Genomic DNA, 130,393 nt, shown 5'->3' on the forward strand with positions numbered 1-130,393 from the left:
GAGGTTGTAAGCACATATTACAGCGCCCGATGATACGTCTGAATGGGTATTGTGCAGACGCGGACACTGCGTACCTTACCATTAGAAAATACATGGAAGGCCAGAACTACTTATCAATGTCATCTTCTACCTGCCTTAAAATAACTCCTAGATGTTTGCAGAGAGTCATAGGTGACGTCGGGGAATATTTCGGGTCATTACCAGACTGGTATTTCAAGTTGTTACACTGGATCTTGTTTTTGGAAAACAATTCCTCCTGTGTTACATTTCCAGTCCTCGTAGCACAGATCAGGTTTTTGAAGCGAAGGTATTTCAATCTCTTCATTAAAATTCTTTGTTAGATATAATTAAGTCCAGCCTTTCTGGAAGTGTCAGACATTAGGTCTACAATTAGTTTTCTAATCCAATTAAGAAAACTGACTAATAGAAACGGTGTCAAAAATTACATTATCTAGAACATTCTTTAAAATAAAAAAGAAAACAAATGTTTAGGCACACAATGGCTGTGACATTGCAATAACCAGTCAGTGTGTGATATCTACAGGTCTCTCTCCCAGTCCTCCCCTTCACATGCACACTCAGTTCTGATGAGTGTGCATGCCTTCTCTGTGGAGACAGAAGAGAAGCTTCCCTCCAGGGACAGCGGAAGGATCGATGATCACCAAATATCCCTAAGGTTAAATGTTTGGGTCACAGTGGAATCAGGAATGGTGCAAATATGGATGATAAAATGCAGCTTCCTTTAGGCTGCCGTCACACTAGCAGTATTTGGTCAGTATTTTACATCAGTATTTGTAAGCCAAAACCAGGAGTGGAACAATTAGAAGAAAAGTATAATGCAAACATATGCACCACTTCTGCATTTATCACCCACTCACCAAATACTGCTAGTGTGACGGCAGCCTTATTCCAGTGTTACCATATGGCAGGATAGTACATCTGTCCAACGTAATCTACATTCAATACGATTACTACTTTATGTGGTTTTTCATTCACAATCTAGTTACCATGAATTAGGCTTAGGGTACTGTCACACATTGAAATTTCGATCGCTACGACGGCACGATTCGTGACGTCGCAGCGTCGTACTATTATCGCTCCAGCGTCGTAGACTGCTGTCACACGTTGCAATCACGGCGCTGGAGCGATGCCGAAGTCCCCGGGTAACCAGGGTAAACATCGGGTTGCTAAGCGCAGGGCCGCGCTTAGTAACCCGATGTTTACCCTGGTTACCAGCGTAAACGTAAAAAAAACAAACAGTACATACTTACATGCCGGTGTCTGTCCCTCGGCGCTGTGCTTCTCTGCACTGTGTAAGCACAGCGGCCGGAAAGCACAGCGGTGACGTCACCGCTGTGCTCGCTTTCTGGCTCTGGTGCTTACACAGTGCAGAGAAGCTTTCGCCGAGGGACAGACACCGGCATGTGAGTATGTACTGTTTGTTTTTTTTACGTTTACGCTGGTAACCACAGTAAACATCGGGTTACTAAGCGCGGCCCTGCGCTTAGTTACCCGATGTTTACCCTGGTTACCAGCGAACACATCGCTAGATCGCTGTCACACACAACGATCCAGCGATGTCAGCGGGTGATCAAGCGACGAAAGAAAGTTCCAAACGATCTGCTACGACGTACGATTCTCAGCAGGGTCCCTGATCGCTGCTGCGTGTCAGACACAGCGATATCGTAACGATATCGCTAGAACGTCACGAATCGTACCGTCGTAGCGATCGAAATTTCAATGTGTGACAGTACCCTTAGGCTGCGTGTCCACGATCAGGATGGCCGGCAGAATCGCCGGAACGGCGAAGCCGCTCGGCGCTAAGCCCCGCCCCCTTTCTGGGACGCGATGATGCCGGATGTGTACAGTACACATCCGGGATCATCGCACCCCTCGCCATAGGGTACTGTGATATTACCTGCGGCGACGCAGCGTCGCCGCAGGTAGCACGGACATGCTGCGATCTGAAAAGACGCGCAGCATGTCCGCAGTCGCAGGCCCGCCGCGTGCGGGTTTCCACGCATAGTGGACACGGGATTTCAAAAAATCCCCTCCACTATGCTGGAACATCTGGACGCTGCGTGTTTGACGCTGCAGCGTCAAACACGCAGCGTTTACTTACCGTGGACACTCACCCTTATGCCAATGCACGTATGTTACACTCATCCATCCCTTGGGCATTTAAATACTGGATGGAGTTTTAAATGTATTTAATAAATGAAGTTTTTATTTCCTACAGGAGCTCCTTTCAATGGACATTCATCTCACAGATCAAATGTCCGCCTGGGGGAAAAATAAAATAAAATAAAAATCCTATCCCATACAGATCAACCCTACAACATCCAGTTTTTACTGATACATTGCAATTCTTTAACATCGAAAATGTCTTTGTAAATATTATTCACTGGCACCTGTTTTTATATATTCGTAAACAAATGACAATATGGATGAAAAAAAAAAATCCAATTTAATTTGTGTGAACTTAGCTTGAGGGTATGTGCACACGTAGGTAGGATGTCTGCAGATTTTTCCGCACCTGTTTTTGTAAATCCGCACTGCGGATTACCTGCGGAATTACTGCGATTTTTTTTGTGGATTTCACATGCGGTTTTACACCTGGAAAAAACACACCCAACCAATATATGGAAAGCCAGAGAAAACTCCCTGACGAAGGATAAGGGTATGTGCACACGTTGCGGATTCTGCTGCGGATTTTTCCGCAGCGATTTGGAAAATCCGCAGTGCAAAACCACTGCGGTTTTCACTGCGGATTCCACTGCGGTTTTACAACTGCAGTTTCCCATTGGTGCAGGTGTAAAACCGCTGTGGAATCCGCACAAAGAATTGACATGCTGCGGAAAATAATCCGCTGCGTTTCCGCGCGGATTTTTCCGCAGCATGTGCACAGCGGGTTTTTTTCCCATAGGTTTACATGGTACTGTAAACTTTGGGAAAACATACCCTTAAGATCCGAAATGCGCATCGGGGTGCGCTATTACGGGACGTAGCTGACCCAGAAAGGTAGTTTGTGTGTATCCCTCTACTTTTTTGCACATAGCACTTTTTTTGTGTGGATCGTGTATATATGTATATATATATATATATATATATATATATATATATATATATATTTTTTTTTTTTGCTGTCATTGTACACCATTTGCAGCTTGCACTATAGCACTGCTTTTTTATCCATTTTTTGTGGATCCGTGGTGTATCTGTATACACCTGATCTATAGTAGTTCAACTTACTTTATTGTGTTCTTATTTTTTGCACTTTTTTTTTTTCCACACACAACTATCACTATTGGGAAGCACTGCTCCCTTATATAAAAACTGGGTCATTCACTGCTATTAAATTATTGAATGATTATAGATATTAATTTTTAGTCCTGTTGTGCGCACACGTTTTGTTTTTATATGGCCAATTATATGTAATAAAGGCATTTTTATATCTACTTTCTGTTTGGTGTTTTTCTCTGGCTTTCCATATATGGGTTGGGTGTGTTTTTTCCTTGTATAAGTGGTCTTGTACCCCTTTCACAGATCACCAATCACCACAATGTGATATATAATATCGTTTCTTGCATTAATTTTATTGAGAAATAATTGGGGATTTTTTGGTCTGTCTGTGTTTCTAACGGTTTTACACCTGCAGATTCCTATTATGGCGCAGGTGTAAACCGCTGCGGAATCCGCACAAAGAATTGACATGCTGCGGAATAACCAACGCTACGTTTCCACACTTTTTTTCCGCAGCATGTGCACTGCGGATTTTGTTTTCCATAGGTTTACATGGTACTGTAAACTCAGGGAAAACCGCTGCGAATCCGCAGCGTCAAAACCGCTGCGGATCCACAACGTGTGCACATAGCCTTATTAGTACAAAGGGTGGACGTGACAGAGTAAATGGGTTGTGCCAAGATCAAGTTATCCCTTGTCAATAAGAGGAGTTACGTTTTTCTGAGGCCCCCAAACAATTCCGAGAACAAGGCTCCGAGCCCCATCCAAGTAGAGCAGTGTTGAGCATGTTCACCATTGCTCCAAGAATTGCTTTCTAGAAAAAGTATAGCAAATGGCGTGGAGGTGCACAAGTTGGTTCACCACTCCATTCAGATGATGCCATGGTTCTCAATTGTTGGGGTCAGAAAGCGATCAATAAGTTATCCTCTATCCTATTAAAAAATACTTTCAATAGGATATTGACACAGTAAATTCCTTACCTGCATGCTTTTTGGAGTGTGCTAGTAAACCCACACAAACTCCTTGCAGATGTTGTCCTTGGTGGGATTTGAACCCAGGACCTCAGTGATGCAATGCAGCATACTTCGGACAACTTTAAACTGATTGTACCAACAGAAAAACTTCATCTGACCACGGCTGTGGCAGACAGCTAAACAGATGTAGCTGGCTGGTTTTCCTTGCAGTGGCTGCTCTGGTAGAATATGGGCATCCATTTAGCAAGTCTCCACTTTGGCTCACAAGAGGGGTCTGGACACTAGACATCCCCCATTAGGTTCATTGTTGGAATAAAGATACAGTGGACAACCCCTTTAACTTCATTGCACTTTACATCTCCATTTTGTGAGATTTGGCCACTTGTCCCCCCCCCCCCCCCCATCTCATTAACAAAATAAAAAAGCTGAGTAAATTAGAAACTGACAAATGTGTAAAATTCATTTTTTATTTTGTATTATTAGTTAGACTGCTGTAAAAAAACAAAAAAACAGGACAGTCTAACAATATATATGTCATATGGAATAAATTAAAATATCTACATGCCGTTTAACAAAATGCTACATACATGTACAAAAATAACATTTTTTCTGTGCGTTTTAGATTTTTACATTTTTTTATGTACATTTTTATTTTTTTTATTTACATGTTTCTGTACATTTGTTTTTTGCACAATAGATTTTAACATACAGCACCATTCACATTTGGACCTTCACACACCTACATGACCATACATGTAGAGATTGAACGTGTATTCACTATTCACATTTTTAATCAGATATACAGAACACAAGTATTACTTTAACTTTTTTCTTTTGAACCAAATAGAAACAGTTGTTAAAAATAATAATACTCCCGACAAGAGGCACCTGTTAGTTTGGCAACGAGACAGCGAATCATCATCACTGGGCAATTCTAGTTATTAACAATATTAAAGTCTTTGTTTACTGTTGTATTTTATGCAACAAAAATAAAAAGAGCATTTCCAGGTTTTGAATAATTTTGCTTTGATAAGATTCTTTAACATTGCAAAACAGAGGGCTTTGTCAAACTAAACTTATGTTTCACGTGTAAAGTGTCATGAAATAAAAGGCGCTATAATAATAAATAATGTGTAAGATTTAACTAGCACTACATTCACAAGGAAAGGCATACAACTAGATGATTAAATGAAGCTTTAAAATGAGTATCCATCCCAGGTTGGAGGAAGCCCCCAACTGGTGATCGGTACTCTAAGGGTATGTGTCTTTTTCAGGTTAAAACAAGTCTGGAGGAAATAATAATTAAAAAAAATACTTCAGACTAAAAGATGTCATGTGCACATACCGCTAAGTGCCAAAGGCAAGATGCTACAGACATGAAAGTGCTTATAAAATTGTAGCATTTATTAGCAAGAGCTAGCCGTTAACAGTTGCTTTCGGAGGGCATTACACGGGGGCCACTTAGCTGCTGTCTCCTTGATACAGGGAAAAATAAATAAACTCTCCATTTTAACAAATATTGAAATGCTTTAGTTTTCAGCCATTACTCATCTTGGCCCAAGCTTTGCAAGCTACAATCTGTTGCCCGGTATCTTACAACGTTCATGGCCCACGATGGCCAGGTGTGCAATATGTCCGAGCATGTGCCATAGGGTTCTCTGCGGATGAACTTGCCCTGCATTTTCTTAGTAACGATTCCAGTCAAGTCTCTGGGAATTGTGATAAAATCGCTTACCAACTTGTGAGTAGTAAAGAAAACCAACATTAGAGTGCCTTTAACAATAGCGACCAAGTATAAAGTGTAATAGAGTAAGTGTAGCCAACTGATCTGTGGAATGTAGCAGTACAAAGAACGGCCGGAGCGTGTTAATAAGGAGGAGAATTAAACACATTGCAACCACTGGAGTAATAACTAAGCGGGAGGAGGAGAAGGGCAAACTGTTCTGGTTCAGGCCTCGAAATGGAAAAGGATTCAAGAAGAAAAAACAGAGAAGAGTGAACATGGGAGCATTGGGGGGGGGGGGGGAAACAAACCGCTATAACTAAAATACAACTAAGATTTTGTTGGCATTCTAAAATATTAATAATCATGTGTAAGCAAATAAACACTAATCTCAGGTTTCATCCACATCATACTGCAGCACAATGACATTACATGCATATAAAACGGTCCTTTGCTACAAAGGGTAGAGGTGACGACTACGGCATTTCAGCTTTGGCTTGTAATCGTCAAAAAAGAAAGACACCTCAAGGTCACTTGGAGGAGAGGTGCTCAGACTGTCTTCCCCGCTGCTCATATCTTCACACGAATCCTCACTGAAAAAAGGGCAGAAAAGAATTATTATTTTCCAAGTCCCCCACCCCCCCTTTATTTATAGACACGGTTCAGCACTCCCCCACAATATCTCAAGTTAGATAACAGATGGCTGAGAATGAAAGGCTTCTTCAAACCCTTCCGTCTGACCGCATGAGCAGACTATGCCGATCTGGCCTTTTGGCACTTTATGAGGAAGGATGGTCACAAAGTATGGCTCCAGAACATAAGTTTCTTACAGATACTAAAGTGTGTTTTCTGCAGATCTTCTCAGAGGTTCACACGTCAGATACAATACAAGCCAGTGTTCTGTAAGGGTTTAGAACTTCGCTTCCTCTAGTTAAGATTTCTAGGCTATCCCCCCCCCCCCCAGATAGGACCCCCCAACAATTGCATCACTTTCTTGTGATGACATGAAAGCTCATGACCACAGTACTTTTGAAGATGCAGTTGAACTGCTTAGTATTCCCCCCTAAGGTTTCTATAGGAAGCATGACAAAAACAGTTGCGTTTTTTAAATGGGATCTGTCACCAAGTTTTCGCTATGTAAACTGAAAGCTGCATGATGTAGGGGCAGAGACAGATTCCAGTAATGTGTCACTTACTGAGCTGCTTGGTGTAGTTTTGATAAAAATCCTTGTTTCAACTGATGATCTAGCAGTTCTCTGAATGATGTGCCCTGTATAACCCCACCCACAGCACTGACAGTATTTTGCCTATGTATAGTGTGCATTCAATTAGTTGTGGGGGAGGGGTTTTATAAAAGGTCATGAATATTGATGGACTACATGGCAGCAGGTTTATTAGTCCTCTAGTGACAGGTTTATCACCAGGATATCACTTGAGGACAGCAGATAAACCGTGACTAATCATCAAAACTACAGCAAGCAGCCCATGGTCGGACATTGGTTTAGACCATTCTCATCATCTATGTCTCAGTTCTAACAGTTACATCTGTGTATTTAATGAGAAATAGCAGCCATTACAGCTACTATAGGGAGTGGCCATCTACCCATCTTGGCTCCTTCAAAGCCAGACCTGCCAGGCTACAACTGCCCTGATACCTTACAGATCAGCAGTTTAAGCTGGTAGGAAGAAGTAGATGCCACGTCGATGGCAGCCATTTCCAGTTTAGGCATACTTCTCTACATTAAGGTATTTTGGAGTAACCTGAATATTTGCCAGCCCATACCTCTCGCTCTCATTCATGTAGTCATACTCGGGGATAGTTGGCAGCTCCGGAACACTGTAGTAACTATTGTGCAGGTTCTGTGCGGTGCGTCTTGAGACAATCCAAACTAGCTTCTTGTGGTCAGGTTTGCAGCATTCTGGAGAAGAATAATCTGCTAGACATTTCGATACCAGCTCCCGCCAGTAAAGCATTTCTTTGTCATTAACCTAGGAGGAAAAAGGTTTTTTTTTTTTTTATTAGATTGTTAAAATTGTGCTCACACAAGTTGTAAGAGAGAAAGTTTGAGTGGAACTAACTTTGTACATACACTGTATTATGCCCTAGAAAAGACGTGCCCCATAATCTGCACCCCTCTGCCCTATTCCTGTATGAAACGGAATCTGTGACCAGGTTTTGCCATTCAAGGTAAGAGCAGCATGACGTAGGGGCAGAGACCCGATTCCAGTGCAGTGTCACGTACTGTAGATTTTAGAAAAGCAGCAGGAGATTATCACCTGAGGACTAGTAAACTTCCTGCCATATTGTCCTCCATATTCATGAGCTCTGTATAAACCCATCACTGTTGGGCAGTTATAGTTGTACACTGCGCATACGCAGAAAGCTGACAGCCATGTGGTGGGGTTATACAGAGCCCAGCATTAAAGGGACTCTGCCAGCTCAAATTGGCGGGATATTAAAATGATTTACCGGTCAGATGGGCGGCGTATCCTCTTTATTTCTTCACCCCGTCCGTCCCTGTTTTCCGCATTATTTTCGGGAATCAGAGTATGCGTGCGCCATGAAGTCTTCGGTGGCGCACGCGCAGTATGCTTTGCCCTACTGCGGGCAAAGCCAAAAAGCATTACTGTGCATGCGCCCGCGCACTATGTCCCGGAACACAGCAAAATACTTCCGGGATATGCGCGGGCGCATTAATGCTTTTCGGCTTTGCCCGCAGTAGGGCAAAGCATACTGCGCGTGCGCCACCGAAGACTGCATGGCGCACGCATACTCTTATTCCCGAAAATAATGCCTAAAACAGGGACAGACGGGGTGAAGAAATAAAGAGGATACGCCGCTTATCTGACCGGTAAGAAATCATTTTAATATCCCGCCAATTTGAGCTGACAGAGTCCCTTTAAATAACTGCTAGATCTGCAGCAGAAAACAGGGATTTTATCAAAATTACAGCAAGCAGCCCAGTAAGTGATACCCTGATTCCAGTGATGTATCTTCCCTTAAATCATGCTGCTCTCAGAAGATGGGTAGCAAAAACCTAGTGACAGAATCCCTGCAAGCAGAGCATGGCAATATATGACCACCCAATAATTTCTGAACAATGTTCCATAAGAAAGCACCTTCTTAACCATAACTAGGTTTTAATTGTGACTGGAGCAACTTTATAACTACATGTAATCCATCACTGGATACCAGAGATCACTGACACAACATCCATTTAATTACCTTTGAATGTTTTTGTACACGTAGCGCTATCTCAAATAGTTCGAGAGACTTCAATGTTTCCACTTCGAGTGTAAGAAGGCACAGGGCTAACACTGAGGGCTGGAGAAGGAAAGAGAAAAGCAGGAACGTAAGTCTTGGAAATCTAGGGAATAAAAAAAAAAAAAAAAAAAAAACCACAGACAACACACCACAATACTCACTTTTGCTTTGGAAAAAATGAGCCGGCAGTTACAAGCTTTCAGCTGTGCTTCCAGTTTCTCAAGGCTCAATACTTCTTTCCTGCAGAGCAGAAACCCCCATTATATGAAAAGCCTAATTCATGGAAACTAGAGCTAAATATTCAATTACATCTGTAAATGGAGGAAGACTTCTCCGAAATATTTACTTTCTCCTTGTGATCGGCATTACATTATGGTGATAGTCTTGTAGCAGGTAACAAATAAGATGGCGACTGTAGTACAGTAATAAACAGATCAGTGCCCTCAGGTAATCTATGAATACGAGGGAGAAGCACAAGTACTCTTTAAGGTTTGAAGCCCCTACTTGCCCGGTCATAAAATTGGTAAGTTATAGACATTCACTAGTATCAGTGGGGGGGGGGGGGGTTGGGTGACCGCATCACTGACAATTAAAAAAAAAAAAAAAAGTTAAGTATGCTCGTGCAGGGACTGCAGCCTCTTAGATGTCTACAGCTGCTTTACACTTCCATTGCAGGGGTATTTCCATTTTATTGCACCGCAGTTATAAGTACAAATACGAACTCAATTGGCCGGGGTGCAGAGTCAACCCAACGGGCTATACTAGGGATAGGCCGTCTATTCACAGGGGCTGGGAAACCCTCCAGACAAGCCTGTGCTCACAGATGGACCAAGATGATGACGACAATGTAGGGATAAGCACTGCAATAAATGGGATTTGCTTAAAATTTACACGGCACACTCACCTCTCAGAGGAATGGCAGAGAACGATTGTGTGATATAAGTGCAAGAAGGTTAAGGCAGTGGTTGCTTTGAATTCAAAGTGCAATTTTTCTGAAATGATCTTCTCCATACGTTTAATGTCGGACACAGTGCATTTACATTGGCTGATGCGGATCACATCATGGACGGACGGGATGTTGCAGTCTTGTTCCACAACTCGTGCTGCCAACTGGAAGCAGCAAACACCAATACAAGACAGGTGCTTGGGCTTCACCTTATCACAAATACAGAAAACAAAAAGCCATTATGTAATCTCCTGGAGGTGAAGAGCATACCATATCCGAGAAGTGAGAAAGCTTCTTCCAATCTACTCTCCCTTTACCTTCATAATGGCCAAAAATCGATCACAGATGTTCACAGCCAAGACAAAGGTCTCCATGCTCAAGCCAAAAAAGTTTGTAAGACTCCATAAATCTTCGACTTTTGCATTTCTGGATTTTGGACAGATTGTATTGTCGTTCTGAAAAATACACAGAATTTTATGTCAGAGATGGTAGATACTTATTAGGGGAAATCTATACACACATAGGTCCTGCGAGTAGCATCACAGTGACCATAGTGTTATTGTTTGGAATGACAGGAGATGCCTTTAATAAAAGTTATATACATACACACATATATCTCACTTCTCTTGCAATGGGATTTCAGATGAAGGCTGGGAGACAGATGTGGACACTTACTAAAGCATCAGGTGATCTATGATCTGCTGAAATTACATCCAGATTTAGAATAGATCACTTCTACAGTGATCAGAAGTGCCATAGAAAAGCATCATCTTCGCTTATGACCAATACAGTATACTTCCTTTAATCCGACCCCAATAGACTGAATCATCAGATATTCTGTACAGTCAGATAACAAATCTCACTGGTACAACGTTCAGAAGGGAAAACCCAACATGTGGCAGTGAAGCAGTGGTGGGTTACTGTGTATATGCAGTTTGTGATACTAACAAGCAGACCCTCCCCTCCTCCGCTCACCTCTGCGGTGGACTCTAGCAGGATCAAGCCCTTCTCCCTGGGCTGGTACTTGGTTTCTTGCTCCAGATGGACATTGAGCTGCTTCAGGAGCTTGAAGGCCTCGTTGCTGATGTTATCCATGGCTGCCAAATCCTTCATCTTGGATCTAAGGTAGCAAAAACCCCAAATAAACAACTCTGAGGCTTCAGCCTAGCGATCAGCTGCTGGGGGCGGGGCCCAGGCGGCAGAGGGGGCGGGGCCAGCTACAGATCACTTGTCACGTCCACACAACGCAGGACATAATACAGATCTTATCGGGTGGATTCCTTCTGTGTGTCTGGAGATCGAGCCTTGTGAAGCCAGTCAGCCCGAATGTCACCTTCAGAGAGTGCACACATCCCCCCCCCATCCACAGAGCCATTGTACACATCCCCCCATCCACAGAGCCATTGCACACATCCCCCCATCCACAGAGCCATTGCACACATCCCCTTCCCATATACAGGCATGCCAGTACACACCATTACTGTAGGAGCTCTCCATAGAGCCACATTGTGACCAGCTCGCCATGCACATAGGGGACACAGGCCCCCGCCCTGCAGCCATCAGCCCCCTCCACACAGGACGGGCCAGGGTGGGCGCTCACCTGCACAGCTGTCATACACGGAGCCGGGCTTCCTGTCACCTCACAGTGGGGACATGGTCATCCTGTCCGGAGCAGTCAGCAGCCCCCGCGTCCACACTCCGCTGCCATGATACCTGCGGGACCAGTGACGGACTCCAGTCTCCTCCGGGCTCTAGCTCGTCTCTCTCTGCCTTGTTATTGTTTCTGGTCCTTCAACGCCCTGGAGCCTCAGACGTCACTGGGCGGAGGAATTTCCTACAAAACCGTACACAAAGAACACGGCCTGATAGTAAAATAGTCCCTATCAGCTCTAGGGGGGGGGTTATGTCCTCTCTGGTGTTAGTTCATTATAATGGTCACCACTGTGAGTAGAACATGAAGAAGAATAGATTGCAGAACAAAAGGCGCGGGGCTGAACGATATAAAAAGAGTAAGTAGCTCGGCGGAGGTATACACGAAACAGTCCTTTACGTCAGTGGCTTTTAAATCCCTGCCTACCGCCTCCCTGTCATTAGCAGTTTGAAAAGACCGCCCGAATGGTCCAGAGATGTGATTGGATAAAAGAAATATGTCGCGCCTGATTGGTTAGTGGGTTATGAAACGAGACAATTGATTGGCTGCGACGATTGTGGTTTTCAATCATGTTCTTGTTGCTGGACAGATTTGAGCAGAAAGGTTAGGACGGAGTGAGTCCTTCGCTGAGAATTTGTGGACATGCGCAGTAACACTGCAGTCGGTTTGTCACCTCTGCACCTTGGCACCTATGTTTACAACCGCGATTGATACCATGACAACTCTTTTGTGCCCTGGCGTGCAGCAAGAGAATACTGGCAATGGTTTCACTTATTTTTACTGAGATTTTTCTCCTGTTAAAAAATGCATGGGGTGATCTGTATTGCATTCATGAACAGGGGAGCAAAAAAAGAAAAATAAGAATAGAAAAACACCACACAAATCATACTATACATTAACTCTGGGACTTTGCTTACTTTTCCCTATAAGGCTAAAACCTGTATTGTGGAACAACACATAATGGCAATGAAAAATATATTATTTGCAGCTTCAGTTATTTATGTATACCCCTCCTCACATGTAAAGCTCCATGGAATAAATGGCACTATAATAATATAATGATAATAATTTACTGCTCTTGATATAGAATAAAGGGGGTTAATATAGAAACGCTCGGCATTTCACGACATTAGGCTCTTAATCATAGCCTGAGGGCTCGAAACGCGTAGGCCGCTTGTATGTTAGCCCTCCCCCCTTTTTTCTACACATTTGTTCCTCATGGTTTCTGCACCGCGCCCAGCCAGATAGCCTAATTATATGGATCTAAGCTGATGTCACTTTTGTTTTTGTTCATGTGATTGTTGCTAACTACCTGCCTGTTTTGCCCAGAGCCAATCTCTACCAGCTGAGCGCGGTCATGGACCGCTCCTGCCAGCGACTCTGCTGCTTCCGATGACCTCACCTCTATAACAGCAGCTTCTTCATTTAGCTCTGCTCTGTTGACAGGGTGTCTCTGCCGATGTCATGCTGACTGACAGTCTGCTACCCTCTGCCTAACTTCGAGGAGCCGGCTGGTAATCAGCATGGCGCTCACAGTGACACCCCGTTGACAGAGCAGCCCGGAAGATGAAAAGCTGTTCTGCTGACTGCAGGGAGCCAGCTGTCAATCAGCATGGAGTCTGCAGTGACGCCCCGTTGACAGAGCAGTCCCGAAGAAGAGCTGCTCTGCTGACATAAGATCAAATGAAGCAGGAGAATCGTCAACAGGAGTGGTCCGTGATGGCTCTAAGACGGCAGAAGTAGTTAAAGGCTCAGGACGGGCCGTGAATGGAAATATAATAATATATATAATTGCCTCAGTTGTAAACCTCTTAACTCATATAAAACTAAAATTACTGACGTTTTCTGGTCATTGTATATACCGTAGTCGCCATACCTTAGATATTATAAATTGAACCAACTACCTCAGAAAAGAAAATGAAAAAAGAAAAGTATTTTTCCTGTTTCTGCCCATTTCTTACTACAAATGACCCACATAATAAAACGATATCTAATTCAATGAACATACTGTATATTGCAAAGTCCCACAGTACTGTGGATAAGTTTTAGGCAGGTGTGGAAAAAATGCTTCAAGGTAAGGATGCTTTCAAATATATGCTTTCAATTAACAAAATGCAAAGTGAATGAACAAAGGAGAAATCGCAATCAAACCAATATTTGGTGTGACAGCACTTTTCCTTCAAAACAGCATCAATTCTTCTACACCTGCATAAAGTTAAGGTTTATGTGAGATAATACTGTAGGTACAATCTCCAGTATTCTTTATATGTCTGCCCTGTGGGCTAGGGAGGCAAGACGGACTAGGAAGGCAAGACGTAAGTCTTTTCTTACAAAGAAAAATATTGAAGCCTCTACCAAGTCTGCCAAAAGCATGTGGGAAAACGGGTTATGGTCTGCTGAGACCAAGGGTCAGCTTGTCCATAATTCCGAATGTTATGCTTGGTGTAAAGCCAACACTACACATCACCAAATGAACCTGTTAAATATACACCTTATAGCATGGGGACCCATGTTGCCTGACTAGGTCGTATACCCTTCCATACTTATGTTAATTTAGACTGATCTCCTACCTTTATTTGTGGTTGCTGCTATTGACACTATACTGGAGGTGCCAGCCTTATTCACTTAAATATACATGTAATACATCTTGAAGTAAACTTTTATGCTTATGTTAATTTAGATTGACTTTCTATTTCCACCTGTGTCTGCTACAATTAATACTATATTGAGGCGTTTGCCCTGTCAATTTGAATATGTGTGCAATATTACTTGTGGCAGACTTTAAGGCCGGTTTCACACATCAGTGGCTCCGGTACGTGTGGTGACAGTTTTCTCACGTACCGGAGACACTGACTCACGTAGACACATTAAAATCAATGTGTCTCTGCACATGTCAGCGTGTTTTCACGGACCGTGTGTCCGTTTGAAAAACACAGAGACATGTCAGTGTTCGTGGGAGCGCACGGATCCCACGGACCCATTAAAGTCAATGGGTCCTTGTAAAACACGTACCGCACGCGGATGCTGTCCGTGTGCCGTCCGAGTGCCGTGCAGGAGACAGCGCTACAGTAAGCGCTGTCCCCTGCTTTGGGTGCTGAAGCCGCCATTCATCCCTTCTCTCCAGCAGCGTTCGCTGGAGAGAAGGAATGAAAAATCATTGTTTTTTTAATTTTTTTGTGGTTAAAATCAAGTTCCCGGCAACCTCCCCCCTCCCACCCCCTGTGCGCCCGCCCGCTGGAAATAAAATACTCACCCAGCTCCCTCGATGCTTCCTCTCAGCGCCGCAGCTTGTCCTGTATGAGCGGTCACGTGGTGCCGCTCATTACAGTGATGCATATGCGGCTCCACCTCCCATAGGGAGGTCCGTGTGGTACTCAAATCGGCACACGGGCGGCATGCGGCTGCCGCACGTGTGCCACACTGATGTGCCACGTGAGCACACGGATAACTCCGGTACCGATTTTTCCGGTACCGGAATTATCTGGACGTGTGAGACTGGCCTAAATAAGCACTGGCACTTTATTTTATTTTATTAATGGAATCAGCTTGACCACATTTAATTGCATTTTTTATATATAATAGATAGTTACCCATATGCATTACAAAAATCACATATAGCTTTGTTCTTTGATAGTCTGTAGTATCCCTTTGGGAACATGTTTATAGGAGGGTTGTAGGCTGAGATAGGCCACCTTGAACAAAGGGACCTATATATTTCCATGTGATTGAGGTGCTATGTATATTTATATGAGCCCTAAGTTTATATGTGGTGTTTAGCTACATGGATGGTAATTTAGGGAGATATTGTCATGATATATAAGGGTGTACTACCCAGTTGGGCGGTTGTATCGTGCACTAGTATCTTCATTTTTTTAATATGTTTTGTACTTTTTTACTAAATTGTTGTTAATAAAGTGACTGAAAATTTTATTATTGGTATATGCGTCTTTTTTTTCTGTTTGGATTCTGTTAAATATACATATTCAATGTGGATTTATTTATTCAGGATTTCTTACCAGATGTGATACTCCAAAGAAAATGTCATACTTATAAAAATGTGGTGGTTTATAGGATGTCCTCAAAAAGAATTGCTGCAGCAAAATACAGAAGATGTGAAGCGGTTACAAATAAATAGTTCATTCATGCATTAGATTAGTTGATGTTTGTTCTCATCATTTCCTGGAGCCTGAATGGGAGTTTGCTTCTGTCCTTGTCAATGTAACGGCCCAAGATGTTGCAGGAATAGAAGCATACAGTATGTCAGGCCTTTATCCATGAGCGTGAATGTCCAAACTCCAGAACCAACAGGAGAACATGTCAGCCTCTGTTTGTGTAGGCCCCAATATGCTGCAGTGACAGGAGCACATGTCAGCTCCTGGACGAAGAACCCAAAATTCTGGAGGGACAGGAGGACATGTCAGCTCCTCAACTAGGCACTGTGAGTGGAGAAATGAGTCACCCCCATTTGTGTGTCACATGGTGTGTGTGTATATATATATATATATATATATATATACTAGCTATTGAACCCGTTCTACACCCGGGTGGCGAGCATTTATATTGGTGTATGGTCTCCATCCTGGTATGTGCTGCTCCCATCTAGCTCTCCCATCCTGTCATTTGCTGCTCCCATCCTGCATCCCCATCCTGTCATGTGCTGCTCCATCCTGCGCCCCCATCCTGTCATGTGCTGCTCCATCCTGCATCCCCATCCTGTCATGTGCTCCCATCCTGCGTCCCCATCCTGTCATGTGCTCCCATCCTGCGCCCCCATCCTGTCATATGCTGCTCCATCCTACACCCCCATCCTGTCATGTGTGTGCCCCCATTCTGTCATGTGCTGCTCCCATCCTGTCATGTGCTGCTCCCATCCTGTGCCCCATCCTGTCATGTGCTCCCGTCCTGCACCCGCATTCTGTCATGTGCTGCTCCCATCATGCGCAATCATTCCGTCATGTGCTGCTTCCATCCTGCGCCCCATTCTGTCATGTGCTGCTCCCATCCTGTGCCCCCATTCTGTCATGTGCTGCTCCCATCCAACGCCCCCATTCTGTCATGTGCTGCTCCCATTCTGTGCCCCCATCCTGTTGTAATGTGCTGCACCCATTCTGCCTGTTCCTGTTTCCATTCTGCCATATGTTGCTCCCATCTTTCTCTCTCCGGCTCTACTGCCCGAGTGCGGCTGTGCTCTGAGTGCGGGCGGGCGGCTGTGCTCTGAGTGCGGGCGGGCGGCTTTGCTCTGAGTGCGGGCGGGCGGCTGTGCTCTGAGTGCGGGCAGGCGGCTGTGCTCTGAGTGCGGGCGGCTGTGCTCTGAGAGCGGGCGGGCGGCTGTGCTCTGAGTGCGGGCGGGCGGCTGTGCTGAGAGCGGGCGGGCGGTTGTGCTTTGAGTGCGGGCGGGCGGCTGTGCTCTGAGTGCGGGCGGGCGGCTGTGCTCTGAGTGCGGGCGGGCGGCTGTGCTCTGAGTGCGGGCGGGCGGCTGTGCTCTGAGTGCGGGCGGGCGGCTGTGCTCTGAGTGCGGGCGGGCGGCTGTGCTCTGAGTGCGGGCGGGCGGCTGTGCTCTGAGAGCGGGCGGGCGGCTGTGCTCTGAGTTGCTGAGTGCCGGGGGGCCTGAGCAGGCGGGGACACCGGCGCGCTGTGGGGGTCAGGTGCCGGAGTCGCCGCTGGCTCAGGCCCCCGGCACTTGCTATATTCACCTGTCCCCCGTTCCACCGATGCGCCTTCCGGGTCCTCTGGCTGTGACTGTTCAGTCAGAGGGTGGCGCGCATTAAGCGCGTCATCGCGCCTTCTGAACTGAACGTCGCAGGCAGAGGATGTGGAGGACAGCAGCGTGCAGCGATGGAACGGGACAGGTAAATATAGCATACTCACCCTCGTCCCTGCTTCTCCGTTGGAGATCGCGGTGTGCGTTCAGTGCTTACGCATACCGCAATCTCCTGGGAGCGTCACTCTGTGGGGTCCAGACTGCGCCGGCGCTGGCGCTTGCGCAGTCTATAAAGGCTTCGGACAGAGTGACGCTCCCAGCGTTATATTATAGAAACACAGTACAGACCAAAAGTTTGGACACAGCTCATTTAAAGATTTTTCTGTATTTTCATGACTACGAAAATTATACATTCACACTGAAGGCATCAAAGCTATGAATTAACACATGTGGAATTATATACTGAAACAAAGGGTGAAACAACTGAAATTATGTCTTATATTCTTGGTTCTTCAATGTAGCAACCTTTTGCTTTGATGACTGCTTTGCACACTCTTGGCATTCTCTTGATGAGCTTCAAGAGGTAGTCCCCGGGAATGGTTTTCACTTTACAGGTGTGCCCTGTCAGGTTTAATAAGTGGGATTTCTTGCCTTATAAATGGGATTGGGACCATCAGTTGTGTTGTGCAAAAGTCTGGTGGATACACAGCTGATAGTCCTACTGAATAGACTGTTACAATTTGTATTATGGCAAGAAAAAAGCAGCTAAGTAAAGAAAAACGAGTGGCCATCATTACTTTAAGAAATGAAGGTCAGTCAGTCTAAAAAATTGGGAAAACTTTGAAAGTGTCCTCAAGTGCAGTGGCAAAAACCATCAAGCGCTACAAAGAAACTGGCTCACATGAGGACAACCCCAGGAAAGGAAGACCAAGAGTCACCTCTGCTTCTGAGGATAAGTTTATCCGAGTCACCAGCCTCAGAAATAGCAGATTAACAGCAGCTCAGATTAGAGACCAGGTCAATGCCACACAGAGTTCTAGCAGCAGACACATCTCTACAACAACTGTTAAGAGACTTTGTGCAGCAGGCCTTCATGGTAATATAGCTGCTAGGAAACCACTAAGGACAGGCAACAAGCAGAAGAGACTTGTTTGGGCTAAAGAACACAAGGAATGGACATTAGACCAGTGGAAATCTGTGCTTTGGTCTGATGAGTCCAAATTTGAGATCTTTGGTTCCAACCACCGTGTCTTTGTGCGACACAGAAAAGGTGAACGGATGGACTCTACATGCCTAGTTCCCACCGTGAAGCATGGAAGAGGTGAGATGGTGTGGGGGTGCTTTGCTGGTGACCCTGTTGGGGATTTATTCAAAATTTGAGGCATTCTGAACCACCATGGCTACCACAGCATCTTGCAGTGGCATGCTATTCCATCTGGTTTGCGTTTAGTTGGACCATCATTTATTTTTCAACAGGACAATGACCCCAAGCACACCTCCAGGCTGTGTAAGGGCTATTTGACCAAGAAGGAGAGTGATGGGGTGCTACGCCAGATGACCTGGCCTCCACAGTCACCAGACCTGAACCCAATCGAGATGGTTTGGGGTGAGCTGGACCACAAAGTGAAGGCAAAAGGGCCAACAAGTGCTAAGCATTTCTGTGAACTCCTTCAAGATTGTTGGAAGACCATTCCCGGTGACTACCTCTTGAAGCTCATCAAGAGAATGCCAAGAGTGTGCAAAGCAGTTATCAAAGCAAAAGGTGGCTACTTTGAAGAACCTAGAATATAAGACATAATTTCAGTTGTTTCACACTTTTTTGTTAAGTATATAATTCCACATGTGTTAATTCATAGTTTTGATGGATTCAGTGTGAATGTACAATTTTCATAGTCATGAAAATACAGAAAAATCTTTAAATGAGAAGGTGTGTCCAAACTTTTGGTCTCTACTGTATACCATCTTGGACATGGTTATACCGTTTTGAAAGCCCCACCTATTGGACATTTTTTTTTTTTCATATTTTTTGTCGTGTGTATTTTAAAGATGTTTAATAAAAACCTGTGTTTTTTATCCTAAGGTTCGCTTCCTTTGACTACTTAATCAGTAAGTCCATCTGTGTCATATGCACAATAGTTGTAAGTCAAATTTATGCATGAGATAGCCAAGATGATTTGTCTATAAAATGATAGTAGTGTCATGTTCGAAGCAGTAGTGGATGGTGAGATATGGAGCCTGAAAGTCAAAAGTTCAAAACATTGTTAAACTATAACATTGCTATATATATTTTTTATTATTACTCTTACCCATCCTGGTGCAATTTGTTGCAGAAAAAACCTAGACAATCCATGTAAATAGCAATTTGTTTCAGGAAATACCTATAGTGGGTACGGAAAGCATTGAGACCCCTTTAAACTTTTCACTCTTTGTTTCATTGCAGCCATATGGTAAATTCAAAAAAGTTCTTTTCTCATTAATGTACACTCTGCACCCCATCTTGACTAAAAAAAACCCAGAAATGTGTAATTTTTGCAAATGTATTAAAAAAGAAAAACTGAAATATTACATGGTCATAAGTATTCAGACCCTTTGCTCAGTATTGAGTAGAAGCACCCTTTTGAGCTAATACAGTCACGAGTCTTCATGGGAATGATGCAACAAGTTTTTCACATCTGGATTTGGGGATCCTCTGCCATTCTTCCTTGCAGATCCTCTCCAGTTCCGTCAGGTTGGATCGTGAACGTTGGTGGACAACCATTTTCAGGTCTCTCCAGAGATGCTCAATTGGGTTTAGGTCAAGGCTCTGGCTGGGCCAGTCAAGAGTGTGTGTGCTTAGTATCATTGTCTTGTTAGAAGGTGAACCTTCGGCCAAGTCTGAGGTCCAGAGCACTCTGGAAGAGGTTTTCATCAAGGATATCTCTGTACTTGGCTGCATTCATGTTTCCTTCAATGACAACCAGTCGTCCTGTCCTTGCAGCTGAAAAACACCCCCATAGCATGATGCTGCCACCACGTTTCACTGTTGGGATTGTATTGGGCAGGTGATGAGCAATGCCTGGTTTTCTCCACACACACCGCTTAGAATTATCACCAAAAATGTCTATCTTCGTCTCAACAGACCAGAGATTCTTATTTCTCATAGTCTGGGAGTCATTCATGTGTTTTTTTAGCAAACTCTATGCAGGCTTTCATATGTCTTGCACTGAGGAAAGGCTTCTATAGGGCTACTCTGCCATAAAAGCCCGACTGGTGGAGGGCTGCAGTGATGGTTAACTTTGTGGACCTTTCTCCCATCTCCCTACTGCATCTCTGGAGCTCAGTCACAGTGATCTTTGGGTTCATCTTTACCTCTCCCACCAAGGCTCTTCTCCCACGATTGCTCAGTTTGCCTAGACAGCCAGGTCTAGGAAGACTTCTGGTGGTCCCAAACTTCTTGCATTTAAACATTATGGCGGCCACTGCGCTCTTAGGAACCTTGAGCACTGCAGAAATTCTGTTGTTACCTTGGCCAGATCTGTGCCTTGCCACAATTCTGTCTCTGAGCTCCTTGGCCAGTTCCTTTGACCTCAGGATTCTCATTTGGTCTGAGATGCGCTGTGAGCTGTGAGGTCTTTTATAAACAGGTGTGTGCCTTTCCAAATCAAGTCCTATCAGTCTAATTAAACATCTGGGCTCCAATGAAGGAGTAGAACCGTCTCAAGGAGGATCACAAGGAAATGGACAACATGTGACTTAAATATGAGTTTCTGAGCAAGGGGTCTGAATACCTTTGACCATGTGATATTTCAGTTTTTCTTTTTTAAAACATTTGCAAGAATTACATTTCTGTTTTTTTTTCAGTCAAGATGGGGTGCAGAGTGTACATTAATGAGAAAAAAAATTAACTTTTTTGAATTTACCAAATGGCTGCAATGAAACAAAGAGTTAAAAATTTAAAGGGGTCTGAATACTTTCTGCACCCACTGTATTTTATTCGAAATAACAATCATTATGACGCTGTTTTAGGGTGTTCCTATGTAAATCTTCCTGCATATGAATGAATAAATTAACATGAACAATTCCATGGGTCTGGTTCCCTCAACTATCAGCTTCATATCTTCATGATAATATTAGTTTGGGTGATAAGAGCTGGCATTGAGCCTGTTGTAATAAAGATGCAAAATGAATGGAGATGAAGTCCATTTTCCTACATTCAAAACAGGGTCCTACGTTTTCGTAATTCCACTGGATAGGGATTTGTTTGAAATTTTGGGAATAACTCTTCAAAGGGATTAGCTAGGCAAAATAAAACTTTACCCAAAGGGCTAGATATGTAATAAATTAACAAACTTCATCACACTGACTTACCAGCTCCATGGACCGTTCAGGTGACTATCAGCAGTACGTCACTGGATATTTTATGATGATGCACTACTGACGCAACAGCTGTCCACCACCTGGTGGAACAGTGATATCACTGCTTCCTGTCTCTGCTCAGGCCACTGAGCGGCCTACATTGAATCCAGGAGGGTGCCTGTAAAGTAGTATGACTTAGTTTATTATTTTTTTAGACATCCAGTCAGATGAAATTTCATTTCACCTGGACAACCCCTTTACACTCATGTATGACTGGCCTCTAATGAAGAACGTAATAGCAACTGTATTTCCAGTAGATAAATAATCAAGATTCTATATAACATCAGATATAGTATAATACGTAGTATACCGAAATCCTGTTGCTAAAAGAAAGAAAAGTGGCAGACCACTTGGAACTTTGTATAATAACCAAAATGCCTTCACCTGGACACTCAAGGTTTAGCAAATATATAAGAAGCCACAATAGCCAAGATTTAGGAATGATAAAAAAATCAGCCTTTATTGTATTTATATGGCAATAACGGCACAACAGTGCACGTACTTGGGAATTTATAAATTAAAATACATGAGGAATAGACAGGATAAGATACAATATAATAAAAATACAATAAACAATCCCATGATCCTATAAAAAACTCATAGTGGTGTGCATTTCATGGAAATTCATATGTGTGTAAATGAGATAAATAGTGAGGTAAGGGTGGGTATAAGAGGTGCAAAAATCAAATCCAAAAAATAATCTTAAAGTGCCTGTGCTATAAATATGAATTGCTCAAAGTAATGCCAAGAAATGTGCCAAAATATATAAACAAAGAAGAATCACGCCATATATAGACGTGTCCTCACGTGTAACTCAAAATTGCATATGCACACCAATGTTAGAGAGGGATTCAGGGATAGATAATATATATGCCTGCCAGTCCTGCGTACCCAAGTACAGAGCACCCCGACGCGCGTTTCAGAGATTCCTTCGTCAGGGGGTGTCACCCTGACAACCTGATTTTCTATCATTCCTAAATCTTGGCTATTGTGGCTTCTTATATATTTGCTAAACATTGAGTGTCCAGGTGACGGCTTTTTGGTTATTATACTGGCCTCTAATGAGTGGATGGATCCCACTTGATTTACTTTGAGTTTCTCAGCATAAACATCTGTGCAGTTGCACTAAGGCTACTTTCACACTAGCGTTGGTATGGGGCCGTCGCCATGCGTCGGCCCGACGTACCGATGCACGTTGTGAAATAAAATGCACAACGGGGGCAGTGGATGCAGTTTTTCAACGCATCCGCTGCCCCATTGTAATGTCCGGGGAGGAGGAGGCGGAGTTTTGGCCGCGCACAAAAGTTACATGGAACTTTTTTGTGCCGATGGTCCGCCAAAACACGACGCATCCGTCGCACGACGGATGCGACGTGTCGCCATACTTCGCAATGCGTCGCTAATGCAAGTCTATGGAGAAAAACGCATCCTGCGGGCAACTTTGCAGGATGCGTTTTTTCTCCAAAACGACGCATTGCGACGTACGTCACACGACGCTAGTGTGAAAGTAGCCTTATACAGAGGAAAACACATTCTAACCTTTTTTAAACTCAAAGTAGGACAGTTTTACATAGTTTCCTACTTGGCTATAAACATGTTAATCATTAACTCAAATGTTTCTACTGATGTAATGATTATCAGTCTGTTGCATGACTTGAAAAAAGCTGATAGGTAGGGATGGATGTACTGTATAAACATGCTGTGCTTCTGAACAACAAGGAAAAAAATGTTAGAATTACTCCCCATGTTGTTTAATGCAGTCCAAAAATCAATTTAAATCTAGCACCAGGTTATAGAAGAAAATCCAAATTCTCTATGTAAGTTCCAGTAAAAATACAGTAAAGATATGTAAATTTTGATGCATTTCGAGTCAATTCCATTTTTAATTATAGATGCTTAAAGGGAGTATCTGGTACTTTATAAAAAAACAAAAAAGTACTGAAGCACTAGCAGACAGGTAATTGCAGCTTACCTGTCTGTATTGTACGGCGTTGTTCTTACCCAGTACACAGTGGTCACACACCGCTCCTGAAGGAGATTCATTCAGCTGCCCCTGCAAACGCAACGTGGTGGGACTTCCGGCATCTTTCTGACTGACAGCCGGCTTCCCCAGTTAGGTAGCGGGGATCCGGCTGTCTACCAGAATGACTGTGGAAGTTTTGCACGGTTGACAGAGTGGAGAAGAAGCCTCCGCTCTGTAGACGTGACGTCAGCAGAGGCTTCTGCATCCCAGGCAGGAGCGATCTGTGGTCGCCCTGTGCCTGGGAAGAACAGCTCCGTGCACAACAGGCAGGTAAGTTGCAATTATCACCTTTTAGTGCATAGGTACATTTTTTGTTTTTTGTAAAGTCCCAGATACCCAGTTTAAGAATTTATATACCTTTACTATATTTTTAATAGAACTTAAGACATTTTATTTTTTCTTTATAAAAAGGTGATGGATTTAAATCGATTATTTGGACTTCATTAACCCCTTTAACCCCAAGTGTGGTTTGCATGTTAATGACAAGGCCAATTTTTACAATTCTGACCACTGTCACTTTATGAGGTTATAACTCTGGAAAGCTTCAACGAATCCCGGTGATTCTGACACTGTTTTCTCGTGACATATTGTATTTCATGATAGCGGTAACATTTATTTGATACGACTTGCATTTATTTGTGAAAAAAAAGAAAATTTGTCGAAAATTTTGAAAATTTCGCAGTTTTCCAACTTTGAATTTTCATGCCCTTAAATCACAGAGATATATCACACAAAATGCTTAATAAGCTATATCTGTGACTGCAATACACTCCAGCGGGTTTAATACTCTTCTATGCGCATCCTGGGAGATACATAGCTGCCCTCGAATATAATACCTATCACTGCCTCACAAATGGCCTCAGTGTAATAGACAACACAAGAAGAGAATCTGTGTTGCAAAGTCTTTCTTTTGTTCTACTATCCTCACTTGTAATCCTTTAAATGCATAAACAGCCATACTATTATTGTGGCTTAGGTACATTACTATGCATGCATCATTATTAAATTTATTCTCCTATCTATGTGCCCATACTGCCAGTTTATCTTAATCAATCGGTAATAAGAAAGGGTTATTTACAGTTAGAGCAGTCAGAATGTGGAATACCCTCCCACAAGAGGTAGTAATGGCAGACTCTATAACAGCTTTTAAAAAAGGGCTGGATGATTTCATCTATACACATTGTGGGTTATAGTTAAATTAGTGAAAAAATGCACAACTGGTGGAGAAAGGTTGAACTTGGTGGACCTAGGTCTTTTTCAACCTATGTAACTATGTAATATTTGAGACAAGTAAAGTTATTACATTTCCTGCAAACCCCTGTGTCATCATCGAAAATTGACATTTAACTTCTTATTCCATCCACAAGGCAATTCAAGGGGTTAACTGGGCATCTAATATTGATGAACATCAATATCACATTTGTGGGGGTCTGACTCCTCCACCGATCAGCTGTTATTAGCTACAGCAGTGGCAGGTATTGCTGAGAAATACACATCAGTGTCTATTGACTTGATTATTACTATTACTACTCTTACTATTACTTTTTGAGACTAAGACATGACACATAGACACAACAGTCCAATTTAGCCTTATGCCGTGCGCTCCTGTGTCCTCTATGAGAAAGTCGATGCCAGATGCTAGTGGTGGCTTATCTCAGGGACCACAAAAGGATCTGAAGTCTATAATCATGTAACGGACTGGGTGGTGGAACCACTGTGCCATGATGCAAGGCTCTCAACAAACAGGCTCTCCATGCATGTGTCGTGACTGTCACACAGCCGCGACACATGCAGCTGCGGAGCCAAACAGCTGATGAGCCAGAGCGATCCAGAAGCTGGGTTCCCTTTGCAGCTTATTCGGTAAGTGCTATAGCTTGCCGAATAAGCCCTGACCTAATCAAATTCGGTCATCTCTAGTTGTGACCCCCTGGTCAACTGGCCTTGTACCTCAATGGACTCATCTTCCTAAGGGTATGTGCACACGTTGCAGATTTCTTGCAGAAAATTCCTGAAGAAAACCGGAAATTTTCTGCAAGAAATCCGCATTTTTTTTTTGCGTTTTTTTTCCGTTTTTTTCGCGTTTTTTTAGCATTCTGCAAGCGTAATTAGCTTGCAGAATGCTAAAGTTTTCCAAGCGATCTGTAGCATCGCTTGGAAAACTGACTGACAGGTTGGTCACACTTGTCAAACATAGCGTTTGACAAGTGTGACCAACTTTTTACTATAGATGCAGCTTATGCAGCATCTATAGTAAAAGATAGAATGTTTAAAAATAATAAAAAAAATAAAAAAAATGCTTATACTCACCCAGACATCTCCTCAGCGGCCGTCCGGCTCCTCTTCTAGCTGGTCTGTGCGCACAGGACCTCCCATGACGTCACGGTCACGTGAGCGGTCACATGACCGCTCACGACCAATCACAGGACAGTGACGTCATTCGGCGAGGTCCTTCAGCGCACACCAGCTACAGGAACCGAACGGCAGCGTGCGAGGAGGCGGGAATACATCGAGGGTGAGTATAGGACTGTTTATTATTTTATTTCTTATTTTTTGACCACTTATATGGTGCCCAGTGCGTGGAGGAGAGTCTCCTCTCCTCCACCCTGGGTACCAACCACATATAATCTGCTTACTTCCCGCATGGTGTGCACAGCCCCGTGCGGGAAGTAAGCAGATCAATGGACCCCTAGGTGTGCGGAATCCCTGCAATTCCGCATTTTTAATGAACATGTTGCTTTTTTTTCCGCTATGCGATTTTTTCGCGGAAAAAATCGCAACATTTGCACAAAAAATGCGGAATACCCTGTAAATAATAGGAGGCTTATGTAAGCGTTTTTTTTCGCGTTTTTATCACGTTTTTATAGCGAAAAAACGCGAAAAAAACGCTAACAATCCTGAACGTGTGCACATGGCCTAAGCTTGTCGTTACCTTTTCTCTTTGTATGTCACAGATGGGGTAGTCAGCCCTGGAAGATGAAGCCAGGTTGTGACCCTGTGGTCAACTGGCCTTGTACCTCAATGGACTGTCATCTTCCTAAGCTTGTTGTCACCTCTTCTCTGTGTGCGTGCAATAGGTGGGGTGGTTGGCCCTGGAAGCTCTGAAGTAACAGCTGCTCTTATCCCGGATGAATCAGCGGAAGGGTGAGACTCTATAATGTGCACCATATTGTGGTATTTTGCTGGGACGGTTCTACGTGTTACCTGTCTGTTTTGTGGTTCAATAAAGTATTGTCACACTGTTTTACCCTCACCCTGTGTTGTCTGAGTAGTGTTGCGCCCACATTAAAAGGAGAGTGGGCGTTCGGTGGGACGATCCCTGGTCCATGTGGTTTCGGCTAGGAAACCGTGGCACCAGTCGATCCCCCGTGTTTCCACAAGTACTATGCAAACGTTTTTGGCAAGTGTGTTAAAACTGTTAAGAATGCTTTTAAAAAATAGAAGTGTTAATAATTTTTTTTTTTTTATCAATTAATGAAATGCAAAGTGAATGAACACAAGAGGAATCTAGATGAAATCAATATTTGGTGTGACTGCCCTTTGCCTTAATAACAGGATCAGTTCTTCTAGATACACTTGTACACAATCTTTGAAGGAACTCGGCAGGGAGGTTGATCCATAAATCTTGGAGAACTAATCACAAATCTGTGTATGCAGGCTTATGTAATTCCTTCTTTCCTTTCATGTTTATCAGACAGATTTGATGTTGAGATGAGGCTTTTTGAGGCCATATAATCATTTCCAGGACTCTTTGCTCTTCTTTATGCTGAAGATAACAGTCATTAAAACTAACCCAGACAGTCTGCCTCTGGTAAGGGGCCTGCCCAGAGATAAACAGGGCCACAAGTATATGTGGTGTGTTCACAATGTTGCATCACATTGAAAATGGGTCAGTACAGAGCTATAGACTCGAGTACTTCCCAAACAAGTTACTGCACATCCTTAGTATTGATAGACAGGTATGAACCTTTCCATCTACCTAAACTTTAAGGCCTCATTCACACATTTTTCTGTTTCACGTACTTGTTCCATCCATGATTTTCACGTATATAACATGCACCCATTATTGTCTATGGGGCTGTTCATATGTCCATGTTTTTTGTGGACGCTGTATGTGCAAAATTCACGGTGACTTGTCTGTTTTTACTAGCATCATGGATTAAAAGTATCAATACAAGTCTATGGGTCTATGACAAAGATAGACATCACATGGATGCCATCTGTTTGCAATCCATGTATTGTCCATGATTAACATTGCAATGGATAGCTTTATAATTTATTTATTTTTTTCATTCATGAAAATCATTAATGAAACACTGATAGTTAAAACTCACACACGGACCAAACACTGATGAGGCTTGGATCCTAAACACTGATGACACAATCATAGCACTCGGACCAATGTTATTCAATGAGTCAGGGTTTATGACAGATTTTTTTAACTGACAGAATCTGTCTGTGAAAAAAAATCACAGCATGCTGTAATTTCACTTCAAGCCTATGGGTGCGTGGAAAACATCGGACTGCACTCAGACGACACCCAAGTGCAGTCTGATTTCTGCGGACTCACACACTGGAGAAGATGGAGAAATTTTGTTCTCCATCTTCACCTCACAGTGTGCTACGATTCCCTCATCTGAGAGAATCATCTCACACAATGATGACAGTCAGATCAAATTCTGATCAGAGTCTCATCAGAGTGTCATTAGCATAATAGAACCAATTCTATCGGACGAAAGAATCTACGTTCATGTGACCCTGGCCGTAGAGACATTTCCAATAATGAACTTGGCTGCAGTCAAGTCAAGGTATTAGTTTTCTTTAGATGTCATCAGAAGAAAACACAATGTCATGACTCAACTGTCAGGTGACCCGGGACCAGGGGATCCTTCCCTGTCCCCAACACTGGAGGGTATCCTAGCTAGCCTTATTCCCCGGGATACTTCTGAAGGTGAAGATGCCGGGCCTCCAACCTTGCCTTATCTACTGAATCAGCCCTCCGTCTGTTCTCTTCCTGTACCCAGGGAAGAGGGGAGCTACCATGCACCGCAGTACACCAACCTGACAAACAAGGCAACATGAATGTGGGTAACTGAAAATACCAGGCATACAAATATTCACTCACATATAACAGAGGAATGCACCAGGGAGTAGAGGACAAGGAAAAAACAAAGTAAGAGGAGGGAAGGGAATTATCACACTTACAAACCCACCTAACAGTCACAGATAACTCCTCCAAACTCCTTCTCATATAATCACCAAAACACCTCTCCTCGAAGCCATGCAGCATAAGCTAGCTCTGACAATGTGTTTCAATCAATCCATACCTAGATTATAAAGGGGATAGGAGTGGCTAAGTGAGCTCAGCTGACAGCTCAAACTCCTACAGCTCCCAACATGGCCGAGTAAACCCTGTTCTGCCAAAAGAAATTAACACCATTTAAAAAGTAGGTGAAGTGCTTCTTTTCATTTCAGGAGTAGGAGTAATCAGACGCTACAGTCTCTTGGCTCCTCTGTGTTGCGGTAACCCCGTGACAGTACCCCCCTTCTATGAGGGACCTCCGGAACCTCAGTGTCATGATCCGTTCCAGGGTTTAATCCTGTCTGCCCTTTTTCTAGATGGATCATGTCAAGGGTTAACTTTGCTCTGCCTCATTCTGGGTTCAGGTTTGCTATTTAGCTCCCATGCATTCTGCTGGCGGTGTCAGCTATAGTTCTGCCGTCGGCATGTGAACCTGACTCTGGAAGCTCTTGGTTTGTCTTGCTGTGATCCCTGACTTGCCCTATGTCTGTTGTCTCCCTCTGTCTGCCCTTTTCCCAGCGTTTCTCTGTGTTTCAGTTTTGATTCTCTGGTTTCTGACTTGGCTTGTATTCGTGCTCTCTTCTGCCTTCTGACTTTGTCTTATCCACTTCTGACCGTTGCTGAACCTCCTGGCTTGTTTATGACCACATGTATTGCTGATCCCTTTAGTACTTCTGCCTATTGTTGTTTTTTTGACACGGCTTGTTTGACCACTCTCTCGCCACTTGGTGGCACCTATGCTGCTGCTCTGTGGTGCTTCTCTGTGTAGGCAGTCTCACTTCCCTCTCAAACTCCCTCTGGTGGAGGTTACGTTATACTGCACTGCAGCAGCATGACATTCAGGACCTGGTTTATTGGGGTGTGCACTGTGAAAAGACCGGATCAGTCTGGCCGCATGAACTTCAGATGCTGGTACCCACATCCTCTCCTCAAGACCGTATTCCCTCCAATGTGCCAGATACTGAAGCAACCGATGAACTAAATGAGAATCCCTGATTTTCGAAATCTGAAATTCGAAGTTTCCATCGACAATGGCAGTAGATGGTGGTAGTGGTGATGATACCAAAGATGTAACGTATTTTTGAGGAGAGATTGATGATATACATTATGGATCCTAAAAGTAGGTGGCAAAGCAAGGCGAAAGCTACGGGATTGACGATGGCTACGATCATCGATAAGGACCAATAAACCTGAGACCCAGTTTCCAAGATGGAACCTTCAACTTAATGTTCCTAGAGGACAACCACACCAAGTCACCAACACACAGGTCCGGACCCACCAAACGTCATTGATCAGCCACACTCTTATATTTGGACCTCATATTCCTCAAATTATTAGTAACCCCTTGCCATACGGACGTAATAGATGATGAAAAACCGTCCTCTTCAGGCAATTTAGAAGAATGATTCTTATTAAATGAGGATGAAATCCATACGCTCTGAAAAACGGGGACTTACCAGTAGACTCATGACAATGATTATTTACTGCGAATTTGGCTAACGTTAAGTAGGTAACCCAATCCTCCTGATCCTCAGACACAAAACACCTAAGATGAGTCTCCAGATTCTGGTTAACCTGTTCAGTCTGCCCATTAGACTGCGGGTGAAATGCAGTAGAAAATGACAGATGGATACCCAGATGGGTGCAAAATGCACTCCAAAACATGGGAACAAACTATACCCCCTGGGAATCCACCCCAGCAAGCCGGGTACCCAAACAGTGTCCTTGACAATACTCACTCCACTTTACCACTTCCTGAGACTGCCAATCTACCACAGGATTGTGCAGAGCGAGTCAAGGAAGTCCAAGAACCACAGGTGATGGAAGACCTTCTAGCACATAACAGTCTATTATTTCAGAGTGGATGGTCCCTACCTGAAGATGTAAACCTCGGACGACTTGAGTAACATACCACTGTCTCAAAGGGTGCAATCGATGGAGATTATGGGTATGGGTCTGGACAGAGTATGTGGATTGAGGCCTCAGACCTGGATGAACATAGCATCGATCAAGTTAAACTCCGCCCCACTATCCAGAAATGCAGGCACATCTACCTTAACTTCACCCAGGTGTATTTCAGCTGGCAGAAAAAAATGTGTCCTACCCACGGAGGTGATGAGTAGGGAGAAAAAATCCTCAGCTGTCTGAACCCACACGTTGCTCCTCTGTACTCGTGGAAAAAGGACGTAACCTAAAGTACAGTTTACAGGCCTCTCTGAAAACAACAAACTTGTCACGCCCCTCAGAGAACCTGACAGGCAAAGCGATATTGGGCTCCACTACGGTTTACCTGGGAGATTTGATTCCTACATCAGATGTATTAGGGTGCTGCAAAACAACCATGTGTAGATCTACCACCTCCAGATTGAGCTCCTGTAGTTGCCCTGTCAGAGCAGTAATAGGATCCATAATGGTTAAAAACAATGGTCAGAGCTATGTCACGACCGTAATGTTTACGGTCAGAGCTAATGGCACGACTCAACCCAGGACCCAGGACCAGGGGTTCCTTACTTGTCCCTAACACTAGGGGGCGCCCTAGCTCGCCCTATTCCCCAGGATACTTCTGAAGGTGAAGTATCTCCTGAATCAGCCCTCCGTCTGTTCTCTTCCCCCACCCAGGGAAGAGGGGAGTTGCCGTGCACCGCAGTACACCAACCCGACAAACAAGGCAACACCAACAAGGGTAACTAAAAATACCAGGCATACAAATTTTCACTCACATGTAACAGAGGAATGCACTGGGGATTGGAGGACAAGGAAAAAACAAAGTAAGAGGAGGGAAGGGAATTATCACGCTTAGGCTACTTTCACACATCAGGTTTTTTTGTTTCAGGCACAATCCGGCAAGTTTTGAAAAAAACGGATCAGTTTTTTTTTTACGCCGGATCCTTTTTTTCTCATAGAGTTGTATTAGCGCTGGATTGCGCCGTTTTTTCCGGATCCGTCCAAATACTCGTTTCTGGCAGATGGGGAAAACGTCCAGAGGAACTTTTTTTTGTCTGACGGAAAAAACGCACAGTGACGTAAAAACATATGAAACGGACATGTGAAATGAAGAATCCGGCTTCCGGATCCGGTTTTCCAAGCATTTTCCATTGAAATCATGCACATTTTCCATTCTGGTCTCTCTCTCATCCCCGGGTTAAAAACCCAAAACCGGATCCAGCAGAAAAACGGATCCGGCGCATCAGTTTTTCACTATTTGCGACGGATCCGTTTCTTTAAAAATTTAACGCATTCTGCCTGAAACCAAAAAACTGATGTGTGAAAGTAGCTTTACATACCCATGCAGCAGTCACAGATAACTCCTTCAAATTCCTTCCCATATAACCACAAAACACCTCTCCTCCAAGCCATGCAGCATAAGCTTGCGCTGACAATGTGTTTCAATCAGGACCTAGATTATAAAGGGGATAGGAGCGGCTAACCAAGCTCAGCTGAGAGCTCAGACTCCCAGAGCTCCCAACATGGCCGATTAAACCCTGTTCTGCCAAAAGAAATGAACACCATTTAAGGCCGGTCTCACACGTCCAGATAATTCCGGTACCGGAGAAAATCGGTACCGGAGTTATCCATGTCCGTGTGTCCGTGAGCTCACGTAGGCCATCCGTGTGGCACACGTGCGGCAGCCATGTGCCGCCTGGGTACCACACGGACCGTGCAGGAGAGACAGCGCTAAAGTTTAGCGCTGTCCCCTGCATCGTGCTGAAGCCGCGATTCATATCTTCTGTGCAGCAGCGTTTGCTGTAGAGAAGATATGAATAATCCATTTCTTTAGTGGTATTTCGTGTTTAAAATAAAGCTCCATGTCCCCACCCCCTGTGCGCCCCCCCGCTGTTCTGAAAATACCCGCCTCCCTCGCAGTGTCCTGTCCTGGCCACAGCTTCTCCTGTATGCGGTCACGTGGGGCCGCTCATTTACAGTAATGAATATGCGGCTCCACCCCTATGGGAGGTGGAGCCGCATATTCATGACTGTAATCGGCGGCCCCACGTGACCGCATACAGTAGAAGGTGCGGCCAGGACAGGAAGCAGCGACAGCCAACGAGGGAGCCGGGTGAGTATTTTCAGAACAGCGGGGGGGCGCACAGGGGGTGGGGACATGGAGTTTTATTTTAAACACGAAATACCACTAAAAAAATGGATTATTCATATCTTCTTTACAGCAAACGCTGCTGCACAGAAGATATGAATTGCGGCTTCAGCACCATGTGGGGGGGACAGCGCTTACTGGAGCGCTGTCTCCTGCACGGCACACGGAGAACGTCCGTGTGCGGTACGTGTTTTACACGGAACCATTGACTTTAATGGGTCCGTGTAATACGTGCGCTCCCACGAACACTGACATGTCTCCGTGTTTGGCACACGGAGACACGGTCCGCAAAAAATCAATGACATCTGCACAGATGCATTGATTTTAATGTGTCTACGTGTGTCAGTGGCTCCGGTACGTGAGGAAACTGTCACCTCACGTACCGGAGCCACTGACGTGTGAAACCGGCCTAAAAAGAAGGTGAAGTGCTGCTTCTTTTCAGCTCAGGAGTAGGAGAAATCGGATGCTGTGGTCTTCTGGCTCTTCTCTGTTGCGGTAACTCCGTGATACACAAGCACTGATTACACAAAACCTGGAACTTTAGGGAAGCTGATTTCAACAAAGGGAGGAGTTTAATCGAGTAGACCAGAACCATGTCATAGTAACTGGGAATACCGAACATAAATGGGGCATGTTTAAGGAAATAGTACTAAAATCCAGTTGAAAACTTATAGCCTCTGGTGATAAAATGTCAAAGAATAAAAAGAAATTATGGATAAATAAGACAGTACAAAGTTTAATAAGACAAAAACAAAGGGCATTCAAAATCCCGAAGGCCGAGAATACAGAAATAGCATTTCAGGAGTATAAAGATCTAAATAACAAGTGTAAAAAAAGAAATGAAACTAGTAAAGTTATCTACAGACAAATCGCCAGTGACATTAAAATAAATCATTAAAAATGTTATAAATACAATTGTGCGAAAAGTGTATGCCCACATCCTGATTTCCTATTCTTTTGAATGCTTATCACACTTACATGTTTAAGATCACAAAACAAATTTAAATACTATACAAAGATAACACAAGTAAACATAAAATGCAGTTTTTAACCCCTTGAGGGTATGTGCACACGTCAGGATTTCTTGCAAAAATTTTCCTGACAAAAACCGGACATTTCTGCCATGAAACCGCATGCGTCCTTTTTGCGTTTTTTCATGCGTTTTTGACTCGTTTTTGATGCGTTTTTTTCCAAATGCATAGAATTGCGGGAAAAACGCGGAAAATCTGCAAAATTAATGAACATGCTGCTTTTTTTTACCGCGATGCGTTTTTTTTCGCGGGAAAAAAACGCACCATGTGCACAAAACATGCAGAATGCATTCTAAATGATAGGATGCATAATGTATGCGTTTTTAATTAGTTTTTATAGCGTTTTTATCTCGAAAAAACGCGAAAAAAACGTGAAAAAACCTGAACGTGTGCACATACCCTTAATCCCGAAGGTGGTTTGCACGTTAATGACCAGGCCAATTTTTACAATTCTCACAACTGTCACTTTATGAGGTAATAACTCTAGAATGCTTCAACTGATCCCAGTGATTCGGAGACAGTTTTTTTTGTGACATATTGTACTTCATGATAGTGGGAAAATTTCTTCAGTATGATGTGTTTATTTGTGAAAAAAACAAAAATTTGGCAAAAATTTAGCAATTTTCAAATTTTGAGTTTTCATGCTTTTAAATCACAAAATAGTTAATAAAAACATTCCCCACGTCTCCTTTACATCAGCACAATGTTTGAATCAATTTTTTTTCTTAGGAAGTTATAAGGGTTAAACGTTTACCAGTGTTTTTTCATTTTTCAAACAAATTTACAAAACCATTTTTTAGGGACCACATCACATTTGAAGTCACTTTGAAGGGTCTATATAACAGAATATACCCAAAAGTGACACCATTCTAAAAACTGCACCCCTCAAGGTACTCAAAACCACATTCAATAAGTTTATTAACCCTTCAGGTGCTTCACAGGAATTTTTGTAATATGGAGAAAAAAATTCACAGAAAATTTATTTCAGATCCAGATTTTTTTTAATTTGACAAGGGTAATAGGAAAAAATGGACACCAAAATTTGTTGTATAATTTCTCCTGAGCATGCCGATACCCCATATGAGGGAGAAAACCACTGTTTGGGTGCATGGCAGAGCTCGGAAGGGAAGGAGCGCCATTTAACTATTCGAATGCAAATTTGCAGGAACAATTGGCGAACACCATGCCTCGTTTGGAGAGCCTCTGATGTGCCTAAACAGTGAAAATTTCCAACAAGTGACACCATTTTGGAAACTAGACCCCTCAGGGAACTTATCTAGATGTGTGGTGAGCACCTTGAACCCTCAGGTGCTTCAGAGAAGTTTATAACGTTGAGCAGTGAAAATAAAAAAAAATATCACATTTTCCCCACAAACGTTTTTAGCCCCAAATGTTGCATTTTCATAAGGGTAACAGGAGAAATTGCACCATACAATTTGTTGTGCAATTTCTCCTGTGTACGCTGATACCCCATTGTGCCTAAACAGTGGAAACCTTTCACAAGTGAGCCCCATTTTGGAAACTAGACCCCTCAAGGAATCTAGTTAGATGTGTGGTGAGCACTTTGAACCCTCAGGTGCTTCACAGAAGTTTATAACGTTGAGCTGTGAAGTGAAAATAATAAAATCACATTTTCCCTACAAAAATGTTATTTTAGCCCCAAATATTGCATTTTCATAAGGGTAATAGGAGAAATTGCACCATACAATTTATAGTGCAATTTCTCCCGAGTATGCCGATACCTCATATGGGGAAGAAAACTACTGTTTGGGCGCATGGCAGGGCTCGGAAGGAAGGAGCGTCATTTGACTTTTTGAATGTAAATTTTCCTGGAATCATTGGGCCTAAGGAGTGGAAACCCACCACAAGTGACCCCATTTTGGAAACTAGACCTCTCAAGGAATGTAGTTAGATGTGCGGTGAGCACATTGAACCCCCAGGTGCTTCACAGAAGTTTATAACATTGAGCTGTGAAAATAAAAAAGTCACTGTCACGGGGTTAGTGCGATAGTGTGGAGCTAGAAGACCACAGCATCTGATTTCTCCTATTCCAGCGCTAAGAGGAAACACTTCTCCTTCATTTTAATGGGTGTTTATTCCTTCTGGGAGAACAGGGGTTAATGGGCCATGTTGGAAATCTCTGTGCTCGCAGCTGAGCTCAATTAGCCACTCCTTTCCCCTTCTTAATCTGGGCTCTGACACAAATCCTTGTCAAAGCTAGCCTTTGTTGCATGACTTAAGGAGGAAGAGGTGTTTATTTGAGAAGGAGTGTTGGAGAAAGTTATCTCTGACTGTTGCTTGGTTTGTAAGTGTGGTAATTCCCTATCCTTCTCTATTTTGGTTTATTCCCCTACCTTTACTCCCTGGTGCATATATGTGAGGGAATATTTTGTATGCCTGGAGTTTTCTGTTAACCCTTGTTTGTGTTGCCTTGTTTGTCGGGTTGGTGTACTACGGTGCACACTAGCCCCCCTCTTCCCTGGGTGGAAGAAGAGAACAGACGGAGGGCTAGCTTAGGAGATAAGGCAAGGGTGGAAGCCCCAGCATCTTCATCTACAGAAGTATCCCAGAGAGTAGGGCAAGCTAGGGCACCCCCTAGTATTAGGGACAAGGAAAGAGGCCCTGTTCCCGTGTCACCAGACAACTGTGTTGTGACAATCATATTTTCCCTACACAAATTTTGCCTTTTCATAAGGGTAACAGAGAAATTGCACCATTCAATTTGTTGGGCAATTTTTCCTGAGTACGCTGATACCCAATATGAGGGGGGAAACTACTTTTGAGACAAAGTGCAAAACTCAGAAGGTTCCATATTGGTGTTCAGATTTTTCTAGAATGGTTTGAGGGTGCCATGCCACATTGGCAGAGCACCTAAGGTGCCAGAACAACAGAAACCCCTATATGTGAACTCATTTTACAAATTACACTCCCCAATGAATTCATGTAGCGGTGTGATAATATTGACACGACATGTGCCTCACAGAATTTTATACCATTGAGAGGTGAAGAAAGAATAAATTACATTTTTACCACTAAAATGTTGTTTTAGCCTCAAGTTTTAAATTTTTCTATGCACTACCATATTTTTCGGACTATAAGACGCACCAGACCATAAGATGTACCCCAAATTTTCAGAAGGAAAATAGGGAAAAAAATGTGTGAAATGGGGGTCCATCTTACAGTCCGAATTTATCTTACCGAGGAGGGGTTTCGGCACAGATGGAGGAGTGGTCACAGGGGTTGTTTGGTGGTCCAGGCTGTTGTGGTAGCCTTTGAGAAATCCCATCCCAGGCTGGTGTGGTGGTGCTGCTCTGTGGTGTGGCGGGGCTCCGCCGGCATTTTGCAAGGGTGCTCTGTGGGGCGGCGGTGCTCTGTGGGGCTGGGACTATGATTTTTTGTAGGATGATCACTTGTATAGCATGAGGATGCAGCAGCATCCCCATACTATGCAAACTGTCAGCTCTGCACGGACAAAGTTGCTGATCACGCACTGCGCATGATCAAGCAACTTTTATATCTTTGGTGATCTGGATGTTGTCATGACGACCTCTGGTCACCATGGCAACGATTGGGACCCCGTGGCACGCCCAGGGGGTCTCCGATCCAAGGGCAGATGGGCTGTCATTCCTCTGCCGGCTCCCGGAACGCTGCAATCGCGTTCGATTGCAGCATTTAGGCAGTTAGTGCCGGGTGTCAGCTGTCATAGCCTGTGTGTGCGCATGATCGCCATGACATAATAATCTGTACCCTGTCAATAAGGCCCAGGGCGCAGGGACGGATTATTACGTCACATGTCAGAAATGGGTTAAATGAAGATCTTTATTATTAAGAAAAAAATAAATTTAAACCTACAGGGCCCTGTGTGAAAAAGTGATTGCTTCCTAAACTTATCAACTGGTTGGGTCACCCTTAGCAGCAACAACTGCAATCAAGCGTTTCGCGATAACTGGCAATGAGTCTTTTACAACGCTCTGGAGGAATTTTGGCCCACTCATCTTTGCAGAACTCTTCAGCTTGAGGAACAGATTGGCTGGACATTCTCCTTCAGGATTTTTTGGTAGACAGCTGAATTCATGGTTCCACTTACAAAAGCAAGTCTTCCAAATCATGAAACAGCAAAGCAGCCCTAGACCATCACACTACCACCACCATATTTTACTGTTGGCATGATGTTCCTTTTCTGAAATGCTGGGTTACTCCTACGCCAGATGTAATGGGACTTACACCTTCCAAAAAATTAAACTTTTGTCTCGTCAGTCCACAGAGTATTCTCCCAAAAGTCTTGGGGATCAAGATGTTTTCTGGCAAAACTGAAACGAGCTTTATGTTTTTATTACTCAGTGGTGTTTTTCGTCTTGGAACTCTGCCATGCAGGCCATTTTTGTCCAGTCTCTTTCTTATGGTGGAGATATGAACACTGACCTTAACTGATGCAAGAGAGGCCTGCAGTTCTTTGGATGTTGTTGTGGGGTCTTTTGTGACCTTTGGATGAGTTGTTGCTGCGCTCTTGGGGTAATTTTGGTCGGCCGGCCACTCCTAGGAAGGTTCACCACTATTCCATGTCGTCGCCATTTGTGGATAATGGCTTTCTCTATGTTTTGTTGCAGTCCCAAAGCTTTAGAAATAGTTTTATAACCTGTTCCAGACTGATAGATCAATTACTTTATTTCTCATTTGATCCAAAATTTCTTTGGATCGCGGCATGATGGAACTTTTGATTTCTTGAGAACAGATGTGGCATTAATCAGGCCTGGGTGTGGCTAGGGAATTTGAACTCAGCTTCCCAAAGATGTGATAAACCACAGTTAATTTATGTTTTAAGAGGAAGGCAATCACTTTTCACACAGGATCTGTAGGTTTGGATTTCTTTTTCCATAATAAAGACCTTCATTGAAAAACTGTGTTTTGTGTTTACTTGTGCTATCTTTGTCTAATATTTGAATTTGTTTGTTGATTTGGAATATTTAAGTGTGATAAACATGCAAAAGAATAGGAAATCAGGAAGGAGGCAAAGACTTTTTCACACAACTGTACATCAATACTAAAAAGGAAAAAAAAAGAAGATGTTGGCCTCATAATAGATGATAAGATAATTATAAAGGACAAAGAAAAGGCTGGGATATTAAACAGGCACTTTTCATCCACCTTCACAATGACCTGTTTGTTCCAGTGATCCTTCATCAAGGCAAAAATCAAAGTTCACGATCTGACATAACTAGTTTAACACAAAAAGAAGTGCGCCTGCATCTGAGCAAATAAATATTGACAAATTCCCAGACCCACATGGCATTCATCCATAGATACTGAAGGACCTGAACTCCGTAATTGACAGACCGCTGTATCCCACATTCTTGGACTCTCTTGTAACATGGGTGGTGCAACAGGATTGAAGGATGGCTGTTGTGGTACCGATATTTAAGAAAGGTAAGAAGGTAGATCCAGATAACTACCTTAGGGCTCATACTCACATGCGAGAAACTCGGATGAGTCTCGCACGTCAATACCCGGCACTGCACCAGGCACTCAGGAGCGGAGCGTGCGACTGCATGTATTGCTACACGGCCGCACGCTCCGATCTGAGTGCCGGGTGCAGTGTTTGGTATTGACGTGCGAGACTCATCTGAGTTTCTTTCATGTGAGAATGAGCCCTAAGTCTGTCATTAGTAGTGTGCAAAGTTTTTGAGGGCATCATAAGAGATGACCTGCAGAGATATATTGCAGAGGATAGTATAATAAATGACAAACAGCACGGATTCATGAAAGATAGGTCGTGTCTAACCAACATGTTGGTTTTCTATGAAGAAGTAAGTGCAAATCTGGATGTTGGTAATGCGGCTGATGTGATTTATCTGGACTTTGCAAAGGCATTTGATACTGTACCACCTAACAGCTTCATACTAAAGCCACAGAAGCAAGGACTAGGGGAAACAATACGCAGATGGATAAAGAACTGGCTAAATGACAGGCAACAAAGAGTCGTCATAAATGGTACGTTCTTTACATAGGATACAGTCAGCAGTGGGGTACCGCAGGGATCTGTGCTAGGACCGATTCTTTTTAACCTCTTTATTAATTACCTAGTGGATGGATTGAGAATAAAGAGTCAGTCTTTGGTGATGACACCAAACTATGTAGGATACTAAAATCTGACCTTGACATTACAATATTGCAAAACAATCTGGAGATGTCTGAATGGGCAAACACTTGGGAAAAGAGGTTTAATGTCGATAAATGTAGAGTAATGCACCTAACTAAGACGGAGTAGTCCTATAGCTGCATATACATTAAATGGGAGTATACTCGGGACTACAAAACAGGATAAGAAGCTTGGTTACAAGTAAGCTGAGCAGCAGTACTTAATGTCAAAAAGAGAGATAAAATACCGCGATCCCAACGTATTGTTACCCCTTTATAAATTACTGGTGAGGCCAAATCTAGAATATGGAATCCAGCTTTGGAATCCACAGTTTAAAAAGAATATTCAGACATTAGGGTCAGTTCAAAGGCGGCAACTAGATTATTACAAGGGATGGAAGGCCTCTCATGATGAGAGGTTGGAAAAGTTGGGCTTGTTTAGCTTAGAAAAAAGACGCCTCAGGGGGATCTCATTTACATGTCTAAATATATGTGTGGTCATTACAAAGGGCTTGAACTTGACTTATTCCCGATCCAAAGACCATACTAAGGACCAGGGGGCATTCAATACGGGTGGAAGAAAGGCAGTTCCAGCAGCTAAATAGGAAAGAGTTCTTTACAGTTAGAGCAGTCAGACTGTGGAATGCCCTACCACAAGATGTAGTAATGGTAGACTCTATAAAAGCTTTTAAAAAAGGGCTGGATGACTTCCAACGATACACATAACAATGTGGATTAATTGGTGGAGAAAGGTTGAACTTGATGGACCTAGGTCTTTTTTCAACCTACCGTATATATTCGAGTATCAGCCGAGTTTTTCAGCACATTTTTTTATACTGAAAAAGCCCTCCTTGGCTTATACTCGAGTGAGGGCCTCACAAGACAGAGAGGGAGCGGAAGCGGCGGAGCAGCAGGTCACAGGAGGCAGGAGCCGGCTGCTGCGGCTAAAGCCTGTGGCCTCTGCTAAAGAGAAATGAATAGTCACTGCGCTCACAGTGAGTATTAATTTCTCTTTAATAGTGGGCACAATAGTTGCAGCCGCCGGATTCCTGCAGCTGCCAGGCGATTAGGTGTGCCCGCTATTTAAAGGGAAGGTGCCGCATTTTATTTTTTGTATTAAAAATTATTGTTTATATAAACAATTATTTTTAATACAAATTTACCTTTTTAACTTTAAGATTTTTTTATTATTAATTTTTTTTTCAGCCACTGGGCGCCGCCATTTTGCTCTGCAGGAGTCTAAGTGTAGCTGCACGACACTTACACTCTGCAAATACGGCAGCCCTGGACATAGACACCTGCGGTCGGTATCCGACCCTATACTTTGCATTGAGCTGCTCCCTGCTGTGATCTAGCCACACCCCTTAAGCGTCCACATCACAGCAGAGGCAGGAGATCGGTGCCATCTTTCTGGAGCTCACAGTGCATCTGTGAGCTCCAGTTTCCCAGTATAATCGCAGGAGCCCTGCGGTTATAGGAGGAGGAGGTGAAGACAAAGGACGGGAGGGAGAAACTAAGGACTCAGCTGCGGAGCAGTGAAGTATCAGTGGGGGAGGGGGAGAGGCAATCTAATCCTATCCTTTGTGATGCTGACTCTGAGCAGTGTATCTCCTCCCATGTGTGTTGCTGTGCTGACTGTATCTAATCCTCCTCTGTGTGATACTGTCTGCTGAGCCATGCATCTAATCCTATCCTGTATGATACTGACAGAGCTGTGTATCTAATCCTCTCCTGTGTGATACTGTCTGCTGAGCCATGCATCTAATCCTATCCTGTGTGATACTGACTGAGCTGTGTATCTAATCCCACCCTGTGTGATACTGTGCTGAGATGTGTATCTAATCCTGTCCTGTGTGATACTGTCTGCTGAGCCATGTATCTAGTCCTACCCTGTGTGATACTGTGCTGAGACGTGTATCTAATTCTACCCTGTGTGATACTGTGCTGAGAAGTGTATCTAATCCTCTCCTGTGTGATGCTGTCTGCTGAGCCATGCATCTAATCCTCTCCTGTGTGATGCTGTCTGCTGAGCCATGTATCTAATCCTGTCCTGTGTGATACCGACTGAGCCGTGTATCTAATCCTCTCATGTGTGATACTGTCTGCTGAGCCATGTATCTAATCCTCTCCTGTGTGATGCTGTCTGCTGAGCCATTATCTAATCCTGTCATGTGTGATACTGACTGAGCCGTGCATCTAAGCCTCTCCTGTGTGATGTGTGGTGATACTGTCTGCTGAGCCATGTATCTAATCCTCTCCTGTGTGATGCTGTCTGCTGAGCCATTATCTAATCCTGTCATGTGTGATACTGACTGAGCCGTGCATCTAATCCTCTCCTGTGTGATACTGTGCTAAGACGTGTATCTAATCCTACCCTGTGTGATACTGTGCTGAGACGTGTATCTAATCCTCTCCTGTGTGATGCTGTCTGCTGAGCCATGTATCTAATCCTCTCCTGTGATGCTGTCTGCTGAGCCATGTATTTAATCCTCTCCTGTGTGATACTGTGCTGAGCCGTGTATCTAATCCTCTCCTGTGTGATGCTGTCTGCTGAGCCATGTGTCTAATCCTCTCCTTTGTGATACTGACTGCTGAGCCGTGTATCTAATCCTATCCTTTATGATACTGACTGAGCTGTGTATCTAATCCTCTCCTATGCACTCCTCTCCCCCCTGTTATGTGTGATCTATATGGCGGTATTATGTGTGATCTATATGGCGGTATTATGTGTGATCTATATGGCGATATTATGTGAGATCTATATGTCGGTATTATGTGAGAACACTATGGCTTAGTTATTTGCGATCTATATGATGGTATTATATGAGAACTATAGGACAGTATTATGTGTGATCTATATGGCGGTATTATGTGAGAACACTATGGCAGTATTATCTTCAGAAAGGGGACCAAATCTAGGGTGGTTCTGGCTGAGCACCTGCACACGGGTCTGGGGTAATAGAGGGGGCAGCATGACCTCCAGTTAGGTGCAGTCAGGGGAAGGCTGGTGAGGCACCTGAAGAGAGGCGTTTCATTTTTATCGTTAGTATATGGCTACATTTCCCCCCAGCCTCACCCTGACTGCGCCTGCCGCCTCGCTTTCACACATCGCCAGGACAGGATCTGAGGAGGGGAATGAGGTCTTAGGCCATGTGCACACGTAGGTTCGGGTCCCTGCGGGTTCTCCCGCAGCGGATTTGATAAATCTGCAGGGCAAAACCGCTGCGGTTATCCCTGCAGATTTATCACGTTTTGTCTTGCGGTTTCCGCTGCGGGTTAACGCCTATACTATTGATGCTGCATATGCAGCAATATGCAGCATCAATAGTAATGTTAAAAATAATAAAAAATGGTTATACTCACCCTCTGACGTCGCGATCTCCTCGGCGCTGCACGCGGGGGTCCGGTTCCAAAGATGCTGTGCGAGAAGGACCTTCGTGACGTCACGGTCATGTGACCACGGCGTCATCACGGTCATGTGACCGCGACGTCATCTCAGGCCCTGCTCGCACAGCAACTGAGACCGGACGGCCGCGTGCAGCGCTGAGAGGTGAGTATAGCATTATTTTTTATTTTTATTCTTTTTTTTTACCACAAATATGGTTCCCAGGGCCTGGAGGAGAGTCTCCTCTCCTCTACCCCGGGTACCATCTGCACATTATCCGCTTACTTCCCGCATCGTGGGCACAGCCCCATGCGGGAAGTAAGCGGATCAATGCATTCCTATGTGTGCAGAATCGCTGCGATTCTGCACAAAGAAGTGACATGCTGCGGGTTGTAAACCGCTGCGTTTCTGTGCGGTTTTTCCCGCAGCATGTGCACAGCGGTTTGCGGTTTCCATTGGGTTTACATGTAAATGGAAACGCAATGGAAACTGCAGCGGACCCGCAGCTACAGAAACGCTGCGGATCCGCGGTAAAACCCGCAAAGTGTGAACATGGCCTTAGCATGCAATGTCTGGATCAGAACAGGCCATCAATCCACAGAAATGTTTCCTGGATTTCTGTGGAGCAGACAAGCAGACGGTCCATCCATGTGTATAAAAGACAGCGCTCTATGTAAATCCCTGGCTGCTCAGCGCACAAAACATGGTGCCCCCCATAGACCAGCACACTGCTCTTCTGAAATACTCTGTGTTGATGTCACCCTGCTCCCAACACCATATATCTCCCAGAATCCTTGCTGCCTGCCATCCTCTGTGACTGTCTACTTGTCAGTATAACTTTGCAGTCACTAACAAAATGGCTTCTCACTGTGTTCCTAAATCTCATCCGCTCTTATACCTTAGCAAACACCCAGAAGGGGAGGAGAGGAGACATCACACACGTCAGCAGACTCCGCCAATAATTACTGCAGTGCAGTAATGTGAGCTAGTTGTACACTAGGTTTTTGTCAAATTTCATTAGCTGCTCCCCTTAGTGTTTAAAAGTGGAAATGCCAAACCTTTTAAAATTATTTTTCATATTTTACTAAATTATAAACAAATGATAATATTTTTTAAGAAAATTTAAACATTAATTCTTTACATTTTTTTCAATCGCTGGAAATTTTTTTTTTTTTTTATGGCACCTTCCCGTTAAGAGAATGAAAATTCACTGCCCTCCACACCTATGGGCGTGGAGAACAGTGAATATTCATTCCTTTTAATAGCGGGCACATGTGATAGCCCGGCAGCTGCAGAAAGGCAGCAGTTGAGCTAACTATGCTGCTATTAAAGAGAAATGAATATTCACTGCCCTCCGCACCCATAATAGTCCCGGCATGGAGAGCAGTGAGTATTCCAGCATCTGTCCTCTGCTTCTAAGCAGTTACGTCATCTGCTGCTTACAAGCATAAATCAGCTGCTGGCATCTGAACAAGACGCTACAAGGGTGCGCATGGAAGGTAAGTAAGATTTTTTTTTAATGTTTTTGTGATGGGTGCCATGCATACCACTATAGGGATGAGGGGGCATGTATACAAGAATGAGGATGAGGAGACCATGTATACCAGGATGGTGATGAGGGGGCCCAGCATACAAGGATGGGGATGAGGAGGCCATGCATACCAGGTTGAGGAGACCATGCATACCAGGATAGGGATGAGGGGGTCCTGCATACAAGGATGGGGATCAGGAGGCCATGCACACTAGGATGGGGATGAGGAGACCATGCATACCAGGATGGGGATGAGGAGACCATGCATACCAGGATGGGGATGAGGGGCCATGCATACCAGGCTTATACTCGAGTCAATAAGTTTTCCCAGTTTTGTGGTAAAATTAGGTGCCTCAGCTTATATTCGGGTATTTAACTAAGTAACAAATGATGTTTTTACAGAATATACTGTATAGAAATTTTATGTCAGCCCATCACCAGGGCCGACTCCAGGTTTTCGTGGGCCTTGGGTGAAAGAGTCTCAGTGTGCCCCTTTAACACATACCACGATTCATGATGCACAGGAACGGCAGAGAAATATAGGTATAGTACAATGCCAAAGACTTCACTTCTTACATTACATGAGTGATATCTGTGAGTGATATCTATAAATTCTACAATAGCTCAGAAGCCAGACATTATAGTCCTCCATACGGTATTATGGGCACCACATAGTGCTCCATACAGAACAATGAGCCCCATATAATGGGCTCCATATGATGCTCCATATATAATCGGCCCCACATGATGCTCCATAATAGGTCGCATATAATGCTCCATATATAATGAGTCCCATATGATGCTCCATATGGAATGGGCTCCATATATGATGCTCCAGTGTAAGATGGGCTACATATAATGCTCCATATATCATGGACACTATATACCGGTACATTTCATAAAATTAGAATATCATCAAAAAGTTAGTTTATTTCAGTTCTTCAATACAAAAAGTGAAACTCCTATATTATATAGAGTCATTACACACAGAGTGATCTATTTCAAGTGTTTATTTCTTCTAATGTTGATGATTATGGCTTACAGCCAATAAAAACCCAAAAGTCATTATCTCAGTAAATTACAATACTTTATAACACCAGTTTGGAAAAATGATTTTAACATCCGAAATGTTGGCCTAAGGAAATGTATGTTCAGTAAATGCACCCAATACTTGGTCGGGGCTCCTTTTGCATCAAATACTGCATCAATGCGGCGTGGCATGGAGGCGATCATGTTGCTTTGATAGAAGCCTTCAGCTCATCTGCATTGTTGGGTCTGGTGTCTCTCATCTTCCTCTTGACAATACCCCATAGATTCTCTATGGGGTTAAGGTCAGACAAGTTTGCTGGCCAATCAAGCACAGTGATAATCTTGTTTTTAATGGGAACCTGTCACCCCCAAAATCAATGGTGAGGTAAGCTCACCGTCATCAGGGGCTTATCTATAGCATTCTGTAATGCTGTAGATAAGCCCCCGATGTTACCTGAAAGAGGAGAAAAAGACGTTAGATTATACTCACCCAGGGGCGGTCCCGCTGCGGTCCGGGTCCGATGGGTGTCTCAGGTCCGGTCCGGAGCCTCCCATCTTCATTCCATGACGTCCTCTTCTGGTCTTCACGCCGCGGCTCCGGTGCAGGCGTACTTTGTCTGCCCTGTTGAGACCTGTCCCGGCGCCTGCGCACTGCAGTACTTTGCTCTGCCCTCAACAGGGCAGACAAAGTACGCCTGCGCTGCAGCCGCAGCGTGAAGACCAGAAGAGGACGTCATGGAATGAAGATAAGTGGCGCCGGACCGGACCTGAGACACCCATCAGACCCGGACCGCAGCGGGATCGCCCCTAACCTCTTTTTCTCCTCTTTTAGGTAACATCGGGGGCTTATCTACAGCATTCCAGAATGCTGTAGATAAGCCCTGATGACGGTAAGCTTACCTCACCATCGATTTTGGGGGTGACAGGTTCCCTTTAAACCAGGTATTGGTACTTTTGGCAGTACTGCTGGAGAATTAAATTTCCAACTCTAAAAAGCTTGTCAGTAGAGGGAAGCATAAATTGCTCTAAAATTTCCTGGTAGTCGGCTGCACTGACTTTGGTCTTGACAAAACACAGTGGACCTACACCAGCAGATGACATGGTTCCCCAAACCCTCACTGATTGTGGAAACTTCACACTAGACCTCAAGCAGCTTGGATTGTCTGTCTCTCACTCTTCCTCCAGACTCTGGGACCTTGATTTCCAAGGTCTAGTGTGAAGTTTCCGCAATCAATGATGGTTTGGGGAGTCATGTCATCTGCTTGTGTAGGTCCACTGTGTTTTATCAAGACCAAAGTCAGCGCAGCCGTCTACCTGGAAATTTTAGAGCACTTCATGCTTCCCTCTGCCAACAAACTTTTTGGAGATGGAAATTTAATTCTCCAGCAGGACTTGGCACCTGTCCACACTGCCAAAAGTACCAATGCCTGGTTTAAAAACAACAGTATCACTGTGCTTGATTGGCCAGCAAACTCGCCTGACCTTAACCCCATAGAGAATCTCTGGGGTATTGTCAAGAGAAAGCTGAGAGACACCAGACCCAACAATGCAGATGAGCTGTAGGCTGCTATCAAAGCAACATGAGCTTCCATAACACCTCAGCAGTACCACAGGCTGATCGCCTCCATGCCACGCCGCATTGATGCAGTAATTGATGCAAAAGGAGCCCCGACCAAGTATTGAGTGCATTTACTGAACATACATTTCAGTAGGCCAACATTTTGGATGTTAAAATAATTTTTTCAAGCTGATTTACTGAGATAATGACTTTTGGGTTTTCATTGGCTGTAAGCCATAATCATCAACTTTAACAGAAATAAACACTTGAAATACATCTCTCTCTTTGTAATGATTCTATCTATGAGTTTCACTTTTTGTATTGAAGAACTGAAATAAATTAACTTTTTGATGATATTCTAATTTTGTGAGATGCACCTGTATGATGTTTCAGTATATGATGGGCCCCACATGATGCTCCTCATATAATGGGCACCAGATATGATGCTCCAGTATATGATGGGCCCCACATGATGCTCCATAAATAATGGGCCCCATATGATGCTCCATATATAATGGGCCCCATATGATGCTCCATATATAATGGGTCCCATATAACGCTCCATATATAATGGGCCCCATATGATGCTCCATATATAATGGGCCCCATATATGATGCTTCAGTGTATGATGGGCCCCATAAAATGCTCCATATATAATGCTCCAGTATATGATGGGCCCCATATAATGTTCCATATATAATGGTCCCCATATATTGCTCCAAACATAAAAAAATAAATACTCATCTCTCCTCGCTGGCTGCTGCTCTGCTCTGGACTCCTCAGCATCGGCGTCTTCAGGCTCTCTGTATTGTGACTGTTCAGGCAGAGGGCGCACACTAGTCACGTCATAGTGCCCTCTGATCTAAAACATGTCAGGAGACGCGGAAGTCGCCGCAGCGGAGGAGCAGGGAGAGGTAAGTATCACAAGTACAGGGGCCATGAGCAAGCGGGCGTGGGCCCACTCGAGGGCACTGGCATAGGCACCGGGCCCCCATAGCACGCTGGTGTTCCCGATGGTGAGTGGGCCACCTGCCGGGCCACCTGCCTGCTCAGGGCCCCAGCATTTGCTGATGCCGGCCCTGCTCATCACCAAAGCTTCTCATCACAAATTCATATTAGGCTGTTTGTTTTTACTTAATTTTATTTGGACTAATGATTTGCATAAAAAAACAATAATGTGTGCTACTCTGGTTTGTTTTGTGGACCGAATTAATCCATTCAATTTAATTGGTCAATGGAAAGACAGTGCATGGGTAAAAATCAAATTTTATTTTTGCTGTTAGAAAATTGAATGAGACCTGGATTATAAAAACAGATACATGCAAAGCAAACAAATGGAAAACTGACCGTCACACGGATGAAAACTGACATGGATGTGTGAATAATGCTGACTGCAGGAAAGTGGAGGGAAACCTGAATGCTTCAGCTGCTGTTTCACCATGTATTGTAATCGCTGGTCCTTAAGCTCAGAGTATGGGAAGTCTCAAGTGACATGATTTTCAGAGTAACATTCCACACAGCTAAAATGGCAGGATATATGATCCCACTACTAAGATACGCCTAATTCCATGTTTTGAAAGCCTGGGATACGCTGAATGCCATCTGCATTTTACAGAGATATGCAGTGTTTACATGCTAGAAGTTCAGGTTTGCCAAGCATCCAGAAATTCTTGGTCATTAAAAATCAGACACCTTTTTTTCTTGTCCAGAAAAAAAATGATTTTTTTTCAAGCTACAGAAACTTGCATAAATTATTATATCAGTAGTTATCGTCATTTTATAGCTTGCAGTACAGCTAAAGTCTTCATGTCAGAATTATGGGCTGTAGACATATAGTGGTGTGAAAAAAGTGTTTGCCCCTTCCCGATTTCCTCTTCTTTTTCATGTTTGTCACACTTAAATGTTTCAGATCCACAAACAAATTTAAATATTAGAGAAAGATAATACAAGTAAGCACAAAATGCAGTTTTTAAATGAAAATCTTTATTATTAAGGCTATGTGTCCACGGGCCGTATTGGCAGCGTTTTGGACACAGCGGATAACCCACTCCGCCCAAAGGGCTGCCCCCCTTTTATACGTGCGGTGATTCCGCATGTGTTCATTGAACACATGCGGAATCACCGCATCCTACACATAGACTGTGTTATTTATCTTGCGGAGACTGAGCGTCTCTGCAAGATAAATAGATATGCTGCGGTCTATAAAGACGCGCCACATGTGCGTAAACGCAGGTCTGCTGCCTGCGTGTTTGTATGCATAGTGGAAAAGGGATTTCATTAAATCCCCTCCACTATGCTGTAACATCTGCACGCTGCGGATTGGACGCTGCGGGTGTAGGCAGCGTTCAATTCGCAGAAAACACTCAAGAAATACGCTCATGGAAACATACCCTTAGGGGGAAAAAAATCCAAACCTACAGGGCCCTGTGTGAAAAAGTGATTGCCCCCTAAGCCTAATAACTGGTTGGGCCACCCTTAGCAGCAACAACTGCAAATCAAGCTTTTGCGATAACTGGCAATGAGTCTTTTACAATGCTCTGGAGGAATTTTGGCCCACTCATCCTTACAGAATTGTTGTAATTCAGCCATATTGGAGGGTTTCTGAGCATGAACCGCCTTTTTAAGGTCATGCCACAGTATCTCAATCAGATTAAAGTCAGGACTTTGACGACTAGGCACTCCAAAGTCTTATTTTTGTTTTTCTTAAAGGGAACCTGTCACCCCCAAAATCGAAGGTAAGCTAAGCCCACCGTCATCAGGGGCTTATCTACAGCATTCTGTAATGCTGTAGATAAGCCCCTGATGTATCCTGAAAGATGAGAACAAGAGGTTAGAATATACTCACCCGGGGCGGTCCCGCTGTGGTCCGGGTCCAATGGGCATCGCGGTCCGGTCTGGGGCCTCCTATCCTCTTACGATGACGTCCTCTTCTTGTCTTCACGCTGCGGCTCCGGCGCAGGGCAAAGTACTGCAGTGCGCAGGCGCTGGGCCTCTGACCTTTCCCGGCGCCTGCGCACTGCAGTACTTTGCTCTCCCCTCAACAGGGCAGACAAAGTACGCCTGCACCGGAGCTGCAGCGCGAAGACAAGAAGAGGACGTCATCGTAAGAAGATAGGAGGCCCCGGACCGGGATGCCCATCGGACCTGGATTGCAGCGAGACCGCCCCTCGGTGAGTATATTCTAACCTCTTTTTCTCATCTTTCAGGATACATCGGGGGCTTATCCTCAGCATTCCAGAATGCTGTAGATAAGCCCCTGATGCCGGTGGGCTTAGCTCACCTTCTATTTTGGGGGTGACAGTTTCCCTTTAAGCCATTCAGATGGGAACTTGCTGGTATGCTGTAATTTGAGGTCACAAACAGATGTGCAGGCACATTTGTTAGACAGCAGAATTTATGGTTTCATTTTATAACCTTTTCCAGATTGATAGATCTCTATTACTTTGTTTCTCATTTGTTCCAGAATTTCCTTGGATCGTGGCATGATGTCTCGACTTTGAAGATCTTTTGGTCTACTTCACTTTGTCAGTCAGGTCCTATTTAAGTGATTTCTTGATTGAGAACAGGTGTGGCAGTAATCAGGCCTGGGTCTAGCTAGGGTATTTGAATTTAGCTTCCCAATGACGTGATAAACTACAGTTACGAGGGGCATTCATTAAAGATTTCCCCTGACCCACTTGTACTTGTCACAGGACGCTGAAACTGCACGTGTAATGATATAAGTCTCTATAGTTTACATGCCAATTTGTGATGCAGAACTGATAATCTTGATTTTACGATCTTGATTGTACAGATGCTGAAGTGCCATGAGGTTTGATAATGGCCCAGTGGAATACAGAGCAGTCATCAAGTTACTTTACTTGAAAGGCTGCACACCAAAGGAGATGTTCCAGGAGATGAAAGAGGTTTATGGTGATGATTTCCCATCATATGATGTAGCCAAGAACTGTCATCGTCAATTGAAATGTGGTCGGACTTCGGTGCAAACGGCTTCAATTCCAGGGCGACCCCACTATGCTATTGACGAACACACCATCCAGCAAGTGGAGTTTGCCATTTTTTTTAAATTGCGGAGTAACCATTCACCACCTAGCCCAAAATGTCAAGATTAGTGTGGGGTCTGTGGAAAAAATCATCCAAGACTATCTTCACTTGCATAACTGCAACTGCATCTTATGTTTACTTGTGTTATCTTTGTCTAATATTTAAATTTGTTTGGTGATCTGAAAAATTTAAGTACCGTATTATTTTCAGACTATAAGACGCACCGGACCATAAGACGCACCCCAAATTTTCAGAAGGAAAACAGGGAAAAAAAATTAATGTGTCAAATGGGTGTCCATCTTACAGTCCGAATTCAGCTTACCGGGAGAGGATCGGCAGCGCTGGTGGAGCATGGTCACAGGGGGTGTTGAGTGGTCCGGTGATGACTCCCATCCCAGGCTGGTGCGGCTGCCTCCAGGAAATTCCATCTCAGGCTGGAGTGCGGTGGTGCTCTGCAGTGCCTGGGGCTCCACAGGCATTTTGTGAAAGCCCGGGGGCGGCGCATGTTTAGATTGAGATCTCGGATCTCAACCTGAGCAGGCACCGCCCCCGGCACCCATTTTCTCAGAGGCCACCGCATCGCAGCAGATTGAGATCTCGGCGGCGAGAGCTTCCTGTCTTAGCAGTGGACACTGCAGACTCTCACACATTGCGCTGCCACACAGATCTCCTCTAACCAGATGACTGATAAAGGTCAGGTATTGACCGAAACGTCTCATTTATTTCTGGAATTTCTTCACTCAATAAATAAGTTCTTGAACACACCTGTATGAGTGCCTAGTATTTCTACATCAAAGTGTAGAGATGTGAACAACAGGGATTGCCTTTGTTAGGAAATCACTTCCTGTGTTGCGGCTGTCGAACAGCTGTGAGACATGCAGCGGCGGAAACTCTAGCATTGTTTTTTTTAACATCTAATCAGAGCTTGCACGCTCATCACTACTCTGCAGCACTCTACCCCAGTATCGACAGAAAGCCCTCTTCAGAGTCACTGAGCTGACTGATGGGTTGACGCGCTGTTAACATGACGTTGGCTCCAGGTGAGGCAAGTACAGCTTGGTTGGTTGATTTGTATCAAACTGCAGCCAATTATACATTGTATAATGCCCCAACGGGTTTAAACCTTGTAAAGAAGTATTTTTGTAAATACCTCTTGTTGCCATCTGTGCCTGTGAGTGGTGCTATCGCTGTCCGCTCACTCGGCATCACGTGACCCAGACAGACATCGCTGATATCCGCTGATGTTATGTCAAGTTTCGGATCTCCTACATTCCCCCAGTCGCGTGCACCCCTTTTGATTGACTGGGCTGTGTTTCACCCCACGTCACAGCTCAGTATCCAGAGCGTGCTTTCCCGCTCTCCTCTACTTTCATTAGTTGCAAGCGCACGCTGGATACTGGGCTGTGACATGTGTTGAAACACTGCCCACAGCCCAGTTAATCAAAAGGGGTGCACGCGACAGGGTAACGCCTAGGAGAATGCAGGAGATGAGGAACCTGACGTGACATCAGCGGATGTCAGCGGCAGCTGCAGCCAAAGTCACATGATGCCAAGTGAGTTGTCAGCGATAGCACCGCACACAGACACAGATGGAAAAAGAGATATTTACAAAAATACTTCTTTACAAGGTTTAAATCGGTTGGGGCATTATACAATGTAATGGACAATGTCTTTAATTGAAAGGGAACAACACCTTTAATCGTTAATTTGAATATACACAATACAAGCAAGATAAAAATATATACAATGTTTAACACTACCTATAATCAAAATTAATTTGCAGTGAATTAAAGAGTGTTAATTAGAGTTATTAAGTTATTAATAGGACACATGATTACAATTTAATTACTGGAATTTTCCCTGTGCATGTTACATAAACTTGTTTTTGTCAGGGCTAAACAACTGACCCAATTTTATATTTGTGTAGGATAACGCCCTCTGATGTCTAAGTGCATTAGTGCCTTGCTTCAGTATTTCTCTGGTGCCTTAATGGACATGAATCACAACACTTATGTTCCAAAATGGATCTGTGCCAAGCGGCAGACCAACAACATATTAGTTAAAATTATGTGACTTTGGCTTAGATCTCCTAAAGTGATATTGGGGCTGATGCAATGCGATGAAAACAGCAGCTATGTATATATTCAGAAACTACAAAGGGTTTCCAGCAAGTCATGCTTATTGCATGACAAGCAGCCGTCATATGAGTGGGAGAGGCGTGGGCTATCTGCATGCAACTGCATAATCCTGAGTATACAGGTTTCTTCTTCCCTTTTCTTAGTGGATAGGTTGTCATCTCTTTGTACAAAACATGCCCCCCTACACATCAAAGCCAGCTGAACGCACTGATTTCAGTGGTCAGAGACACAACTAATTGGATCCTTTTTTTTTCTAGGTGTATAAGTTGCTGTCAGATGAGTCTAATAATGGCTTACCCCACTCTTCCCATAGACAGCTCATGAACACTCTCTTTGTCTTCCGCAAATACAGACATACAACCATTGCATTCAATGGTGGTATGCACATGTCAGCTTTTTCACATGGACCGTGTGTCCATGTGAAAAACCAGCAGACATGTCAGGTTTTTTTGCGCATGGACAAAATGCGTGTTGCACGCGTATGACATCAGCGTGACACATATTGGCGCCTGGGAAGAAGCGGTACAGTACGGTACGGCTGCCTGCTGAATGCAGCTCTCATAATTGCCTCCTGCTCGTGCTGAGATCAGGGCATCCAGGACACATTGATGGGAGCTGTATTCAACAGCATCGGTGTCCATCCTGTGTAAAATAAAGAATAAAAAAAAGATGTGGGCTCCGATGCAATTTTCATAACCAGTAGAGGGAAAGCCCACAGCTGGGGCTGATGTTAATAATTTGGGACAATACCCAGTAAGGTTCCCAAGGCTACTAACAGCTCACAGCGGTTTGCTTAGCTTTCCCTGATGAATTTATGGGGAACCCCAGAAAAAAATATGTAGGGTCCCCCTATAAATACAAGCCAGCAAAAGGCTAAACAGACAGCTGTGGGTTCATATTAATAGCCCACAAGGCGGTCAGAGATACTGCTCTCCCTCTCCCCAAAGACTACCAACATCAGCCCTCAGCTGCCCTAGAAATGGTGCATCCATAAAATGCGCAAAATCTGGCCCTTAGCCTTGCTCTTCCCACTTGCCCTGTGGCGGCGGCAAGTGGGGTTGATGTCACCTTTGTATTGTCACTTGACATCAAGCCCAGGGGTTAGTAATGGAGAGGCATGTATAAGGCGCCCCAATTACTAACCCCATTGTCATATTGTAAAAAAGACACAGCCAGAATAAAGTCCTTTATTTGAAATAAAAATCAACACCCTGTTTTAAGCATTTGTTTAAAAATAAAAAAACACAGTTATATTCACCTTTCGCTTATACCATTGAAGCCCTTGTACATCGTACAAGAAAACAGAAAATAATAATCAACTATGATACTCACCTTAAGCTTATTCCTCTGCTGCCCATGTCCCCTGTAAAAAAAAACAAAAATAATAAACAACCATATCCCTCACCTCTCTGTAGTGCAGAAAAGCCATACTGTCCCATGCCATAATGCATCTCTGCGATATGTGGTTTACAACCTGAATGGTGGCATGATGCGACTGTTCAGGTTAAAAGCCATGGGAGAATGAAGTGCTGTGACAGCTGCTACAGTGATGAGCGGTCACTGATGGTCATTGAAGCTATGTCCCCACACTTCACTGTGAGCAGCCCGATGAACTGCAGTGACCTCAATGAGATCACCGCAAGCACTGTGAGAAAAACTTGTTTTTTTCTGTCTAATCAAGCCACTTAAAGAAGCACTCGCATCCAAATTTGTATCCTTTATCCGGACACTGTGTAAGATGTAGAAAAAACAAGAATGCAATAATCAAAATCTTTTTTAGACATATTTTATTCACAACAGAATATAGAGCACAGATCAGAAGTTGAAAGTTTGACAATTTTTGATATGTAATATGTAATTTAAAGGGAACCTGTCACCAGAAAATACGCTATTAACTTGCAGATATGGGGTTAATTTGCAGGTTAATGGCATTATTAACCTGCCCATCATCTGCACTTACCCGAATGCCACAGGAAGGAAATTAATTTTGTTAATCCCAGCAGTGTTCGTGTTTCAGTCACATGGGTGATACTGGCGCGGGTTCAGTCACAGTTCTGGCGGCTGTAACCACGCCCCCGGCACTGACTGACACCGACTCTGCATTAGGGCCGGCTGTCAGTCATGGCCGAAAGCGCGGTTACAATTGAACCACAGTGTTCACAATGATTTCCGGAAGTATTCCTGAGCCCCTACAGTTATTTGCACGACAATAATTCCTGTCTTCAATGCTTGAATGTCTTCTGCTTGAAGGTCTGTAGATCACGAGAATGGATTTTCTAGAATCTATGAATCCTTTTATGACATAACTTACTATAGATGGTGGGATATTTAAAGTCTTGACAATGTTACATTGAGGAATTTTTTTCTGAAATCGTTCCACAGTTTTTAGATGCAGCTGTTCAACAGGTTAGTGAACTTCTGACCATCTTTACTTCTCATTTACTCTGCAACTTAGTTGAAAATTGACCCTTCAGCTGATTTTCATTAGTACCACCTACTTTTCCATCCCTGTTAACTACGGTATGTCTCTACTTTTTTGAGATGGCAGCAACACATCAATTTAGAAAAGGAGTTAATTTTTTTCAAAACATTGGAAAAATGTCTGACTTTCAACTTTGAATCAGTGTACTATGTTCTGTTGGGAATAATATGAAAAAAATAAATGGCTATGAGATTTCAAAGTCATTTCATTCTTCTTTTCTTTACATTTTACACAGTGTCCCAACTCTTTTGGAAATTGACGTAGTAGAAAAAAAATGTTGTATATAATGACATTCATAATCATCATTAATGTACTAATTCTATTAGGCGCTGCACCAGGAGTAAAACTTAAACACACACATTTGAAATCAGACATCAGACATAGGAATCTATATTTCTACAGTGACATACAACTTCATAAACAAACATCTTTTTTTTCCTTTGACACCTTAGGGACCAGACGATTTCTGCAATTTTGTTTTTTCCTTCCCTTATTGCAATGGCCATAACTTATTTATTTTCCATTGACATAGCCGTGTACTTTTGAGTGACACCATCCATTTTATCATATTATGTACTTGAAAGTGGGAAAAAAAAATTACAAGTGTGGCGAAATATAAAAAAAATGTTGTTTCTTGGGTTTTTTATTACTTGTAAAAATTGCCTGCAATATGATTCTGTATGATTATGTATTTGGTTGCCCTTCAGTGAACTCTCTTAATGTAATAGAGCATTTTATTATGGCCCAAAACTGAACGGAATGTTGAAGAAACGGCTGCAGTAGTGCTATATAGACTGGTAAAAGAATTGGGATAGGGGCTAAATATGGGCACTACTATATGCACACTATATAGCTCTGGTACGCATGTAGTTTATGGCAATTTTGGATGTTTTCCCACCTACAAAGAATGGAGAGGTCTGTAATTTTTATTGTAGGTACATCAACTGTGAGAAATAGAATCTAGAAAATAAAAAAAAGAAAATCACATTGTATGAATTTTATATAATTAAAATGCATTTTATTGCATGAAATAAGTATTTGATCACCTACCAACCAGCAAGAATTCTGTCTCTCACAGACCTGTTAGTTTTTCATTAAGAATCTCTCCTACTCTGTACTCATTACCTGTATCAATTACACCGGTTTGAACTCATTACCTGTATAAAAGACACCTGTCTACAAACTCAATCACACTTCAACCTCTCCACCATGGCTAAGACAACAGAGCTGTCTAAGGACACCAGGGACAAAACTGTAGACCTGCACAAGGCTGGGATGGGCTACAGGACAATAGGCAAGCAGCTTTGTGAGAAGGCACAACTGTTAGCACAATTATTAGAAAATGGAAGAAACACAAGATGACTGTCAATCTTCCTCGGTCTGGGCCTCCGTGCAAGATCTCGCCACGTGGGGTAAGGATGACTCTGAGAAAGGTCAGGAATCAGCCCAGAACTACACGAGAGGACCTGGCCAATGACCTGAAGAGAGCTGGGACCACAGTCTCAAACATTACCTTTAGTAACACACTACACCATCATGGATTAAAATCGTTAAGGCACACAAGATCCCCCTGCTCATGCCAGCACGTGTCCAGGCAAGTTTTAAGTTCAACAATGACCAGAAGAGGCAAGGGAGAAAGTCATGTGGTCAGATGAGACCAAAAATGGAACTTTTTGGCGTCAACACCACTTATCATGTTTGGAGGAGGAAAGATGAGTACAACCCCAAGAACATTGTCCCAACCGTGAAGCATAGTGGGGGAAACATCATACTTTGGGGGTGCCTTTCTGCAAAGGGGACAGGACAACTGCACTGTATTGAAGGGAGGATGGATAGGATCATGTATCGCAAGATTTTGGCCAACAACAACCTCATTCCCTCAGTAAAAGCATTGAAGATGGGTCGTGGCTGCGCCTTCCAGCATGACAATTATCCAAAACATACAGCTTGGGCAACTAAGGAGTGGCTCCGTACAAAGCATTTCAAGGTCTTGGAGTGGCCTAGCCCGTCTCCAGACCTTAACCCAATAGAAAATCTTTGAAAGGAGCTGAAACTCAATATTGCCCAGCGATATCCCAGAAACCTGAAAGATCTGAAGAAGATCTGTATGGAGGAGTGGGGCAAAATCCCTGCTGCAGCGTGTGTAAACTTGGTCAAGAACTACAGGAAACGTCTGACTTCTGTAACTTCAAACAATGCTTTCTGTACCAAACTGTCATGGGTTAACCAAGACAGAGAGGAGCCAGAAGACCGCAGCGTCTGATTTCTCCTACTACTGCACTGATTAGAAGCACTTTCACATTTGTATTAAATGGTGTAAATTTCTTTTAGCAGTGCAGATGCTAATCTGCTCAGTTGAGAGCTCCTGGAGGCGTTCCTGCATCAAGGCTCTCAGCTGTGCACTGTTTGTCACTCCCATCTCCTATAAAAACTGGATACTGGCTAGCACTCATTGCCAGAGAAAGCTAATGCTGCATGGCTGGAGGTTGCTGTTGGTTATTATTGGAGAAAGGTGTTTGGTGGATTTATCTGTGACTGTTGCTAGGTTTTGAGTGTGTGATATTTTCCTTTCTTCTCCTACTTTGGTTTTACCCCATCCTCCACCCCCTGGTGTATTCTTTTGTTGTCTGTGTGAGTATATTTGTATGTTTGGTATTTTTCGTTATCCCTGTTCGTATTACCTTGTTTGGTCTCGTTTGGTGTATTACGGTAGACTACTACTCCGCTCTTCCCTGGGTGGGGGAAGGGAACAGACTAAGGGCGGATTAAGGCGCTAAGGCAAGGTACGTGGCCCCAGCGTCTTCACCATCAGAAGTAATCCGGGGAGCAGAGCGAGCTAGGGCTCCCTAGCATTAGGGACAGGGAAGAAGCCCCTGGTCCTGAGACACCAGAGTCGTGACACAAATATTAAGTTCTGTTTATCTATTGTATTAAATACTTATTTCATGCAATAAAATGCAAATTAGCTATGTAAATCATACAATGTACTTTTCTGTTTTTTTTTTTATTTTTAGATCCTGTCTCTCACAGTTGAAGTATACTTATGATAAAAATGACAGACCCCTCCATTCTTTGTGGGAAAACTTGCAAAATCGGCAGTGTATCAAATGCTTATTTTTTTCCACTGTATAAGCAGCACCACATGTATATACTGCATGTGTGTTTTGTTTTGAATAATGCAGCTTTTGGCTACGGTAATGCCACCATATATTCTTTCATCCAAGAGAATCGGGCCAATTATGCGAATCACACCATAGCATGATCAAATTCTCTCAGATGAGGAGACAATGGCGAAAAACATTTCTTCACTGCATTAGTCTGGGGAAATGGACCTGCCCTCAGATGTCATCTGTATGCAGTTAGATGTTTTCCACGGACTCACTGACTTGCATGGTGATCCGAATATTGGATCAAACTCAAACATGCTATGATTTTTTTCCCCAGGATCGGCTCTGCCTGAAGAAAAAAAAATCAGACATGTGCATGGCCCCATAGAATAACATTGGTCTGAGTGCGATTCGATGTTTTCTTCGATTGCACTCGGACTGATAATACTGTCATCTGCACGAGCCCTTTATTTGTGTTTTTTGTGCTATTGCTCGGAAAAGAACAGAAATCTCCTTAAATGAAAACATTATTTCTAAAGTATATCATACAAAAGATTGCCAGGTGTGGGACAATAGTGTATGTTTTTCCCAATCTCACTAGATTCTAGATAGAGATATTGTACTTCTAGGTATTATTATTTATTTTGCATTAGGTTACATGCAGAGGTTCTAGTGTTCACAGGGTTACCATTGTGTTTTATAGTGTATATATTATGTGATGTACAGAACAAGCAGCAGTCCTATACCCAGTGTTGTGATCCTGTAGGCGGTGGTGGGTGTCACCCTGCACATGGTAAGCTGCTATTGGCTGCTCAGACACACCTCTAACCAGCTGACCGCACAATAGGCGCTTGTGACCTGGTGTTCCTCTGCTTCTGGCATGGGACTAGTGAGGGGTGTGTCTGCAGCCCTGTCTCCATGTAACATCCCAGAGACACACATCACACAAGTCTGATCCCTCCGCTGCACTGAAAAATAGTCTCAACCTGGAGAACATCAAGGGCAGTGTGTCTATACGCCATCCCAGCACTGTAATAACACCATGGTAAAACCTTGGATACACAGCACTGTGGCTGACTAAGGTTTACTGCTTTGTTTTCCCTTTTATATTATGAGACAATAGTATTTTGTTCCTTAAATCTTTGTATACAAAAAGAAATACATTATTCAAATATTTTAAAGGCAGCTAATGGGAAACATTTTCATTGTTTTTACCCCATTCTCGTCACAGCTCTGACAAAGTGGGCAGAGCTGTGGAGCGACGGACGCGGTGACACACGCTCATTAAGTTGATGAACAGCTATGTTCACTATGGCACACGTATTATTCTAGCAGTGACTGGAGTAAGATTTGTGGTGAGGCGCACGCCATTACGCTCCTTGCCTGATTCAATAACAGGATAAATTACAAATCAGGAGGGTCTGCTCCATCTCCCCTCATAAAGACCAGTGAGAGAATCGCTGGTTTTGATGAATCAGGGCCAAAGAGTTTTCATGGCTTCATACTAGAGAGTCGTAGAAGTTCCATGTATTGCCATAATGCATTTTTGCATTGCACCATACTACAGATACACTTTATTGTCAAAAGTATTGGGACACCTACACATTAAACATAAAAGAGCTTTTATGACACCCCATTCTAAATCCATAGGCATTTATATGGGACTGGTCGCCCCTCTGCAGCTATTACAGCTTCCATTATTTCTACAAGAGTTTGGAGTGAGTTGCCCATTCACCCAGAAGATCATGTGTGCGGTAAGATGTGAGGATCTGCCTTAGGCCGGGGTCACACTTGCGAGTGCAATGCGAGAAACTTGCACAAGTCTTGCATCAATACCCGGCACTGTCGCCGGCTCTTGAGACCGGAGCATTCAGCTACATAGAAATACATGCAGCCGCACACTCCGGTCCCAAGTGCCGGCGCACTGCACTCGCAAGTGTAACCCCGGCCTTACAGTGTCTGTTCTAGTTTATCCCGTCTGTTCTTTGGGGCTGAGCAGTCTTTTGCCTACTTTGAGCCAGTGACTGGCTGCAGCAATCATGTGCTATAGATGAGAAGTCACTACTGCAGCCATGTACAGTACAGACACAGAGGGCTATTAAAGGGAACCTGTCACCCCCAAAATCGAAGGTCCGGTCCGGGGCCTCCCATCTTCTTACAATGACGTCCTCTTCTTGTCTTCACGCTGCGGCTCCAGCGCAGGTGTACTTTGTCTGCCCTGTTGAGGGCAGATCAAAGTACTGCAGTGCACAGGCGCCGAGCCTCTCTGACCTTTCCCGGCACCTGCACACTGCAGTACTTTGCTCTGCCCTCAACAGGGCAGACAAAGTACGCCTGCGCCGCAGCGTGAAGACAAGAAGAGGACGTCATCGTAAGAAGATGGGAGGCCCCTCACCGCGACACCTATCAGACCGGACCGCAGCGGGAACGCCCCTGGGTGAGTATAATCAAACCTCTTTTTCTCATGTTTCAGGATACATCGGGGGCTTATCTACAGCATTCCAGAATGCAGTAGATAAACCCCTGATTCTGGTGGACTTAGCTCACCTTCGATTTTGGGGGTGACAGGTTCCCTTTAACAATCACTACTGGGGAGTGACAGCACTGAAGCAGAAGTTGGAAAGTAATGATTTTGTTATTTTCATACAGATCTAGTGAGTGGTAGGGAGATTTGACTTTGAAATGGGGGATTTTGTCAGAACTTTCCATTGGAATCCACCATGAGTCTTCACACATTTCTATTAGGGTAACTTCCAAACATGTCTATATAAATCCGAGAAGATCGTTTAGCCTGGAATTTCCCTTTTTTACCAATCCTTTACTTTACAGGGAACCAGTTATGTGAAAAAAATGCTCTTAACCTGCAGATATGGGGATAGTCTGTGTTCTGATGCCATACAGTTGCCACACTGAAAGCCCAACTGCCGGCTGCCTCCGGCTTTCAGTCATAGAGGCATGACTCCAGTCACAGCTAGTACACAGTGAGCAGCGACTGTAACTGCACCCCGGAACTCACTAACAGCCCACTCTGCAGTAGATCAGTGCTAACCAGCTGTTAGTCAGTCTTTGAGGACTTACAGCCACTGCTCACTATACACCGAGCAGTGACTAAAGACGCACCTCTATGACAAAGCCAGAGGCTGCCAGGAGGAAGTTAATTTCCTCATGTAGCCGGGCTTACAGTGTGGCACCTACATGGCGTCAGAAGACTATTACCTGAAGATTAACCCCATATAAGCACGTTAACAGCTTTTTTTCACATGACAGGTATCGTTTAAGAAGAGGGGTGACCAGTCCTTCTTACCTGTCAGTAAGCTGGCCACACATGCAGGCTCATTCTTCATTTATATCTACAGAAGATGGAGAAATAATCAAATAATAGTTAAAACCCCATGCTATTTAGGCATATCCTATAATATGCCAAAACAGTGTCTAGTGAGAAACCCTCTTAAATGTTTTCTTTTTCCACTATACTAAATGATGTCATATTATTAGGATATGAACCTTACAGTCTTTACAGTAAAGAGGCTAATTAAGTGAAATCTGTGTCAACTCCTAATTTTCTTACCTTTTAAAAAAAATAACATGGATGAAATTAAATTCATTACGGTATTTTCCATTATTTTCCACCGTCTCATGCAACCCCCCCTTTAAAAAACAAAACAAAACAGCAAGTTATCCTCTATCTGTATGATGGCATGCATGCAGCATGTACCCTATGTGTGAGTTGGGCATTGTTTAGTATATAAGTGGTGCATATACTGTATGTCCAATATATACCGTAAGTAAAGGAGCATATACACAATTCTTGCACAGGAACATTCTGTAGATATTCAAGCCATTTCTGGTAAAAAAAAAAATTTAAGCCAATACCAGGTGTGAAATTCGTAACAGAAAAATCCAAAAGTCGGCATTATCTGGCTTTGCAGTAAAATGATTAGAAAGATTTCCCTGTTCTCGCTATGGCGGCTGCTGACCTTAGCGTCATTTCACGGTAAACGTCTCACTATCTGTGCCATGTACAGGTCACCCATGCATTCACAGAGAGGCTTTCCCCACCGGAAATGTCTGAATGGCATAGTTTGAAGCTGGCACCATATTCATTGGCCAAGTATATCATAGTACAAGCCTACGTTTCATTTTCTGGTGCACGGACAGGCAAACATACCCAAGTTTATTAACAGGTGTGCAACTCTAATTTTGTGTGCCCTACTCCAGCGTATTGCTGTTTATGACTGGTGTATTCATCCCTTTGCCATCAATCTGCCTTCACACACCATCGGAATCAATGAGTCTTGGGCGCCAATAACCATTTATGTTGGTGATGCATAATAGATATGGAAATGTCACTGGTTCAATGGCAAGAAAATTTGTCATTTGTCAACGTCTCAGATTCTCAGGCCATGTTCCGACATAGAAAAACAGTGGTTCAATATTGCTGCAGAAATCCGTACCAAAATATGTAATAGTAAATATTATTGGAATATTTAATAATAGTAAATATTGAATTTTTGTAGCATTTTTTGACGAGTTACCCCTTTTTAGCTGCAGAAAGATGTTTTTTACGGTCCCCACAGAAGTGTTTATTTTACTTGCTTATATGGTGCCGTTATTTCCACAAATCTCATCACATCGCATCAGTGCCCGCGCTCCACCATGTGAACCCTTCCGCTGGCGCCAGTTTATTACGCTGCTCATGAAGTGAGCCCCTTCTCGCAGCGCTGCACTGCAGGGACGGGCGGCCTACTGATGTGGGGCAAAGTGTCTCCTGTACCACAGAAATAAGCCAGGGGCAAATTCTGCCAGCACCAGCCCTTCCCTGCACATGCGCATTTAGCACAGACTGTCACCATGATATCATGCTGGACGCCACTTTTATGGCAGCACTATGGGCGTGTCTTAAAAAGTGGGCGGGGTTCGTACCTCAGCTTACTCAAAATCCCAAACCTCCATTGCTTAACGTTCTTGTTGTTATTTCTGCAGTGGGCAAGAAGCCCCTTGAGTCCGGAGACCACCTCACACGTGTCATGTCGATGCCTTGGTGTTTTCCACATTGTACAGAGCACATAGTATCTGGCCCTATCACTATTCCAGCCGCTGTATACCTCCGCATTCCTGGCCGGAGCGATCTCCGCCCATATTCGTGTTTATACAAACAAGCCCCTCCCCCTTCTCAGCGGCCTCACAGCAGCAGATATATCCTTCCTCCTCTGCCCGGTCCTTCTTTCCCTCCCCACCCCCTTAGGAAGTAAAGTAGTCCTCCCTTCCTCTTTCTCTCTTTTTTCCCCTCATTCTTCTGATTTTACACCCCATCCACTTCCTCTCCCCCCTTAAGAAGGAGGACAAGATAACGTCATCCGGAGAGGCAGTAATCATGAGCCCCCCCAGCTTCCAGAAGCCAGGAGGACGCCCCCTCATATAAATACATGGAGGACATTATTTTATAAAGAAAAATATTGTTTTTTATTTCATTTTTTTAATGGACCGGATGATCTCCAAATGCAACAGTGAAACCTACAGCTTTGCAGGGGAGGTGAGCTCTGACAACCACAATGGAGGTGTCAGTCATTTCCATTGTCATATATGGGATGTAACTGTATACTGTGTTCTCTTGGCACATGATTGGCACTGTATAGATTGTCATGATTGGCACTGTATAGATTGTCGTGATTGGCACTGTATAGATTGGCACTGTATAGATTGGCACTGTATAGATTGTCATGATTGGCACTGTATAGATTGTCATGATTGGCACTGTATAGATTGGCACTGTATAGATTGTCATGATTGGCACTGTATAGATTGTCGTGATTGGCACTGTATAGATTGGCACTGTATAGATTGTCGTGATTGGCACTGTATAGATTGGCACTGTATAGATTGTTGTGATTGGCACTGTATAGATTGGCACTGTATAGATTGTCATGATTGGCACTGTATAGATTGGCACTGTATAGATTGTCATGATTGGCACTGTATAGATTGGCACTGTATAGATTGGCACATGAATGGCACTGTATAGATTGGCACATGATTGGCATTTACTGATTTTATGCATTATTCACATGTGTTATAGAATGGATTGCAAGCTCCTGAGGTTAGTGGCATCCTGATGCCTGAGCTTATTTTATATTATCAGCAGGGGAGAATCAGTAACATCATCATAATGTCAGGCATTGCAGTGAAGGGTCAGTGACATCATCTTGATGTTAGGCTGTAATGAACCAGTGAAGATTCAGTAATCCCATTCTGATGTCAGGCAGTGCAGGTCAGTGACCTCATAGTTCCAGGCAGTGCAGTGAAGGATTAGTGACTTCAACCTAATGTCAGGCAGTGCAGTGGAGGATCAGTGACCTAATGTCAGGCAGTGTAGGTCAGTGACCTCATCCTAATGTCATGCAGTGCAGTGGAGGATCAGTGACCTAATGTCAGGCAGTGCAGTGAAGGATTAGTGACTTCAACCTAATGTCAGGCAGTGCAGTGGAGGATCAGTGACCTAATGTCAGGCAGTGCAGTGAAGGATTAGTGACTTCAACCTAATGTCAGGCAGTGCAGTGGAGGATCAGTGACCTAATGTCAGGCAGTGCAGTGAAGGATTAGTGACTTCAACCTAATGTCAGGCAGTGCAGTGGAGGATCAGTGACCTGATAATGTGAGGCAGTATAGGATCAGTGACTTCATCCTAATGTCAGGCAGTGCAGTGGAGGATCAGTGACCTGATAATGTCAGGCAGTATAGGACCAGTGACTTCATCCTAATGTCAGGCAGTACAGTGGAGGATCGGTGACCTAGTAATGTCAGGCAGTGCAGTGGAGGATCAGTGACCTGATAATGTCAGGCAGTATAGGATCAGTGACTTCATCCTAATGTCAGGCAGTGCAGTGGAGAATCGGTGATATAGTAATGTCAGGCAGCGCAGTGGAGGATCGGTGGCCTAGTAATGTCAGGCAGCGCAGTGGAGGATCGGTGACCTAGTAATGTCAGGCAGCGCAGTGGAGGATTGGTGACCTAGTAATGTCAGGCAGTGTAGTGGAGGATCGGTGACCTAGTAACGTCAGGCAGTGCAGTGGAGGATCGGTGACCTAGTAATGTCAGGCAGCGCAGTGGAGGATTGGTGACCTAGTAATGTCAGGCAGTGTAGTGGAGGATCGGTGACCTAGTAATGTCAGGCAGCGCAGTGGAGGATTGGTGACCTAGTAATGTCAGGCAGTGTAGTGGAGGATCGGTGACCTAGTAACGTCAGGCAGTGCAGTGGAGGATCGGTGACCTAGTAATGTCAGGCAGTGCAGGTCAGTGACCTCATTCCAACATTCTGCACTGTACTTTCTGTTTATCATTAGAATGAACCTTTGAGACATTGTTGCATCTATTTTTTGACACATTACACATAGAGATTTTATTTCTTGTAGACGTTCATATGTAATTTTAAAGTATCCATCATACAAAATACTTAATGCAGGCTGACCATTGAAATGTGCTAGTTTATAGGAATCACACTGTAACCACATTCTCCATAACTTCATGGTCATGTCCCCCTTCCACCAGTTGCCCTGATATCTCGTGCTACATCTCTTCATTTGCATCTTTACATGGAATATGTCAGTAGGATCGTCCATGATAAGCCGTCTATATGGGCATGTTGGTCATAAGAAGTTGAATAAAATGATACCTTGATATTTGCAATCTGATATTTTTTTCCAGGGAAATGCAAATTTGCCTTATATGTAAATGAGCTGAGTGGTGTGACTAATCTAAGTTCCCTTCCCCCAGCATTATACTCGTCAGTCACTGTCTACATCTTTTATCGGCGTCGCTCGAGTCTTAGCTGGGCGATCTGGAAGTCACAACTCGATATAAGTCTATGAAAGCCAGAATGAAGCTAGAACGGGGCCCTCAGAGACTTACACTGAGAGCTTGTGACTGATATCTCGGACTTCTCATCAGTCAGAAGTTGCGATCACAAGATGGCGGGGCTGGACCAGCGCAGTGTCGGGAACAGCTGAATATAATACTAGGGTCAGTGATCTAAGATTAGTTGCACTATTCTCATGCTTTAAATAAGTATGAGAAATGTAAGTACCACAATACAGTAGAACTGAACTTTGTCTCATAACAAACACATTAGCAGCTGTAGCTCTCACAGCTCTGCTGTATTGCAACAGTATTACAACACTGGCTGCCTGTGAGAGGAACCTGCAGATGTGTCAGGTATAATCACACACACTGCTTTGCAGTGAGAGCAGAGAGCGGCCATTAGGTTACATGTCCACGATCAGTAATTGCTGTGTGTTTGACGCTGTGTACTTATGCAGTGTCAAATCCGCAGCAGCCAGCTGTGACGGCATAGGGATGGGTTTTCTAGAAATCCCATGTCCACTGTGCATCCATAGTTGCCTGCGATCACCCCCGGACACTGACATGTGGCACGTCTTTCCAGACTGCAGCATGTCAATTTCTCTTGCGGAGACTGCTAGCCTCCGCAAAAGAAATTGCAGCAATAGAATGTATCGGCTGCAGTAAATCTGCACGGTTCAGTGATCAGAGGATTTACCTGTGTTCAATAGAAGGCAGCGCTTTGTACGCAGGGAACATACGGTGCCTCCAAAGCGCTGCTAGTCTCGGAGCGTAGCCTTAGGCTCCCATGTTAAAATAAAAGTTTTCTGTGCAGTTTATATATTTTTTTTTGCATGGAATGCCTATGTGTAGAATAGTGCACCCAACTGAACTAGTACATACAGCAAATAAAAATATACACGGGCTTATACCAGCCTGACAAAAGAGAAAAGGGGTATTCCTTTGGCTTGCGTTGGGGGTTTGTGGATCTATGGATCCGTTTTATGTATTTGCCTAGAGTTTTTCTGGTGCATACAGCAAATGGACCCTTCATACACAATGTAAACATATCCTAAGATGCAAAATCCCACATGGCATACGCCAGATATTTCCATAGAACCCTATTGATGTAAATATCAAACTGCACATGTTGTTGTGGATTGTAAGCCTACAGACCATTTGTGCCATAGTATGTCCATTCAGTTACAGCCATCAGAAACTCCCATAGGAGGTAGACACCATTTATCACAGCCTTGTATGGATGCAGTGTGAGCAATGCACATTGCTGTATTTTTTTCCTGCATTTTTTTCTGCTGCATGTCTTCAGACATTACATAAAAGTGATTCAAATTTGAAAAGCAAATGCAAATTTTAGGATTTGTTTTGCATTTTTAACCCTTCTCATCCTATGAGGTCCCCACAGCCACCCATAGACAGTATGATGCCCACACAGCCTCCACACATAGTATGATGCTCCTCCACACAGTATGAGGTCCCCAGTCCCACACATACGCAGTATGTATCCCCCCAAACATACCGTATGATGACTCCCACAGCTGCCTATACATATTATACCCCCATAGCCTTCAAACAATATAATGCCCTCACAGCCCCCCTACTCTCAGTATGTTGGCCTCAAAACCTCTGCTCAAAGTATGATTGCTCCACAACCCCTTACAAACAGTATGAGGTCTCCACAGTTTCCCCCAACTACTGACTGACAACTGAAAAAAAAATGGAACTACTCTTCTAACCGCTATCCCTTCAGTGCTTTGCTCTGGTGTGTACAGCATGTGGACTGAGGCTATGCACAGCAGACTCGCTATAGTGACGCTATCACACCTCCTGCGCTGAGGTAATCAGACGCATAGACTGAATAGGGGAAGAAGGAGCCAACAGCTCTCTTTCACCAATATATTCACCAGTATCTGCCTCCTGAGGATTCAGATATTAGTGCAATCAGTCTGCCGGGTGGGGGGCCTCCAAATTGTATGGACCACATGACACTTTCCAGCCCCTTTACTGTCCCTGACTAGGTGTTGAATAGTAACTTCAGAAGGCTGCATTTTGCTCACGTGGGTGTCCCCCCTGTTAACACTAAGGCTCTGATTCATTAAGGAAAGGGCATGGTGGGGTTAGAGATACCTGATACTTTAAGAATCACATGCCATTTAATGAAGTCGGTGCATCTTACAAGTGGGGTGCTTCTCAGCAGAAGTCTTACAGCAGTCAGGGACTGAAGTAACATTTCTGGAGTAAGGTACGCCACAGCTCATCATGAATGAGACGGGTGGGCACTGTCATGCCGTGTCCAGTCTGTGTTCGCCCTCCTTGGTCGAGCTGATCGGGACTGCCTTCAAAACACCAAAAGTCGCATCTTTGAATTACTCCAAAATGTTATGACTTTTCAAAGTGCTTTACACCTGAACACTGCTGTAAAAACTTTGATGAATCGGCCACATATTAATTTGCCACTAAAACATTAAAAACATTTTTTTTGTTCTTTTCCAGACACATTCAAATGTATCCTACTTTTTTAACTGTATGCCCTTTTAGCATACCTTTTATTAGGGCTGTGGAGTCGGAGTCGTAGAGTCAGAGTCGGTGTCCATTTTGGTGGAGTCAGAGTTGAAGTTGTGTCAGGGAAATTAAGGCTATGTGCACCCGTTGCGGATTAGGCTTAGGAATTTCTGGTGCGGATTCTGCATCTCTTGGCAGAAAACGCAGGTGCGGATTTGTTGGGTTTTTGTGCGTTTTTGGTGCGGATTTTTTGCAGATTTACTGCGTTTTTTACCCCTGCGGATTTCTATAATGGAATGGGTACAAAAACGCTGCAGATCCACAAAAAAGAAGTGACATGCTCCTTCTTTTAATCCGCAGCATTTCAGCACGAATTTTCCGCACCATCAGCACAGCGTTTTTTTTTTTTGCCATTGATTTACATTGTACTGTAAATTACTTACAGATCTGCAGCGTTTCTGCACTGCAAAAAAACGCTGCGGATGCGCAGGAAATCCGCAACGTGTGCACATACCCTTAGGAGTCGGAGGTTTGGCTTGCCAACTCCACAGCCCTGCCTTTTATGCAATAGTTTAGACACCCTAGGAGATTTGTGTGCTCAAATAACTTTGACCAAGGTTCCAAAATTAATTATAGTAATATACTCTGCTCACTAAATTATAACCAGAGTAAGGAAGAGATCCATATTCATTAAAACTATAGTTTCTTTATTGGATAATAAATACAACAAGTATATTAAAATATAGAAACAGAGTTCCCAGTAGGGGGATACAACCACAAAGTAAATCACATAGGGAAAAGCAAGGTAAATAGAACTCACAGTCGTGACAGTATGTACTGACACCTGATATTAGCTCCAAATAAAGTACATGCAAAATTGCCACTGATATGACATAAACAAAAACACAGTCTAATTACTAGAAGGCAGTCAAAAGTACTACTAATGTGTACTAAACAAGTATATAAGTGCAGGCAAAGCTGGGGTGGAGATAAATCAATATAGGAGATTACCTTCAAAGGAGATTTATGAGGAGCAGGCAGGTAGAAGGATGTGAGCGGCTTTCCCCTCACCCCAATGCACATTTCGCCACTAGCTTCTTCCAGGGGGCGAGAAAAACCTTAATTAGCCTGTTAGGGTTATGGCCTGTTCACTATTATCCTCCCAAGACCTCCTTCTCTCCTCCACACTTATTCGCTCCTCATCCAATCGCCTCCAAGACTTCTCCAGAATATCTCCCATCCTCTGGAACTCTCTGCCCCAACACGTCTGACTATCAACCACAGTCGGATCCTTCAGACGGAACCTGAAAACTCATCTCTTCAGGAAAGCCTACAGCCTGCACTGACCCCACTGCCTCCTCATCACTACTGAAGCTACCGCCTCACCAACACCGGATCTCCTGCAACCCCCAACCTACTGTCTCCTTCCCCATAATCCTGTAGAATGTAAGCCCGCAAGGGCAGGGTCCTCGCCCCTCTGTATCAGTCTGTCATTGTTAGTCTGTCTTCTGTAAGTGATATCTGTAATCTGTATGTAACCCCTTCTCATGTACAGCACCATGGAATCAATGGTGCTATATAAATAAATAATAATAATTATCGGTAGAAAAGGAAAGATGATGCAAATTTCCCAGCTTTATAAAAACTCAGCCTCCTCTAATCTTGTGCCAAAAAACAGCAGCCATGGGTTCTTCTAAGCAGTTGCCTAGCACTCTGAAAATGATGGAGGCCTACAAAGTAGGAGAAGGCTATCAGAAGATAGCAAAGTGTTTTCAAGTTGTCCTTTCCTCAGTTCGAAATGTAATTAAGAAATGGCAGTTAACAAACAGTGTAGGTCAAGATAAGGTCTGGAAGAGCAAGCAAAACTTCAGTTCAGTGAGAACAGCTTGTAGAATTGCAACAGAGGCAAATCAGAACCCCGTTTGACTGCAGAAGACCTTCAGAAAGATTTAGCAGACTCTGGACTTGTGGTACATTGTTCTACTGTTCAGAGATGGCCTTCATGGAAGAGTCATCAGAAGAAATCCTCTCCTGCATCCTCACCATAAAATTCAGCATCTGAAGTATGCAAAAGAAACAAGCTTGATCCATTTTGAAAACAAGTCCTGTAGATTGATGAGATTAAAATATAACTTTTTGGCCACAATTATCAAAGGTACAGTACAGATCAAAAGTTTGGACACACCTTCTCATTTAAAGATTTTTCTGTAAAATCGTAAATTCACACTGAAGGCATCAAAACTATGAACACATGTGGAATTATATACTTAAAGGGAACCTGTCACCCCCAAAATCGATGGTGAGGTAAGCTCACCGTCATCAGGGGCTTATCTACAGCATTCTGGAATGCTGTAGATAAGCTCCCGATGTTACCTGAAAGAGGAGAAAAAGACATTAGATTATACTCACCCAGGGGCAGTCCCGCTGCGGTCCGGGTCCGATGGGTTTCTCAGGTCCAGTCCGGGGCCTCCTATCTTCATTCCATGACGTCCTTTTCTGGTCTTCGCGCTGTGGCTTCAGCGCAGGCGTACTTTGTCTGTCCTGTTGAGGGCAGAGCAAAGTACTGCAGTACTCGGGCGCCGGGCCTCTCTGACCTGTCCCGGCGCCTGCGCACTGAAGTATTTTGCTCTGCCCTCAACAGGGCAGACAAAGTACGCCTGCGCTGCAGCCGCGGCGTGAAGACCAGAAGAGGACGTCATGGAATGAAGATAGGAGGCGCCGGACCGGACCTGAGACACCCATCGGACCCGGACTGCAGTGGGACCGCCCCTGGATGAGTATAATCTAACCTCTTTTTCTCCTCTTTTAGGTAACGTTGGGGGCTTATCTACAGCATTCCAGAATGCTGTAGATAAGCCCCTGATGACGGTGAGCTTACCTCACCATCGATTTTGGGGGTGACAGGTTCCCTTTAACAAAAAAGTGTGAAACAACTGAAAATATGTCTTATATCCTAGGTTCTTCAAAGTAGCCACCTTTTGCTTTGATGACTACTTTGCACACTCTGTTGCAGCCAATGGCACGGGGAACATTTCACGAATAGAGGGAATAAGTGAGTCAATTAAATTTTAACAAATTCTTGATGCAAACATAGCACCATCTGTAAAATAGCTGAAGTTGAAAAGAGGATGATTTCTGCAAATGGATAATGAATTATCCTAAACACGTGAAAATCCACAATAGATTACCTCGAAAGGCACAAGCTGAAGGTTTTACAGTGGCCCTCCTATTCCCCTGATCTGAACATCATTTAAAATCTGTGGCTAGACCTCAAAATAGCAGTGCATGCAAAGCGCCCCAAGAATCTCACAGAACTGAAAGAATTTTCCAAGGAAGAATGGATGAAATTTCCTCAAACAAAAATTGAAAGACTCTTGTCTGGCTACAAAAAGCATTTACAAGCTGTGATACTTTCAAAAGTAGGTGCTAATATGTACTAACCATGCAGGTATCCAAACTTTTGCATTGGCCCATCTTCCTTTTTGTAATTTTAAAAATGTATAAGATGAAATTATTCTATCTATCTATCTATCTATCTATCTATCTATCTATCTATCTATCTATCTATCTATCTATCTATCTATCTATCGTACAGATGACCCCAAACGCACCTCCAGGCTGTGTAAGTGCAATTTGACCAAGAAGGAGAGTGATGAGGTGCTACACCAGATGACCTGGCCTCCACAGTCACCAGACCTGAACCCAATCAAGATGGCTTGGAGTGAAGGCAAAAGGGCCAACAAGTGCTAAGCATCTCTGGGAAATCCTTCAAGATTGTTGGAAGACCATTCCCAGTGACTACCTCTTTAAGCTCATCAAGAGAAAGCCAAGAGTGTGCAAAGCAGTCATGGGGTCTAAGGGGTAACGTTTCTCCTTACGGAGAGTGACATACCAGCTGGCTTGTCAAGGTAAGGAGGCTTATTCGCCATGCAATGCTCCTCTGGGAATTTAAATATACAAATTGCCTCTGCTGAAAAAAAGAGGACTTAACTCTATAGCGCCACCTATTGGAAGTAGCGATCCTACAAGTCACAATCAACCCTTTAACGAGTCGTGCAATATGACTTAGGATAAAAGCCAAATCAGTATCTCCATTCGCAGACACGGTGTTTCGGGCTGTTGGCCCTCGTCAGTGCGAAGCATGAGAACTGATTTGGCTAGGTGAGAGGCTCTGGAGTGGGGTCTAAGGGGTAACGTTTCTCCTTATGGAGAGTGACATACCAGCTACTTCTTATCCTAAGTCATATTGCACGACTCGTTAAAGGGTTGATTGTGACTTGTAGGATCGCTACTTCCAATAGGTGGCGCTATAGAGTTAAGTCCTCTTTTTTTCAGCAGAGGCAATTTGCATATTCAAAGCAGTCATCAAAGCAAAAGGTGGCTACTTTGAAGAACTTAGAATATAAGACATATTTTCAGTTGTTTCACACTTTTTTGTTAAGTATATAATTCCACACGTGTCAATTCATAATTCTGATGCCTTCAGTGTGAATTTTCAATTTTCATAGTCCTGAAAATACAGAAAAATCATTAAATGAGAAGGTGTGTCCAAACTTTTGCTCTGTACTGTGTGTATGTGTGTGTGTATGTATGTGTATATATATATATATATATATATATATATATATATATATATATATATATATATACACACACATATATATACATACAGTTAGGTCCATATATATTTGGACAGAGACAGTTTTCTAATTTTGGTCATAGACATTACCACAATGAATTTTAAACAAAACAATTCAGATGCAGTTAAATTCAGGCTTTCAGCTTTCATTTGAGGGTATCCACATTAAAATTGGATGAAGGGTTTAGGAGTTTCAGCTCCATAACATGTGCCACCCTGTTTTTAAAGGGACCAAAAGTATTCGGACAATTGACTCCAAGGTTATTTCATGGACAGGTGTGGGCAATCTCTTCGTTATGTCATTCTCAATTAAGCAGATAAAAGGCCTGGAGTTGATTTGAGGTGTGGTGCTTGCATTTGGAAGGTTTTGCTGTGAAGTAAACATGCGGTCAAAGGAGCTCTCCATGCAGGTGAAACAAGCCATCCTTATGCTGCGAAAACAGAAAAAACCCATCCGAGAAATTGCTACAATATTAGGAGTGGCAAAATCTACAGTTTGGTACATCCTGAGAAAGAAAGAAAGCACTGGTGAACTCATCAATGCAAAAAGACCTGGGCGCCCACGGAAGACAACAGTGGTGGATGATCGCAGAATAATCTCCATGGTGAAGAGAAACCCCTTCACAACAGCCAACCAAGTGAACAACACTCTCCAAGAGGTAGGCGTATCAATATCCAAATCTACCATAAAGAGAAGACTGCATGAAAGTAAATACAGAGGGTTCACTGCACGGTGCAAGCCACTCATAAGCATCAAGAATAAAAAGGCTAGACTTGACTTTGCTAAAAAACATCTAAAAAGCCAGCACAGTTCTGGAAGAACATTCTTTGCACAGATGAAACCAAGATCAACCTCTACCAGAATGATGGAAAGAGAAAAGTATGGCGAAGGCGTGGTACAGCTCATGACCCAAAGCATACCACATCATCTGTAAAACACGGCGGAGGCAGTGTGATGGCTTGGGCATGCATGGCTACCAGTGGCACTGGGTCACTAGTGTTTATTGATGATGTGACACAGGACAGAAGCAGCCGAATGAATTCTGAGGTATTCAGAGCCATACTGTGTGCTCAGATCCAGCCAAATGCAGCCAAACTGATTGGTCGTCGTTTCATACTACAGATGGACAATGACCCAAAACATAAAGCCAAAGCAACTTGTTAAAGACTAAACTTCAGATACAAAGGCCCACAAACAAACAGTAACTGAAAACCACCGCAGTGAAGGCCTGGCAGAGCATCAAAAAGGAGGAAACACAGCGTCTGGTGATGTCCATGAGGTCAAGACTTCAGGCAGCCATTGCCAACAAAGGGTTTTCAACCAAGTACTAGAAATGAACATTTTATTTAAAATTATTGAATCTGTCCAATTACTTTTGGTCCCTTTAAAAACAGGGTGGCACATGTTAAGGAGCTGAAACTCCTAAACCCTTCATCCAGTTTTAATGTGGATACCCTCAAATGAAAGCTGAAAGCCTGAATTTAACTGCATCTGAATTGTTCTGTTTAAAATTAATTGTGGTAATGTCTATAACCAAAATTAGAAAAATATTGTATCTGTCCAAATATATATGGATCTAACTGTATATATATTATATTACTGTATATACAGTGGGTACAGAAAGTGTTCAGTCCTCTTTAAATTTTTCACCTTTTGTTTCATTGCAGCCATTTGGTAAATTCAAAAAAGTTCATTTTTTTCTCATTAATGTACACTCTGCACCCCATCTTGACTGAAACAAAACAGAAATGTTGAAATATTTGCAAATTAATTAAAAAAATAAAAACTTTCATTTGCACACAAGAACAAAAACAGAGTGCCGAGTGAGGCCTTAGAGAGCGCTGATGGGAGTTGCCTCTGCACCAGAGACACAAACTCCGCCAAGTGCGTGAACGTTGCACTACACCAGTTTTTATGAACATTTTGAGAACTTTACTTTCTTTTTGTAGACAGCAGCAGGAATTTGTAGTAAAGGTTTGCATAAGTGGAAGTACGCAAGCCACAGTATGATTCATGTTTGTTTTGTTAGGTTTGTGCATCCTTATAAGTAGAAGATACTATAGTGTAATGCATATATGTTTGCATTAAACATTATATTCTAAGAAAACCTGAATATTCCCAGCAGCAGTCTTGGTAAGAGGCCATGGATATTGACCCTCCCCAGCCTAATAATGGCAGCCTGCAGACACCCCAGAAAAGGCATATCCATTTGTGGCTCTTCCCACTTTCCATGGAGTGTTTACAAGTGGGGAAATAGTATTGGGGTTGATGTCAGCTGTTTTATGTCAGCTGACCCCAAGCCCAGGGGTTAGTAATGAGGAGGCGTCTGTCAGACTCTCCCATTAGTAAACCCTCTAATGGATGCCCTTTTCTGGGGTTACTGCAGGCTGCTATTTTTAGGCTGAGAAAGACCAATACCCATGGCTCCCTTCCTAGTCTGAGAGTACCAGCCCCCGGCTGTCTGCTTTAGCTTATCTGGTTATCAAAAATTGGGGGACTCAATTATTTATTTATTTTTTTAATTATTTATTTAAATAATTAAAAAAACGGTATTGGGACCCCTCTATTTTTGGTAACCAGCCAAGATAAAGCTGACAGCTGAAGGCTGCAGCTGTTAGTTTTACCTGCACTGGTTATCGAGAATAGAGGGGAAAACCATGTCATTTTTTTCATTTACTTATTTATCAGCTAAATACATGTACACACGCACTGCCCTAATTATCTCACTGATATATTTATTACTATGGACAAAAGCCTCTGGTGAATACTCTGATCAGTGTCGCTTGCTCTCACTGCTATCAGCGAGACCAGTCGTATGCTTATGAGAGTAGTACTCCTCAGCCTACACCTGACCGGTAAGCTTTTCACAGCTGGTTACAGCTGCTGGCTCACACGGTGTCATTTGTGTAACAGCATGGGATCTGCAGCTTTGTGACCTATGGTAATATGTAAGGCTACCTCCAATCAGAGTCGGTGTTACTCAACGCTGTCACATAGATGACAGCTTGGGAAACGCCGGATGTTTTAATGGGATCCGGGTTTGAGTTCAGGTACCTGGACCAAACTTTTTTTAAAGTTTGTCCAAACCCAACGGACCCGTACATCTTCGCTTCTGCCCATCACTGCTCAATACCAATAGGCATTAAATAAATACAGAAAATTAAATAAATTCTGTAAAAAGCAAATCAAGACAGCCAAAATTGAGACAGACTCATTGCCAGAGAGCGTAAAAATAATCCCAAAATATTCTTTAACTACATAAATAGTAAGAAACTAAAAAATGAAAGTGTTGGCCCCCTTAAAAATAGTCTGGGTGAAATGGTGGATGAGGATGAGGAAAAAGCCAATATGCTAAATGACTTTTTTTTCATCAGTATTTACACAAGAAAATCCCATGGCAGACAATATGATCAGTGATAAAAAAAATTCCCCATTAAATGTCTCCTGCTTAACCCAGCAGGAAGTACGGCGGCATCTAAAAATCACTAATATTGACAAATCTCCGGGCCCGGATGGGATACACACCGAGTACTGCAGGAATTAAGTACAGTCGTTGATAGACCATTATTTTTAATCTTTAAAGACTCCATAATAACAGGGTCTGTACCACAGGAGTGGCGTATAGCAAATGTGGTGCCAATATTCAAAAAGGAGACAAAAACTGAACTAGGAAATTATAGGCCAGTAAGCTTAACCTCTACTGTGGGTAAAATCCTGGAGGGCATTCTAAGGGATGCTATACTGGAGTATCTGAAGAGGAATAACCTCATGACCCAGTATCAGCACGGGTTTACTAGGGACCGTTCATGTCAGACTAATCTGATCAGCTTCTATGAAGAGGTAAGTTCCGGACTGGACCAAGGGAACCCAGTAGATGTAGTGTATATGGACTTTTCAAAAGCTTTTGATACGGTGCCACACAAAAGGTTGATACATAAAATGAGAATAATGGGGATAGGGGAAAATATGTGTAAGTGGGTTCAGAGCTGGCTCAGGGATAGGAAACAAAGGGTGGTTATTAATGGAGCACACTCGGACTGGGTCGCGGTTAGCAGTGGGGTACCACAGGGGTCAGTATTGGGCCCTCTTCTTTTTAACATATTTATTAATGACCTTGTAGGGGGCATTCAGAGCAGAATTTCAATGTTTGCAGATGACACAAAACTCTGCAGGGTAATCAATACAGGGGAGGACAATTTTACATTACAGGATGATTTATGTAAACTAGAAGCTTGGGCTGATAAATGGCAAATGAGCTTTAATGGGGATAAATGTAAGGTCATGCACTTGGGTAGAAGTAATAAGATGTATAACTATGTAATTAATTCTAAAACTCTGGGCAAAACCATCAATGAAAAAGACCTGGGTGTATGGGTGAATGACAAACTCACATTTAGTGGCCAGTGTCAGGCAGCTGCTACAAAGGCAAATAAAATAATGGGATGCATTAAAAGAGGCATAGATGCTCATGAGGAGAACATAATTTTACCTCTATACAAGTCACTAGTTCGACCACACTTAGAATACTGTGCACAGTTCTGGTCTCCGGTGTATAAGAAAGACATAGCTGAACTAGAGCGGGTGCAGAGAACAGCGACCAAGGTTATTAGAGGACTGGGGGGTCCGCAATACCAAGATAGATTATTACACTTGGGGCTATTTAGTTTGGAAAAACGAAGACTAAGGGGTGATCTTATTTTAATGTATAAATATATGAGGGGACAGTACAAAGACCTTTCTGGTGATCTTTTTAATCATAGACCGGTGACAGGGACAAGGTGGCATCCTCTACATCTGGAGGAAAGAAGGTTTAAGCATAATAACAGATGCGGATTCTTTACTGTAAGAGCAGTGAGACTATGGAACTCTCTGCCGTATGATGTTGTAATGAGTGATTCATTACTTAAATTTAATAGGGGACTGGATGCCTTTCTTGAAAAGTATAATGTTACAGGGTATATACACTAGATTCCTTGATAGGGCGTTGATCCAGGGAACTAGTCTGATTGCCGTATGTGGAGTCGGGAAGGAATTTTTTTCCCCAATGTGGAGCTTACTCTTTGCCACATGGTTTTTTTTTGCCTTCCTCTGGATCAACATGTTAGGGCATGTTAGGCTAGGCTATGGGTTGAACTAGATGGACTTAAAGTCTTCCTTCAACCTTAATAACTATGTAACTATGTAACAATTACGTGTAGTTTCTTAACATTTTTAAAGTGTTCCGATACTCAAGGGTCTTCCATGATCAGATCTCTGGCCTATCATTAGGATAGGCTATTAAAATCAGATTTGTAGGGGTCCAACCGCCATTCTTTTGGCAAGGCGCTGCAGCTTATTCAATATTTGCTCTCTCTACCTGCTCACTACCTTCAGATGAGGGCTTGTTCTTTCCAAGTTCAGCTGAAGTATTATTGATACCTTATTGTGGTGCATATGACATTTTGATTGCTTTTTATTACATTTTTGGAACATATTTGTTGCGATATTCTGGCTGATCACGTGGGATCTCAGAAATTGGAATCTCACCAGTGATGCACTAGAAAGGTGATAAATACTTCTGACCAGAATACCCCTGGAAAGGTAATAAATACTTTTGGAAATACTAACCCTTTAGGAGCTATGCTGGTGTTTAGGAATACAGTTATCTTGAACATCTGAACTGGTAGTAAAATTCCTCATAATTATGAATCATAAGCAGAATATGCATATAAATCCTCTAACCCTCCCCTCCCGAAACAAGCTATTTGGAACATATGCCTAGTCAAGGCTTGTTAAAGAGTCTGAACTTGACTTATAGTGTGACAATTTCTCATAAGTGGTACTTGAGAGACTGTTTATTTTGCTGTGTGAGAGGGCTAATTCTCTAAAGGGTAATGTTTCCCTTCTGGGGACAGTGACATGCCTAACCTGGCGTGTCAGAGTGAGGAGTCTTTTACGCCATGCATGCTCCTCTGGAAAATTAAATATGCAAATTTCCTCTTCAGAGAGGAAGAGGACTAGAACTCTAGGACCACCTATTGGAAGTAGCTTTTCTAAAAATCAATATTGACTCTTTTAACGATATTGTGAGGGGCAATAACCAGAAACACTGTGTCATCAAACTGAGATTCTGGTTTGGCTTTTATTCTAAGTAGTGATGAGCGAACATGCTCATATAAAAGCATGCTCGGATGCTAACCGAGGGACTGCGGCGTGCTCGAATAATATGTTTGAGCCCCCATGGCTGCATGTCTCGCGGCTATTCGACAGCCGGAAAACATGCCGTGATTGCCCGGTTCATACTGGTAGTAGCAATCTGAAAAGTCAATAAGTGTCACACGAGTTAAAGTCCTCGTCCTCTCTGAAGAGGCAATTTACATAGTTTCTCCCATGCAGCATTGCCTTTACAGGCCCCCATACATATTAGACTTATGGACAGATGTTGGCATCATCTGGCAGAGTGGGCACTGCTGTGTATGGGAGAGTCCGGTGAGATTTGGCCGAATCATCGCTCGGCTGACATATCACATGTGTATGGGGGGGCTTTACATTCCATCCCGAGCTGTACTTTCCCCACCAGACATGCATCTTAATATGTTAAACAAGTTAAGGCTGGGGCTACATGGTAATATTGGCCGTGACACAAGCAAAAAATTGCTCTATGCCGCTGCTATATCGGAGATACTGTGGCCACAAGTAAGTTGCAGAAAACCCGACTGGGTTTGCACAATACAACTTGTGATCTCATGATGACGTATCGGGGAGACACCATTGCTGACAACCTACAATGACTTGCACAATGGCACCAGATAAACACAGTTGCTGGAGGTCATGGTTATTGTTATTAGTCGCGTTAGGGTAAAAATCGTAGCTAAAATTTGTACTATAAAGTTGTATGGGATCTGATCTTGAGGGATGGCCTTTCCCTTTAAAATTGTGCCTCACATCACATTATTGTGATCTTTATCTTAGTTACATTGTAGTCACATAAGGTTAGGCAATATCAGAAATGATCAGATAGCAATCATTATTTTTTAGTTGTGTTTACACTGTTCAACATGTCCTATGTCTCTTCTTTTGTAGGTAGCTGTATCCGGTTGGGTGGCAGGCATATCCAAGGGGTGCCATGAGGTACGTTGGGCCCCTGGAGAGCCAGAGACTGTCCTTTCTATTAGAAAGGGCAGTCTCTAGAGAAGCCCAGATGTGGAAGGTGTACGTGCGTAAGACGCCAGCCAATCAGGTATGGATTTCAGGTTTCTTAAACTTTACTAATATAATCATTTATGTATGTAATGCTTAAAGGGAATCTGTCAGCATGTTTTTACTAGGTAATCTGGCAGGGTAGGGACAAAGACTCTGATTCCAGTGATGTATCGCTTAGTTTACTGGGTGCAGCAGTTATGACAGTCACAGTTTTCTCTGCTGCAGATCTAGCAGAGCTCAGTTGTTGATCTGTGTATAACCTCATTCACACCACAGCTTTCTGTGTAGATTAGCAGCTCTATGTCACACTACAGTGCTGGGGGTGTGGTTGGACTAGGAGGCACTGGGATAATTGTCCTGTAGTGATAATCTCCTGCTTGTAAAACATTAATTGTATTGAATTAGCAAATCACAGCCTAGTAAGTGACACATTGCTGGAAATAGCGTCTCTGCTCTTATATCATGGCACTCTCAGATTACATAGCAAAAAACTGTTGACATATTCCCTTTAATTGTTGATTAAAAAGGACCTGTCTCTTGACAGGTCTGCTTTAGCAAATACTTCTACAGTCCAATAAAATAACAATTCTGGGATATCTTCTGCCATTGCTATTTTAATGTTCTGCTGATCCTCTGCCACAGCTATTAGAAGTTTCTGATTAAATTGACAACTGGGTGTAACCATTTCCCTTGTGAAAGAGGTGCGTCTCCAGCACTGATTATAATTGCAATTAAACTCCTCCAACTAGTTGCCAATTTATTTGTAAATTTCTAGGAGAAATCAAAAAGGAATTGTACTAATCACTTTGCTTTTTTATATATCTATAATACTGTGCAAACGCTTTAGGCAGTGTGGAAAAAATGCTGAAAAATAAGGATTCTTTCCAAACTGGAAGCATTGCTAGTTTAGTTTTATTAATTAACAAAATGCAAAATTATGAACAAAGGCACCATCCATTGCTTTTAAAACAGCATCAGTTCTTCTGGGTACATTTGCACTTAGTTCTTGAAAGACCTCGTCTGGGAGGTTGTTCCAAACATCTTGGAGAACTAACCACAGATCTATTGAGATTTGATACTGTTGTGAAGCCAAAGTTGGCCACACCAAATATTTATTTTAGATTTCTCTTTTATTCATTCATTTTGTTAATTGATACAAATAAACTGTTGACATTTCTATTTTGGAAAGCATTCTTTTTTTGCAGCATTTTATCCGCAACTTTCTTAACTTTTGCACAGTACTGTAAAAATGTTCCCAAAAGTTATGTATCTTCAGCATTAAATATCTCTTTGCATGTGTATTGTCGGCTTTCCTGCGTTCCCCCAGTTATATAATCCCAACTGTGGCTATACTAAGTTGCCTTTTTATGGCCTTCAAATAGAGGCACGGCTCACTGTGAGGAATTTATAATTATAGGTTTTGTTAAAAGCTCTAGACAATGCGTTATACAGAAATGTAGCTACATTTTTTCTTTTACGCTGCTTTTTTCTGATTTTGACAGTTTAGATATGCTCATACTTGCCCCTTGGAGTCGTAAATTAGTATGTGCTACAATACAAATTTTCTTATTATTTTCTTATTTCTTCGATTTTTCTCAAGGATGCCAGTAACCGTTGTAAATTTAAAATATATGCCGTGCCACAAAAGTGACATAAGGGGGCTTGAGGAAACTTTTTATTATTTTATGCTTTTCCTCAAGTGGCCGCATAAACTGACTTGTATAGAACATATATCTAAAAGTAATACACAAAAAAACGATGTAAGAATATGAAGGGTGGGCTCTTCGAAATTTATTATTTCTGTTTATCCATTGAAAATGAGTAAGAAAAAAAATTATATTAGGAGGAGAAATATACTGAATTTACAAGCATATTTTTATTTCTAGTTCTTAAACTATAAATTGTGCTTTCTGTATGGAATCGCTATACAGTCACACCTGCAACATTGACTGCATGACTATTAGCCTCGAGTCACGCTAGCATATAAAAAATCAATCCGATGTTGATTCAGAGAAGTAGGACGAGCGGTCATACGAGTACAATCCAACAATACAGTGTTTCTCTCCTAGCATTAGCACAACATGCGTATGCAAAGCATTTTTAATATCTTTTACATACTGTAATTCTCTATGTAATTTACAGCTAGTTTACAAACTAATAAAAAAATATTATATACAGATATAGATAGATGTCAGTGATATATTTAATCAGTGCTTTGCAGGTGTAGTTTTCTGTAGTAGCTAATAAATGAATAAAATGGCATGGGTTCCCCCTTATTTTTAATAACCAGTTAAGGGAAAGCAGATAACTGAGCTGGTCTTATTAGTCTCTCTAATGGGCCTATGAATATGAAGCTTCCCAGCCTAGTAATAGCTCACAGCTGCCTGCTTAGTTTTTACTGGTTATTAAAAAGGAGGGACCCAAAAAATTGACAGGCATCTTGTGTTTCTTCCACTTTGTTGTGCCAACAATTGTTGCCGTCTCACAAAGCTGCTTGCCTATTGTCCTGTAGTTCATCCCAGCCTTGTGCAGGTCTACAATTTTGTCCCTGGTGTCCTTAGACAGCTCTTTGGTCGTGGCCATGTTGGAGAGAAGATTGGAATGTGATCGAGTGTGTGGACAGGTGTCTTTTATACAGGTAGCAAGTTCAAATAGGTGCAATTAATACAGGTAATGAGTGCAGACTATGAGGGCTTCTTAAAGGGAACCTTTCACCTTGTTTTGCCGCTATAAGATGCAGCCACTGCCTTTTGGGGGCTTATCTACAGCATTCTATAATGCTGTGTATAAGCCCCTGGTCTGACCTGAAAGATAAGAAACATAAGTTTTATTATAGTCATCCAGGGGGCGGTCCAGTCCAATGGGTGTCGCGGTCCGGTCCGGGGCCTCCCATCTTCTTGCGATGTCATCATCCTGCTTGCTTCGTGCCACACTCCTGTGCAGGCGTACTGATTTGCCCTGTTGAGGGCAGAGCAAAGTACTGCAGTGCGCAGGGGCTGGGAAAGGTCAGAGAGGCCCATGCCTGCGCACTGCAGTACTTTTCTCTGCCCTCGACAGGGCAAATCAGTACGCCTGCACAGGAGCGTGGCACAAAGCAGGCAGGATGATGACATCGCATGAAGATGGTGAGTATAGTAAAACTTATTTTTCTTATCTTTCTGGTCGGACCGGGGGCTTATATAAAGCATTACAGAATGCTGTAGATAAGCCCCAAAAGGCGGTGGCCACATCATATAGTGGCAAAATGACGTGACAGGTTCCCTTTAAAGAAAAAAGGTAATGACTTCAAACCGCTGCAATTAACCCCTTCACCCCTGGAGCTTTTTTCGTTTTCGTTTTTCGCTCCCCTCCTTCCCAGAGCCATAACTTTTTTATTTTTTCGTCAATATGGCCATGTGAGGGTTTATTTTTTGCGGGACGAGATGTACTTTTGAACGATACCATTGGTTTTACCATGCTGTGTAACATAAAACGGGAAAATAATTCCAAGTGCGATGAAATTGCAAAAAAAAGTGCAATCTCACACTTGTTTTTTGTTTGGCTTTTTTGCTAGGTTCACTAAATGCTAAAACTAATCTGCCATTATGATTCTCCAGGTCATTGCGAGTTCATAGACACCAAACATGACTAGGTTCTCTTTTATCTAAGTGGTAAGAAAAAAATCCAAAATTTGCGTCTCCAATTTTCGTGATCTGGGGTCGGATGATGGCTTATTTTTTGCGTGCCAAGCTGGCGTTTTTAATGATACCATTTTGGTGCAGATACGTTCTTTTGATCGCTCGTTATTGCATTTTAATGCAATGTTGCGGCGACCAACAAAAAGTAATTTTGGCGGTTTTATTTTTTTTTCTCGCTACACCATTTAGCGATCATTTTAAACCTTTGTTTTTATTGATAGATCGGGCGATTCTGAGCGCGTTGATACCAAATATGTGTAGGTTTGATTTTTTTTTTAAATTGTTTTATTTTGATTGGGGTGAAAGGGGGGTGATTTGAACTTTTATATATTTTTTATTTTTTTTATATTTTTAAACACTTTTTTTTTAATTTTGGCATGCTTCAATAGCCTCCATAGGAGGCTAGAAGCTGACACAACTTGATCGCCTCGGCTACAAGAGGTGAAGCACAGATCACCTCTATGTAGCAGAAATGCAGGGTTGCTTTGAACGCTGACCACAGGGTGGCGCTCAAAGCAATCGGCCATCAACAACCATAGAGGTCTCAAGGAGACCTCTGGTTGTTAAGGCAATGCACCGATGACCCCCGACCATGTGACGGGGGTCAGCGGTGCGAGCACTTCTGGCCGCGCTGCCGGGAGCACTAGCAAAATGCCGCTGTCACCGTTTGACAGCGGCATTTAACTAGTTAATGGGCGTGGGCAGATCGCGATTCCGCTCGCGCTCATTGCGCGCACATGTCAGCTGTACAAAACAGCTGACATGTCGTGGCTTTCAGGTGGGCTCAGTAGGTGGGCTTCTTAAAGACAAACTAACAGGTCCGTGAGAGCGAGAATTCTTGCTGGTTGGTAGCTGATCAAATACTTATTTCATGCAATAAAATGTAATTTAATTACTTAAAAATCATACAGTGTGATTTTCTGTTTTGATTTTTAGATTCTGTCTCTCACAGTTGAAGTGTACCTATGATATAAATTACAGACCTCTCCATTCTTTGTAGGTGGAACACTTGCAAAATCAGCAGTGTATCAAATACTTATTTTCCCCACTGTACATCCCTTTCTGACCTCATCAGTCAGTGACACTAATATCTGCTATGTCCGATGTGTAAGGCCGGTTCACATTAGTGTTTGAGTCCCCAGCGTGGTGCTGCGGACTTCTTTTTTTAGCTCCGCCTACTTCTGCATGCATCCTGCATACCTATCTTTAACATTGGGTACGCAGGGACATGTGTTGTATGCGGATGCATCCACGTTCATCGTTTTAACGTGCCCGCCGAACGTAACATGTTGCATTTTCTTGCATTCAGCAGGCACGTTAAAACGACACATACAACGCATGTTCCTGCATACCCGATGTTAAAGATAGGTACGCAGGAAGTAGGCGGAGCTTAAGGAAAGAAGGGCGGAGCACCATGCTGCAGACTCCAGCGCTAATGTAAACTTAGCCTAACTGTGTGGTGCAAAAACAGGGAGAGCGGAATGGATTTCAGAAGTGGAAAGAGACCTAATTCTAAATGAAAATGTTTGTAGAATGTTTTCTCTTGTTCCCACTATGGAGATGGTACAACTAGTTGGGCGGCTCCTGACTTCTAATTCCAAGAACTGCTGCCCTTTTTCTCTGGATGGTCTCATTATCTCTACTTTGTCTCCTTTCCTTATTTATTTCTGTCATCAGAACGAGTACACAAATACAAAGAACTGAAAGTCCAGCCGTGATAGTTTTATGGCTAGGCGTGCTCTCCGTTGGTTGTAGAGGCCTGAGTGATTTCCTCCTTGCAGTGCTCAGGGAGCCATGTTGCCAGCTGCTGGCAGATTTTGCGTTTGAAGTGCAGACACATTTGTTCTCATGTTAAAAATGATTGGATGGTTTGGAACTTGGCACAGATTTGGTATCCAAGGCTTCCCTTTATATATGGTTTTTTATCTATTGTTTCTTTAGGCTCTGTTCACATAATAAAAGATTCTACTACAGGACCCTTTCATTTAAATAGCTGAAACCTACTTTTTAGGTGAATCAAAATAACATAGCATGTATGATTTTTTTTTTTTTTGCCAGTCAACCCCCCCCTAAAAAAACAGATACTACGTTGTAAATGGATTCTTTGGGGAGGGTTGTATACATTAAAATCCATGGGAGACGTATCCTTTCAGATAACTGTTTATGATGTCATTGGTTAACATCGGGGTTTTATTACTGTTCGTGCCCAATACATGACAGCTATTCACAGTCCCCCCTAGTGATAATGGATCCATCCTAAAAACAGGACACAAGTGGATGCAAAATGGAATCCAAAGTGTTCGTCTTTCAACGGATTCATTTTTTTTCTTCTAAAGATGGGACCGTTCAAAAATGAAAACATTGGTGTTCATTTTTTATCTGTTTTTTTTTTAAACGTTTTTAATGAATCCTGTTTTATTTTCTTTTTTTAAATACTGGATCTGTTACAAGCCCCTGACAACTAGACATGTGAACATAGCCTTAAAGGATCATAACATACAAATGGTTTGAAAATAACCTAAGAAGGTTACCACTTTGGTCTATTAATTAATAATAAACTAGATAATTAAAATGCTGAAGGGTTGTCTTTACTATGACTGGTGCATGACAGTCCTACGGACTTCATAAGGGGCCTGTCTTCCTAAGCCATTGGCCTTGTGAACCAGTACTAAATAATAACAACATTATAAATTATAATGAGGCAGATTTACAAAAACTACCTGTTATTTTGCACCAGTAATTCGCATCAAAATTTTGTCTCAATTCTGGCGCACAATATTGCATCTAAGACCGCATTGCTGTCCATGCTAAGCTATGCCTCCAGGTCAAGAGTTAGAAAATGTGTCTGAGACCCAAAATAAATATGGTGAATGAAACCAAGCCAGAATTGTGCCATGTTTAGCATAGCTAGTGTTCCGAAATCTTTCTTTTTGCGTAATGGCTTACAGCTTTTCTATTGTGTGAGGTGTTCTAGTGCTCGCTTCTGGGTCAACTAGTTCTTATAGTGAGGGCAAGTTACAGAATGTCTTTTATGTACCCAATCTATCACAAGTTTAACGAAACCAATGCAACCTGTATTCTTTTTACATCATTATTTTAAGCACCTTAAGACTTTAGTTGTTGTAGCAGCTTTTTTATTTTTCTCATTAGCCACAGGGTTTTCCTGTAACCAATATTTAGGTTCACCATTGTGATAGGGGATTTTTGAGATTTTGTTGAATTTGGGAAAACAACTTAGCTGTTAGGATAATTCTTCTTCAGGAATGGTGACGGACCATCACAAGAACATGCCAATCACAGGTCTTCTGCTCTTCTCTACTTCCTGCTGCGGTGATGACACGGACGTTGCTTTGATGGAACATTAGTTACAGGAATCTGGAAGTATTGTATTGAAACAAATGACTCAAGGCACCTCATTAAAAGGGAAGTGGTTACATTATTCTGCTCAAACTAATGGCAGCATAAATCAAAGACTGGCTTCTACACTACAAACACATTTTTTACTATGAAACTTTGCGGCATTCCAGAGCAAATCTTAGTTAAAAGCCTAGGCGGGAATAAGGTGACTAGTCCAAGAGGTGGGGACCCATTGGCTTCTCACCCTGCATTATTGACAGGTCTTTCCCTACACACATAGTAGTCACATCTCCACCAGAACCTGCTCCAGTGTCTTAAGTTTCTGGCGCCAGGCACAGACGTATTTACTCTGCCAACGGCGCTGGTGATAGAAACGTGAGAATTAGAAGCTCTGGAAAACTGTCTGTCCAGCCACTAAGGTTAGCGTGGCTGGAACCTGTAGTGCCATCCAGTCTGGAAGTGTGGGTGTGTGTGCTTCCAGTTGAAGTAATCGGCTCCAGCCATTTGGAGAGCACCACACCCTACTAAAGCTTCCAGCTTGCTGCTGGAAGCTGCCAGATATAGCTTAGTGGTTCCTGGTTAGGTGTGCGTCTTTTCCTTCTAGTTTGTTTAGTGTATTCCTGTTTCTGACTATGCTTGCAGATCCTGTTTTTGTTCTTGATGTGACCTCTCTGCTCTGACCCTGCTTGGCCACTATTTCTACCTCTGGACAGTAGCCCTTCCATGGTAGCATTCTACTGGGTCCTGTTGTAAAACCAGATCCTTGAACAAGGGTTACAGGGTATTGGGATTTCTCTGGAGTCTGCCATATAGAGTGGCTTGTGCCAAGTCTATCCGAGGCAGCCCTTTGAGCCTGTGGCCTCAGACAGATGCTACAAGTGGATGGAAGAAGTCAGTGGGGACCTACCTTTTGGACTAGTCATCTCATTCCTTCATATTTCTGGGTGAAATATATATGTTTGTAATGCAGAAACCAGTTTCTTATTCCTGCTGCCTGTGGTTCAGGCAGCATGAATCATGTGACAAGTTCCCTTTAAAAAGGACCTGGCGCTTGCCATAAGTTTGTACTGAAATTATTTTACCTTGTTTAAATACCGTTCTTTGGAATCTGGCATATTCCTGTACGTAAATTTAATTTTGTAGCCAAGTGGTTGAGATCCTCAACTCTTCTCTGTGGGCACCTTCTCAAGGATCACATATACGGAAGATGGGGCCTTTTCTAGGGAAAGGGAAATTAGCATTTACACAACATAAAACAATTACGGTATATATTTATAGCAAGTGACCGGTCCTGTTTAAAGGGGATCTCCAGGTTTATCACGAAAGTCTGCAACTATGAGGATTTACAAGTCTGCAGTCACATAGATTGAAGGCAGACTTTCGTGAAAAACCTAGACAACCCCTTTAAAGCGTAACTCATTTTAATTTTGATATCATAAATCAATAGTACACATGAAAATAAGCAACTTTATAATATATCTTTTTTAGAGAAATAATAGTTATGCTTTAAGGTCAGATCTATTGTAGCAGCCAGAATAGGTCTTTTGAAACATTTTCTACTGAGGTCTCGGCAGCCAAAACCTAAGACCGCAGCTTGTTGGAGACTTGAATATTACATTTTTTTCTTCTACAAGACACCAAAATGAAAAAAATCTGATTATAAAAAATGCTTGTATCTTCATAATACAAGCTACATTAGCTCTTCGTAAGTAATCTGCACAGGTTGAATGGAGCGTCTATGACAGAAGTGGCCAATATTTTGGAAGCAGCGGCTGTTCTCAAGTATCGGCCGAATGTTCGTACATTCCACCACCAGAACAGTTGCCTTACATGTGGAACAGTCTGAGGAACGTATTATTCCATGATTTTTTTTTTTAATGTCCTGAGGCATACTCTTTAGTAATAGTCTGTATTATGTGCTTATGAGAAGGTTATATTAGCTTCTGCACGTCAGAGCTACACAATTATGGTGCAGATTGTCCAAATCCCAGTCATTAACTAAGTGGCGTGTCTACCGAGGAGTTTTATTGTTGTATATACAGGGAGCATAGAATATAATTAAGTATTTAGCATACAGGTCTGCGCTTGTGCCCCCTTTATGTTATAGTCCATCTATGGAATTCTGTTGTTTTTCTGATAAATGTAACTATTATTTTGGTTCTGTTCTTGCTGGCATAGTTACGGTATCTTCCATCAGGTTTCCATTACCCATGACGGTAATGATGTGTTTCATTAGGTTGCATGGTTAAAACAAACCAAAAGCCTAAAGGATCCCACTGTAGGTTAATGGAATCCTTTATAATCCACAACGTCCTCTTCACCTATGTTTGGCGATCTAGTTATTTTTTTTTTTTTGAGAGCCACGCGGAACTGATCCCAGAATTGATCCCATGCCAGCGTATGGAAGCTATTTTATTCTCCATTGCATCAACACCGACACTGCACACAGCATTTGTCAGACCACAATGCTATCAGTTGTGTTGGGCTCAGAAAGACTGCTATATTTCACAATGTATAGGCCATTAGTGCATTACGTCGCTAATAGGTTTATTTTGTAAACAAAAACCACATTTTTGTACTGTCTACCTTTTGTATGAGATGCCATAATGTATGATGCTATTCCCACCACAAAAGGGATGCCAACATCTGCTAGCTCCGAGTATACCGCAAGGTCACTTCCTCCAGCTACGGAGGCCTATGGATACTTATGGCGTTCATATACACTGGAGGCTTTCCTGGCACATAGTCCGAACAAAGGATCAAAATGAAATGTGAACAGGCCCTAACTGCAGGCATTAACTAATGACAGAAGGGAGATCTTTCTGTTTTCATGTTGGATTGTACTGGGGAAGTTGGTTGTTCTCTGCCCCTTATTAGTTGATTAGAGTACAAACTGTATTTCTATAGCACCAATATATTCTGCAGCACTTCATAATTGGGGGAGTGAGAAGCAAAACAGGACCAGTAATCAAAAAAGGAGACCCTGCTCATATTAATTGTGCAAACATAGAAATTGGACAAGTGAAGAATTAGCTGAGTAGAAAGGCCAAATGAGCAATTGTAAGTACACAGTGCTATATAATATGATGACTGCACTGTATTAAGAGGATAAAAACTTTGATGGGCAGAGGAGGGCTTCTTTGATGTGCTATTGCGGAGGTTTCTGCGGCAGCAAGTTGCCTCCTGCTGTTTTTCTTCCACCCTGATCATCGTGGCCTTTACTTTTAGAGTTCCTTTAATAACTAGTGACTATCTCTTTTGTATTCTAGGTTCTCAATCACAATAGCTATGACATTATAAAGAAAGTGATAGTATTCTAACACCACAGATTGATTCCTCGTATTGCAGCTCTGCCCAGGCTGATGCTGCTGTGTCCTTCATCATGCAGTTTATCTTTAGCTGCTCTATACTTTACAGTCAGCTCCTTTAGCTTTGGAATGGGAGCCAGAAACGTACTTTTCCCACGATCATTGCTGGATCATGCGGAGCTTTAAAGTTGAATCCCAGGCCACGGTTCTGAATTCATGCTAGAAGTAGACTCCAGAGGTTGTGGGTTCAGTGCCTAAGTATACAACACTACTGTTATTATTTCATTATCTTTCATTCAGATCAGAGGGGGCTTTAAAGCCAAGTACACAGCAGATAGTGCGATGGTTTTAGGCGCTTTCAAATTCTCTGCCTCTAAAGTTTTCCATACTCGTAGTATGTATTGGTTTACTCCAGCCATGCGGCAGACAACTGGCTGATCACTAGTCTTATAGGGCATTTGTCCCTGTGCAGTCACCAATAGAACATATTGTAAAAACTTTTCATTAAACACCTCTGGCATGTTCCTAAAATATCTTCTTCAAATGTGTGTAAGGCTATGTTCACACGCAGGGGTTTTGCTGCAGTCAAAACCTGCTCTCTTGACAGTAGGAACGCTGCATTAGAGATACCCATTTTGCAACGTTTTCACTATGTTTTTCGCTGCCTTTTTTGTCACTTTTTTGCATCATTTTTTGGGTGCGGATTGCATATATGGTTTACCTACAGTACATGTTTAGCAAAGTTAGTTTTATTCACCAAAAACACTTCAAAAACCTTTGTTGTGTTTTACTTTTTGTTATAGCATTTAGGCTATGTTTCCACGGGATGTAATCTCTGCGCTTTGGACGCAGCGGATACCCCACTATGCCCAAAGCGCCGCCCCCTGTTGTACGCGTGATGATTCTGGATGTGTTCATTGAACACATGCAGAATCACCGCATCGTATTCATAGACTGTGTTATTTATCTTGCTGAGACTGAGCGTCTCTGCAAGATAAATAGACATGCTGCGGTTTGGAAAGACGCGTCACATGTCCGGTTACACAGGGCCGCCGGATGCAGCCCTGCACACATAGTGGAGACGGGATTTCATAAAATCCCCTCCACTATGCTGTAACATCTGGATGCTGTGGCTGTACGTAGCGTCCAATCCGCAGCAAATCCTGAACGAATCCTTAACGTGGAAACATAGCCTTAAGAAACACAGTTCTCAAATTCAGTCAGGAAAAAAAAAGCAAGGTTTGCACGAGATTTCTGAAATCTCATAGCTTTTGCCGGTACTATAAAAAGCAGCTTTTGATTTGCACAAAACTACAGCAAAAACACATATGAACACAGCCTAAGATGTACCCATAGTTACAGACGGCCTATAGAGTGGTTATAATAATAATAATTAATAATTTTTTATTTCTATAGCGCCAACATATTCCGCAGCACTTTACATTATAGAGGGGATTTGTACAGACAATAGACATTACAGCATAACAATAATCACAGTTCAAAATAGATACCGGGAGGAATGAGGGCCCTGCTCGCAAGCTTACAAACTATGAGGAAAAGGGGAGACACGAGAGGTGGATGGTAACAATTGCTTTCGTTGTTCGGACCAGCCATAGTGTAAGAATTGGGTGTTCATGTAATGCTGAATGAACCAGTTAACAGCCTAAATATGTAGCAGTACAGACACAGAGGGCTATTAAAGGGAATCTGTCACCCCAAAAATTGTATATGAGCTGCGGCCACCAGCATCAGGGGCTTATCTACAGCATTCTGTAATGCTGTAGATAAGCCCCCGATGTATCCTGAAAGCTAAGAAAAACAGGTTAGATTATACTCACCCAGGGGCGGTCCCGCTGCGGTCAGGTCCGATGGGTATCGCGGTCCGGTTCCTCCCATCTTCATACGATGACGTCCTCTTCTTGTCTTCCTGCCATGGCTCCGGCGCAGGCGTAGTTTGTCTGCCCTGTTGAGGGCAGAGCAAAGTACTGCAGTGCGCAGGCGCCAGGAAGGGTCAGAGAGGCCCGGCACCTGTGCACTGCAGTACTTTGCTCTGCCCTCAACAGGGCAGACAAAGTACGCATGCGCCGGAGCCACGGCAGGAAGACAAGAAGAGGATGTCATCTTATGAAGATAGGAGGCGCCGGACTCGGACCTGCAGCGCCCATCGGACCGGACAGCACCTGGGTGAGTATAATCTAACCTGTTTATCTTATCTTTCAGGTTACATCTGGGGCTTATCTACAGCATTCCAGAATGCCCCTGATGCCGGTGGCCTTAGCTCATAAAAGATTTTTGGGGTGACAGGTTCCCTTTAAATGCATAAAGTGGTTCTCTTCAATTAATAGATTATTGAACTTGCAGCAAAAACCTTAGTGCGTTCTTAGGGCTTTTCTTTTGGGTTATGGTGTTGTACCTTGTACAGTATGACACAACATGAAGTCTTGGTGACCTTTGCATCCAGACAGAAGACGTGCTGCACCTTACAACACTCGGAGACATCATCAGAATAGTCCCCTATGCTCTAGTTGCGGCAAATGAACCTCGACAATGCACTTCCCACTAGCAATGATAAGATAAGGCTAATGCCAACCCGAGAGTATTTTCAGCTGCGTCCGTCATGAATCCGTAGTTCCTGCTATCAGAATTAATAGGAAATATTCTGTGTTACTGTTTGTTCAGGAAATGATTTTTAATATTTGTCTTTTCTCTTTTTCTGTTGGCACATCCTTATGAGAACCTAGAGGTAAACTATCAGCTGCAGAACATATGGGTATAGCAGTAGACAATGCACGGACATTACGACCAGAGTATGTAGACCTTTGTTACTGCTGAGGTCCATCCTCTATGTTTGCCCCTTTGGCTATTTTCTCTATTGTTTCAGAGTGGGACTATGCATTAGCCATTTATTAGATCTTCTCGAAACAAAGTTCTGTAGCCAAATTTTTCAGTGTCCCCAAATATCTCCTTGTCAGTGTATTCTCACAGTTGCCAAGATCTGATGCTGACGCTACACTCCTTCTAGTGCCCACTGCTGTCAGCTAGGCCTCATTCACGTGTCTTTATTTTTCATCAGTATTTGTATGCCAAAACCAGGAGTGTCCCCAAAACACAGAACATGTGTCAATCTTATTATAATTTTTCCATGTAAGTTCCGCTCCTGGCTTTGGCACACAAACACTGATACAAAATACTGAGGCCTTAGGCAGAGTCGTGTAAACAGTGGCTGTTCCCGCAGAGAGACCTCTGCTGACTGCAGTATCTGATAGCGGCTGAGGTTCAGCCATTCTGGTGCCATTCATTTGGCTGGTGAACACATTCTTTTCTGCAATATCTAGAGACCGCTACTTTTTATCCGGTGTATATTGCTTTTCTATTTAGTATACAGTAGAAGAATGTCCACTGTTGTCCACTGACCTTCACGTAAGGATTCAGTCCATCACTGCCAGAGTTGTCCCATTAGCAACAGTTAGCAACAATCCGCATAAGAAATGTCTGGGTAACAGTAATTATTGGCTCGGTCTGACTAATTATGATAAATCATATATATCCTATGAATTCTAGATAATGTATACACTGATCAGCAAGAAAACCTATTGTGGGGAATACCTGCCATGAGTTTGGTAGAATGAGAAACACACTCCAGCATTAAGGTACAGAGCTGAAATCCGGTCATGGTCAATAGCTGTAAGTTTTCTCCCTAACTGCTAACACAAAATGTCTGTTGAATTGGCGCACACATTATTTTGCCAATTATGATAAGAAAATGGTGTAAAATAATAATAAACATTTTAACAATTCAAAGGTTTTCTGTAACCGAATCGGTAGCTTTAACGGTGACATGTCCATCCAGATGGAGCAGAAATGACAAAGAACGTCAGGGTACCTGTGAAGAGTATGAATAGAATGTTATCATTTTTCTTTTTTGACACCTCTCTTTCTTATTGGCTGAAGAGTCCAGCGAGTGGTCCTGTTTTCGTCCGTTATCGGGAACCTCCTGTCGTCTTCTGCTGGTTGTAACCTACCGGATCGCCCCAGTGTTTGCTAGCCGCATCGGAAGTCACAACTCAATGTAAGTCTATGAGAGCCAGAAGGAGGGTCTCCTAGACTTACCGTAATCTGAGAGCTTGTGACCATTACCTCTGACTTCCAGTCAGTCAGAAGCTGCAGTCACAAGATGACGGCGCAGGACGAGAGCTGAGGAGAGTATCATACTAGGATCGGATCAGGGATCTTAGTGGAAACACTCCAGCACTAAAATACAAAAACGCTGGAGTGGTGCTTTAATTACGAGCACCTAAGCCCTGAATAAGCATGGTTTTCAATGGATAAAATAAAATGTACCCGGAATCTTTCCCTCAAACCCGTATATAAAACTTTTCCTGGACTCTATAAAATATAGTCCGTATATTGCATGAACTGCCAGACTCCTTTAGTTACCAAACATGCCACTACTAGGAAGCAGTAGCGTAGCTGCTGGGGGCCTATATAGTTGAAGGCAATGATGGAGTCATGTACAGCAATAGATAATTCCCATGAGTGCATGTAGTAGATAAAGCAGAACAAACCCCTGTTTTGTATTATCATTTAGCCTTGGAACATCTGAGGCCTACGTCTCTCTTTTTCTAGAACAATTTCTCGCACAAGATCATCGCAATAATATGTGGTTACATATTTATTTTGAGCCAGTACAATCTATTGCACCTGCTTATTTCCTGGGCATGACTACTATCGTTCTCTTAATGTACACATGGCTGTGTATTTATAAGGAGATCACATTGGATCTGTGACAATGTACATTGCATGTCTGACTATAGAGTACATAGAGGCTGGGACATTGCATGACTGAGCGCAGTGTAACCATGACTTATGCCTATCATCACACGGTAGAGCGTCGGCCTGAGCCACTATGGTCCCATAAGATAAATGGGCAATGTGCATTTCATCTTCTGCCAGGTACATTGAAGTGCTTTTCCAGTTATTTAGATTTGTTCTTCAGTTTACTATTAATATGCTACAGTACATTTTATGTAATTAATTCCATGTTCTTATATTTTTAAGACCTCACTAACATAATTGTATAAAACATTCTGACGTTAATATAGATTCACTTAAACCACACACATATTTTTTAATTTTATAAGTTTATCTGATTATACCTATGAAATAGCTGACCTCTATTATTTTTTTATTCTACCATAAACATATACACTCACTGGCCACTTTATTAGGTACACCTGTCCAACTTCTTGTTAACACTTAATTTCTAATCAGCCAATCACATGGCGGCAACTCACTGCATTTAGGCATGTAGACATGGTCAAGACAATCTCCTGCAGTTCAAACCGAGCATCAGTATGGGGAAGAAAGGTGATTTGAGTGCCTTTGAACGTGGCATGGTTGTTGGTGCCAGAAGGGCTGGTCTGAGTATTTCAGAAACTGCTGATCTACTGGGATTTTCACGCACAACCATCTCTAGGGTTTACAGAGAATGGTCCGAAAAAGAAAAAAAATCCAGTGAGCGGCAGTTCTGTGGGCGGAAATGCCTTGTTGATGCCAGAGGTCAGAGGAGAATGGGCAGACTGGTTCGAGCTGATAGAAAGGCAACAGTGACTCAAATCGCCACCCGTTACAACCATGGTAGGCCTAAGAGCATCTCTGAACGCACAGTGCGTCGAACTTTGAGGCAGATGGGCTACAGCAGCAGAAGACCACACCGGGTACCACTCCTTTCAGCTAAGAATAGGAAACTGAGGCTACAATTTGTACAAGCTCATCGAAATTGGACAGTAGAAGATTGGAAAAACGTTGCTTGGTCTGATGAGTCTCGATTTCTGCTGCGACATTCGGATGGTAGGGTCAGAATTTGGCGTAAACAACATGAAAGCATGGATCCATCCTGCCTTGTATGGAGCATCTTTGGGATGTGCAGCCGACAAATCTGCGGCAACTGTGTGATGCCATCATGTCAATATGGACCAAAATCTCTGAGGAATGCTTCCAGCACCTTGTTGAATCTATGCCACGAAGAATTGAGGCAGTTCTGAAGGCAAAAGGGGTCCAACCCGTTACTAGCATGGTGTACCTAATAAAGTGGCCGGTGAGTGTATATTTCAATGGGGAGAGAAGATTAGTTCACTGTCAGACACCATTGTCCCCCAGACTTCTGACAGTAGCATATCTCCTACAGGGTAAAATAAAAACAACTATTTTTGTGTGTTCTGCTCCTTCAAACATTAAATCTTCTCTATTTTTCATGCAGTCTTTGTTACGGTGTTGAATTAGTAAAGATATGACAGAACGGCGTTGGTGAAAACGTCACACCATATTATCAGTCACAGGACTGCATTCCACTCAAGGAAACCTATCACCTGTGAAAATGCGATTTACCTGCAAATAATGAGATAATCTGCAGGTAAATAGGTTTACATTGCGGCCCAGCTGTCTTCATGAAAGTGTAGCTATCCGGAGAAAAATAAGCTTAATTTCTCTCGGAGCCGCCAGCTTTCAGTTATGGAGGCGAGCACAGTGTGATTAGTCATTGCTCACTGTAAGTACACCTAGGAACATATATGTTCTGCAGAGCCAGCTGTCAATCAAAGTGATGGGTCTAGCTTACAGTCACAGCTCACAGTACAGTGAGAGATGACTGTAGTCATACTGTTTGCCTCCATAACTGAAAGCTGGCGGCTGTGAATGATAGCTTTTGTTAGACTGTGACTGATTACCAAATATACATATAAATGTGATACCAAGATTAACAAAATACATAAGGGGGTTGTATCCTTTTCTTTTTAAATTGTTAAACTTGCAATTTACTTGTTTTTAAAAGTTTTCTACCTTCTCAAGGATGGAGGATTTTTTTTAATCCTATTGGTTTAAGCTCGTTTTCTAGGTTACCAGCCACTGCTGCAATCTCTCAGAAGTGGCCGGTCTCCTAGGCAGTGAGCTCGGCCCGTGCAGGCTCTGAAGCTGGCCAGATCTGCTGGACTGAGCCTCAGGAGCCCTGCAATTCTGCCAAGGTGTGGAACCAAAGCTGCCTCTGCTTGGAGTATGGGAAATCATGAGACACAAGGCGTAAGCGACGTAGCCATGTCTCTGGTCCGATCTGTGAATCAATAGGATTATAGTGGTGCAGGCCGCATCTGAATAAAGATCATGGAAACCATTTTAACTTTAAAACAACGGCATCCGCTAAAAGTGTATAGTTTATATGGCCTGGGCTGGAACCTCTAATGTACAAAATGATATCAAACTTGATGTCAAAATTCGGTTCTGGATAATTGCCTTATTTTTTTTTCCCTTTTCTATATTCTTTTTTATAGGATGCAGCTATTTCTCCACAGCAGCGGGAAGAGGTGATCCACTGGTTAGCTGAACTGAAACACCAGTTCCATGTTTACCCAGAAACCCTTGCACTGGCCATAAGTATTTTGGATCGTTTTCTGGCCTCCGTAAAGGTGATCACTCACACTGATTACTGAATAACGCACAAATGTCTTTGACTGTATTGTCCTTCTTCCTTGGTTGAACAGTCTGCAGTATTGTCTGTACTCAAGTGTGCAAGTTGAGGGGTTAAAGACATGTCCCTCCAGTCAGAGGTAACAGAATTTGCTGTGATCGCTCTTCTAGCTTAAAGCGATTCTTCCAAGTTTGGAAGTTATCCCTAACAGGAAGGGTGGTAACTTTGTGATCGCTGGGTCTCTCACCAATGCCGATCCAGAGCCCCACCAATCCCGAGAACAGTGGAGCGGCGGTCAATTATTCACACTACCTCTCCATTCATTCTGATGGGAGTGCTGAAGACCAGCTGATCGCAGAGCTTGGCTGTCTCCAGTGGTCCATTAAAAGTGAATGAAGCGTCACTGTACATGATTGACCACCGTTAGACTCACACTGGGCTCTTCAGAGCCCCGATTCTGTGGATATCGTGCAAAGCTTGAGAATACCACTTTAATTTGATACCTAAAAAATGAGGTGTCATTGCTAATATTCCCAGCATCTTTCTGATTGCATGTCACTGGCCTATGAAGCTGAGCTATGAGGTGGGGTCTTCAGACTGTAGAGCTGCTATCTACTTGCGACTTGGAAAACATGCTGTAGTCACTGGTGTATTCCTTTGTCTGACCCTAAAAGATTTGCTTTGTCATGACATTTGGCCATACTGAATAAGTGAGGTGTGTGCCATTCAGAAGAGGCGCTTAAGAGGGGTGTGTGTCTTAATGAATTTGACGTCTTCTATGCCAAGAAGACTGGTCTAACACAAGCGCTTTCTTCGCCAGCCTTGTTGAATTCGCCGCATAGAATAAATAGCCTCTGTCCTCCCAAATGAGAGCCAGCATTCTTACCCCGTCTAGGTTTATGGTGCTAGTGACTCTGCTGCCGTCATTCACAACTTTGTTAGATTTCCAGACATACCAAACCTCTGAAATACTGACCCCACTTGTACCAGAGGAGGATTTTAAGTCCAATATAGCACTGATATGTGGTGCAGCCAGAATTCTTAACTGGTTAATTTCAAGCAGTGAATATAATGAACGATAGTTGGTAATTACTTTGTCTTTATTAACAGGCCCATCCAAAATACCTAAGGTGCATTGCAATCAGCTGCTTCTACCTTGCTACCAAAACCGCTGAGGAAGATGAAGTAAGTTGCCCTGCTTCATTTCTGTTTGAGATGAGCTAATGGATTTGCAGCCCCCATGCCAGTAATATACAGCTGACGGACCTCCTACATGCCAGCATCCCCGGCTCCTCTTTTGATTACCGGCTTAGCGAGATGTCACTTGTTCATCCTGCTCCAACAATGTCATACCAAGCCTACAAATCAGAAGAGGCACCAGGGATTCCGGCAGGTAGGAGGAGGCTCACAAGGCTCCAGTCCTACAACCACAGAATACTGGCATGGCTGCCGGGCCGGGGTCCTTGAAAAAATGACTGCTACGTTTCTAACATTCTAAAAAAATGTGGTATGACTATCTGAATTAAAGGGATAACCATTCAAAGTTTGAACATTGCTAATTTTTTTAATTTGTTGTCAAATTTCTGGTATTTGTATCAATAAATGCAAAAAATATCCACCTAAATTTACCATTCTCATAAAACATGTGCCATGAAAAAACAGTCACAAAATCACTAGGATATGTTGATATAGGAAAAATATATATCTTTATATGGTGTTAGCCAGTGGATAAATATTAAAATTTGAGAGTCCTCAGTGGTTGATATGTTTTAATGGCTAACTGACATGGTAACAAATTGCAAGCTTCTCAGACTACTCAGGTCTCTTCATCAGGCACAGAATAACACAAAATCTGAAGAATCACATATTTATACACAACAGGAGACATGAATAACGCGGTAAATAAGACAAGTGACATGAAGCAGAACTATCGGCATGGGTGAGGGATAAACAGTCGTGGCTGTAAATATTGGAGTAGTTCATGGATCAGGAGTGTGAAAGTTTTATTGTCCTCTGATTGAGGTGTGATCCAGGGTTGTGATACCCCCAAATGGTCTGAGGAGCACATTCCTTAGTTGAGGTAGAAAGACATAAATCCATGCCACACATTATTTCCTGCACTGAGAGTGTCAAAGGTTGTCATAAGTTTATACTCCCAAATAATTTTTCTGCCTCTGAGATTTGAAGTTACATTTTAATACCAGTAATTTCATGTCTACGATGCCGTGATCAGGGATACAAAAATGTTTGTCCACAGGTAGATCTATGTTGGTAGATATGTTGAAACATTCCAGAGTTATTACCACATAAAGTCAGGGTCAGTGAAGGCGGTCTCGTGGGAGCGCTGAGAAAGCAGCCCAGCACCACCGCAGCTCCAGCCGAACACCTCCAAGAGAGGATAGGGGCAGGTACAAAGAAAAAAGATCGGTCACAGGAGCGCTGAAGGAGACTCAAACACCAAGTTTAGTTTAGCCACAACGCGTTTCGACGGTATTTCCGTCGAAACGCGTTGTGGCTAAACTAAACTTGGTGTTTGAGTCTCCTTCAGCGCTCCTGTGACTGATCTTTTTTCTTTGTACCATTACCACATAAAGTGACATATGACAGATTTGAAAAAATTGGCCTGGACACTAAGGGGCCAAACTAGCCATAAACATCCTATTAAAGTCTGACAAACCCACAATCTAATGTGTTTGGAGGCACTATCTTCTGAAGCAAGAGGTCGACTCTGCAGGGTGTAGGGTAGAAGGTGAGAAGGACCACAAGTGTTGCATTTGACTCCTTCTCCCAATGAAAATTTTCTAGGGTCAGTCAGAGATTTATTCTGCCAACAGGGTTCTGATGTGAAATAGGCTACTTTCACACTAGTCCGTAGGTTCGGGCCGGCGCAAACCGTCGGCCCGACGGACAGTGTGTTAAAGTAGCACAACGTGGGCAGCGGATGCAGTTTTACAACGCATCCGCTGCCCCATTGTGAGTTTTGGGGAGGAGGGGGCGGAGTTTCGGCCGCGCATGCACGGTCGAAAATGGCGGACTCGAAGCACAAAAAAACGTTACATGGAACTTTTTTTGTGCTGACGGTCCGCCAAAACACGACACAACCGTTGTATGACGGATGCGCCGTGTGGCCATACGTCGCAATGCGTCGCTAATGTAAGTCTATGGGGAAAAAACGCATCCTGCAGACAACTTTGCAGGATGCGTTTTTTTCTCCTAAACGACGCATTGCGACGTAGGCAAAACAACGCTAGTGTGAAAGTAGCCTTACTCAGTGATTTTAAACTGGAATTGTGTATTCAGATTGTGAATTGTGTCTCCTGTAGAGGATTCCAGTCCTCAGCATCTTGATTCAAGAAAGTTCCTGTGGCTGCTCTTCAGCTGAGATTCTCAGGATGGAGAGGATTATTCTGGACAAGCTGAACTGGGACCTTCATACGGCTACACCTTTGGATTTCCTTCACATTGTAAATATGCTTTAAGTAACTGTCTCATTTGGAGTATTGTATTGTAAAATCTATATTACATTGACACATCTCTCAGCTTCCATCTCACAGCCAGGGCTGCAATATTCTTGATATACAGCAGAGCTCTGAGAGAAGAAAAAAATGTGTTTGCAAAAAAACAAATTGCATGTCTCCTGTTCTGTGTTAGTTACTTGTCTCACACTGGTAACTCCCCCTTCACGTAAAATAAGCTCTGGAGGCAGAGTTCTCTTCCAGGCAACATCCTCCCCAGCCTGGAAGAGGTGATTTATAGAAAGTGATAAAGGATGATTTATCAGCAACAAGGCATCTGATATAGACATACAGGTGGGACTTTTTCAGCATTTTATGACTCATATTAATACTTTAGATAGGTCAAATGTGGTGACAGATTCCCTTTGAATGCCATTGTTATTCTGATGGCTTGCCATGGCATTTGTGTCTGTCTTCTAGATGCTCCAATGAAGAAATACTGTGGCTGCTCTTCATAGGTGTCCATGATTTTTATGACATACTGGAATACTATGGCAATGCAATGTATAGTCTAATCGATCAGACAATTCCAGGTTCAAGTCCACTAAGGGGACTGAAAAATTAAAAAAATCTGAATCATCTAACTATAATTATCAAAATATAAAGTTAATTAACCTGAAACTGGTAACACCCTAAAGTGAAAGAAAATTAAAAAATGCAATACGAAACAATTAAAATGTATGTAACTTAAAATGGTATTAATGAAAACGTGGGCTCGCATCTCAGAAACAAAGTCCATATACAGTTCCATAGACCTAAATTATGAAAATATTGCAGGTCTCAGAGAATGGCGACACGAATAACATTTTTTTTTACCCCTTAAAAAAATAAATCTATGCACGTTTGTTATTGTCATAGAGAATCCTATTACCATGTCATTTTTACAGCATCATTTTTCTTTGTTTTTCCTTTATTCGTTTAATCCTCTCAGATTTTTGTCCTCCTTGTATGCTACTTATTTTCACAAATTACACATGCAAAAGCCCAAAAATAATCCCACTAAGTGGCAATGGGAAACCTGAAATTCTGCTGCCAGCCTCGGATTTCTGCCATAAAAATTCACGTTGGATTTGGGCAGTACTAAATCTTGGGCCAGTCATAGCCACCAATTGCAGACGTGACTTGCACGGTGTGCAGCTCCATGTGCTTCTCCACATTGCGGAAGACTGCAGGAGCCGCTTGCTATTTGCCCTAGTCTGGTCCGTAAATCGAACCAGACTAGTGTATGTTGATATTTTTTTTCCATGCAGACCGGTGGTCCGTGTGGAAAATTGGGCACATGCCCTGGCTCACTGTCTATAATGGGTACGTGTTCTCTCCATATGCGATCTATGGTACACCTCTGTATAACATGCTCGTCTTAGCGAGCCCTTAATGCCGGCTTGTCACAGAATCTTATAGAATGTGGTTGCCTTCTGAGAAACTTTGTACCTATGTGTATGTGTTATTAAATATACCTAAATCTTGTAGTTTGGTTTCTGCACTAAACTGATTTATGACTTGATTTATAAAAGGTCGGCTAAACTTTGCTGTGGTCACAAATTAGATTAAAGAAGTTCGGGAGAAGAAAGATCAAAAGTACAAACTGTGTTGTCCAAACACGCTGAAGAAGTCAAAATAGTCCAAAAATTATAATGACATATTGCAAAAAATCTTTTTAGCCAATTATGGATATAAGTAAAAAATATTCCGTTTTTTTTGGACAATAAGACCCACTTTAGTTAAGTCGCACCCCAGATTTTGAAAGCAAAAAATAGAAACAACATATTTCCTACAAATTAAAACTTCTCTGAAGGTGTAACGCGGAGGGATCAATATCACTAATTTTAATCATTGGGGTAGAATAGGGAAGTAATAGATTTATTGTTGGTGTTTCTCTGCAACATGTGTATTATACACATATAGCTTTACAGCACGCACATTATGTATGCTGTCTGTAGTACACACATATTATACAACAATGCTGCATGTAAAGTATATGCACACTGAGCTTTGCTGTATATACACAACTCTGCCACACACGCACACTATACATTACCATTTTATGTCAGCATCCTCCTTGACCACTGGAAGCTACTTCCAGAATAAAAGATGCACATACTTTTTAGCAAGATTTTATTCTTGCTAAAAAGTGCGTCTTATTATCCAAAACATATAGCTATTGCTTTCAAAAGTGTCAATATTCTTTAAAGCGATTTTGAGGTTTTAATATTGATGAACTATCAATATTTGAATTGAAGGGATCTGATCCTTGGGACTCCCACAAATGAGCAGAATTATAGACTGCGCTGTTCTTCGCTGCAGTAAAGGCCAGTCACATTAGCGTATCACATCCGATACGAGAGCATTGGATGCGATATGCTAATGACCCTCGGCTCCTTTCCTGCTGCGAGCGGGAGCCCAGTGTCATGCTACTGTCACATCAGAGGATCAGAGCACAGCTGTGGAGGAGACTGAGAAAGTTATTTCTCCATCTCCTCCATTGTCGGCGTCCTCGGGAATCACACTGCACTCGGGTGATATCTGAGTGCAGCGCGATGCTTCAAATGCACCCATAAACTTATATGGGTGTGCGTGAACTGAATTTTGCATGCAATAGCAGCGTGCTGTGTTTTTTTTTTCTGTCCATCCAATTGCGATCTGATCAGAGCAGGAAAAAACGCCATTGAGAACAGAAGCCTAGGATTACATTAGTACAAATGGAAACTGATTTAATAGTATTGCATTAGTGGGAGCACCCTGACTTCTCTTATCCTTGTGGCTTGGGTACTGCAGCTCAGCCCCATTCACACATGTACTTTAGTATTTTCATTTCTGCTAATCAAGTAAGGGTTCTGGGGACTTTTTAGACTTGATAAAGTCTAAAAAAACACTCTCTGTATACCCCAGGGACATGTGACAATCTGGAGATACATAGTAATATAGTTATTAAGGTTGAAGGAAGACTTTAAGTCCATCTAGTTCAACCCATATCCTAACCTAACATGCCCTAACATGTTGATCCAGAGGAAGGCAAAAAAAAACCATGTGGCAAAGAGTAAGCTCCACATTGGGGAAAAAAATTCCTTCCCGACTCCACATACGGCAATCAGACTAGTTCCCTGGATCAACGCCCTATCAAGGAATCTAATATATATAACCTGTAACATTATACTTTTCCAGAAAGGCATCCAGTCCCCTCTTAAATTTAAGTAATGACTCACTCATTACAACATCATACGGCAGAGAGTTCCATAGTCTCACTGCTCTTACAGTAAAGAATCCGCGTCTGTTGTTATGCCTAAACCTTCTTTCCTCCAGACGTAGAGGATGCCCCCTTGTCCCTGTCTCAGGTCTATGATTAAAAAGATCATCAGAAAAGTCTTTGTACTGTCCCCTCATATATTTATACATTAAAATAAGATCACCCCTACATACAGTGGTGAAGTTGCTCTTCTGCACGGCTGCATTTATCTGAGGGAAGTGAATCTGATTAGGCATGCATGAGAAGGCCAGCAGTGGCTCATGGAGGCTAGGCATGCTATACAATATACCACTTTAGTGAATTTTCTTGTAAAACTTTCATATTCTTGCAAAATAGGCTAATAAAGCGAAGTATTTCCTTATTGATTTATCTACACAAATAATCGCTCCTGAACTTGCCGACATTGGCATCAGATATGTAAAATCTTGATATTTCCGAATGTTATCAGTTACCATCTTGTTTTCTCGTCCCTGTCTCCAGTTCCATGCAGTGCTGCTGACGACCAGCCAACAGTCATTAGACAATATGCTGGAGGTGAACCCGTCACAGCACGTATCTCTGCTGACCCGCCAGCTCCTACAGTGCATAGCCTCTCACCAGCTTCTACAGTTCAAGGGCTCCGTATTGGCGCTGGCCGTTCTCAGCTTAGACATGGAAAAGCTGCTTCCTGATTGGCTCGCTCTTACTATCAAACTGCTTCAATCGGCACAGGTAAGCACCATGTTCTGGGTCCTGGGCTTTGACTCAGTGGGGTAAAACTTACCAAATAGGTAAAAGGTGCCATCTTGCTATGTAATCTGATAGCAGCATGATGTAGGGACAGAAAGCCTGATTCCAGCCATGTATTACTAACTGGACTGCTCAGTGCAGTTTTGATAAAATCCCTGTTTTCTTCTGTAGATGCAGCAGAGCTACGAGTGCTGAGCTGTATATAACCATGCCCCTGATTGGCAACTTCCTGTGTACATCGTACATTACCAGAGAGCTGTTAATCAGTATTGAGGTGGGGTTACACCGATTAGGTGGATTTCCTGGCACACAACACTTAGTCCTGCAGTGATAATCTCTTGCAGATGGATCATTGATTGTATTGAAACTAAAGCACACAGCTTAATAAGTGACACATCACTGGAATCAGGTGCCCTCTGCCTCTACATTATGTTACTTTTAGATTAAATAGCAAAAACATGCTGAAAGATTCCCTTTAACAGAGAATCTGTCTGAGTTTGGACTCTTATACTAAACTAAACTATCCTATCCTAAATACTGATAAGCGAATGTGCTCGGATCTGATGTTATAGGGCCACTCTCGTGTGCTAACCGAGTGACTTCGGCATGCTCGAAAAATATGTTCAAGTCTCCGCTCCTGCATGTCGACAGCCGCAACACATGCAGGGATTGCCTAACAAATGGGCAGTCCCTGCATGTGTTGTGGCTGTTGACCAGCCTCCAGACATGCAGCAGTGGGGTCTCAAAAATATTTTTTGAGCACGGTGAATTCACTCGGTTAGCACCCGAACATGCACGTTATCTGAGCACATTTGCTCATCACTATTACTAAACTGTCTTCTAAGGCTAGGTTCACATTTCGTTTAGTGCAGTCCGTTCAGCGCATACGCTAACGGACTGCACTAACGCAAGTGCCGACTTTGGCACAGCGCTAGCGCAGATGGAGCATCTGCTAGCTCCATCTGTGCTAGCAGTGACGGACCCGTAAACGCTGCAGCCCGCGTCTCGGGTCCGTCACTCAATGACGGCACATCGCCTAGCGCACGCCCATTGTGGGCATGCGCTAGCCATGCGTCCGACATTGCTTTCAATGGCAGCGTTAGCGGACTACGTTACACCGCGTTATGCCGCGGTGTAACGTAGTCCGTTTAACGTACAGCCATAACGCAATGTGAACCTAGCCTAAGCTGATTTGTGACCACATCAAAGTTCAACTTGAAGTTCAGGTCAGAAGATGGTTTAGAAGAAAAGAGATAAAGGTCACACACCATGACTGTTACCTCGCTCTCCAGTCTTTTATTTGCTATTATTAATATTATTAAATGGTTAAAATTAAAACCAAATAGCAAAAATGATTTTTTTTTTAGCCAATAATACATACACTTAAGTCAATGTATACTTTTATGCACAGCATGAGTTGTGTGAGAAGTCAGTTGTAATAATGATCTGCAAGCTCTCCTCCACACTCCAGCAAACTGACAAACTGATTTCTCTCTATGCACAATAACAGGGAGAAACTGTCAATCAGCACCTGGCGTGGTGGGGAAAGCTTGAAAATCATGAATGCATCGAACTCCTGCCTTCACAGTGAATCTTATCATGAGATATGCTACACAGATTAATGTACAATTTCTTATATACATATTGATTTCTATTAAAAGTAAAAACTAAAAATCTTGCAATTTTTAGATTCTAACTTCCTGTTATTTCAGGAAACAACATGTGCACATAGCCACAACTGTTCCTGGAAGGACAGGAAGTAGGAGTCTAAAAAAAAGTCCCATTGGCCAGTTTGAATTTTTTTAATGTTGTAATTAAAATCATGTTATCATGACAAAAACATGTACAGTGGCATGTAAAGGTTTGGTCACCCATGTACAAAATCACTGTTAATGTGAACCGTTAAGCAAGTTGAAGTTGAAATGAATGATCTCTATAAGGGCTGAAGTTAAATATGACTCATTTCCTTTGTATTTTAGGCCAAAAAAAGTCATTTTTTACATTTTAAAAATTACAAACCGGAAAATGTTTTGCATGTATCACAGCTTGTAAACACTTTTTGTAGCCAGTCAAGAGACTTTCAATTCTTGTTTGAGGGATTTTCATCCATTATTCCTTGAGAAATTCTTAAAAGTTCTGTGAGATTACTTGTCGTCTTGCATGCACTGATATTTTGAGGTCTAGCCCCAGATTTTCAATGATGTTCAGATTAGGGGACTGTGAGGGCCATTGTAGTACCTTCAGCTTGCAGCTTTTGAGGTATTCTATTGTGGATTTTGACATGTATTTAGGATCATTATCCATTTGTAGAAGCCATCCTCTTTTCAACTTCAGCTTTTTTACAGATGGTGTTATGTTTGCATCAAGAATTTGTTGAAATGTAATTGAACCCATTCTTCCCTAAACTCGTGAAATGTTCCCCGTGCCATTGGCTGCAACACAACCCCAAAGCATGATTGGTCCACCCCAATGCTTAATGGTTGACCAGCTGTTCTTTTCCTGAAATTCTGTGCCCTTTTTTCTACACACATATCGATGTGGCCAAAGAGTTCTATTTTAACCTCATCGGTCCACAGGACTTGTTTCCAAAATGCATCAGGCTTGTTTAGATGTTCTTTTCCATACTTCTGATGGTGAATTTTATGGTGAGGACGCAGCAGAGGTTTTCTTCTGATCACTCTTCCATGAAGGTCATATTTGTGCAGGTGTCTCTGAACAGTAGAACAAGTCTGGAGACTGTTGAATCTTCCTAAAAACCTTTTGCAGTGAAGCGGGGGCTTCTGGTTTGCCTCTCTAGCTATCATATAAGCAGCTCTCACGGTAATTTAGCTTGAACTTCCAGACCAAGGTTTTTATAAAGCTGGGAAATTTGCATCAACTGGTCTTTTCCTAACGAGGATAGTGAACAAGAAATAATCCTAGTAGGCTCCTGAATGTCTGAAATCTTGGTCAAAGTTATCTGAGTACACAAATCTCCAAGGGTGCCCAAACTTTTGCATCACTCCATTTTCCTTTTTGTAATTTTTAAAATGTAAAAAATGACAATATATTTTTTTGGCCTAAAATAAAAAGGAAATATGTCATCTTCAACTTTAGGCCTTTTACAGATCATTTCATCTTCATCTTGCTTAACTGTTCACAATAACAGTAATTTTGACTAGGGGAGCCCAAACTTTTCCATGCCACGGTAACACAAAAATCTGATTTAAAAGATAGGTCTTTTTCTGATGATAGCTTCCCCTTAAGTGAAATAATTGTTTGCCCCTACTTTATATTGACAGCATACACAAGCTGCCAGGTTCTTGTACGCTGCTAATATGTGTGATCTGATTTCTCTTAGATGGATAGCACCCAGCTGTTTCTCTGTCGGGAAGAAGCATCACGGCACCTTTCTCCTCTGCAGGCTTCCTTGCCTCCCAATGCTGTATATGTCTACAGTCCCCTCAAGCGGACACTGTTGACCTGCAACAGAGGAGAGTACCAATTCCGTCCCTCCCCTGTCCCAGGCCCCAGAGTCCACCAGAAGGGCAAAAGCACACCAGGATCTCTTATGAAGGGAGCGACTTACTTCTACCAGCGTCTAGCAGTTCCTGTAGCGTGCAAGCAGGCCTCCACTAAGAGGAAAGTGGAGCAGATGGAAGTTGATGACTTCTATGACGGGATCAAGAGGCTTTATAATGAAGATAGCACTGTTGAGGTTGGGGGCATGGAGATTGCTGCATGTAATGGTGGTCTGTCCAGGCAAGATGGCAGCATATCCCCTTGTCCCCAGTTGCAAGCAGTGTCTGTCATGTAATATCAGCACTTAAATATTGCAAAGCCACATGCTAGATTAGGTTCCTGTTGACACCTTCGGATGTGGTGGGGTACCGCTGACAGTGCAGTGCATTGCAGGCCCCCAAACCACATTAATAGCTCTAAAGTGTAGTCAAAGGCCATGCTATACCAGCTCTGGACAGAGGTCTACAAACCCTGCCTGATTTCTCATGCTGCTGATTCTTGTTCCATCTCTGTCATTTAAATAAAAGCTTCTAAAATATAGTGAAGAGAAAACAAAAAGTACAAAAAAAATTACCAAAATAACCAAAAACATTGACAAAAAAATTAGCAGAAGTGTTTAACCTTCTAGTGTTGTCAGTTCCATTGTGTTCTGCGAGTATATCTACTGTATTTTGTGCACCTTGACATTTCCCTGCAAGCCTGTCCTATCTTGTGTTCTAGACGTGTCCTCCAGTAGAGACTCGTATCTTGACCTTGTGCACTACCTCTCTTCTTCATTTTCATCTTGTGTTATCGCTTTCCTATGAAAACTGACCTTACACTGAAACGATTTTCATTCTTATCAATTTAACAGACAAAATAATAGCTAGGAATTCACTTTTTCCATTGTCAGTTCAAAACATTTTTGGCTTTTTTTTTTTGCATTCTGTGGGATAATAAACAACACCTACTACCCAAAATAATTGGTGTTTAATTAGGTCTAGAAAGTGAGTCCATCCTTTCATTCCAAGCATTGGGCCCTGCAGTTCTCTGCTTGTAGTGAGCTAGCCATATGTATTCTTGCAGTCAGGGTGCTGTGATTTTTTTTTTCTTCTTCCAGATCTGCACCCACCAGATCATTTTCAAGCATTTTGAAGGTTAGGAAATTTATCAAAAATTAAAAAAAAATATCTTTCATTGGTAGTTGTGTTCAGAATGCACCATTATACAACCATGCCTGGTTTGGAGGAATAGTGTTAGCATATTTTGCCTTCACAAATTACTTATTTTTCCCCTGGGACAGTGTTATATATATAGTTTATTCACTTGAGAAAAGATGAAATAGTTAGCAATACCTTTTCTATGTCCCAGCATGCATATCTATTGTTTCTGTAAAACTGCCTTTCACAACAACCTACTTTAGAGATCGCTGCTCAATCTGGAGCAGGCATGGCCGTCGGAATCTAACTCTCATGTACGTTTTTCCTGGTTGCAATAAAGTAAATTGCCCTAACGGTCTCCACTGGTTTCTTCTCCGTGTGTGAGGTTGCTTACTGTAAGCTATACTGAGGGGGTATTCTGGCTACGCTCGCTTCTGCATTGGGAGATGAGTGGGTCTGTAACGTCACGTCTACTGGACTGGTTACGCAGTCAGCTGGGTCATGTGTGCTATGGTCAGTTGTCGTACAAGTTTCCAATTCTAATGAATTCCTGCCCATCACGCATGAAACCTGGCAGGTTTTGTTACCGGCCACACTGATCTTCTGAAGTCAGCGAGCCGACATACCCCTTTAAGGCCCTTTCAAATGAGCCGAATTGGCCTAAAAACACTTCTTAGCGATTATTGATCCGCATAAACATGCTGCCTATATTTCATCGTTCAGCAAAAGTTCGTGCAACGAGAGGATGTGCTGCTGGTAATGTGCATGTTGTATGGGGTATGAGCGTTGATTCTGCCTCTATAAATTGTATCGGTTCAAGAGAAAGAGCCTTTAAACAAGTGTTGCTTGGCTTGGGATATCATTTACCCATACTCGTGCAAATGCACAGTTTAGGGCATGTGCACGCTGAGGGCTCATTCAGACATCAGTTTTTCTTGTACAAATACTATCCGTGTTTTTCACGGATACCACTCAAAATCTACGGTAGTCTATGGGGCTCTTCACATGTCCAATTATTTATTTTTTCCAACGGCCTGAGTGATCCATTTTAGCCTGTCCGATTTTGATTAGCAGGTCAGGTTAAAATCGGCATCCAAGTGCGGTCTGATTGTCACAGACTGTCAGAAAGGACAAGGTTGAAAATTTTTATTTTTTTTCTCCATGTACAAGAAAACTGACACTGATCACATCGCTCAAAGTCTGATCAAAATAAATTGGTCCATTTTTCTTGTACATGGAAAATATTGATGCCCCAATTGATCAAGAGGAGCATTTGAGAAGTGTTGTGTGCCTCTACAGTCAGGGTCTTGTGTAAGAATTCTGGCGTAAGGAATTCAACAGACTTAAAAAAACTACCAATAAAGTGAAGGATATAGCAAATGTTTTAACAGAATAAAAAATCCCCACTTATTCAAAATTAACCGTTATTAAAAACTATTAAAGGGAACCAGGATTGTGCACAGTAACCTACAGACAGTGCCAGGTCAGTGCCGTTATACTGTTTATAACTTGGTTGATGAAATCCGACTTGTGGTTGTTTAATCTGTATTTTCATTTTGAGTTAATGAGACTCTCGTGATTTGGGATAGCCTGGGGGGGGGGGGGGGGGGGGTCTTCATGTGGTGCCCTGATTAGGTATTCACCAGCATGGCTTCTGACGGGTCAGTGATCCCTCAGTGACCTGTCCCCTAGTTTATTTAAAAAAATATTTTATATATGTATAAATTATATAATAAAAATCCCCTTCTATAGGCAGGTGGTGGCGCCTGTGCTGCAGCATGATCGCATATATAATATGCATGTAGTGATTTTATTTCATGTTATCCATAAATTCCTAAAAATGAAAAAAATTCAGTTTGAAAATGGCGCCAGACACACCTGCGCAGTAACAGCTATCGGCGATTCAATAGATGTTACTGCCCAGGCGCCTGCAGAGCCATCTTAGTGGAGACAATTTTTTTTTAAAAAAACGAACAAAGAACGTTTTTTTTTACTTTTTTTTTTTTTTTGCCTAAAAATTTTACTTTCGCACCAATTTTTTTATTTTCAAGGCTAACAGAAGAAAATGGATCCCAAAATTAATCCTGAGAACGCCGATACCCCATATGTGGGGGAAAGTACTGTTTGGGCCCTGATTAGGTATTCACCAGCATGGCTTCTGACGGGTCAGTGATCCCTCAGTGACCTGTCCCCTAGTTTATTTAAAAAAATATTTTATATATGTATAAATATAAAACTGATTTTTTTTTTTTAAAACGAACAAAGAACGTTTTTTTTTACTTTTTTTTTTTTTTGCCTAAAAAGTTTACTTTCGCACCAATTTTTTTATTTTCAAGGCTAACAGAAGAAAATGGATCCCAAAATTAATCCTGAGAACGCCGATACCCCATATGTGGGGGAAAGTACTGTTTGGGCCCTGATTAGGTATTCACCAGCATGGCTTCTGACGGGTCAGTGATCCCTCAGTGACCTGTCTGTTATGACCCCAATGGCGAGGGTCTCAGAGGAACGTGGAAGTCTGCAGAATACAAAAATCCAGCTCATAGGGCAGTGGTAACTGGGTTGACCATATATCTACTCCTAACGCCAACACTAGAAGTAGCCGGGGATCATTCCTACGTTGATTCTAGATGACACGCGCCAGCCGGAGAATCTAGCTACCCCTAGTAGAGGAAAACAAAGACCTTTCTTGCCTCCAGAGAAGGGGACCCCAAAGCTGGATAGAAGCCCCCCACAAATAATGACGGTGAGGTAAGAGGAAATGACAAACACAGAAATGAACCAGGTTTAGCACAGAGAGGCCCGCTTACTGATAGCAGAATAAAGAAAGGTAACTTATATGGTCAACAAAAACCCTATCAAAATCCACACTGGAAATTCAAGAACCCCCGAACCGTCTAACGGTCCGGGGGGAGAACACCAGCCCCCTAGAGCTTCCAGCAAAGGTCAGGATATAGATTTGGAACAAGCTGGACAAAAATACAAAACCAAAACAAATAGCAAAAAGCAAAAGGCAGACTTAGCTGATATAACTGGAACCAGGATCAGTAGACAAGAGCACAGCAGACTAGCTCTGATAACTACGTTGCCAGGCATTGAACTGAAGGTCCAGGGAGCTTATATAGCAACACCCCTAACTAACGACCCAGGTGCGGATAAAAGGAATGACAGAAAAACCAGAGTCAAAAAACTAGTAACCACTAGAGGGAGCAAAAAGCAAATTCACAACAGTACCCCCCCCTTAGTGAGGGGTCACCGAACCCTCACCACGACCACCAGGGCGATCAGGATGAGTGGCATGAAAGGCACGAACTAAATCGGCCGCATGAACATCAGAGGCGACCACCCAGGAATTATCCTCCTGACCATAGCCCTTCCACTTGACCAGGTACTGAAGCCTCCGCCTGGAGAGGCGAGAATCCAAGATCTTCTCCACCACGTACTCCAACTCGCCCTCAACCAACACCGGAGCAGGAGGCTCAGCAGAAGGAACTACAGGCACAATGTACCGCCGCAACAAGGACCTATGAAATACATTGTGAATAGCAAACGACACAGGAAGATCCAGACGAAAAGATACAGGATTAAGGATTTCCAATATCTTGTAAGGCCCAATAAAACGAGGTTTAAATTTGGGAGAGGAGACCTTCATAGGAACAAAGCGGGAAGAAAGCCACACCAAATCCCCAACGCGTAGTCGGGGACCCACACCGCGGCGGCGGTTGGCAAAGCGCTGAGCCTTCTCCTGTGACAACTTCAAGTTGTCCACCACATGATTCCAGATCTGCTGCAACCTATCCACCACAGAATCCACCCCAGGACAGTCAGAAGGCTCCACATGACCCGAAGAAAAGCGAGGATGGAAACCAGAGTTGCAGAAAAAAGGCGAAACCAAGGTGGCGGAACTAGCCCGATTATTAAGGGCAAACTCAGCCAACGGCAAGAATGTCACCCAATCGTCCTGATCAGCAGAGACAAAACACCTCAAATAAGCCTCCAAAGTCTGATTGGTTCGCTCCGTCTGTCCATTAGTCTGAGGATGGAAAGCAGACGAAAACGACAAATCAATGCCCATCCTACTACAAAAGGATCGCCAGAACCTGGAAACGAACTGGGATCCTCTGTCTGACACAATATTCTCAGGGATGCCGTGCAAACGAACCACGTTCTGGAAAAACACAGGAACCAGATCGGAAGAGGAAGGCAGCTTAGGCAAAGGAACCAAATGGACCATCTTGGAGAAGCGATCACATATCACCCAGATAACGGACATGCCCTGAGATAGCGGAAGATCAGAAATGAAATCCATGGAGATATGTGTCCAAGGTCTCTTCGGGACAGGCAAGGGCAAGAGCAAACCGCTGGCACGAGAACAGCAAGGCTTAGCTCGAGCACAAGTCCCACAGGACTGCACAAATGACCGCACATCCCTTGACAAGGAAAGCCACCAAAAGGACCTGGCCACCAGATCTCTGGTGCCAAAAATTCCCGGGTGACCTGCCAACACCGAGGAATGAACCTCGGAAATGACTCTGCTGGTCCACTTATCCGGGACAAACAGTCTGTCAGGTGGACAAGACTCAGGCCTATCAGCCTGAAATCTCTGCAACACACGTCGCAGATCCGGAGAAATAGCTGACAAGATAACTCCATCTTTAAGAATACCAACAGGATCAGCGACTCCAGGAGCATCAGGCACAAAGCTCCTAGAAAGAGCATCGGCCTTCACATTCTTTGAACCTGGTAAATACGAGACAACAAAATCAAAGCGGGAGAAAAACAATGACCAGCGGGCCTGTCTCGGATTAAGGCGTTTAGCAGACTCGAGATACATCAGATTTTTGTGATCAGTCAAGACCACCACACGATGCTTAGCACCCTCGAGCCAATGACGCCACTCCTCAAATGCCCATTTCATGGCCAACAACTCCCGATTGCCCACATCATAATTTCGCTCGGCAGGCGAAAACTTCCTAGAGAAAAAGGCACAAGGTTTCATAACAGAGCAACCAGGGCCTCTCTGCGACAAAACGGCCCCTGCCCCAATCTCCGAAGCATCCACCTCAACCTGAAAGGGAAGTGAGACGTCAGGCTGGCACAAAACAGGCGCCGAAGTAAACCGGCGTTTCAACTCCTGGAAAGCCTCCACGGCAGCAGGAGCCCAGTTAGCTACATCGGAGCCCTTCTTGGTCATATCCGTCAAAGGTTTCACAATGCTAGAAAAATTAGCGATAAAACGACGGTAGAAGTTAGCGAAGCCCAAGAACTTCTGAAGACTCTTAACTGACGAGGGCTGAGTCCAATCAAGAATAGCTCGGACCTTGACTGGGTCCATCTCCACAGCAGAAGGGGAAAAAATGAACCCCAAAAAGGGAACCTTCTGTACACCAAAGAGACACTTTGAGCCCTTGACAAACAAAGAATTTTCACGCAAAATTTTAAAGACCAACCTGACCTGCTCCACATGCGAATCCCAATCATCAGAAAAAACCAAAATATCATCCAGATAAACAATCAAAAATTTATCCAGATACTTCCGGAAAATGTCATGCATAAAGGACTGAAAAACTGAAGGCGCATTGGAGAGCCCAAAAGGCATCACCAAGTACTCAAAATGACCTTCGGGCGTATTGAATGCGGTTTTCCATTCATCACCTTGCTTAATGCGCACAAGGTTGTACGCACCACGAAGGTCTATCTTGGTGAACCACTTGGCACCCTTAATCCGGGCAAACAAGTCAGACAACAGCGGTAAAGGATACTGAAATTTGACAGTGATCTTATTTAAAAGCCGATAATCAATACAAGGTCTCAAAGATCCGTCCTTTTTTGCCACAAAAAAGAATCCCGCACCAAGAGGGGAAGAAGACGGACGAATATGTCCTTTTTCCAGAGACTCCTTGATATATGAACGCATAGCGGTATGTTCAGGTACCGACAGATTAAACAGTCTTCCCTTAGGAAATTTACTGCCTGGGATCAAATCTATAGCACAGTCACAGTCCCTATGAGGAGGCAGTGCACTGGACTCAGACTCACTGAAGACATCCTGATAATCAGACAAATACTCCGGAACTTCCGAAGGCGTAGAAGAAGCAATAGACACAGGCAGGGAATCCTCATGAATACCACGACAGCCCCAACTTGAGACTGACATAGCCTTCCAGTCCAGGACTGGATTATGGGTCTGTAACCATGGCAGCCCTAAAACGACCAAATCATGCATTTTATGTAAAACCAGGAAACGTATCACCTCGCGGTGTTCAGGAGTCATGCACATGGTAACCTGAGTCCAATACTGCGGTTTATTTGCTGCCAATGGTGTAGCATCAATACCCCTAAGAGGAATAGGATTTTCTAATGGTTCAAGAGTAAATCCACAGCGCTTAGCAAATGAGAGATCCATGAGACTCAGGGCAGCACCTGAATCTACAAACGCCATGACAGGATAAGATGACAGTGAGCAAATCAAAGTTACAGACAGAATAAATTTAGGTTGCAAATTACCAACGGTGACAGGACTAACAACCTTAGCTATACGTTTAGAGCATGCTGAGATAACATGTGTAGAATCACCACAGTAGTAGCACAAGCCATTCCGGCGTCTATGAATTTTCCGCTCATTTCTAGTCAGGATTCTATCACATTGCATTAAATCAGGTGTCTGTTCAGACAACACCATGAGGGAATTTGCGGTTTTTCTATCACATTGCACCGAATTAGGTGTCTGTTCAGACAACACCATGAGGGAATTTGCGGTTTTGCGCTCCCGCAACCGCCGGTCAATTTGAATAGCCAGTGCCATAGTATCATTCAGACCTGTGGGAATGGGAAAACCCACCATAACATTCTTAATGGCTTCAGAAAGGCCATTTCTAAAATTAGCGGCCAGTGCACACTCGTTCCAATGTGTCAGCACGGACCATTTCCGAAATTTTTGGCAATACACTTCAGCCTCGTCCTGCCCCTGAGACATAGACAGCAAGGCCTTTTCTGCCTGAATCTCAAGATTGGGTTCCTCATAAAGTAAACCGAGCGCCAGAAAAAACGCATCAAGATCAGCCAATGCCGGATCTCCTGGCGCCAGCGAAAAAGCCCAATCCTGAGGGTCACCCCGTAAGAACGAAATAACAATTTTTACTTGCTGAGCAGAATCTCCTGATGAACAGGGTCTCAGGGACAAAAACAATTTACAATTATTCACGAAATTCCTAAACTTAAACCTGTCTCCGGAAAACAGTTCAGGAATCGGTATTTTAGGTTCTGACCTAGGATTTCTGATAACATAGTCTTGTATGCCCTGCACACGAGTAGCCAGCTGGTCCACACTTGTAATCAAGGTCTGGACATTCATGTCTGCAGCAAGCATAGCCACTCTGAGGTAAAGGGGAAGGAGAAAAAAAAAAAAAACTCAGAATCTTCTTTCTTATAATCCCTCTTCTGCAATGCATTAAACATTTAATACTGGCCTGGCAAACTGTTATGACCCCAATGGCGAGGGTCTCAGAGGAACGTGGAAGTCTGCAGAATACAAAAATCCAGCTCATAGGGCAGTGGTAACTGGGTTGACCATATATCTACTCCTAACGCCAACACTAGAAGTAGCCGGGGATCATTCCTACGTTGATTCTAGATGACACGCGCCAGCCGGAGAATCTTGCTACCCCTAGTAGAGGAAAACAAAGACCTTTCTTGCCTCCAGAGAAGGGGACCCCAAAGCTGGATAGAAGCCCCCCACAAATAATGACGGTGAGGTAAGAGGAAATGACAAACACAGAAATGAACCAGGTTTAGCACAGAGAGGCCCGCTTACTGATAGCAGAATAAAGAAAGGTAACTTATATGGTCAACAAAAACCCTATCAAAATCCACACTGGAAATTCAAGAACCCCCGAACCGTCTAACGGTCCGGGGGGAGAACACCAGCCCCCCTAGAGCTTCCAGCAAAGGTCAGGATATAGATTTGGAACAAGCTGGACAAAAATACAAAACCAAAACAAATAGCAAAAAGCAAAAGGCAGACTTAGCTGATATAACTGGAACCAGGATCAGTAGACAAAAGCACAGCAGACTAGCTCTGATAACTACGTTGCCAGGCATTGAACTGAAGGTCCAGGGAGCTTATATAGCAACACCCCTAAGTAACGACCCAGGTGCGGATAAAAGGAATGACAGAAAAACCAGAGTCAAAAAACTAGTAACCACTAGAGGGAGCAAAAAGCAAATTCACAACACCTGTCCCCTAGTTTATTTAAAAAAATATTTTATATATGTATAAATTATATAATAAAAATCCCCTTCTATAGGCAGGTGGTGGCGCCTGTGCTGCAGCATGATCGCATATATAATATGCATGTAGTGATTTTATTTCATGTTATCCATAAATTCCTAAAAATGAAAAAAATTCAGTTTGAAAATGGCGCCAGACACACCTGCGCAGTAACAGCTATCGGCGATTCAATAGATGTTACTGCCCAGGCGCCTGCAGAGCCATCTTAGTGGAGACAATTTTTTTTTTTTAAAACGAACAAAGAACGTTTTTTTTTACTTTTTTTTTTTTTTGCCTAAAAATTTTACTTTCGCACCAATTTTCGCAGCTGACATCCGGCACTATGTGCCAGGAGCGGTCACGGGCCGCCCCCGGCACATTAACCCCCGGCACACTGCGATCAAACATGATCGCAGTGTTCCGGCGGTATAGGGAAGCATCGCGCAGGGAGGGGGCTCCCTGCGTGCTTTCCTGAGACCCCCGGAGCAACGCGATGTAATCGCGTTGCTCCGAGGGTCTCTTACCTCCTCCTCCCTGCAGCAGGCCCGGATCCAAGATGGCCGCGGCATCCGGGTCCTGCAGGGAGGTGGCTTCACTGCGCCTGCTCAGAGCAGGCGCCGGGAAGCCTCCAGGAGCTGTGCACGTCAGATCGGCAATCTGACACAGTGCACAGCAAAGCGTCAGATCGGCAATCTTACACTATAACATGTTATAGTGTAAAAAAAAAAAAATTCACATGTGTAAAAAAAAATAAATATATATTGTTCCTATAAATACATTTCTTTGTCTAAATAATAAAAAAAAACAATAAAAGTACACATATTTAGTATCGCCGCGTCCGTAGTGACCCGACCTATAAAACTGTCCCACTAGTTAACCCCTTCAGTGAACACCGTAAAAAAACAAACGACAACAAAAAAAACCCGCTTTATTATCATACCGCCAAATAACAAGTGGAATAACACACGATCAAAAAGACGGATATAAATAACCATGGTACCGCTGAAAACGTCATCTTGTCCCGCAAAAAACGAGCCGCCATACAGCATCATCAAAGAAAAAATAAAAAAGTTATAGTCCTCAGAATAAAGCGATGCAAAAATAATTATTTTTTCTATAAAATAGTTTTTATCGTATAAAAGCACCAAAACATAAGAAAATGATAAATGAGGTATCGCTGTAATCGTACTGACCGGAAGAATAAAACTGCTTTATCCATTTTACCAAACGCGGAACTGTATAAACGCCTCCCCCAAAAGAAATTCATGAATAGCTGTTTTTTGGTCATTCTGCCTCACAAAAATCGGAATAAAAAGCGATCAAAAAATGTCACGTGCCCGAAAATGTTACAAATAAAAACGTCAACTCGTCCCACAAAAACAAGACCTCACATGACTCTGTGGACCAAAATATGGAAAAATTATAGCTCTCAAAATGTGGTAACGCAAAAAATATTTTTTGCAATAAAAAGCGTCTTTCAGTGTGTGACGGCTGCCAATCATAAAAATCCGCTAAAAAACCCACTATAAAAGTAAATCAAACCCCCCTTCATCACCCCCTTAGCGAAAAATAAAAAAAATGTATTTATTTCCATTTTCCCGTTAGGGTTAGGGTTGGAGCTAAAGTTAGGGTTAGGGATGGGGATAAAGTTAGCGTTAGGGCTAAAGTTAGGGTTGGGGCTAAAGTTAGGGTTAGGATTACATTTACGGTTGGGATTAGAGTTAGGGGTATGTCAGGGTTAGGGGTGTGGTTAGGGTTACCGTTGGGATTAGGGGTGTGTTTGGATTAGGGTTTCAGGTAGAATTGGGGAGTTTCCACTGTTCAGGCACATCAGGGGCTCTCCAAACGCGACATGGCGTCCGATCTCAATTCCAGCCAATTCTGCGTTGAAAAAGTAAAACAGTGCTCCTTCCCTTCCGAGCTCTCCCGTGCGCCCAAACAGGGGTTTACCCCACCATATGGGGTATCAGCGTACTCGGGACAAATTGGACAACAACTTTTGGGGTCCAAGTTCTCTTGTTATCCTTGGGAAAATAAAAATTTTGGGGGCTAAAAATAATTTTTGTGGGAAAAAAAGGATTTTTTATTTTCACGGCACTGCGTTGTAAACTGTAGTGAAACACTTGGGGGTTCAAAGTTCTCACAACACATCTAGATAAGTTCCTTGGGAGGTCTAGTTTCCAATATGGGGTCACTTGTGGGGGGTTTCTACTGTTTGGGTACATCAGGGGCTCTGCAAATGCAACGTGACGCCTGCAGACCAATCCACCAGACCAAGTCTGCATTCCAAATGGCGCTCCTTCCCTTCCGAGCTCTGCCATGCGCCCAAACAGTGGTTCCCCCCACATATGGGGTATCAGCGTACTCAGGACAAATTGGACAACAACTATTGGGGTCTAATTTATCCTGTTACCCTTGTGAAAATACAAAACTGGGGGCTAAAAAAATCATTTTTGTGAAAAAAAAAAATAATTATTTTCACGGCTCTGCGTTATAAACTGTAGTAAAACACTTGGGGGTTCAAAGCTCTCAAAACACATCTAGATAAGTTCCTTAGGGGGTCTACTTTCCAAAATGGTGTCACTTGGGGGGGGTTTCAATGTTTAGGCACATCAGGGGCTCTCCAAACGCAACATGGCGTCCCATCTTAATTCCAGTCAATTTTGCATTGAAAAGTAAAATGGCACTCCTTCCCTTCCGAGCTCTGCTATGCGCCCAAACAGTGGTTTACCCCCACATATGGGGTATCGTCGTACGCAGGATAAATTGCACAACAACTTTTGTGGTCTAATTTCTCTTACCCTTGGGAAATTAAAAAATTGGGGGCGAAAAGATCATTTTTGTGAAAAAATATGATTTTTTTTTTTACGGCTCTGCATTATAAACTTCTGTGAAGCACTTGTTGGGTCAAAGTGCTCACCACACATCTAGATAAGTTCCTTAAGGAGTCTACTTTCCAAAATGGTGTCACTTGTGGGGGGTTTCAATGTTTACGCACATCAGGGGCTCTCCAAACGCAACATGGCGTCCCATCTCAATTCCAGTCAATTTTGCATTGAAAAGTGAAATGGCGCTCCTTTCCTTCCGAGCTCTGCCATGCGCCCAAACAGTGGTTTACCCCCACATATGGGGTATCAGCGTACTCAGGACAAATTGTACAACAAATTTTGGGGTCCATTTTCTCCTGTTACCCTTGGTAAAATAAAACAAATTGGAGCTGAAATAAATTTTGTGTGAAAAAAAGTTAAATGTTCATTTTTATTTAAACATTCCAAAAATTCCTGTGAAACACCTGAAGGGTTAATAAACTTCTTGAATGTGGTTTTGAGCACCTTGAGGGGTGCAGTTTTTAGAATGGTGTCACACTTGGGTATTTTCTATCATATAGACCCCTCAAAATGACTTCAAATGAGATGTGGTCCCTAAAAAAAATGGTGTTGTAAAAATGAGAAATTTCTGGTCAACTTTTAACCCTTATAACTCCCTAACAAAAAAAAATTTTGGTTCCAAAATTGTGCTGATGTAAAGTAGACATGTGGGAAATGTTACTTATTAAGTATTTTGCGTGACATATCTCTGTGATTTAAGGGCATAAAAATTCAAAGTTGGAAAATTGCGACATTTTCAAAATGTTTGCCAAATTTACATTTTTTTCACAAATAAACACAAGTTATATCAAAGAAATTTTACCACTATCATGAAGTACAATATGTCACGAGAAAACAATGTCAGAATCGCTAAGATCTGTTGAAGCGTTCCAGAGTTATAACCTCATAAAGGGACAGTGGTCAGAATTGTAAAAATTGGCCCGGTCATTAACGTGCAAACCACCCTTGGGGCTTATGGGGTTAAGGGACACTGAAGTGCCAGAACAGCAGAACTTCCCCCCCATAAGTGACATAATTTTACAAACTGCACTGCCCAGTGAATTAATCTAAGGGTGCAGTGAGCATGTTGATACCACATGAGCCTCACAGAATTTTATACCATTACTGTTCTGGTTTGCAGGTGCCATGAACCTCTAGGAGAGCCCCTGAGGTGTCAGAGCAGCAGAACCCCCCATAAGTGACTCCATTTTACAAACTACACCTCTCACTGAATTAATCTAGGGATGCAGTGATCATATTAACACCACATAATTTTATACCATTGGGCAGTGAAGAAAAAATAATTACATTTTTACCACAAAAATGTTGTGTTTGCCCCAGATTTTACATTTTCACACCAGGAAATGGGTAAAAATGGCTCCAAAATATGTCCCACAATATCAGCTGAATGTGGAAATACCCCATATGTGGCTGTACAGTACTTTGCCATACGGTGAGACTCAGGAGGGACGGAGCGCTATTTGCCTCTTGGAGCGCAGATTTTCCTAGAAGAGTTTGCGGACTCCATATATAAAGCCTGTAAATGATAGAAGAGCAGAATCCCCCCCTCAAGTGACCCCATTTTGGAATGTATACCTCTTTGGTAATTTATCTACAGGTGTAGCGATGCTTTTGACTCCATGGGTGTTTACATTATGCCCTGTTCATGCTTCTGGAGACATGCACCCGTGAAGTAGAGGGAATCTCATCGCTACAGAAATGCCAAACATGTGGACGCTAAATGTGGTTTATGCACACTGACCAGCTCAGAAGCGAGGGGGGCATTTGGAAGCGCAGAATTTGCTGAAAGTCATTTGGCGGCAAGAAGCCATTTCGCTTTCCCAGAGCCTTTGTGCTACCAGTAACATGAAAGCCCCCTATAACAGATGACATACCTGAGTGGGGACTTGCTTTTTTTGTGGATTGATTTTAAGGTTTTTTTTTTTTTAGAAACATTTTACATAATATGTGGGATCACATTTATCCAGTGCTTTAAGCTGACCACTTATATTGGGGTTTCCATCTAAATCTCCTAGCGGCGTGATTCAGATAAAACCTCCAAGGGATCCATTCACTTTAATGAGGCAGCAGAGGTACCCTGGACTCCGTCTAAAAAGACGGACACCGCTGGCGGACAGTGCCTCCATCTGCCTCATTATAGGGAATCTTCCACCAGAGGTTCTGTCTGAATCACGTATTTCAGAGATTTACATGGAAACCCTGGTGTAAGAACTCAGCATAGGGTGCACGACAAATGTGCGCTGAACCTTACTGCGATCTTTGGGAGGCAGAATTAAAAAAACAGCAGGTGAAGAATTGTTTTTATTTATTTTTGACGCTGTTCCTCATGCGGTATAAGTGATTTGGTGACTTTATTCTTCGGGTCAGTGCGATTACCGCAATACCAGATTTATATTGGGTTTTTATGTTTGGCTGCTGTCACATGATAAAAGACGATTTTTGTTGTATGAACTGGTTTTTGCATCACCATATTTTAAAAATAATAATTTTCCTATATTTCTGCCAACAGTCATGTGAGGGCATGTTCTTTGAGTGACAAGTTTACATTTTATTGGTGCTATTTATGGGCACATTACGTTTTTTCATCGTTTTCTATTTTGATTTTTGGGAGGCAAAATGAAAAACAAACAAATAATTCAGGAATCTTTTGCGTTTTTTTGTATGCTGTTCACTGTGTGGTAAAGTTAATAAGTAATTAGAGATAAACAAAGGGGGGAAAGAAAATGACTTGGGAGGGATATATTTAAATTGTACAAAACGGGGAGTAACCGATAATGGAACCCACTCTAACATGCCATAAGACTTAACTTTTATTAAATTTACTAAAATACGTACGAGGTATTGATAAAAATGTCCCTAGTCTGCCTTCATTTATATACTTTATGAACAGCTTTCTGCTGTATGCTTCCATTAGATGGCAACCTGGGGGGGGCAGAACAAGACCATTTTATACACAAGTCCCCTCAACTTGTTTCACCAGGGGTGGGACAATGACATGTTTGGGAACTTGTGCATTAAAGCTATGTCCTGTTCTGCCAATAAATGATGACACCCTGGGGTTGTTGTTAATATTGTTATTTTGCACAGAACCATTTTTGAAAACGTCAAGTTTAAAAATATTGTTTTTTGAATGACGTGATAGGGCTGAGTGACTAGAGGAGATATTCTTAAGAATGTTCTGCTTTTGTAGGTGTGCTTAATTGCTGGACTCTATCCAGATCAGAAACTGGACACATTTCTAGAAGAGGATCCTATTACCAAAGGAAAATCACATACAGATGTCTTATCATGCAAACTGGCTCCCTCTGGTGACACAAGTAGGCAACTGCGGTTTGTCTATTACCGCTTCATTGGCCTATGTCTAGATCTTTGATGGATATGTGACCAACAATTCTCTCTTCTGTAGTTGGCCTAGGCTAAGCTCACATACAGCGCATTCTGCTGGATGTATGCACCTGAATTTTTATTACTAAACTCATATGGCAGCATATCAGACTAAAGTGTTCTTTTGACTACATTTTCTTGGGTTTATGCTGTATTGTTTTTTTGACATACTGAAAAATATAGTCAAGCCCAATTTTTTTCCCCTCTACCCCACCCCCCAAAAAAAACCTCATGCAATTTTATTCTCAGTGGGAGAAATATTGAAACATATCATTTCACTAAATCTGAAATGTATAAGTTTTTTATTAATTTAGTTTGAAAAAAAAATGACTCCTCTAGACATAAACTCTGTACCTCAAAGAGTTGACTCTGAAAACAAGAAGGGTGGGCCTGTTTTAAACCAGTAAAAACTACTTTGGGGGAAAAATAAGAAACACTTCTTTTTTTTTTTAAGTAAAAACCATACAGGTGTAGATGAGGTCTTACATATGTTAAACATATACATTAATAGTTAGGCAGATGTAGGTCATTATATGGCATTCTTTTGAAGCAGTTTGTACAGTGGGTACGGAAAGTATTCAGACCCCTTTAAATTTTTCACTCTTTGTTTCGTTGCAGCCATTTGGTAAATTCAAAAAAGTTCATTTTTTTCTCATTAATGTACACTCTGCACCCCATCTTGACTGAAAAAAACCCAGAAAGGTAGAGATTTTTGCAAATTTATTTAAAAAGAAAAATTTAAATATCACATGGTCATAAGTATTCAGACCCTTTTCTCAGTTGTATTTAAGTCACATGCTGTCCATTTCCCTGTGATCCTCCTTGAGATGGTTCTACTCCTTCATTGGAGTCCAGCTGTGTTTAATTAAACTGATAGGACTTGATTTGGAAAGACACACACCTGTCTATGTAAGACCTCACAGTGCATGTCAGACCAAATGAGAATCATGAGGTCAAAGGAACTGGCCAAGGAGCTCAGAGACAGATCTGGCCAAGGTTACTAAAAAATGTCTGCAGTACTCAAGGTTCCTAAGAGCACAGTGGCCTCCATAATCCTTAACTGGAAGTGGTTTGGGACCACCAGAAGTCTTCCTAGACCTGTCCGTCCAGCCAAACTGCGCAATCGTGGGAGAAGAGCCTTGATGAGAGGTAAAGAAGAACCCCAAGATCACTGTGGCTGAGCTCCAGATATGCAGTAAGGAGATGGGAGAAAGTTCCACAAAGTCAACTATCACTGCAGCCCTCCACCAGTTGGGCCTTTATGGCAGAGTGGCCCAACGGAAGCTTCTCCTCAGGGGAAGACATATGAAAGCCCGCATAGAATTTGCTAAAAAACACATGAAGGACTCCCAGACTATGAGAAATAAGATTCTCTGGTCTGATGAGACGAAGATACACCTTTTTGGTGATAATTCTAAGCTGTATGTGTGGAGAAAACTAGGCACTGCTCATCACCTGCCCAATATAATCCCAACAGTGAAACGTGGTGGCAGCATCATTCTATGGGGGTGTTTTTCAGCTGTAGGGACAGGACGACTGGTTGTCATTGAAGGAAACATGAATTTGGCCAAGTACAGAGCTATCCTGGATGAAAACCTCTTCCAGAGTGCTCTGGACCTCAGACTTGGCCGATGGTTCACCTTCCAACAAGATTATGACACTAAGCACACAGCTAAAATAACAAAGGAGTGGTTACAGAACAACTCTGTGACCATTCTTGACTGGCTCAGCCAGAGACCTGACCTAAACCCAATTGAGCATCTCTGGAGAGACCTGAAAATGGCTGTCCACCAACATACCTGATGTAACTGGAGAGGATCTGCAAGGAAGAATGGCAGAGGATCCCCAAATCCAGGTGTGAAAAACTTGTTACTTGAATTGTTACACCATTCCCAAGAAGACTCATGGCTGTACTAGCTCAAAAGGGTGGCTCTACTCTATTCTGAGCAAAGGGTCTGATTACTTCTGACCATGTGATATTTCAGTTTTTCTTTTTTAATAAATTTGCAAAGATTTCTACATTTGTTTTTTTTTCAGTCAAGATGGGTGCAGAGTGTACATTAATGAGAAAAAAATTAACTCTTTTGAATTTACCAAATGGCTGCAATGGAACAGAGTGAAACATTTAAAGGGGTATAAATACTTCCCATACCCACTGTATATCTGCAGCACATGCCTACAGATGTATAAATGTGAAACCTAGCCTAAGGTGGTTGGCAAAAAAAGCAAAAACCCATACTTCACTAATAAATTAGGTGTCGGGTAGAGTGATGAGCGAGTATGCTCGTTACTTGTGATTACCGAGCATGCTCGGGTGTTCTCCGAGTATTTTGGACGTGCTCGGAAATTTAGTTTGTGTCGCTGCACCTGCATGATTTGCGGCTGCTAGACAGCCTGAGTACATGAATACCTGAATCCCTAACAAACAGGCAATCCCTGCATGTATTCAGACTGCCTAGCAACCTTAAATCATGCAGCTGCGGCGACACAAACTAAATCTCTGAGCACATCTAAAGTACTCAGAGATCACCCGAGCATGCTCGGAAATCTCGAGTAACGAGCATACTCTTTCATCACTAGTCGTGTACAGTCATAGTTTCAGGTGATAGCGGAGCAGATTTTGTTAGCAAATTTCGATATGTAGATCAAGTGTGTAAGTGGTGTATGCCCTCTGCTAAGAGAATGGCACTGCAGATGAAAAAGATTAATAAAATATGTTGATAACAGAAGATGTCCCAACATTCCTAACTAAACATATACTTGCATGGCAAATGCCCAGTCATGTTAGTGCCATGACTCTTGTGGTCCCACTGGTCTTTGTTAGCTTTCCTGTAGTGGACATGTGTTGACTACCCTCAAGGGTCAAGTGACCACCATACAATCCCAAATTGAGATCTTGTGTTCAGGGGTCTGGGTCACTTGAAATCTATCATAATGTGTGGACCACTGTGATAGACTTGGCCCATCTTCTCCCTGGCTCGTCTAGTCTTCAGAGGTCTAAGTTTAATAGACTATTGTTAAATCTCCTGTATGTCTTTCAGAATAAAAGTCCAGCATTTCTAAGTAAAGTTAAAGGGATTATATCCTATGAAAACATTCAATCACTTATCCACAGGATAAATGTATGCTCGCTGGGACCCCCACCTAACATAAAGCTCGACAATCGCTGTCTTCACGAGCCGCAAACGCATTAAATGTTTTTGTGGCAGCGTTTTCAGAACGCTTCAAGAGAGCATCCAAAGAAAGTAAAGGCAATTGGTATTTATCTGCTTTTTAAGACACACTTTTGTATTTAGTTAACAAAAAACTTGCCATTGTGGTTACAGCCTAAAGGCCGAAGCTTCAGTCAAAAGAAATATGCCTAAAACGCTGTGCATCATTTGCAATTCTAAATACGAGTTTATTGTCCAGCATCGCTATAGCACCAAGAACAAAGTATTTTCCAATACACACAGCCTCTCCCAATGGGGGACAGTCATCAAGATACAGAAATCTTTTAGTGAAGACACATGGAAGAGAAGTGGTTAAAATTATTTAGGCATTATTTTACTTTCTTAAAAGATTTAAAAAACACAACAAAACCATCTGCGAGGTCATGATTACACTCCACAACATTAAAGTTCCAACACCAAGCAGGAAAGGTTGTGGAATTATGGAAATCACAGGATAGATAGGCATGACAATGTAAGTGATGAAAAATGGAAACAAAATTTTCAAAATGTTTTCATTTACTAAATATTGGGTATAAGCGCCAGCCACAAAAATACATGCACTTACACTTCATGTTGTTTTCAATGAGGCTATTAATGGTTATCTGACGTATATTCTGCCACGCTTAAATGCACGTGAGCACGCAAATCATCAAGATATGCAGCTGTCAGTTCCCATTGCAAATGCTGACCAAGGAGGTCCCAGATATGTACAATAGGAGGCAGATGCGCTATAGCATGTTTAGGCCACCCTGGCTGCTCACAGTTGCACGAGCAACATGTGG

At 42.8% G+C, this 130,393-nt stretch overlaps 2 protein-coding genes across 4 annotated transcripts; one reads left to right on the top strand and one right to left on the bottom strand.

Annotated features, from left to right (window-relative positions):
- Window positions 1–4,670: 4,670 nt before the first annotated feature.
- On the bottom strand, window positions 4,671–12,215 carry CCNG2 (cyclin G2). The gene is made up of 8 exons (XM_077275622.1): window positions 11,752–12,215; window positions 11,127–11,271; window positions 10,469–10,606; window positions 10,110–10,360; window positions 9,367–9,445; window positions 9,167–9,265; window positions 7,724–7,929; window positions 4,671–6,533 (listed from the first exon to the last, which is right to left on the bottom strand). The coding sequence occupies exons 2-8, from the start codon at window positions 11,262–11,264 to the stop codon at window positions 6,395–6,397; spliced, it is 1,050 nt and encodes a 349-aa protein (XP_077131737.1). The 5' UTR covers window positions 11,265–11,271; window positions 11,752–12,215; the 3' UTR covers window positions 4,671–6,394.
- Window positions 12,216–64,969: 52,754 nt separating this feature from the next.
- On the top strand, window positions 64,970–112,211 carry CCNI (cyclin I). 3 transcript variants are annotated; one of them, XM_077275605.1, is made up of 8 exons: window positions 64,970–65,287; window positions 73,703–74,015; window positions 81,810–81,966; window positions 99,594–99,728; window positions 100,841–100,915; window positions 103,054–103,194; window positions 106,970–107,200; window positions 110,559–112,211. In XM_077275605.1, the coding sequence occupies exons 3-8, from the start codon at window positions 81,853–81,855 to the stop codon at window positions 111,012–111,014; spliced, it is 1,152 nt and encodes a 383-aa protein (XP_077131720.1). In that variant the 5' UTR covers window positions 64,970–65,287; window positions 73,703–74,015; window positions 81,810–81,852; the 3' UTR covers window positions 111,015–112,211. The 3 variants fall into 3 exon arrangements, with proteins under 3 accessions (XP_077131720.1, XP_077131730.1, XP_077131712.1); XM_077275597.1 differs by lacking the exon at window positions 73,703–74,015 and having other exon boundaries at window positions 64,971–65,287; XM_077275615.1 differs by lacking the exons at window positions 73,703–74,015; window positions 81,810–81,966.
- Window positions 112,212–130,393: the final 18,182 nt, after the last annotated feature.

The sequence above is a fragment of the Ranitomeya variabilis genome, chromosome 1 (genome assembly GCF_051348905.1).
Source record: "Ranitomeya variabilis isolate aRanVar5 chromosome 1, aRanVar5.hap1, whole genome shotgun sequence".
Classification (NCBI taxonomy): Eukaryota; Metazoa; Chordata; class Amphibia; order Anura; family Dendrobatidae; genus Ranitomeya; species Ranitomeya variabilis.

What these genes read in the sequence shown, in the direction of transcription:
- CCNG2 (XM_077275622.1), bottom strand. Translation starts at nt 11,264, where the DNA reads ATGAAGGATTTGGCAGCCATGGATAACATCAGCAACGAGGCCTTCAAG. An exon ending in CTCTGCCATTCCTCTGAGAG is followed by an intron (nt 9,446 to 10,109) that starts GTGAGTGTGCCG and finishes TCTGCTCTGCAG; the next exon opens with GAAAGAAGTATTGAGCCTTG. An exon ending in TACATGAATGAGAGCGAGAG is followed by an intron (nt 6,534 to 7,723) that starts GTATGGGCTGGC and finishes CCCTTTTTTCAG; the next exon opens with TGAGGATTCGTGTGAAGATA.
- CCNI (XM_077275605.1), top strand. Translation starts at nt 81,853, where the DNA reads ATGAGGTACGTTGGGCCCCTGGAGAGCCAGAGACTGTCCTTTCTATTA. An exon ending in GTTTTCTGGCCTCCGTAAAG is followed by an intron (nt 99,729 to 100,840) that starts GTGATCACTCAC and finishes CTTTATTAACAG; the next exon opens with GCCCATCCAAAATACCTAAG. An exon ending in AAACCGCTGAGGAAGATGAA is followed by an intron (nt 100,916 to 103,053) that starts GTAAGTTGCCCT and finishes TGTCTCCTGTAG; the next exon opens with AGGATTCCAGTCCTCAGCAT.